Below are 144179 nucleotides of genomic sequence, written 5' to 3'. Positions count from 1 at the left end.
TCCTTTAATGAGTGACTAGATACACTGTATTAATTTCAATGAATTAAATGTCACCCAAAAGCTAAAAGAATGAATTGAAATATTCAGTAATATGGATGAATTTCAAAAGTACTGTTCTCAGTAAAAGAAGGCAGTCTTAAAAAGTTACATATCTGTGATTCTATTTACACGACGGCCTCAAAAATGAAATGAGTGACAAAGATCAGTGGTTGTAAATTAGGTTGCAAAGGGGAGGTTCTTGGGGTGATGGGATAGTTCTCTATGCTCACTTGAGTGATATTTATATAATGTGTGAAAATTCAAGGAAATCTTTACCAAGAAGTCATCATCTTGTGTACTGATTTTCAGAATGCAATTTTTTAAAAAAAAAAATATATAAAGTATCATGTGTCTCAAAATGTTACGAGAAAGAAAAATTTAAAGGATACTCAAAACATGGTAGAATCATTGAAAAAATTCTAATGGTTCTCACAAACTAATCAAGTGCTTTTAGTCACTAATTCACATTTTGCTAAGAAGTATAATTTTTATGTTGTTCTTTGTACCAGGATCTCTTTCCCCTCCACATTCCTTAAGTTGGGCATTCATCTCCATTACTCTTAAAGGAAAAGAAAAATCCACCAAAAACACAAGGAAAGTTAAACTATTTACTTGAGGACATTAAGGAGTCACGATCTGACAAAGAAAATATTTCTAAAATAGCAAAGGTAACCTAGCTTTTTTTTTTTTTTTTTTTTTTTTTTTTGGTTTTTCGAGACCGGGTTTCTCTGTGTAGCTTTGCGCCTTTCCTGGAACTCACTTGGTAGCCCAGGCTGGCCTCGAACTCACAGAGATCCGCCTGGCTCTGCCTCCCGAGTGCTGGGATTAAAGGCGTGCGCCACCACCGCCCGGCCGGTAACCTAGCTTTTTACCGCACCCCACAGCAGTATCCCCTGCCAACATAATAATCTCTGTCTGCTTTCTTCCTCTTGCCATGTAACGATCCCTCTGCATCAGCCTGCAACCAGGACAAAAAATCAGGCTACCTTTCAAATAGTTATAACCTTACTCTATATCTATGTAGATCATTTGTGTCTTCTCAAAAAAAAAAAAGGTCATATTATCTCTATAGCAGGAAAGACCATCATTTCTTATTCCTGTATTTATCTCTTTATGGTCACATAAATCATGTATTCATGGAGACTTTGGTTTTTGGGAGACAGCACGGTACATAAAGAGTTTGGATTAAGAACTCAAAACAAATGCAGAATAAAATAAAGCTCTGTCATTCGTTTTTTAGTGGGATTTCACTCTGAACTTCCGTGTTTAAAAAAAAATCATCTTAAGGTTTCTCTTTAGAATTTGAAGAGTTCTTCTGGGTAAACATTCCTCAGAATGACATGCAGAAGTGTCCAGTGAATGTTTCATTTTATACATTTTCTCCTTTCCTACCTGGATAGATAAAGCTAAAACCCCAGGATCATTTGTAAATTTCTTCATAGCTTAAGTTTACCTTGGAGACACTTGGAAGTATGTGCTGAATGGAAATTTTGTTTGGGTTTGTTCTTTTATATTGAGCATTTCTATGTGCTTAGCTTCATGCAACATAATTTGTATTCATTATATAAGCACTATAAGTTCTCTATTGCATTTTGCAAATATAAATGACCAGAGATTGAATTCTGCAAACAAGCCAACTGACTGCAGAGCCTGTAACTTTATCTACAAGATTCTGATCTTTTTGTGAGAGGACCCAGTGAAGAAATGGCAGAAGATATAGACAGACTTTGATAATGTCAGGGACCTACAGAAGACTTCACTCCATTTTTTAAAACGCTGTGTACAGGGAGTTTGACCATATGAACTCACTTACATTAAGAAATTTCACTTTACTGTATTACACAAAAATTCTAAGTTTAGGGATCTAAAGTGTACTGTATTTTTCTGTATTTGATATTGTAAGTAATCTTTACTGGATTATAGCATTTAATATCTCTTTTTGACAGAATTAAACACCAACACACCAAAGGATAATTCATGCAATGTTAAAAATAGAAATTTGCCAAGAATTTTAATAACAGAGTTTATGAAATCAAGATTTGTTTAGGGACCTGATTTTGACCACACCTATATAAGAAAGTATTCAAACCCCTACCTTTGATAATACTAAATAGACATTTAAACAAGTTATCTCTGAATGGAAAATTTGAACCTCAAAGACTATTCACCACATACTGGACCAAGAATAGTTGAGCAATGTAATAGCTACTAAGGTCATATGTAGAAAAATACATGTTTTTCTTCAGCTGACAGAAAAATGGAATCCATCACATCAGAAGATCCAAAGAAAAACACTTGTCTGTCAGATAGCCCACAAAGAAACCCATAGGCAGTATGAGAGATATGTCTAGCTCATAAATCTGACTGCATTTCATAATACCAGTAACAGTTTTGATTCACCAGGGGATGCCAAATGAAGACATGAAATTTTAAAAGGCATGAATGTAGAAGGTTGATTGTTTAGGAGCAGAATAGTAAAAAGAGAGGATGAAAGATAATATTGGGAAAAGTAAATTTGATCAAAGTACATTCGGTACGTATACAAAAATGTCACAACTGAGGTTGGAGAGATGTTTCAGCAGTTAAGAGCATCTGCTGCTCCTGCAAAGGACTTAGTTAGGTATTGTTCCCTGAACCCATGTGGTGGCTCACAAACATCTGATAGTTCCAATTTAAGGAGATATGAGGTTGTCTTCTGGTTTCTATGAACACCAGGTATATCATACATATATGCAGTCAAACATATACACTCATATACATAAAATGAGAAAAATTGTTGCAATGAAGCTCATTTTTTACAGTAATGCACACTAATTAAAAAATAAAAGAAAAATGAACATACTTTTGCTAAATGTAAGTGATTGTTGAACATTTAGCATCTCCAAAAGTAATATTGACAACTAAGTAAAAATCTTTCTTAATGCTTTCCAGTGAAAACTTATAGAAATAAAATATTAAGTGTGTAAAGTGGTGAATAGAATGAATGACTGTAAGGAAAAGGAACTTTTCATTTGTAAATACTACCTAGAGTACTGTACTTCTTCAGTGGTTAATTACGTGCCTTAATCTGGCATGCTATTTTACCTTTCATGACACATATCAATAAAAATTAAAAATGAGAGGGAAGAGAGGGGGACAGATACATATGGGTGTGAGTATCTTGGGTCTGAGTGTAATGGTACACAACTGTAATTTCAAATTTTAAAAGTTAAGGCAGGAAAATCAAAAGTTCAAAGTCAGCCTAGGGAACATAACAAACTATATCTCAAAACAAACAAATAGAAAATAAACCATTATGAACAACTAGGTACCAATGGTTAAAAGTAGAATAAGCTTTACTTTCCTGTTTGCTTGTTTGTTTTGGTTCTTGCTAATTGTACTTCAGTTCTTGTCAAAGTTGGTAAGTATCTGTTAAACACAGTCATGTTGTATGTAGATGTATCTCAGCTACAGTAACCTTGGACAATGGTCCTCCTGGCTGACACATCTTAATTTCCCTCTAATCACATCATGTGTCATTTGAAATATAGATTATATACTAACATATCCTTAATAGGTTTGAATGGTGCTGATTATATAGTAGATGGGCAATGGAGTAGAAATCAAGTGACTATTGGGTCTTAGGCTAAGAATTTTTTAAGAGGACAAAACTTAGTTTTTAAGCTGTTTTTGTTGTTTATAATTTCAAGTGAGCATCCAATTTTCACCTTCAAAATAATCTATAGCTCATGGATTATCAAACCCATATTTAAAAAGAAAACATAAATGTCAACTGATAGATTTTAAGGTAAAGAAGCATAATTTAAAAAATATATCAGTCATCTTAATTTTTTATTGAAAACAGATTCTTCTCTCACACAATACATCCCAAATACAATTTTCCCTCCCTCCATTCCTCCTAACCCTCCCTCACCTCTCCTCTTCCCCAGACCAACTCCCACTCCATTTCCTCTTCAGAAAAGAGCAGGCCTCCAAGAGATGACCGCCACAGAGGGGAATAGAAAATACAATAACACAAGGCAAAAGCCCCCATATTGAGGTTGGACAAGGCAACCCAAAAGGAGGAAAAGAGTCTCAAGATCAGGCAAAAGAGAAAATACTTTAGAGAAAACTTTAAAACATTAAAGCACATGAAGAATCTTAGATAGAGCTATTTAATTCAGCTCCAAAGGGTCCCATTTGTGGTGGCTATTCTTGTTTGTGAACTTTATTGCTTCTGGAACTAAATAAATCCCAAGTCACTGGACACACCTGTGAGAGATTTTTAGTTAAGTGGATCATTTGAACCAGGAAGACTCATCTTAAATCTATATCACTTGACATCAGAAGACCCACATTTATTCTGGGTCACACCTTTTCATAGCAGCCTAGATAAAGAACATGGAAGAAAAAGGCTTTTGCTCTTTGCCTGTTTGCCTTCACTCTTGCTGGCAAATTCAGATTCCTTCATTGATATTAGAGCCTACTTCTTTAGGATTCTGAAGTATACTGTGGACCAGCTGAGACATTCAGCCTTGTGAACTAAGTAACTACTGGATTATTGGACTTTCTGTTGATGGAAAACCACTGTTGGATTAGCTTGACCACAGCCCCGTAAGCCACTCTAAGAAATCACACACACACACACACACACACACACACACACACACACACACACACACACACACACACACACATCTGTAAATAAATATATATACATACACATGCATATATGTATATATATATAGAGAGAGAGAGAAAGTGTGTGTGTATATATATTCATAATCTTAAACAGGATAGTCTTAAAACGACTGCAGGGATTCATTCCTTGCATTATTCTCCTCCCTTCATCATGTGTTAATATCAAACGTTGTTTTAAGCAACAGAACACGGCAACAGTGATCGACTACCGACTACTACTTCTCTGATTTGGTACTGTCATCTGTCTAACACAACAGGACATGAGTCTCAAAGTCACCTCATAGTTTATTTCATCAGTCTTCTAAGGCTATTATAGCAAAGCTTTCAAAATTTGGCCCATGAAAGCCAGATTTATAATCTCATAGTTCCGTAGGAGAAATCTAAAATCAAGCTGTCTGTAAGACCATGCTGTCTCTGTGGGCTGTAAGAAAGCCTCCATTTTCTATGCTAGCTTCAGGTGATTTCTAACAGTTCTTAGTGCTCCTTGGCTTGTAATAGACTAACTGCAATATGTTAGTCTTCCATTGTAATATAGCCAGCTCCCCCTTATGTCAATATATCTGTTTCCTTTTGCTTTCATTCTTCACCATATTATGATAAAATACAGTGAATTACATGTTAACCACACACGTTATCACTAAGGTACATCTTCAGTGTTCATTTTATTTTATTTTGAAACAAGTTCTCACTTAAATTGCTTCTGAAAGCCTTGAACTTGGGACCCTCCCACCTCAGCTTTTTAGAGTAGCTGGGAACACAGACATGGACCACCATAACCAGATGTGTTCTGCTCTGCTCTGGTAAGATTGTCATTCATAGTGTTAGGGCCTACCCAAGCTCAATATGCCTTTTCCTTAGTCAGTTAGTCACAGCTCCAGAGACTCTGTGTCTAAATATGGTAATTCTGTTAGGTTCTAGGACCACATGACTTTTGAGGTAGGACACTAATCACTGCTGATTAGTAGGCACAAGGAGAAGACTGTCCTTACCAAGTTTTAAGAAGTAAACTTTAAGGTTTTGAGAGGGCTGGTGAGAGAAACACATAAAGAGAAATTTCAGGTAGCCTCTAAAAGATAATAGCCAATAAAGAAATCAGAATCTCCATCCTACAATATATGGGAATAAATTCTGACAGCAATTTGAACTTGGAAAAGGACCAGGCTCCAGAGATGAATGAAACCAGTTGATGCTTTGATTGTAACCTTACAAACCCAAGGAAACTGTGGCCATGACTCATGACCCACAGAAGCAAAGAGAGAACAAATATATGGCCTGTTATGACATTAAATCTATAGTAATTTATTACATTGCATTTAGTAAAGTGTATTACAGATTCTGTGGTGGTCTGAATAAAGATGCCCCACCATAGGTCCATAGGGAGTGGCACTCTTAAGAGGTGTGGCCTCATTGGAGGAAATGTCATAGGAGTTGGGCTTTGGGGTTTCAGATGTTCATACCAGGCCTACTGTGCCTAGTGGTTCACTGTCTCTTCCTGCTGCCTGAGCATCCAGATGCAGAACTCTTAGCCACTGTCCAGCACCATGTATGCCTGCACTCTGTCATGCTTCACAATATGAAGATAATGGACTAAACCTGTGAACTATAAGCCAGCCCCCAATTAAATGTTTTCCTTTATAAAAGTTGCCATAGTCATAGTATAGCTTCACAACAATTAAAAAAAAACCCTAACTAAGGCAGATTCCATTCATCATACCTCTCCAAGTGTGCTCCAAAGGCATTGCTTTATCTCTGAGTTGTAGATACCACTTTCCAGTGTATTCTCATGGATCGCTGGGAGTGGTCTACAAAGTTGCAATGTGCTTAGTAAAATAAAAACCTCATAGATTCCATATCTTATCATCTCATTGCAAAAATGAATAAAATTTTAATCATGGACATGCCACCAAGTTTATACAGAGGTCCTTGCCACATATATCTTTACCTGAAGGCAGTGTGCGTCTGTCAGGAAAGCCATGTCTGTAAAGTGACCGTACCCAAGCTATTCACTTAAGAAGTTAGGAGATTTCTTTCATTAGTCAAGTCATTTTCCCCATCTGCATTATGCAATTTTTTTGCTGTGTTTAAGAATCAGGCAGTATGATAATATGAAGTTCTTGACATTTATAAGATATTCCATTAATGTTAGTATGTTTCTTGAAATGGAGAATGGTTTTCCCAATATTCAGAAGTTATTCTGACCTGTGATCTCTTTCATGGACACAATATAAATGTGTTTTTAATTTCACATTCAGTGACTTTTTCCTTGAACAAAATTTTCTTGTATAATGATTTATTATTTCTTAGTTCTAACTACTCATCTTTCATCACTTCAATAATTTTAGCGTAAAATAAAGCCCTAAAAAGCATACAAGCAAAAATTTCATTTGGCTGAGTTTAAATTTATTGACACTTAGGCACCACCACACAAAGAAAAGCAACAACTTGAAAGTTTGCAATCATTGATTAAGAGTTTACACAATTTAGAGGTAGAAATCCAAGACCTGTTTCACATTAGATATGAGAGCAAAACTTGGTGTGGAAGTAGTTACTGTTAAACCAGAATTCTGATTGCACTATTTATCAGGTAGTGTTTCAGATAATTAAATAGAACTATGACCAACATGAAAGATTATAGCTATGTTTCATTTTCTCATGGGTCTGTTGAGATTTAGAAATTACATGCAGAAAGAACATACTTACTTAGGCAGCAGCTGGTGAAGGGACTGTCCTGACAGCTGGAGGAAAGTGATTCGTGGTTCTTGCTTCATGTCACATTAAAAATTAGCTGGAAAATAATTATAAGTTAATGTGAAATTTACTGTCTTGATTTCAAAGTTTAAACAGTCTTTCTTGGAGCTGTTGTAAAGTTATTTAATCTCTGCTCAGGCAAGCAGGTGTGCCTTAAAACCTTTAAAAAAAAAAAAAGTAGACGTGACTTAAAATCATTTCCATGAGTTTCAAGCACTTCCACATGTTTTGAAAACTAGTAATTTCAATTTTGCTTGAAACCCAGGAAAGGTCATGGGGAGAGGAAGCTGTGAAAAGCTTAATCCCGCAAATCTTATGACACATGGCATGATGCAATGAGGTTCAGAGCCAGAGGGCTTGAGTTCAAGCCTTGGCTCTGCTAATTACTAACTACGAGGATGAGGGTAGAATTTACATTCCTTCCCAAGCTTAGTTTTCTTATCCAACTTGAGAGTCATAGTATCTAGCTTCCAGACAACTCTATGCAAGTGACTTACGTACAGACCCTTGATAACCACATTGTTCTCAAATTGTTCTCTAACATACTTCTGAGCATCCACAGAAGCACACTTACAGGGGCACTGTGTGATATTCTAAAATATTGGGGAATGCACTGACACTTGAGATCTATCAGCCACTGTGTGAACTGCTAGCTCAAGGTAATGTACCAATTCAGTATTAGATCATACTACATTCCTTTTGGAAATGTCATATCATTTCCACATTGAATTCTGGTGATTGTGGAATAAAAAGCAAGTAAGTGTTGAAAAATCAAAGTAGAACAGGAAATGAAGGTACTGGCATCCAACCTTAGTCCAGTGTCTGAGAAGTACATAGGTCCCCAGAGGCCCACATATTTCATTAGCAAGTAACTGTGGTTAAGACTAAAATAAAAAGTTTTCTTTCAATGTATTGTGCATTATTGTTTTTAGACAACTACAAAACTGTTAGAATATGAATATATTTTAAACTGCTTAGCTCTCACCACTCAGCACCATTAGCAATATATTTAGCCCAGGAGTCTGTGCAAAATAATACTGAATTATTATAGATGCCATGAACCATGGAACTCACTTCATGGTGTAGTGTCAGGGTTCCTCTAGTTCTTCCCTGCTGTCCCTTTCAGCCTTTCTGTCTAGCCCATCCCCATTCCCCCGGGACTCCTTGCCAATCTATAGCACCTCTCTCTAGCAGAGACCTACAGTTGCCATACTTGGCTGGGACTCAGGCTAGCTTTATCACCTTTTCCCTCCTCCATTTTAGTCTTAGACCAGATGCTGCTTTTGCACACCTGAGTCCCTTCTCCCAGCTCACCTTTATCCCTTGAGACTCAGCCTTACAATGTGGATCCAGAGTCCTCTCCCTAATTCTCTGTTACCCCTTTCAGGGTTTTCTTCTAGCCCATCCTCATTCTTTTGTGACTCCCTAGCAAACTGCAGAAGCACTATATATTAGGGAGACACATCTAGGTCACAGCCTTTCCTTTCAGTCCATCTCCATTTCCTAATGACTCCCTGCTGGCGCTTAGAATCATTCTCTCCTAGGGACCCAACAGCTGCCAGACTTGGATAGGACTGAAATTGAGTCAACAACAACCAAAGACTAGGACACATTATGGCAAGGCCAAATATCTACACCAAGAAACACTTCCAATGTCATAATTCCCGATGCCTAGATACCAGTGCAAAACACAAACAACTAAGACAATATGCCTCCTCCCAAATCCAGGGCCTACTATAATAGGCCCTAACAAAAGCAGTTTAGCTAAAGCCTAAGATAAGACTTCAAAACAACAATTATGAAAATGTTAAAGGACCTCAAAGAGAATGTGAATAAAGTCCTTAATGAAGACCATGAAAACACAAATAAACAGTTGAGTGAAATAATGACAGTAAGTCAGTACATGAAAGTGGAATTCAACAAAGAAATAGAATTTCTAAAGAAAAGCCAAACTGCAACTAAACTTGAAATGAAAATCTCAGGAAATCAAACAAAAACATCAGCAATCTGCCTTACCAACAAATTAAAAAACATGGAAGAGAGAATTTCAGGTCTTGAAGACAAGGTTAGAAGAAGTGCATAGTTCACTCATAGAAAATGTTTATACACACACACACACACACACACACACACACTCAGGCATAAAACATCCAAGATCCAAGAAATATGTGACAAGAAGTGTACTGGCTGGTTTTATGTCAACTTGACACAAGCTAGAGTCATCAGAGAAGAAGAAGCATCAATTCAGAAAATGCCTCCATAGGATCCAGCTGTATGGCGTTTTTTTTATTAATGATCAAGAGGGGAGGGCACAGTCTAGGGTGGGTGGTACTATTCCTGTGCTGATGGTGCTGGGTTCTATGAGAAAACAGGCTAAGCAAGCCAGTAAGCAGCACCCCTCCATGGCCAGCTATTACCTCCAGTTTCCAGTCCTGCTTGAGTTCCTACCCTGACTTCCTCCAATGAAGAGCTATGATCCAGAAGAGTAAGCCAAATGAACTATGTCCTTTCCAACTTGCTTTTAGTCATGGTGTTTTGTCACAGCAATAGAAACCCTAACTGAGACACTATGAAAATACCAAACCTATGAATATCAGGTAAGAAGAAGGAAAGAAGCCCAAGTAAAAGGCACAGAAAATATTTTAAAAAAAAAACCATAAGAGAAAAATCTTCCCAATCTAAAGAAAGAGATGGCTATCAAGGTACAAGAACATACAGAATATAGAATGTATGGATCAAAAACAAAAATAAATAAATAAACCTCTCTACAACTAATACACAAAACATTAAATATATGTAACAAAAAAGGATATTCAAAGCTTAAGACCAAGTCATATATAAAGGCAGGGCAACTAAAATAGCACGTGACTTTTTAACGGAGATCGTGAAAGACAGAAGGGCCTACACAGATGTCCTACAAGCTCCTAAAGACAATAGATGCCCCCCTCAGACTATTACAACTAGCAAAACTATCAACCACAATCACTGAAGAAAGAAAAATATTTCATGATAAAAATGAATGCAAGCAATTTCTGTCCTCAAATCCAGTTCTACAAGAGTACTAGAAGAAAAAATTCAGCCTGAAGAGATGGCTAATTACACCCAAGTGAGCACAAGAAGTAAATAATCCCAGAGCAGTTCATCAAAAGAGGTGGGGGGAGAACATATCACCACAAGAAAATAACAGGAATTAAAAAACCGACAACAATAGAAACAGTACAAATTCATAGAAACTGAACAGCTCACTACTGAATGAAAATTGGGTCAAAACATAAATCCAGAAGGAAATTAAAAATATTTTAGGTTGAATTAAAATGAAAACACAACATAGTCAAACTTATGGGACACAATAAATGCAGTTCTAAGAGGCACGATCATAGCATCAAGTGCCTACATTTTAAAAAAGTAGGAAACGATCTCATAATTTAATAACATACTGGGTATTTATAAAAATAATACTCCAAAAAGTAAGTGGAAAGAAATAATGAAATCCAGGGCTAAAATCAATGAAATAGAAACAAACCAATAAAAATTACCAAGAGTCAATGAAACAAAGAGGTTTTTGTTTTGCTTTGCTTTGTTTTGTTTTGTTTTGTTGTTTGTTTGTTTGGTTTTTTTTGATGAGCAAGAATGAAAAATCTTTAGTCAAATTAACCAAAAGACAAAGAGGATATAAATGAATAAAATTAGAGGTTAAAGGAAGACATTACAACAGACATCAAGGGTATTCAGAGACTCAGTAAAAATCCTATATTCCACCAAATTGGAAAACCTAAAAGAAATGAATGAATTTCTTCATACATACAACCTACCAAAGTAAATACAGATGAAATAAACAATTTTAAACAGACCTGTAACCTCTAGTGAAATACAAACAGTAATTTAAAAAAACAGCAAAAAAAAAAAAGATTTAGGGACAGATGGATTCAGGATAAGATTCTATCAAATTTTTGAAGAAGTAACAACAGTACATAAACTATTCTGCAAGATAGAACCTGAAGGAACATTTCCTAACTGTTTTTATGAAGTTCTGTTAACCATGATACCAAAACCACACAAAGACTCAACAAAAAAAGAAATTATAGACCAACATCTCTCATGAATATAGATGCAAAAAATTCTCAATAAAATACTTGCAAACAGAATTCAAGAATGTGTCAAAAAGATTACCCACTATAATCAAGTTGGCTTCATTCCAGATGTTCAAGGATGATTCAATATACATAAATCAATAAGCACAATCTACCATGTAAACAAACAAAAAGACAAAAACCAGATTATCATCTCAGTAGATGCATAAAAAGCCTTTGACAAAGTCCAACATCTGAAGGGTTGAACATAAAATCCCTGGAGAAACTAGGGATACAAGGCACATATCTCAATATAAAAAAGGCAATTTACAACTAGCCCAGAGCCAGCATCATCCAACATGGAAAGAAATTCAAAACTATTTAATATAGTACTTGAAATCTTAGCTAGAGCGAAAAGGCAACTGGATGAGATCAAGGGCATATGACAAATAAATACCACTTACAGATATATGATTTATACATGAAAGACTCTAAAGATTCCACCAGGAAGTTTCTACAGCTGATTAACACTTTCAGCAATGTAGCATCTGAAAAAAGAAATAAAAGAAGACATCAGAAGATGGAAAGTTCTTCCATGCTCATAGATTGGCAAGATTAATATAGTGAAAATGGCCATACTGCCAAAAATAATCCTCATATTCAATAAAATACCCATCAAAATTCCAATACAATTCTTTGCAGAAATTGATTAAAACAATCTTCAACTTCATATAGAAAAATAGACCCCAAAAAATACAGGATAGCTAAAACAATCCTGAATAATAAAAGAACTCCTAGAGCTATCACCATCCATATTTCAAGTTTTATTGCAGAGATATAATAACAAAATCAGCTCGATGTTGGCATAAAAGCAGACACATTGATCAGTGCAATCAAATTAAAGACAGACATAATTCCACACACCTATGAACACGTGGGTATTGACAAAGTGCTGGTCAAATTGGATAGCTACACGTAGAGAAGGAAGGAAAATAGATCTGTATCTCTCACTTTGTACAAAACTTAAATCCAAATGGATCAAGAACCTCAACAACAGAGAGGGAGAACAAGGAATAGGAGACCATGGTAAATAAAGACCACATGAGAATAGGAAGAAGCAAAGTGCTAGAGAGGCCCACAGAAATCCACAAAGATACCCACACAACAGACTGCTGGCAGTGGTCGAGAGACAGCCCGAACTGACCTACTCTGGTGATGGGATGGCCAAACACCCTAATTGTTGTGCTAGAAACCTCATCCAACTACTGAGGGATCTGGATGCAGAAATCCATGACTAGGCCCCGGGTGGATCTCTGGGAGTCCAATTAGCGAGAATGAGGAGGGTTTATATGAGCGAGAATTGTTGAGACCAAGGTTGGATAAAGCACAGGGACAAATAGCCAAATGAATGGAAACACATGAACTATGAACCAATGGCTGAGGGGTCCCCACTGGATCAGGCCCTCTGAATGGATGAGACAGTTGATTGACTTGATCTGTTTGGGAGGCACCCAGGCAGTGGGACCAGATCTTGTGCTCATTGCATGAGTTGGCTGTTTGAAACCTGGGGCCTATGCAGGATTGTTTGGCTCGGCCTGGGAGGAGGGGACTAGACCTACCTGGACTGAGTCTACCAGGTTGACCTCAGTCTGTGGGGAAGGCTTTGCCCTGGAGGAGATGGGAATGGGGGGGGGGGTTGGGGGGAAGGTGAGGGGGACGGGAGGGGGGAGAACAAGGGAATCCGTGGCTGATATGTAGAACTGAATTGTATTGCAAAATAAATTAATAAAAAAAATAAATAAATAAATAAATAAATAAAAAAAAAAAAAAAAAAAAAGAACCTCAACATAAGGCCAGACACCCCGGATCCAATCGAAGAGAAAGTATGGAATAGAACTAAACTCACAGTACAGAACTTTCTGAACAAGGCATTAGGAGCAATAATTAATAAATGGGACCTCATGCAGATGAAAAGCTTCTGCACAGCAAAGCATACCATCAGTCAAGCAAAGCAGCAGGCTACAGAATGGGGTGGGATTTTTACCACGTATACATCTGACAGGGTTAGCATCCAGAATATCCTAAAGGGTGAAGAAATCTCAACATCAAGGAAACAAGCAATCCAAATAAAAATGAGGTATAGGACTAAACAGAGAGTTCTCACAAGATGAAACATAAATAGCTGAGGAGCACTTTTTAAAATGTTTCACATCCTTAGCCATCACAAAAAAGCAAATTAAAACTACTTTGAGATCTTTACCCAATCAAAATGTCCAAGACTAGTCTTTTAAAGAGTGACAGCACATGCTGATGAAGATGCAGGGGAAGGGAAACACTTACTCACTGGAATGGGAGTACAAACTTGTACATTGCTATGGAAATCAGGGCGGAATTAAAAAAAAAAAACAACAACCTAGAAATAGATCTACGAAAAGTTCCAGCTGTACCATTTATGGGCATATAGTCTGAGATACTTGCTCATACATACTCATTATTCCTCTATTCATCATAGCCATAAATTGGAAATAGCCAAGATGACTATTAAAAGATGAGTGAATAAAGAAAATATGGTATGTTTATACAGTGGAATATTATTCTTCTGTTAAGAAAAATTAAATGATGAAAATGGAGTAAACGAATGGAGATAGAAACAATCTTCCTAAGTAATGTAACCTAGACCCCAAAAGACAAATGTTGCATGTTTTCTTTTATATGTGGATGTTAGCTTTAGATATGTATGTTTCAATTAGAATAATCATAGAAGTGTGGCAGCCAGTAAAGGACCAGGGAGGAAGGAGGGTATTTTCTTCCATGGAAGAATAAATAGAATATGGTGTTATAGAGATAAAAGGGAAAGAATAGGAGGATTAAGTGAGGAAGGAACATGAGAGAGCAGGGTACAGAAAGGTTTTTTGAAAAACCAAACAGGAAATTATTACCATAGAAGCTTCCTAACATACATATACATACAAAAGAAATTTACATGGAGTCACCGTATAACAGGGGAGAGTAGCTAGACATTTTAAACCACCAAGTAAAACCCCTAGTGCCAGAAATGGATCTTCTTTCCATTTTGAAAGAAAGTCCCCTTCTTTCAAGGCTCAGGGATCTATGTGGAAGAGTAGATAGAAAGTTTGAAAGATGGTAAGAACTAGACGTGAGAGATGTCACCAAGGAAACAGCATCTTCCAAACAGAGCAGGACTGATATACATATGAAATCACAAAGACTTTGACAGCACCCATAAGACCTGCACAAGTTCAAACCAGAAAAAAATTCCAGCTTGGAGAAAAGGAAGTGGACACAAAGTCCCAACCCTTATTAAGACCCTATTTGCAATTGATACTTGATGGGAAAGGGAACATCAGTTTTCTCCAATGGGGCACCATTGGATATATCAACGACATTCTTGGGCAAGCCTGATTCCCAGAGGTAGTTAGCTAATACAAAATGAACTTCATGATTTTTTGTTCTTTTTGGTTTGTTTTTTTTGTTCGTTTGTTTGGGTTTTTTGTTGGCTTTTGTTTTGTGTGTGTGTGTATATGTGTGTCTTGTTGGAGTTGTTTTTGTTTGACTGATTTTCGTTTTCTGTATGTTAGGATTTTTTTGAGAGAGAGAGAGAGAGAGAGAGAGAGAGAGAGAGAGAGAGAGAGAGAGAGAGAGAGAGAGAGAGAGCTAGAAACAGAAAATATATGAAGTTTGGTGGATAGGAAGGTAGTAAAGTTCTTATAGGTGTTGGGGAAGTTGAAATCAATGGAGGATGGTAATAAAAACAGACATGCTTTGAAAGGAAATAATTTTACAAGTTTTAAACACTTTAGATATAAGTATTTGGTTAATAAACAACCAGAAAGCAGAATCACATTCATTATTTCATCAATGGCTATTGAATATCTAAGCATTCATTTTGAAAATGCTCCCAGGTACCATTATATAGATTTTGCTGGGATTTTAGAATCTACAACATGCCATCAAAAGTGGAATCTGAGCACTTCAGCTCACTCCATCACTTCATTGGGGTCACCTTAGTGAATATTTTTTTCTTCTCTTGTGTGGCAACATAAGGACTCCATCCCCCACCCCCTCACCCCTCCATCCCTGCAGGGGACAGATACAAGAGTGTGGTAGGACAGGTGCCAAAGGACACAGGTTTAAGCATAGAAAGGGATACACATTAAGTCTGAAACAGGAAAGACATTCTCACAGAAGTTTTCAAGCCCAGCATAGACTGTTAAGGCTCTTTATCTTTTGGTAAGGAACATTCCAGGCCCAAGTTCCATTTTTGTATTTAGTAAGAAGGAATTGAAAACTGTACATATGGGGTTTTCTTCCTCAACAAAACAGCTTTTCCTCAGTATCCACAGTGGACTAGTTCAAAAATCCTGTCTTACCATCCTTTCTGCAGACACCAAAATCCATACACACTCAAATCTCTTATATTAAAAATGGCAGAGTATCTGCACAAACCAAAACACATTCTCATATTCTTGAAATCATCTCTAGATTACTTATAATACCTAGTGCAGTATAAGTGGTATTTAAATAGGTGTGTTACATATTTCAAGAAATACTGATGAGAAAAATCCTATGGATTTTTAGTATATACACATTTTTTCCTGAATATTTTCAACCCATAACTGATTGAATCTATAAATATCAAAACTACAGATCTGAAAGGCTATTCAGACCTGATTCTAAAGAGCTACTTTTGCTGCAAAGACACAACTTTTAAAGATACACTTGTAGCAGTTTGTCAGTTACTGCAAAGGCAGAGTCTTTAACCAATCATACTCTAAAAATAGGTCTTCCCAGAAGAAGTGATACCTTATCAATGAGTGAGCATTTAATCTTCATCGCAGAAAACAAACGTAGAGAACTGTAAAGGTTTGAAATTCCACCCTCTTAGTAAGCTGACAAGTTAGTTTACAATCGATTTATGGACACTGGCAGAAAACATGACATTCTTAAATGAAGCAGAAAGATTTTTGTTCACTAAAACCACAGAGGCAACAGCACTGTTATACTCATGTCCCAAGCGTGATGAGACAATGGTCAAACGACACTTGATACATAGGTGGTTGCACAGATAAACACAGGGAGTCCAAATTTTTATAGCAGGTAATAAATATGTTCGCCCTTCATTCCAGAGGAAGGGCATTATCTCCATAGTGGCTGTTCATCATATAAACATCCTGGAAATGATAAGCAACAGCAATTCTCAAACATACAGAAACGTGAGAGACCAATAAAGAATTATCCCCTAACAGATAATAGTCACATGGCGCACATGCTTAAGAAGAACTAATAGGGAGACACTAAGTGTAAAAGAGAAAAGATCCCCTCGCAAGGTGATGACATCAAGAAGCGTTGTGAAAATAAAAGCAGCTTAAGCAAGGAGAGGTTTATTTAGGTTCTTGGTTTGAGGTTACAGTTCTTCATGGCCAAAAAGGCATGGAGGCAGAAAAATGGGGCAGATGGTCACATTGTATCCACACTCAGAGAGCCAAGAGAAATAATGTTGAGTCCTCAGCTCACTTCTCCTTACTATTCAGTCTGGAACTTCCACCCATGGGGTGATGCTACCCATGCCCACATCCAAGGTATGTTTTTTTCCTCCTTACTTAAACATCTGGAGACACTTTCAAAGATGCACCCAGGGGGGGCAGGTTTCCACAGTGATTATAAATGGAAGCAAGTTGACAACGAAAATCAATCATCACAATAGGATAGTGTTTGAAGCAAGAAAAAGAAAAATCAGAGTTTATGTATTTTTTTTAATTAAAAACTAAGTTATGGCCATAATTTTTTATCTCATTATTGGTACAACTCAAATAAAAATTACATTATTTTCTTCAGTGGTGCAGCCACCAAATTGCCTGTGCTCCAGTAAATAATCTCCTACCCTCACTCATAAAGGCAACCCTAATTAAACTCAGTGGGTCACAAAAAATAGATGTAAAAGGAGAAGGGGAACTTGTTAATAATTATGGGGTCTACAGAAGTGCATATATGTATGAATTTGACAAAAGTCAAATCAAATAAACCAATATATGAGTAAAATAAATGAATAAGGGAAAAACCATGCAATAGCTTAATACACTTAACATCTTTTTTTCCACAAAGCCAAATTTTCTTACAATTCTTTTCACAAACATCATTTGAGGTAGAAAAAAAATAACATAACAAACATGCTACCTGAATTTTTATTTTCTTTTAAAATTCTGCCTTCTAATTTCATTTACTTTCAGTCTGACTTAAGATCCAGAAAAAGGGCTGGATAGATGACTCAGAGGTTAAGAGCACTTGTTGCTTTTGCAGAGGACCGGAGTTCAGTTTCCCAGCACCAGCATTGTGGCTCAGAACCATCCATAACTCCAGTTCCAGGAGATTCTACCTTCCTGGATACAAGGCATGCATATATGTACATACAAGGAGGTAAACACCCAAACACATAAAAACAACTAAAAAACTTTTTAAAGTTTTTGGGTTTTTGTTTGTTTTATAAATCCAGAAGCTGATGAGAATCATGTTGTGATTGGGGCTACTATAAAATGACAGGTCCTTGTAGGCACTTTCAATCACTAGCCAAATACAGTATTATTCTACAAAAGACTTAAAGGAAGCAAGGTATTAGAGCACACACTTGTAATCCCAGGACATGGAAGGCTGATGCAAAAGGTTCACGAGTTCAAGGCCAGTCACAGAAGAAGAATGTACATATTGAGAAGATGGATGGATCAATAGATGATTGAATAGATAGACTCTTATCTATTTTTTATGTTACTAATAAATACAATCTGACAAAGCTATTATCTAGTTCTAAAGATAAAATGGCCTAGAATCTAAACTTAGCAAGTCCTTTCCAATTTCAGATCTTACCTCTAATAGTCTGAAACAAGAGAAGCAGTTGGTGCTAACAAACTTGGGAAGAGGAGAGTGTCACTGTGGCATATAACACATACAAAGCTTCCTGGGTATCAGTCATGGTTCCAAAGGAATCTGAATTATTGCCACATTCCACATAGTAGTAGACAATGAAATTGATGGATTCCAATTACCCTCTTAGCTAGAAATTCAAGTTCTAGGAAGCTGTCCTAGTGAAACTGTCATGGGTAAGGGCAGAGATGTATTTACAGTGTTAGTCCATACAGCAGTATCTATTGAAATATTTAAAATTCAAATATTAATAGTTCACTATCAATTCAAGAAACTAATATTCCCTATTGTGGAAATGTTATATGACCATTGAAACTTAATGTAGGGAACTGGGAATGTAGATTGGTGGAAGAGTGCTTGATAAGAATGAATGAAGTTCCAGCACTGCATGTGTGTGCACATGCATTTGTATGTATGTTTGTGTATGTAAAATTAAAGTCAATGATTATTTATAAAATTTAAAAGTCAAATAATTTAAATACTTTGTGGGCTTTCTGAAATACACATGGCTGTAGACATAAGTCGATGTAAATATGAATAGAAAAATATATTTAAAGGACCACATACTCAAAAATCATCATTTGTCCTGTCTATTGAAATAACCCTCTATTTGGTCTTTATTTCCTCTGGCTTCTAAACATTCTTCTACTCTGGAAAGACACAGTTGCAAACTGCAAACCCTGTCACCTTTTTTCAATTAAAAATAGTGGAGCATTTCTTCCAGATTAAGGATAAATAGACGTTATCTTACAGCCTTCATCACAGCTAGCATTCACACCAACAGTATGTTTGTGATCGCCCTTTGACATCTCAGTGTGCCAAATTCTCATTGCAGGACAACAGAATTTCACTTAGTTTATATGTCTATTTCAAAATTCAATCCTGACCAGCACATCTCTAAGACATCACCTTGTTGTACCCCTTAAGTTGATGCTACCTGTGTACAGATTGGAGGTAAATGATATACCATGACTTGTCCTAATCCCATAAAGGCCTAGGAATGGATTTGAGAAATGAATGACAGAGAAGAATAATTGGTACTACTACTCAGCTTACTTTATCTATGTCTACACCCTCCCTATCGCTAACTCATATTATTCTACATTTGGGTTGAATATTTTTAGTGCCCACATATGAGGACGAATATGTGGTATTTTTTCTTTGTGTAGCTTATTTTATCTGAAAATTTTCCCCATTCTTATGTAAATTATAAGATTGTTTTCTTTGTGACTGAAGAACATTAATATATATTGTACATGCATGAATATAAATATATGTACATTCTCTTTGTCCAGAAATTCAAGAAAATTTAGATTGATTCTATACTTAGCTGTTCTGTATAACACCACATTTAGATAGAAAGTGTAAGTTCTGGTATTTTATAACATAGTAGGATAACTGCAGTTTAGCATAATCTAATATACATTTTGTGAATATCTAAAAGAGAAATTTAAAGATGCCTAAATCAGGGAAATTCTGAGAATGAAATTCTAACTACTTTCATTGGATCTATGCACACACTGCATACATGTGTTGAAAATAACACTGAACTTCTTTAATATGTGCAACTGATATATGCTAAAATATAAATAAGATTGTTAAAGGTACACAGAAGACATGCCACACACAAAGCAGAGAATTTAACCAAATACATTAAGAGCACAGAAAAACTCTAGCAGCTGAAATGTTTTATGCATCTCAGTGACCAGGTGAAACTCTCAACTTATACATGGTGGTGTGTGTGTATATGTGTGTGTCATGTTTATGTGTGTTTGTGTTATGTGTATGAGTAGGTGGTGTGGCTATGGGTGTGGTGTGTATGGTATGTGTGTTCATGTGGTATGTGCTTTGGGTGTGTGTACTATGTGTGTATGATGTATATTTGTGTGTGATATATGGGCATGGTATATATGTGTGTGGCTGTGCATGTATGGTATATTTATATATTTGTGTGGTGTGTATGTGGTGTGTATTTGGAGAATGCATGTGTATGGCATGCATGTGTGTATTTATATGTGGTGTGTATGCACATGCATGTGTTTTGTCTATGAATGTGTGTGTGGTATATAGGTGTATATGCATGTGATGCTGGTGTGTGTATGCATATGTGTGCATGCATGTATGTGCATGTGTGTGGTGTGTGCATGTGTGTATGTGTGTCTGTATATGATGAAATATGTGTATGTGTGTGTATGCATGTGTTATGCACAAACTTCTTGCAAAGAAAATTTCTTTCAAAGTATAAGCAATATTCTTGCTTGCTCAAGACCTATATTGATCATGTATATAGAGATAAACTCAACAAGTTGTGAATGGGCACCTCAGGAAGCTGATGGCCTAACAGACCCCAATCTCCAATACTCCATATCAACATTCTTTTGGAAAGAGAAATAACACATTCTACTTGGTAGACAGTGAACTCTTTTCCTCATAATTTTTCTTACTAGTCTTTTAGATTTTATGGTATGATATGTTCTGAACCTTTTAGTAAAATGCAGGTTTCTCATTTCAGCCTAACTGCTGCTAATCTGTTCCAAATGTTAACAATGCAAGTAAAGTCTGGTAGCCATCCCTGCACTTAGCTGATAATCAGAATAGAGCTGATCACCATCTGGTTTGGTTCAGAGTATAACTCGCTGCCTAATAGTGCAGAATTTGAGTTGGAAGTCCCTTGCATTTCATGAATGCCACAAAAAGAATTTAAACGAACAGTGCTCCCCAATAGACATGAGTCTTTATTCATTGCTCTGTAGGTTTGCTAAATATGGAATATCACATTACTAATTTTAGCAAATTCTAGGGTACATAAACAGCCCAAAACCTCTTAACATAAATTATGCCAGAGTTATTTAATGATAATTTACATGGTGATGCCTTTCCAGAGTTATGACAGAAACCCATTTTAGAAATAAAAAGCAAAATTTAAAATTGTATTTTGTTGCATGCCTCTCTTCCAAGTGCTGCTGTTGTAGATCTATGAAAATATGTTCTATTGCACCACATCAAGCATAAATTGGAAAATCTGATTTATCTAGAACTACTAGTGATTTTTGAACGGGTTGTTGTTTCAGACTAAATGTGTTTCACAAGTCCTTTTCAATTACAAATAATTTCAGTAACAATCTAGATTTATACAAAGGAATCTTTCTTCTAATTATATTAAATTAGAACCAGATCCAAAATTGTCTAAGAGTTTGAGAGCTCAAACAATGAGTATTTAATAAGAAGAGTCATGTCCATCATATTCTCATTGTATTGCCAATACTTTGAATTATGCTTGGCACACAGTAAGTATCTCTTAAATGAATGAAGCCCAAGAGACATATATGGAAATTAACAAGGCTTTGGCAACATTGTTCCATTTTCTTGAAAGTTCTGCTCTTTAAAGGAACATTTTTAAAGATAATCAAAGAGTATAAAGTTTTTATGAGCATGCAAAGCCTTTAAAAGTATAACATCTATACTGGCAGAATAGCCATATTTCCTGTAGATTAATTACTCAATTATTATGTATATATTCTACCTCCCCCCCAAACAAAAGCAAAATATGGGAGATAGCCCTCCTTGACAAACTTCATCAGAGTGTTAGCATATGTACAAATATCTCAAGAGTCCCCCTACACTGCAAGGAAACAAAATTTATGTAGGTATTTCTATGTCAGAAGGAAAAGACCAAGAGAAGACAAAAGAAACAGAGACCCACTTGTTGATATACCCAGGAATCCCATTAAAACACTAAACTAGAAACCACAATACATATGCAAAGGACCTGGTGCAGACCTGTGCAGGCCCTCTGCGTTCTGCCTCAGTCTCTGGGAGTTCATAGAGCTTTGCTCATGTTGACTTACACAGTCTTATTTTCTTGGTGTCCTCCATCCCCTCTGGCTATTACACTCTTTCAGTCTCCTCTTCCACCAGCTTCCCCGAGCCCTGAGGGGAGAGATTTGTTGGAGACATCTTGTTTAGGGCTGGATGTTCTAAGGTCTTTCATTCTCTGCCTAAGTTTTGGCTGTGGGTTTCCTGTATTTGTTCTCACTTACTGCAGGAAGAAGCTTCTCTGATGATGAGTGAGCAAGACACTGATCTATGAGTATAGCACAATGTCATTTAGGAGTCATTTTATTGATACTTTTTTTGATATAACAGTTGTATTTTGTTATCATTGTTGGCAGTGAGAACTGTGATTTTTATCATGAGTTAAAAGGTCCAAATAAAAGCCTGACTATGGAAGGCTGAAGTTTTAGTCCTTTAATACAGGTTGCCACATCTATTTTTAGGCAGATCCATGTTCAAAGGTACATAAAGGGGTAAAAGTATATTACTAAAGGCCTACCAATTTGACATTTTAAGTGCATCCAATGAATAATCTTCCCAGAATCTTTTGAGATCAGGAAGTTCTTTAAACTTCATTTTTCTTCTATATCTCCTAGCTGACCTGCCTGCTAAAAAGAGCACCTCTCATCTTCTAGCCAAAAAGCTAATGTCTTTGAACAATGGCTGCTGTTCTTTTAACTGTCTGATTTTTCTGATTTCTATATTTAAGCAAGGTTGGGGTCAAACAGCAAACTTATTTCTCTGTTCTGTTTCCTTCCCTCCCCTTTCAAACTTCCCATCCCCTTTTCAGGCTCTGGACATTGTGTGTCAGGAGCCTGTTGTGTACTTGCCTGGTCATCTATTAAACATGACTCTGCTGAGGGGAGTGGTACCTCTGTGGCATATTATAACTTGTGCCAATAAATCCCCACGGTATCAGGAAAATTCCTTTGTACCGTGATGAAGGCACCTTCTAACAGCCAAGAAAGGAAACACTACTCCACATCTGCACCTTAAAAGAAACTTCAAGTACTTTGTTTTTCTTTTCTATCTGACAGCTCTGCACTCTTGGAAGTGAAGCAGAATTGGGTCTGCTTAATGCTTGGAAAGAAGACAGAGGCACCCAACAGGGTAGGTTTTCACCCCCCCCCCCCCCACACACACACACACAATCCATGCTCACCTCACCTGTGTGGTAGAAAGTCAACAGAATTCAAGAATATTCTGTACGGGGAGGTGGGAACAGAGGGGTGTAATGGGGAGGGACTGGGAGGAGAGGAGGGAGAAAAACTGTGGCAGGGATGAAAAATAAAGAAATTGATAGAGAAATAAACAAATAAATAAATAGAATTGTAGAAAAGAAAAATTCCAAACCTTCACTGTGCCCAAATTCTTAGGACAGGTCTTTTAAAGACTCAATTCTAAAAGTGATCTCATGATAAAAGTCTACTTGTTCATAATGTTTGGAAATGGGCTAGAATGAGAAGTAATATCACTCTATTTGAAAGGTAAGGTAAAGTGAAGTATGTGTAATTTTGGAAATACCTCTGCCCTTGCCAGGTCTCCACAATAGATCATACTAGCCTTACACTCTTTAAACACATCCTTTTTCCGCAGGAAACTCCAACTCAAGTGCAGCATTCTGCTTGAAGCTGAGTTATTAAAACCTTACTAAACAGTCTTCTGAATATTTTAGCTACAGTCTCTACTATACAGAAGTATTTTTCCATGTGTCAATCATAACTACCCACCAGACCTTTGCAAATGGCTAAACAATTTAAAGCTTAAGTTCCACGTGTGTGTGTGTGTGTGTGTGTGTGTGTGTGTGTGTGTGTGTGTGTGATCTACAAGTTGTGTGTTTCCTGAACAGTTCTTGAAATCCACTGCACTGGAGGTGCCTTCTCTTTCCTACAGAACTAACAGCCCCTAACTTGTTGGGGTATTGCAAATAATCAATGATGGCTCATTTCCTTATTGACTTGAAAGTATCTTCAGGATCACCTCTCTAATCATTAGTCTCTAGCGCCTGACATTATGAACCCAAGAAATTGATACTGGGCTGAATTAGTGTAGTGTGGACTTGGCTTGAGACACTGATGCTTTCGTTCCCTCCTAACAGTTAACCTTGTTTTTTATTTTGTTCACCTCAAATAATAGACGAAAGAGACACATGCATGAACTGTGGTGATTGTTTCTATTCAAAATAAAGTAGAATATCTGAAATATATCTACATTCTAGGTATGAAATTTACTTTATCATTTAAAAATTTAATGTACCCAATTGAAAATTCAGAAAAGATGAGGCAGCTTTACATGGTGGCCACATGATGATCACAAACTCTAGATATAGAAATTACTATTGTTCGTATACTATACTTTTAAGATACAGAAAATATTAGAAAAAGTTAGGAAAGCTTTCTGATTAAATATATAGATGATTTGTGAAGGTAAAACATGCATCCAGTTCTGTGTGGGAAATCCTTTCTGAATATTGTCTTGTTCTTATTAGTTCTATAATTGCCTTCCACTTCTCTAAATGCTTACACCTCCCTTAATTCTCCATAATTACTGTATTCTCCATCATAACCTCTTGTCTCTAGACACTGTTTGTGATCATTTCCTCAGAAATTCTTTAATTCACTATCTCCTCCGCTATATCTATTCTGGTGATTGGCTACTCTTTCCATTGACTTTTAAATTTGAACAACCAATTCTAGAAGTTCTGTATAGGTGCTCAAAACCCACTTGTTACCTATGTTCTCAAGGTTCTCTTTCACTCCTTCAAGCTTATTAAATCCTGTTTTCTGTTCAGTTTGATAACTCTGATGTTAATAGTTCCTGTAACTTACTTTGGGTCCTTATGTTTCAATCCTTCTTACTTATGACATCTTGCATTCCTGATGTTGTATGAATTTTTTGACTGTGAGAGTTTATCTTGCTTGTAACTCTTTCTGTAAAATGTGGTTGAGATCTAGGTTCAAGCTGAACACTTCAATGTGATTTGTGTTCTTGTAGGTCACCAAAATCACCAAAGTCATGTATGGACATTCAAAGCTAAATTCTTTATTTAAGTGATTTCCTTTCTTTTTTTGTTTTTTTGTTTTGTTTTGTTTTGTTTTGATTAATTGAGGACTAACTTGTGCTGATATATTTTTCAAGAAAGTTCTTACTTTTGTTTTTCACTTTGCTCACATTAGTTTTAATACAGACAATTTTCTTAATATTTTGTTTTTCATTTTAGTCTTTCAGATTTCTGTTTGGGTAGATAGGTATTTTATATTCCATACCAAGAGCAAAAACCAGAATTAAACTTTCATGGTTCCCAGTTTGTTTTCAGACATGGATTTTGGTTTTACCAACTTATAAAAGCATTTAAAAATATAAGAGCATTTTATTACTGTAGCTCTATAGTAGAGCTTGAAGTCAGGGATCGTGATGCCTCCAGAGATTGTGTTATTGTACAGGATTCTTTTGGCTATCCTGGGTTTTTTGTTTTTCCATATGAAGTTGAGTATTATTCTTTCCAGGTCTGTGAAGAATTGTGTTGGTATTTTGATGGGGATTGCATTGAATCTGTAGATTGCTTTTGGTAAGATTGCCATTTTTACTATGTTAGTCCTGCCTATCCATGAGCATGGGAGATCTTTCCATTTTCTGACATCTTCTTCAATTTCTTTTTTCAGGGACTTAAAGAACAGACTGCTGGCAATGGTCGAGATACAGCCCGAACTGACCTACTCTGGTGATGGGATGGCCAAACACCCTAATTGTCGTGCTAGAAACCCCATCCAACTACTGAGGGATCTGGATGCAGAGATCCATGGCTAGGCCCCGGGTGGATCTCTGGGAGTCCAATTAGCGAGAATGAGGAGGGTTTATATGAGCGAGAATTGTTGAGACCAAGGTTGGATAAAACACAGGGACAAATAGCCAAACGAATGGAAACATATGAACTATGAACCAATGGCTGAGGGGTCCCCACTGGATCAGGCCCTCTGAGTGGGTGAGACAGTTGATTGGCTTGATCTGTTTGGGAGGCATCCAGGCAGTGGGACCAGGTCCTGTGCTCATTGCATGAGTTTAAAACCTGGGGCCTATGCAGGATCGTTTGGCTCTGCCTGGGAGGAGGGGACTGGACCTACCTGGACTGAGTCCACCAGGTTGATCTCAGTCCGCGGGGAAGGCTTTGCCCTGGAGGAGATGGGAATGGGGGGTGGGCTGGGGGGAAGGTGAGGGGGGTGGGAGGGGGGGAGAACAAGAGAATCCGTGGCTGATATGTAGAACTGAATTGTATTGCAAAATAATATATATATATATATATATATATATATATATATATATATATATATATATATATATATATATATATATATATATGAGCATTTTAATTTATCTAGGTTTTTGAAAAAGGTGTTCAAAAGATAGTAGTAAGCTACTAACTAAACCTAAACAAATACAATCTAGATCAATACAATACAATACAATACATCTTTAGTGGTTTTATCTGTTTCCTCTCTATTGCTGTGATTAAACACTCTTATAAAAGTAACTTAGAGGAGAAAGGGTTTTTGTTTTTGTTAGTCACATCCAGAATCAATAGCAGAGAGAGAATGCGTCCATTGCCAGTGCTTAATTGGTTTTCTCTTTGTCATTTAGTTCAGGATTCAGCCCATGAAATTAATCCAATTAACTACAGTTTTTCACAGCCATAGGCACTGCCCACCCTCATATAAACATTCTCCTTAAATGGTTCTAGATTTGGTCAAGGGAACAAAATGAATCATCACAATAGTCCACTCAATTTTTTTTTAAATTTAGTTTGTAAAAGTTATTTTACTTCCCACCCTATAGTACGTCTCCTCTCTTCTCTGTTCTAGGGCTTATACATTTTTCAAATGAAGCCTCAATTCTGTACTTTGTATTTCTCAAGTGAAAACTAAAACTGATTTACTTAATACAGGCAGCTAAACCAGGTCTGCCTGATTAGTCTAGATTGACATTTGTACAAGGGTATCATTTCAGACTTCTGGGAAAAGAGAAAGCAGGTGGATTCCAACAAACTAAGAACTGATAAATCTAGATGGAATGAAGGGATTTTGGGGGAGTCTCTGAAAGATAGTATACTTTCTTTTACTTCCCATGCCAATGTGTTTTCCTGGTGCTAATGTTAAAAGGCTGAGTTTTAGATAAGTAAATACATAAAAGACAAGTTCTTAAGTCAGGTTGTTTATATATGTCCCATTTTAAAGGCTTATATATTTGAAATCAGATGCATTAATTAAAGCATGATAGATTTGTGTCAGTAAATGCAGATGTATGTGTCTAAGGATATGTGTTAATTTCCAGTAGCTATTATTTTATAATAACTATTAAAGGAACTAATTTCTGTCAATACACACATTGCTAACTCAGAATTAAGGCAAGGCTCAGAGAGTAGAAAAGATGAGCAATTTAAAAGGAATTAAAAATAAGCAACAGGAAAATGAGACATCTGCCACTTGGGAAATATAAGGGGTTCTTGATGTTACTGATAGTCACAGTAATTCGGCAGGATGCCTTCACTATCTACATGGCTATGGAGAAATTTTGTGTTTTGTGTAGAGTAAAGGTGGGCAATTTCCTAAGACATGCCAGTAGAACAGCAATTATTTGAATCACTAAATAAATTCCCTATATTTATGTAGTATAATTAGCAATTTTGAAAACCTTAAAACTTGTTTAAGCCAGGTGTGATAGCCCAGTCCTACCATCATAGCACTTGGGAGACTGAGGAGGAGCTTTATGACTTTGAGGCCAGACTGTGCTATATAGTACGACCTTGCCCAAATAATAGTAACTACAAAAATTCTGTATTTAGAGCAAATTTTTGTGTTAGAAAAGTTTATTCTTAATCCAGTTTTGCTAATAAATATGTATACTTTTGTTTGTTGTTTGCTTATTTTTTTAATATCTTGTTTTGGTACAAGATCATGTGGTATATCCCAATTTGGACTCAAACTCTGCTTCTCCTACATCAATCATTCAAGTGCTAGGATTATAGACATGTATCATTATACCTAGGGATATGTCTTTCATATTTTGAGATGGAAAAAAAAGTTGTTTGAAATTAAGAAATAGCTTTCAAGTTCAATCAAAAGAATCATACAAAAACGTCAGAACATGATCCAGGAATGGAGTCATGTGAGGGGAATTCTGAGTGCTGGTGAAAAACTCCAAGGAAACAAGAATCTTGTAACCTCAATTCCTTCAAAACACAGAACCATTCTTGGAATGTGCTTCCATGCTCCTCCCAGGTGCAGTGGATAGGAGTGAGTTTACTTCAGATTACTCATATTGCTTGTTGATGATATTCAATTAAATGTTTAAACTATCGTTTAGATGCCTCTATGGAAAAACATGTTTTTGCCACATAGAGCTTGTCCTTGTGATTGTATACAGTGTGAATTCATGAAAGCTTTACTCATTAGACCTTTCTTTCTTTTTTTTTTTTTTTTTTTTTTTTTTTAGGTTTTTTGAGACAGGGTTTCTCTGTGTAGCTTTGCGCCTTTCCTGGAACTCACTTTGTAGCCCAGGCTGGCCTCGAACTCACAGAGATCCGCCTGCCTCTGTCTCCCTGAGTGCTGGGATTAAAGGCGTGTGCCACCACCGCCCGGCTCATTAGACCTTTCTTAACCCTCAAAGAATAAGTTGTCTGGAGATTTGAATAAAGTTGGCTATTGCATGGGACTTTAGTCTGCCTTATTTATCAGTGCCATTCTCCCAGATCCAACTTGCCTCTAGAGTTGACACAAAACACCTCTTATAACCATGAAGTGAGAGGACATACTGTTGTTGATTATCTCAAACTCTACAAAGAAAATGCACATTTAAATAAAATGAATGATACAGGCCAGTAAAATCACTAGTAATGAAGAAAAGAATCAGACATACAACCAAGGGAAGAGTTTAAACTTTCCTCAAAATATTTGCAAGATTTTGGATTAGTATACTGTAATGCGTCTATTTCTTGAACATAGCTACATTCTATTACTTTGCTCATTATAAATCCATAGAGATACACACGTGGCATTTTCATGTCACAAATGTCGGATTGAATCATAGCTTTTCTCACCCTGAACCAATTATTCTCCTTGAGTTAATCATAAGAAAAAGAAAACAAAGAACTAGCAGATACGTGACTGGTGAAATAAATTTCTTTAGCATATAATTCAAAGAGGAAGATTCTAGGAACTTTGGACTCAGGCTGTTTGAGATCCCTTCTGTCTACAGAAGGTATGTTATATGACTCCTGTTGGGCAACTCACAAAACAGCTACAGGCACAAGTTTGGCAGTTGAACATTTACAACGTGTGTTTGAGCTGGCTTTTACCAGGTGACTATCTTATTTCATGAAATCCAAATCTGCCACACTGTTCAATATCCTTCTAGTTAAGTCATACTGTGCAAAAAATCTGCCAGGAAGGAGATGGCAAAAGAATAGAGTTCTCAGCTTTAAGGAATCAAGAGCTAGATACTGACTCAAATCACAGGAACAAACAGTGAATTTGACTAAAAAGAAGATAAGGAATTTGCACGTTGAAGGTCCTGGCTTTAATCCCCAGGTATAAGCTGGGGATAGCTGAACAATACTTAGAATTCAGCAAGTAAATAACTTAGTGAATTTTCAAGAGAAAAATAAATCAATGACCCGTAAGCTAAGGAGACCAGAATTGCCATCGAGAGAAATCAGATTCCACTTCTTATTTTAGGTTCTTTGATTCTATTGAATTACTTTCTTATGAATTCTTTGTTTGGAGGGAACTCAAATGGTTAATGTAGTCTTTCATTGTACAGAGTATTTCCTATCTGACCTGCAGTTGTTTATTACAGAAGAAGGCTATTTGCCAGATGGTAGAATATGGTCACCTGTGATTTGAATTCTTTACTCAGGCCACTCCATAATCCCAACCTATGAAACGTTTTTGCCTTGTTAGTTTTGGGAGGAAGTATGTGGCTTTTGGTCTGTGTAAAAGTATAAGCTTGGTATTTTAAAACATAAAAACAGGATCTAAAAGTCATTTATCAGTTATAGCCTTCATTTAATATAATTTATTCCTTCAGATTGTCCCTCTCAAAATTTTAATTAAAAAGAAACTTTCCTAGATTGAAGTACCAAGAATAGATATATCCATATTTAAACAGGAAAGGGTACTTGCCATGGAAACATGAAGACCTGACTTCAGATCCCCAGAACACATGTAAAGCTCTGTGTAGTATCTCACTTGCAATCCAGGCACTGGGGAGGCAGAGGCAGGAGGACCTGTAAGGCTTGCTGGCCTGCCAGTCTAGATGAATTGGTAACCACTAGGTTCAGTTAGAGATCCTATCCCAATAACCAAAAGAAGAACAATTGAGGAAGCCACACACATCAACTACAGGCCTCCAAACACGTGCCCAAATGTGCCCATATACCAGTACAGCCATGCTACACATACACACACACACATACACACACACACACACACACACACACACACGACAAAAATAAATAAAATGGGAAGAGAACACTAGCTCATAATCCATTTGCAAAATCCCAGATCCAATTTTATCATTTGCTCTTAAGAAATGAAGGTCTGATAAGCATAAGACAACATTTTGTGTGGTAAAGAACTGCCTTCTTTTTCTCATTTTCAAATGCAAACCTCTTGTGGACAGATGTGTCTAACTTCTTCCCACCTCTTACATATGGCCAGTCTCTTGTTTTCCAAAGGATGTTTTAATCCAGGGCTCTGGTGCAGGGCTGCTAATCTCGTTCATTTCCTTGCTATAAAGATTTAGTAATTTTTTGAGCCACAGTGATGTTGTAAGAGATGTTGTAAGCACACATAAAACTGTGTGCTAAGTGGGTAAAATAATGTCATCTTTTATAGCTGTGCTAAAAACTGGTGCTCTTTGTTTTCTGGGTCTCAAGCTAATCTATTTGACAGTGTTTTGAATCAAATCAAGCTTGAATGCTCACAAATAGAATTTCCAAGAGTTTTACCTTTGTATTAAATATTGGCAAGTAGCTATTCTCACATAAAAGAAACATCATTTTCAGCATGTATATTCACACATTAAGTGGATTTTTCAAAAATGTTTCGCATACCTTTCCAAAAGAGCATTTCCAGATGCCATAAAAGCCAAATGTTGGAGCTCTTAGCATAGAAAAACACCTATAGATCTGAAATGAGCATCTTTATCAGAATCTATGAATTAAATAATTAAAAATACTAAATTGTAACTATATACTTTATAAGATGTGTATGCAAAATTAATACAAATATCCTTTTGTTGTTTTTCAAATCTTCCTACTTACTGAGTTTTCACATTCCATAAATGATGTGGGGAATTAAAAATTCAAGTAAGAAATGTTTTTGAAAATTGTGGGAGTATCATAAGATCTGAATCTTGAAAAGGAAGTTTTATTTGGTAGAAATTCAGGATGATGATAGGGAAAGTGGGCCACTACTGTGAAAAGTCTAGATCCCAGTTTAATAAACTATGTTTCACCACCTGATTTTAAGAAGAAAACCTCACTGGGATGGTATCACATATTAAGTTAGTATCTTTGGTGGCTTTCTCACTATAATGGCAAAGCTGAAGAATTGTGGAAGACTATGTGGGTCACAAATACTAAAATATTTTTACATATTTGATTTACATCACGATGGATACTATAAGCTACAGACAGGCTTTTGAATTTTATCCTACAATATGAGCCCTATAGGAATTCTGTGAAAAGAGAAACACAAGTTCAATTCAGACCTACAAAGGTCACTATTGACTCTAGTCTTTCATTGATCACCCTCAGAACAAAACAACAAAATTAGCAATATCCAAAACCACCTTCAGTTCCTAGTCTTCCTCACTGAGTCCCCTGTCAACAAGTGTTGATTAAGCATCCAATATGTAGGGTCTCTTTGCATTTCAAGACTTGAAGTAAATTGAGGAACTGAAGCTTTCCTAGATAGACACAACAGAGAGGCCACTATCTCAGTGAGTGCAAAGGATTTTGAAAATACAAACAGAGCTAAGCTTATGATGTTAGCAAGAGTTTTCTTCACCATGACACAACATACAAAGAAACAAGTTATGGGGAAGGGGTTATTTTAGCTCTCAGTTCCAGAGGTTTCTATCCATAGTCCCCGACTCACTGCTCTGGTGTTTTAGTAAGATAGTATATCATGAAAGAAAAGCATAGTGTCGGAAAACTTCCCATCTCCTGCATGGCAGCAGCCCAGGAACCAAGGGAATAAACTGAGGCCCATGAGCTTCCTTCCTTCCATTTTATTTCATCTGGATTCCCAATCTATTAAATATATATCATTCACACTCAAGGTGACCCCCTCTCTGGAAACGGATTTGCAGACACACAGAAGTGACCTTTACTAATCTATGCATCTCTCAATCCAATCCTCTTGACACCAAGGCCAGGCATCACAAGTCAACTTGACATCAAAACCCATGTTCTGTTCTGGGCTGCCAAAAATCCTATGTCTATATCATAATGGATAGGTGCTGTGGGATGGTCTGTATGTCAAGTGTGTTGCTGATTGGTCAATAAATAAATTACTGATTGGCCAGTGGCCAGGCAGGAAGTATAGGCAGGACAAGGAGGAGAATAAAGCTGGGAAGTGGAAGGCTGAGTCAGAGACACTGCCAGCCGCCACGATGAGAAACAGCATATGAAGATGCCGGTAAGCCACTAGCCACATGGCAAGGTATAGATTTATAGAAATGGATTAATTTTTTTTTTTTTTTTTTTTTTTTGGTTTTTCGAGACAGGGTTTCTCTGTGAAGGTTTGCGCCTTTCCTGGATCTCACTCTGTAGACCAGGCTGGCCTCGAACTCACAGAGATCCACCTGGCTCTGCCTCCCGAGTGGAAATGGATTAATTTAAGTTGTAAGAACAGTTAGCAAGAAGCCTGCCATGGACATATAGTTTGTAACCAATATAAGTCTCTGTGTTTACTTGGTCAGGTCTGAGCAGCTATGGGACTGGCAGGTGAGAGAGATTTGTCCTGATTGTGGGCAAGCAGGAAAACTCTAGCTACAGATAGGTTAATCTTCAAGAGTACCCATAGTCATAACCATTTCAGTGTTATTCAGAAGTGCAAGTACAAAGCCTCCTCTGAAAATTAAGGCAAACTACTATAACTGTATGCCCTGTAAAATTTAAAAAGGCAATTATATATTTCTAGCATACAATAGCACAGGGTAAATATTCCTGCTCCAAGAAGGAAAACTAGGAGAACAGGAAGGCAGATTGAACCAAATCAACACAGACAGAGGTGAAATATTAAATGCCATAGCTCCAAGCTGACAAGTGGTTCAATGGGTTGAGGCACCTGTCACCAGAGCTCACAACCTGAGTCCCATCCACAGAACACACATGGCAGGAGAAAAGAAGTAATTCTTGCAGTTGTCCTCTGATTTCCACATCCATGTGCATCTCCCTATACACAAAATAAAGATAATAAACACATACACACACACACACACACACACACACACACACACACACACACACACACACACATCCTGTACCTTCTTGTCCAGTACTGACTGGAGCATGTGGTAGAATGGTATAGACTTCTACTGGCAGTCTATGCAGCCTCTCTCCTGTGCTGACTTCCTGTTGCTTGCCGCTCTCCTTGGCAGATATTTCATGTGTCCAAGCACTGGAATTACATGTGTGTACCATCACATGTAGCTTATTAAACATGTATGCTGGACATCCAAACTGAGATCCTCATACACTTTTGACAACCATTTCCTCAATTCAGCTTTTATTTCAACATTTCTGTCAGTATTTGGTCCTTGGAGCTCCTGTATTACACTCTACTTACATCATTTAAGGACTTCTTTACTCACATATCTACATTTTTTCCAAATTGTTCCCACGAGCCACTTCCAAAGGCTCTGAACTACATGGTTATGTAGGCACAACAATGACCCCAATTCTTGTACCAGTTTTCTGCACTCAGGAGACTCAACTAAAAAATATCTGATGGACACAGCTCAAGGAAGGGTTTGTTGTGGTTTATTTCTTCAAAGATTTCAGTCTCAGTGATGTACACACTGTGCTGGAGGACAGCTTTTTAGCTCATGACAGCTAGGAATCTGTCCTGGTTGGTATTTCCTGTCAACTTGAGACAAGTAGAGTTATCTGGGAAGAGGAACCTCAATTGAAAATTTGCATCCATAAGAATTCCAGTAGGCAAGCCTGTGGGGCATTTTCTTAGAGACTGACATGGGAAAGTCAGGCTCACTGTGTGTGGTGTCACCCCTGGGCAGGTCCTGGCTTGCTTAAGATGTAGGCTAAGCAGGTCACAAGGGACAAGCCAGGAAGCAGTGATCCTCCACGGCTTCTGCTTCAGTTCCTGACTCCAGGTTCTGGCCTTGAGTTTCTGCTCTGAATTCCCTCAGTGATGGACTATTACCTGAGAGCTGTAAATAAATAAACCCTTTCCTCTCCAAGTTGCTTTAGGTCAAAGTGTTCCATTATGCAATAGAAAACTCTAACTAAAACAAAAGCCAAGAGAAAATGCTTGTAGTGAGTAAGTAACTTATTTTAAACTCTAACCAAAACAATCTAATGTCCAGAGCCTTAATACTCTAACTGTATGTTAGTAAAATGTACTTTTCTATATGTGTTTTAATGTATTAATTTTTAGTTTTCCAAGGTATTTTTTTAATTATTCAAATTTTATCTTATTTATGATTCCAGTTGCAAAGATGGATAGCATCCCATGTAGCTCAACTTTTAAAAAACATATTCCTATTTTAAAGTGCCTTGCAATAAATATGTATATTGTCTATCTATATTTTTTTTCCTATTAAATGGTGTATTATTAAGGCAGTCACATAAGTGAATGAAAAACAGTTTTTACTAGACTGTAGTGTTTCTCACCACATCTAGATCTTAAGTTTTAATCTTTCTAACATCTGCTCATTTCCCTCCTCTTAATTCCTGAAGGGTTGTTTTTTTGTTTTGTTGCCTCAGGTAAAATACTCTGTGCACTCCTTTCTCCATCAGTTCATGTCTGCTTTACATTCATGACAATAAGACAATGTTACTCCCAATACTTCAGTAAATTTCAATTATGTACTGATAAAGTATACTTTTCGTAGCATGACATATATGTGACTATAATGTGACTCTCTGATAATGTGACTATTTTTCTGTTTCTTCTTTTAGATTCCTACAACATCCTGCTTTTTATTTTATATATATTTATATTTATTATATATTATTATTTTATTATATATATATTTATATATATAGCTCCTGAACTAAATTTTGTCTAGAAACTTCTGAGGATTGTATTCATATATTTCCCTCATTAGTTGCTCTTTTTTTTAGAAATTTACAAATGTGTATTTGATTGTACCTCTTGTTTTTTCTTCATCTGTTGACAAAATACAAGCATTAGCACATTTCCATAGATGTTCTTTAAAAATTTAAGTTGGCATCTACTTTAAAAAGACAAAATATCTATGATCCTACAAAATCAAAAAGTGTGCTTTGCTGTGGTATTGACTCACAATGACTACAAGTAAGACCCGAGTAAGGTAGAAGTAGAATCCATAATCTTCTTGGATTATAGATAAAAATCCAAGTGATTTAATTACTAACCATCCTTTTGCTCTCCATTATTTAACATTTAACAACCATTTTGTCTTCCTTTTCCAGCCTTCAAATTATCAATACTATGAACTACCCTGATGAGTGCTATCATTTGTGGAAATCAATATTCATGAAGTCCTTAAAAATGATCATCTTAGATCTTTCTAACTTGAAGTCAACATCAGGCATGTACTACCAAGATCAGAGTTTGGTATCCATCCTGGTTAAGACTCTATTAAGCCTTGGGCATACAAGGTAAGAATGAGTAACATATCACACACAAAGCCCAAAGCCCAATTCTAATGTGAAAGCAAGAAATGCATATTCTGCATACCACAGAATGCAACTTGCCTCTTCTATACGCTGAAACCTGTTTTGAGGCCTCTGACAACTGTATCATCTTCTGAGTTCTGTTCTTCCTGTTCATTATTACACACAGAACTCTGTAAATTATATTTCCTATATTCTCTTTCCTTTACAATTATTTTCTTTCAACTCTCAAAACTGCAACAAGCCTTACACTCTAGTCCTTAAACCCCTGCTCTCCTCTCTCTGCATTAAATTTCCCATAAGTTACTATTTGGGTGTTTTCCACTCACAAGGTTCTAGAGGATAATGATCCCACAAAAGGACAGTTGCATTTGTCTTAAAATGAGCATGAAAACTATATCTTAAATTCTTATTTACAAATGAAACACTTGAGTAACTTGTAAGTACAGCTGAGCAAGAATGAGAAAGATCATCAAGGATCAGGGACAATTGCCCCAAGTATCATCACAGCCCCGCCTGAGAACCAAAAGATCACTACTGGACATCACAAAGGCATTGGTTATTACTTAGTTTTGAAGAACCTACTTCTGTTCCCTTAAAATGAAATTTATATCCATAATCAGTGGTTGATGAAAGATAATATAAGAAAATGCTGAAATATGATAAATGTGTAAATTTACCTCAAATTGACCAACCTTGGAACCACTTGCTTTTTTGATCATCATTTTTAAACATGTATCACTACTTCTTTATGCCAAAAACTGATGCTGATTAAACATAGTGATGCTTCTATCCAATTTGACTTTAGATGGGAGTAAAAGCTACTGTATGTAGTATATATGTGGAGATACACTAAGTAGCAACACCATCTCTACTGATCAGGGTTATGTAGAATAATAGAACAGAGTGCATGCATTAGAAAATATGATTTATTAGAATGGCTTACATGGACTAGGCAATCCAAGAATGGCTTCACACTGGGCAGGTTGATAAACCAGTCGCAGCTCAATGCACAGAGCATCTCAGCAGTCCCAGTATAGTCCTGAAGACCTGGGAGATTCCTGCAGAGTCAAAGTTCTTCAGTCCCTGGGAGGCAGCAGTAGCAACAATGGGATAGTTGTACTTACCAATGAGGGGCAAGACAGGAAACTCTGATTTTCTCCTGCAACCTATCTCTTTGTATTTGGACTGATGCTACAAGGTTCTACCCATCTCCTTTCAGAGCATCTTTTTCCTTGGGTAATCCTTCCTGGAAATTACCTCAGAGACCTACCCATAGGAATACCTCTTAGTGTATTTCAGATCCCATCAAATAGACAGTCAAAATTAACCATCACATCATAATATGAGAATAAAATAGAATAATTCTGAAACTTTGTTTTTGCTAAAGTCATCTTTATAACATGGCATGGAAACTGGAAAACAAATTCTTGAAGTGTCAAAATCATGCATTATTATGAAAGAAGTTATTCATTCAAAAGGTTCAGAAATAAGCATCTAATCAGTAGAAAATAAAAGAAATTGCATGGAACTTTTTAATTTAAAGGTTTTTATTGTTCCAGAAAAAGATGCAGTTTAGTGTTCTATCACCCAAGATAACTACTACTAGTTTTTATTGAACACTGTCATGAAATTTTAAGTGTACTTCAAATGAGCAGAGACAAATATTTTTAATAATAATCATGATTGTTTAAAAAATAGGAAAATAACGCTGAAATTTAAACCAAAGCTCTTACATAAAAATATGGTTGGCAAAACATTCTTCTAAGATAAGTGAAAAATATAAGAATTGATATCATTTTTGAAATCGTGTATTTTACTTTTAAATGAAAGCTCATCACTCTCAACTTTCTCTTAAGATCAAGGCATAACTGTTACAGTCTACAACAAAAATCCCCAGTGGTGTTAGTTGTATAGTTAAAAAAAATAGTAGTAATAAAGATACTGTCCCAGAGGCATTTTAGATTAATTGAAAATTACAGATATGCCTTATAAGTTTTTTTTTAATTTTATAATTTAATTTAATTTTACATATCAGCCACAGATTCCCTTGTTCTCCCCCCTCCCGCCCGCCCCCTGCCTTCACCCCAGCCCACCTCACATTCCCATCTCCTCCAGAGCAAAAACTCCCCTGGGGATTGAGTTCAACCTGGTAGATTCAGTCCAGGCAGGTCCAGTCCCCTCCTCCCAGGCTGAGCCAAGTGTCCCTGTATAAGCCCCAGGTTCCAAACAGTCAGCTCATGCACTGAGGACAGGTCCCGGTCCCACTGCCTGGATGCCTCCCAAACAGATCAAGCTAATCAACTGTCTCACTTATCCAGAGGGCCTGATCCAGTTGGGGGCTCCTCAGCTATTGGTTCATAGTTCATGTGTTTCCATTCGTTTGGCTATTTGTCCCTGTGCTTTTTCCAATCTTGGTCTCAACAATTTTTGCTCACACAAACCCTCCTCTTTCTCGACAATTGGACTCCTGGAGCTCCACCTGGGGCCTGGCTGTGGATCTCTGCATCCGGTTCCCATAGTCATTGGATGAGGTTTCTAGCACAACAATTAGGGTGTTTGGCCATCCTATCACCAGAGTAGGTCATTTTGAGCTTTCTCTCAACCATTGCTAGTAGTCTACTGTGGAGGTATCTTTGTGGATTTCTATGGACCTCTCTAGCACTTTGTTTCTTCCTATTCTCATGTGGTCTTCATTTATCATGGTCTCTTATTCCTTGTTCTCCCTCTCTGATCCAGCTGGGATCTCCCGCTCCCCTAAGCTCTCTTTCCCTCAACCCTTGCCCTTCATTACCCCACTCACGTCTAGGTTGTTCATGTAGATCTCATCCATTTCTCTGTCATTGGGCGATCCCTGTGTCTTTCTTAAGGTCCTGTTTTCTAGGTAGCCTCCCTGGAGTTGTAAGTAGCAGTCTAGTCATCTTTCTTTTACATCTAGTATCCTTGAAAACGCAGGCAATAGATAATGCCACAGCAGTAAACCCCAAAGAAGAGAAGTACACACACACTACCACCAAAAAATGACAGGAATGAACAATCACTGGTCATTAATATCCCTCAATATCAATGGACTTAATTCACCTATGAAAAGACACAGGCTTACAGAATGGATATGAAAGCAGGACCCATCTTTCTGTTGCATACAAGAAACACACCTCAAATTCAAAGATAGATACTACTTAAGAATAAAAGGCTGGGAAAAGACTTTCCATTCAAATGGCCTTAAGAAGCAAGCAGGCATAGTCATCCAAATATCCAGCAAAATAGACTTCAAACTAAAATCAATCAAAAGAGATCAAGAAGGGCATTACATACTCATCATAGGAAAGATCCACCAAGATGAAGTTTCAATCCTTATAAGTTTTAAATTGAATTGGAAATATCTGTTTTAATATACAAATGCTGTGCCTCATCCTTTCCATTGGTTTTCTAAATGCTTTATCCTAGCTAGAAAGACATAAAACCAGTGCCTGAAAAGACGTTTTGTTTTCTCATCCTTATGACTGGGGCATGCCATGCAGTGGTGGAATATGCTGACCATGGTGGCATATGCCTTCAATTCAAGCACTTGGGAGGCAGAGACTGAAGGATCTCTGAGTTCCAGTACAGCCTGGTCTACATAGCAAGTTCTTGGATGGCCAGGGCTACATAGAGACCCTGAGTTAAAACAAACAAACAAAATAACTTTCCACCTAAAGGTGTGACCAGAAAACCAAACCTTTAGTTTCATCTTCAACTGAAGGTACTCATTACACATCAAAAACATAAATGTTAATTTATGAGACATTGTACTTTATTCTTACAATAACATCCTGGAAAGCTGGTTAGTGATAATAAAGAATTTTCTATCCTATATAACTATGGTTCAAACTAAATGAAAGCTCCTTGAGGGCAAGATTTAAAAATAAAATAATTATCTATCATGTTCTTTACACATATGTACAGACATAACTGGGACATACAACATTCTAAGTACATGTTTAATCAAATGCTGCCTCCAATACTACAAATATTAAAATAAAAAATACATAAATTACAATGGACTTAATTTATATATTTATACAGTAGTTCCTTATATTAAAGGCCTATATTAAGGTGTTTCTATTTTCTTGATAGTTCTTTAGATGCATGATAATCCTATGAACATCAAACAGGATTATGTAGTAGACACAGACAGATTTGTAAAGCTGTATTGAACTATGCCATATGATAAATCTAAACTACACACTAGAATTTGTTTTTAAGAAATACCAGACACTAATAAATTAACTATTATTTCCTATCTTGCTTCTTTTATTAAAGCTGAGGGCAGAATTTTTAAATTAGTTCATTTAGAATTTCAGTTGTGGTTGGATGAGGCAGCACATGCCTGTAATCCTAGCACTTGGAAGGTACAGGGACAAAAGGATCAAGAGTTAAAATTTAGTCTCGGTGATAGGGAAATCCTGTCTGAGAAATCTGAAAAAAAAGAAAATTTCCACTTGTTTTAAGTAAATCATACATTACATGATATCAATGATTCCTCTTTGATAAAAACCTATAAAATTCAGGCATTCTACACAGGCAAATTTCCCGTATTAAAATTCCAATTAAGAGTACCCTGTCAACTGACAGTGCACTGCTATCTGCTGAGCTTGTATATTATTAGAAAAGCCTGACATGTGTATAGAACAAGAGAACACGACTGCAGTTACGGTTTGTGTTCTTGGAACGAATAGCTGCAAGAAACAAGAAGCCTCGGCTCCACTGCCAAGAAGTCAAGTTCAATTTGCTTTCTTTTCCCTCTCTTCAACTGGCCAAAACACAAGTTCCACTGCAAACGCAACAACCAGCAAACACAGATGCCATCATAAATATAGATCACGCCAAGCAGGAAACCCTGCATTGACGAACAACAGAGCTCCCCATGGCAACTGCAAGATACTCTGGGTAGCATAAAGCCTCTAGGCTATATTATAAATAAAACGTATATATCCTTTAGAACTGAAAAGTAAGTTTGGGTTTAGTTTTTTTTTTTTTTTAAACCACTGACATTTACTGTAACTTGGTGGATAATTTTTCTGTCTGGTTCATATTCCTAGCAGATTGGGAAATTTCATAAATCTTTCACTCTGAATTTCTGCAAAATGTAGCTGCTATCAAGGCATTCCTGCTGTGCTTTAAACAAAATTTGTCATACTCAATTAAAAATAAACCCAACATACAACTTTCAAATGTTGCTAATTAAATTCACAGTCTGATAACCTCATTTTGAGTGTTGAGAAGTTTAGCACTTCTTTGATATTCCTCACGGACATCAGTTGGCATGGAGACAAAGTATGAAATCAGCACACTTTCCTCAGCATTCACTTTAGGGCCAGTGCATGTTAGAGAAGGGAAATTGACAGGAGAGGCACTTTACAGGGGCATTTGCTCCAGTTTATAGAAGGCATGAATACAAAATACCAGTGAAGGGAAGCACTGGCTCAGCAAGCAATCTGGACTCATGTGGATCATCTAATAAGAAATACCATTTGCCCTCAAACGTTCCAATCTCAAATAAAAATTCCACTTGTTACATGGTGCCATTTGCAAGAACTATGAGGAACAGGGATTGCTTTTCAAAAAAAGGACCGAGGCTCTTGACTGTTGTAAATTGCTTAGGTTTCAGGTCTGTAAAGATTTTTTTTTTTTTACTGGTGTTTATGAAATCTCAATCACACTCACTAGTACACATCAATGCATTTTAGCACTGTCTACTTGGACAGCCGAGAGGACTCAACATCTTAAGCAATAGTGTCTCTATTAAAGACCTTTACTCCTATGAATAAATTTTAAAACCAGTCCTCCTTAATAGTTTGTTCCAAGTAAATGCATGTATCATGTCCGCCTGTATATTGCTTACTTTTCTCATTGCTGTGACGAAAGCAAATTCAAAGAAGGGTTTTGTTTGTCTGTTTGTTTGTCTTACATTCATGCTTTAAAAAGAAATATAGCCCATCATGGGAAAGTCATGCCAGCAGGAATATGAGGCCACACTGCCTAAGCTGAGTTTGGACAGTATTCTGTTTATGGGACCTCAAGTCCTACCCACAGCGACCTACTTCCTCCAGGGAAGCTCCCTACTACAGGTTCCATAAACTTCTGAAATAGCACCCCAGGTGAACACCAAGTGTTCAAACACACGAGCCTATGGAGTTTATTCCAAATTTAAACCACAATACTACTTGAAAGACCATAGGGACCAAATAAAAGGGTTTTTAAATTTACATTGTATGAGCATTTGAAAACGTTTCCTACTGGAATACAGGCTGATCTGCATCCAATATGCAAATTTCTAGCATCAAAGATTATTCAATGGCTATGCCCTCAATTAATACAATTACACTTATAAACCCATTGAACACACTAAGGATAAAGGATGATGCATTTGTTAGACATACACATATGCACTGTTTTATAAAAATTATTTAACTAATAATCATATGTTAAAATTAGTACTAAGTTTATTGAATCAGGCTTTAAAACTTGTAACTCTTGAACTCGATCTGTTATTTATCTCAAATGGACAGATGAAGTGAAACACTGATTCTGGAATAGTTAAATAAAAATATTCATCACATACACAGCAATTTTAAGAAAGTTTCATGTCAAAAAGCAAGATTACATATATAACAATGTTCCACAATGATTCTAACATCTGGCATGATTTTGAATAAAATTTTGGAGTTGAAAATAACACCAACCTGGCTTGCGGGTTCTATAACTCAAAAAATTTACAACTCTAGGTGGCGAACTTCTACAGGCTTGTGAAAGGAAAAGTATAGAACTGAACACGAAGATTTCCTTTTTATTTCAAATCAATGACTGCTAAATTATGAATTTAAACTAATCAACCAAATTTGAGATTAATACATTAATTACAAATACAATGCTATTAACCTAAGTTAATACCACAAAATATGCTATAGAATAGTCAATATTTCCTTGTGGGAAATTAAAGAATATGATCAAGAAGCCTATAGCAGTTTCTGCCTCAAAATGAAAAAAAAAAATGTAACTATTTCAACACTTTTAACTGTCCTATCTTGAAGTTTTTCTTTTTCTAATCCCCATAATAATGCTTTTGTGCAGACATTGTGGTCATATGGGGTATACATCATGAATTGTTCTATTTTAAAATTATCCTGCATATTCATAAAAACAAAATGATAGCTGCCAGCTGGCTGTCAGATACACTAACGAGCTCCCGACACTGCAGGGTAGCTAGGTTTGCAGTCCATACTCCAGGCTGCCACTGGTGATCAACTGTTTGTTACCCTATAGAAGGTACTACTTGAAGTTCCTTTTAGTAAGACATTTATATATGTCTATGTGTATACCCACACATTACATATGTGTGTATGTATGTATGTATGCATGTATGTATGTATATCTTCAACATTTTTGTCACCACCCTGACTCCCCAACAAAAAGTTTTAATTTAAAAAATTATAGGCTTCTGTATTCCAGTGGTTTGCTCTAAGCACTGAGGACTTACCAAACAATGGGGCTGTATTGTCTCTGATCCTCTCTGACCTACTGAGAATGACAGGTAGGCCAATAAACCGAAATTAGATCCAAATTCAGCTGTCATTTGAGCCCAACATTTGAAATCAGTGGTTCCTCATTCCCACTCTGGAGACCTTCAATTTGATTTCAAATCGATGTGGACAGCAGACACTGTTACCAAGTGGTTTCACAAGATGTTACCTTTTCATATAATTTTCACCCATTTGCCTAAAAGGTACTTGAAAAGTGATTTCTTGAAATGTGCTTCTAATTTAGTTTTTTGGATATTGGAATCTATTATAAATCATAGAAGAACATGACTAAAGAACTCAATGTTCTTGCTTTCTGCTGGTATCTTCTGTACATTATGGAGATGATTACAGCTGAGTGCAAAAAACTACACATATGAAAGTATATTGATGTGTACTTATATACATCTAGACAGATGTTTACATATGAACACCAATGCCTGCTTTATAAATATCTAAGGTTAATGATGCTGTTAAGGACAATTAACATGAATCAAAATAATTAAGCCCAACTTCTCAGAAATTAAATAGTAATAAAATTGCTTATATACTATTTTAAAATTAAAGAGAAAAAATTCCAAAATAAAAAATACATATGCATCATTTCTTTATGATACTAACTAGGGTGGAAAGGTTTGTCTGAAAAAAAATTTGAGCTGAAGAAAGAAAATAAAATAGAAAAGAAAAATATAATACAATGAAGAAAATTTAGGAAGCAAAGACCATAACATACAGATCTCCACAGCACCATGTTTCTTCCAGTCTCCTTTGTTCAACAAGAGTCAAGTTTAACAATGCTTTTCCAACTCTACTGGCTTTCAGGATTATCTTACAGATACATTAAAACACAAATAGCTGGGATTAAAACACAAATTGTAGGGTATAGCTCTCATGTGTTTAAGGCCAAGGCCCTGGATTTGATCCCCAACAAACTCCCCCAAGTAAAATCACATATAAACTATTGGACTGTATTTCCCATCTAGTAGATCCAGGCAGTAGGGTTCCTTCTGCAATCTAATCATATGTACTCAAGAACCACCATTTAATGCCTCTTTAAACAGATTATGTTTGGGAAGTAACTCCCCCTGGCAATTTCTTTTGCTAAGGAACAAAGTGAAGATGTGAGGATACTCGTTTTGGAAGTATATTTTATTAAGCTATACCTTAATGTGAATAATGCATTTTATTGTGTGGGATGGGGATTGAATGCAGGAATTTGCACATGCTATGTAAACAACACACCCATCCTTTGTTTTGTGAGAGAAGGTCTTACTATGTTGCTCAGCTGGCCTAGATCACAAGGTTCTCCCACTTCTACTTCCAGAATGTTACTTTCCTAATTCACTCACATGTGTACTATATGCAGGCATCAGGCAGGGAGGATATCATGAACAAAAATGAAGATTATCTCCCATTTATGGAATCAGGCAATGTACTGAGTGCAAGATAGTCATCCAAAAACATGAAGTTGTATGTAAATGCTCCAGTGGAAGGTACATGATCTATGAGTGACTCAGCTCCTTAAGAGCTAACCATTTTATATTTCTATTAGCATCTGTGAAAGGCAGTTACTCTGCGTCACTGTCAGTACAGTCCTGTCAGCACAGTCCTTTCAGTTACATTTTATGTATCCTAATAGGTGTCCAGCAGTATCTCATACCATACCTTTAAGTTGCACATAACCAGTAATAGGTACATTTTTTCCATGTGCATATTTGATGTCTGTATAAAGATTTATGTGAAGTGTCTGTTTGAACTCTTCTGCACATTTTCTCATTGGATTATCATTTCTCCATGAGTTGTGAGAGTTCTTTATATATTGTGGACATAAGCATTTTGACTTTATGCTTACAAAGTTTTGGTTTATAGCTTCTTTTATCATTCTATTTGATAGGGTCTTTTACAGAATAAGTTTTCAATTCTGACAATATTCAATTTAGAAAAGGAACTTTGCTGTCACTTGTAAGTATCTTAGCTCAAGATTTCCTTCTTCATTTATTCCTACAAGATTTAGTCTTGCATTTTTATAAGGTCCATTTTGAGTTAAATTGTTATAATAAAGCAGGTGTGGCACAGAGGGTTTTGCTGTCGATTTTGTTGATTGTCTAATTGTTCCAGTGTACTTTTTTAAATTGTCCCAACACAATTCCTCCATTGTTTTGGACACTATTGCAATCAAATTTCCCTACAGCCATGGGTCTATTTCTTGGCTCTCTTATCCCACTGATCTACATGCTTATCACCCGAAAGAAAGAGTCCTGTTCTCCCTTAACTCTGTATCTTAACATATACTATCAAGATCTCTCGGTTTTGGTTTCAAGTGCTTTTCCTCCTCTACTTCAGTGGCTGTTCCATACACTTTAGAATCAGCTTGTTAACCTGCAGTAAATGTACATTCTTGACAGAAATTATGTTAAGTCTAGAGATCCACTTTGGGAAAACTAATGTTAGTATGTTGAGGTCTTCAATCCATAAAAATGTTTTCCCATCTACGTTTTATTGGCACTAGTCATTTTGAAAAGAGTCAATTTGGGAGACTGACCTTTGATCTGTGATCTTACTTAATTCATGGGTGAGTTCAGCAAATTCTTGGAGATTATCTGGAATTTTTTTTCGTGAACAAACTTATTACTTGGAAATACATGCAATTTTCTTTCTTCTTCTTCAATTTATAAGCCTTGTATTTCCTTTCCCTATGATGTTACAGTGTTTTAAATATAAAGTACCTCATTGAAGAAAATCTGTGAGAGTGAGTAGTCTTTGCTCCCAATCTTACAGAGAACGTAGTTTGTCATCATTAAGTTGCTGCAGACTCTATTCATCAAGTTGGGGAAGTTTCCTTTAGTTTCTGAGGTTTTGTTCTGAATCATAAATGGGAACTGAAGCTTGTCAAATGCTTTTTCTATATTAATTTTTTAGTATAAAATATGATTTTCAAATACTAAATCAGACTTACAGTTCTGATACAGCTGTGCTAATGTTCTGTATCTGCACTTATAAATCATTAGTCTCTACTTCCCTATGGCAGTATCTTTTCTTTGTTTTCTTATTTTGGTATCAGGAAAACGCTACCGGCTTTCTATAACAATTAAGAGGTACTCACTACCATGTTTTGGGGGAGAAAGATCACTTAAAACTGGTGTTATTCTTAAGGGATTTGCAGTCTCCAGTAGGACTAAGCACACTTTTATCATACAGCCAGCAATCACACTTCAGGTATTTATTCTACAGAAATAAAAATCTATGTCCATTCCACAACTGCTAAATATATATTTATAGGAACTTTGTCACAGACAAAAACTGGAAATAATGCAACTGTTCTTCCATGGTGAAGAGATAGACAGGTGTGGCACATGCATAAAAAGCAGGAGATCGAAAGGAAAAAAAATCACTGAAATAAACAAAGTGGGTATTTAAAAGGACAATATCATGAGTGAAAAAAAAAGTCAGTTTCAAAAGGTTACATAGTTTATGACTCCACATCAAAATGATAAAATTTAACATTCCAGGGATACTGAACATCAGAGGTGTATAGGAGTACAACTATTACAGAGCAACAGCAGCTTATATGAAAGTTCTGGATCCTAACTGAAATAATGGTAAGATAAAGCTCTATGTAATTTTTTTATAAGGAGGAAGAAAGTCTTTAATTGTAAAATGTAAGGTCTGCACCTGAACTAACAGTTCTGCTATAATATCAATTTCTTGTTGACAATTCACTGTGGTTTCATAGTAGGGAGAATCTCTGCCCTATTTTCACAATTCCTTATAAATCTTGAAGTATCTTGAAATTCTACTAAAGAAAGCTACAAGTAGGCAGACAAAAATGAAAACAGAATGAATATGAATTTGGGGGAAGAGGATTCTGCCTACAAGGAGGTTGCCTGTCAAGGGTGAGCAGGAAAATAGGGAGCATCAGAGGCTCAAAGGGAAGAAGGGTGAAAATAGTTCTATCCTGAAAGAGTTCACACTGACTACTAATGAAATAGTTTATTGGTAATTCAGTTTAAATTCAATCTAAACTGGAATTCTCCAATTTAGTTGAATTAAATTATTCAAGTAAAAATTGTTTTACAAGTTGAAATAATCTTAATTCCATCGAACACACACACACACACACACACACACACACACACACACACACACACACACACAAATTCTGTTTCTTGTCACCCTAGAACAGGATAACACATTACCAGGCAGACACATACATGGGATATCACAAACAACTGTGATCTGAGAACTTATGACATCCTGCTCTATCACAGATTACATCAATTTCTCTGAGCTTCAAATTTCTTTCTAATATTTTATTTTTATTTTCTATGTATGGGTGTTTTTGCAGGTATGTATGTATGTATGCACATTCCTGGTGCCCAGAGGAGCCTGAAGAGGATGCCAGATCCTATGGCACTACAGTTAGGGTTGTGAGCTGCCATGTGGTACTGGGAACTGAACATAATTCTCTCAAGAGCAGTGAGAGCTCTTAACTATAGAGCCAACTCTCCAGACCTCAAATTTCTTTCTTAAAATGGAGTGTAACTAAATCACTTCCAAAATCCTAATTTTATGAAAAGAAGTGAATTTGAGAACAAATGGGCTACTGTTAATAAACTAAAACGGTCCTTGAAATATTTACTAATCGACAGTTTAATAATATGCTTTTAGCATACAGCAACACTGATCTCACATTTCTGTTTCCTCCTATTCCTCCTGTGCCCTGAAACTGATGTTCTTATGATTAAAGTTAAGGAAATTTGCCCTTAAAAAAAGATCCTGTCTGCTGGATCCGAATGCCAGGTGCTGCCCGGCAATGAGATACTCTTGTTATATGGGATCGTCTTCTTGTTTTAAACACTACTGTGAAGCAGCATTTCTGATGTGTTAAACCGAAGTGTCCATGAGCAGTGATGCTATGTCAGTCAGTCAGTCAGGAACACCCATGGTTGGACTCTTAAAAAAACAAGTTTATTTTTCTCACGCAGCAGTAAGCACAGCAGACGCAGCTGCCCATGCTGGTCAGGAGTGTGGCAGTGCCACCCATCACCGACTAACTTGCACACCCTCTCTGAACTGGAACTGTTATTCTCACATTCACCATTTTGTGGGTGGTTCTAAACAGCTGTTGTAACTCGAGGCATTTTTCTGACATTCAAGATCAGGAAAAGGAGGCAAAAGACATCACTTCACAAAGCCTCAACTTTTCCATCTGAAGGAAGGGCCTTTTCAGCAAGCTTCCGTTCGTTTCACTGGCCTAACCTTGTCCCATCTCACACCCATGGCTGTTACCACATCCTCTGTGCCTACATCAATGTTAAAACCATTCAAACTTAAGTTTCTCAGTTGTATTAAGAGTCCAGGATCATGTCCGGTGCTCAATAACCACAAGTCGAATAGTACCAGACCAGACAGCAAATGCTCTGCATTTAGGAAAAGCTGTCTTAACTGACTGCAGACCATATGAAGTGAACCATTTCTGTTTCCTATGAATTACGATGCATCCTCTGGATTCTCTTCCAATCCCGAGGAAAGGAAATTTTGTCACCATCTGAACAAAATAACTCACTGTAAATAAAGAACAGAAACCCTCAGTGTTCCTAAGTGGAAATTTATAAATTATTACTATTAACAACATACTTAAAGTTCTTGGCAGGAAGTTATTTTAAAAAATAAAAGGAAACCAAGGTAAGTAGCTACAGGAAGACCTAAATTACTTACTACATAAATACAACGGCAGAAGTAAATTCTTATCTAGTCACTGTGAGGAGGACATCAGAGGGAGAAAAGGTAATGGGACAATGTGCAGGCACTAGGTTCTTTATGGCAAACATAAATGTTTCATAAAGCTGGAAATGCAGTTAGTAGGTTTGTATGCACAAAAAGTCTATCTTCATGCTCACAGATCAGTGGTGAAAACTGTCTTCACGTGGACAGAATTAGTTCACAGAAGATATCAAATTTCTGTTCATGACTCAGGAAAGAATAAAATGAAAATACCTATAACATGGAAGATTAGATGAACCATCAAAAATAATTTACTGGTACAAAGAATTATTAAAACAGTTAAAAGTGGCTGATAATGAGGACAGTTGTCAGTTTTCACCACAACCCCTGACAGATGGTGAATAAACAGCCCTGACTAGACAGCTGCCTAGTACTTAGTGTTCAGTCTTTCCTAACCTATTTAGATAAGCAAAATGCTGTCGAAGGCAGAATAATAGCTATGTACCACACAAAGAAAAAGAAGAAAGAGTACTGAGGAGGTGATTGCATGAGAACTGTAATCATTTTATTCCTAAGGACAGTTTAGATTTTCTTTTCATCCCCAAAACTAAGTAGATCCCAGTGAAAATAATACCTTTCATTGATATTTCCATGATCCTAAATATATTTTATGTGACTGGGCGGTGGTGGTGCACGCCTTTAATCCCAGCACTTGGGAGGCAGAGCCAGGAGGATCTCTGTGAGTTTGTGGCCAGCCTGGTCTACAGAGCGAGATCCAGGACAGGCACCAAAACTACACAGAGAAACCCTGTCTTGAAAAAAAGAATTATATATATATAATATATATATATATATATATATATATAATATATATATAATATATACACAATTTAAAACTAAAAGTTTTAATAAACATAATGTGTAAAAAGGTTAACTCTAAATGTTCAGCCCATATAACCTTCAAAACATTTTATGGATAAAAATGTATACAACAACCAAAAATTTCATAGAAATATCAGCAACTTTAGAGAATGACATAATTTAAGCAAGACTTATATTTGAACAATTTGAAAGAATAAAAAACCAAACAGGCCACAAATTCCAGCCTGTCACTATAAAACATTCAAAGTAATTTGTTTCTGCAAGCTATAAATTTTGTAAATTTCTCATCACCAATGGTAAGAATTTAGCTGACATAAGAGCTCTACAACATACTAATTACAATATAACAAAAGAAGCCTGAATTTTCATTCAAGAGTTTAATAAATCATAGTTTATTTAATAAGGTGTATGGAGGAGTGATAAGAAGACTGATATACAATCAATAAGTCTTAAATCTCTTTTCCATGGACGCCCTCCATCTCCCTGCTTAGCAGTACAAGGCAAACAGAGGTTTATTTGAACACATTCATTTAACTGACATCTTCAGAGAAATTAGAATGCAAATAGCACTAGGCATTTAGTAAATAGGTCACAAGCCAAGAAGTTCAACTGTACAGTTTTGAAATCTAATATCAAAGAGTTTCTGAAACCTTAAGACTGAGTGATCTGCAATGTTTCCAACATGTCTTCAACTGCCTTAAGAGAGTATTTGGTTTCCTTCTTACTTCGACCTGCAAACTAATTAAATAGAAAAAAAACAGTTCAGTTAGTCTCAGTATCACTGGAAAGTTCAAACATCACATTCATCTTCATACTGCTAATGAAAATATTATTTTATCATTTGTGTGCAATCACATGTGTTTTTCAATATAACAAATTCAGAGTTTTACGGACATTTGCATTAGGGTTTCTCTTCAGTTAAAGTGTACAAATATTTCACTACAATCTTGGGCAGTTTAAGCTGATTTTAATTAGTATGATAACCTATAAAAGCTTGGATTGGATTTGAAAACTACCCTAGAGTCAGACTCTAAAGCATTTATGAACCACTGCACAACTTAAATGAAGTTTAAGCACACACATATATAGGAAAAAAGTTGATATCTACTTGCCTACCATACAAACAGAAGTTTGGAATTTCAAGCAAGTGTTATATAAATGAAAGGACTTTAATTAAACATTTAAAGGTAAAGGTGTACATACTTTAGCATTATTTAGAATAGGTCATATTTTTAATCTGAGATTTGTTAGTTAACTGGATGATACACTTCTTGTTTATTGAGATTAGATTTTACCATAAAAACCAAAAATAGTATATCAAGTTTTAGGTTCATGTATACAAAAGCAAATTCATAATATATTATATCCAAAACTCGTGCACTTAAATCACTGAGGAATCACTGCTGAATACCCCATGCTGATTTCAAAATGAGTTTCTAACTGTGCTGACAATCACCATCATTTACATCAGCCTGATTTAACATAATAGATTTATCAGATAAATGAGTGTTACCTGTGAGGGTGGGGGAAAGTTTATTCTATCTGTAGTACTTAGGTTCCCATGGTCAAAGTACTGATTAAAATGTGGTATTAACAACATCTAGTATTTCTAACACATTTTCCAGCACTATCTTATGACTTACTATTTGTTTATTTCTTCTGTAACTAACTGAATTTGGTAAACTACTCCTGACCTGTCCAGAAAGATGGACTGAGCAGCACAGGTGACAGGGACACAGGCTTCATGACTGGTGACCTCTGACCTGACTATGCTCACACACAGTAACTCCTACAGCAGTAGTGCTGCAGCCCAGTGTCTATTCGACAGAGGAGACAATAAAAGAGCATCTTAGACATGGTATGGGAAACACAAGGCACCTTGCCTGGAGGGAAATGTTAAAAATAGCAGTTATGCTTATGAATTATGATAACATCATATTTCTGAAAATAATTTCTCTTAGCAATTGAAGATTACAGGGAAGGTAATGCCTCTCACTCTATTGTCCAGTCATTAGATTTAACTTGGTGGGATTTAGCAAGCACAGAAAGGCTTTTCTTTTACTGTTTACTCAGTGTAAACAGGAATGGCTCTAATCACAAAATTTATGGACTAATTTTGAGAAAAGGCCTTGATGGGGTGGGGAAAGGGTATAAAACAATTGTTCTCATTTATTATTCTACAATTATTCAAATTTCTTAAGAGCAAAGTGAAAATAAAATTTTTTTGATGCCTTAAAATCTATTTTTCAATATAGGATTTTTAAATTTATATATAAATATAATTTTAAAAGTAAAAGTATAGTTTTTCAAAGTTAGCTAATAAAAAAATACACACATAAGACAATGTCACCACTACTAACAACCACTACAATTTAGGAAAAACCAAGCTACCTTATTTGTGTCAAAAGACATTTCAAAAGTACAAATATAAATCTATCATTTCAAGTTCTTCCTGACATGCAATTATTTAGTCTATTCCAGAATTATATTGCAGTTGAACCAATTAAGCCAAGATCTCATTTTTTCCTCAAATCATGATTTAATTTTCCATTTTCCAAAAGGATAGTCATAGATCCACTTGTACAGTCATAACAACATATGGATTGCTGACAGACACATTTAACAGTGTATGGAAGAAGCGTTGATCTGGAAAATTGCCAGCAGGCTTACAATAAACTTTCTGAGCACTAAACCAGTGCCTGGTCTACTCAACATGCTAGACCAATTACCTAGTTAAAGAGCACACAGTGGCCACATTTTGTTTCATTAGGGGTAAGCAAACAAAAACTGCTGATAAAACCCCATTTTATCAAATTTATAAATATGCAGAAAAACACTGCAGTAACAAATATATACTTCATGCTTTACACTGGTTTATGTCTCGATACAAGTCCCTAAATTCTCAAATGGATCTTAAAGATTTATCTACTTATAAGAATGTGAGTCTGGAAGTTATTCTTCCAGTTATACTTGCTTGAGCAAACTATTCATGCCTGTCTTGTGGATCTTAAAACAATAACAACAAAACTCACCAGAAAGAACACAGAAACAACCAAACAATAAAACAATTCATTCTCAAATGCAGAACCAGTGATGTATCCATTGTAATACCAGTGACACACTGTCCTGGTGTGTTACCAGTAAGAGTGAGACACTGAGCCAGACATGGGGATGTACATCTGTACTCCTAGCACTGTGGAATATGAATCAAGAGGACTGTCACACAGTCAAGGCCACAGCCTGGGTTTCACCAGGCCAGTCAGAGCTACAAAGGAAAATCCAGATCTCCCATTCCCCCCCGCCAAAAAAAAAAACAAAAACAGAACAAAATAAAAACACATCTCATTAGATACTACAGAATTTATAATTCCAAACCCAAAGACTCAAGCATATAAGCAACTCTCACAGAGCTCTTTCTAAGGAACAGTGAGAATTATAAGACTTTATAAAAATAAAATGGATCTAGTAACATTGTAAATGAGGAAAGGAGATAGTGAGCTAACAGAGGAAGGAAGGAGTGAGGACAGAAGAGGAAGGGGGAAATGAATATAGAAGAAAGGGCAGATGTTACCAAGAACAGGGGTTAGGTCTATGAACAATGGCTTACACCACCACAATCACGTCAGTTGGTAAAGCAGCTCTCCTAAAGTAGGGGAAACATGTTTGCTTAAAATCCAGGAGGCTTTCTGTCACTGAAAAGATAAGGCAGGGGAGTCCAAAGAAATCAGATTCTTTAGTTTAATGAGTATAGAGTATTTTACATGTAAAATGAAGAAACAAGAGGGGATGAATGTGATATCAATTACTCACATGAGACTATAATTGAAGAGGGTGTTAAAAACCATGACAGCACCTATCTTTGTTGGAGGCATCATATGTGATTTAAGAATAGCAAACTGGAAGGTATTAGAGTTCCTGGGTTGACAAGAGATGTCATTTAACCAATGCGTCACCTGAGGAGATTATTTAATCTTTCTGTGCTTGAACTTCCTCATTTGTAAAACAGGAGAGCTGGGTGGGGATACAGCTCAACGGTGCGTAATTCATCAATGCTGTGTAGGCAGTACACGTCTGAGTCAGATTCTGAACCCAGAAAATATGGATCTACCATCTATGGTTTTCTCTTTACTATATCAAACTACTTTTATGGAACAAGACTCATGACATATAATACAGACATGGACAAAAAATACTAGACACCCAGATGGGTAAAAACTGACTCCTACTTCCTATCTAAGTAAAACCTTCCCAGTGGCTGGTGACTTAAATGGGAAGTAAAAGATACAAGGGTATCGCTCTTGACCTTGTAAGTATCTACAAAGTTTTTATCTGTGGATAAGTATCCACAGAATACACAGAGCAAAAAGCAAAAGGGAAATAATTAGTGAATTTGAACACATTTAACTTCAGAACATCAATTTGTCAAACTTATATTTTGTCAAAAATATTTGTAATAAGCAGTTAGAAGTATTTGCTATACATATATCCAAAAGGGGACATAAAAATTAAGTCATGTTAACGGATAAAAAGACAGAGCTTATGAAAGAAGATATCCAAGTAGACAAGAAACGTATGAAAATGTTCAAACTCACTGCACATAAGGGAAATAAAGCATAAAAACATGAACTAACACTATGTACACACCAGAATAAGCTGTTGGTAAGATGATAATTCTCTAAAAGTATGGATGGGAGTAAATAATAATTTAGAAAATTGTCTCCTCTAAAAAATATACATGTATTCTAAGTCAATGTTATCAAATATATAGATGCACCAGATATACACATGTGCATAGAACAGAAAATATGTACAGAAAATTAAGTGTAGAATTATTAATAGCCCCCAAACAATAAATAAACTACACATAACAATTATCAAAAATGAGAGACTCCAACACAATAAAAATGAATAAACTGCAGACATACGTAAAGGTAACCTCAAACCTAGCAGTGAGTAAAATAGAAAAGGCAAAATGAATACAATATAACTCCAGAACCTAGGAGGGATGAGTCAGTCCTCTTGAAAAAGACAGAAGGAATGAAAACTGGGAGGACCTACTACGACATAACGTGTGTACTTACTAGCCTAACATTCGCATTCTATATTGTCCAATGAAATGCCTATTTATAACTTGTGTTCTTGTTTCCACAAATGGAATAATTTAATAACGGCTGATTTAAAAAATGTATTCATGCCATGTCGAAAGATCAATTTCTGGGTAGCTAGTTGTTTCTAATAAAAATCTAAATAATCACATATTGTACACCATTAGCTTGTGCTGTTATATTGCTCCTATCTTCACAATACACACATACACATGCACACACACACACACACACACACACACACACACACACACACACAGAAGAGATCTGGGCTATGCCAACTACATTTAAAGAAACACAGACTAGCTATTTATAAGCATTCTAGGTCATAATATGCTAACAGAACTAAGATTTTCTATAATACATAATATACATAAATAAAGGTTATTTTTAATGGTATAATTAGGGGGCACTGAACTTTTTTTAATACTTCTGATCTTCTCCAACTAAGGAATGCTAAAACAACACTAAGAACAAATAAACACAAGAGAAAATCAAATGACATATTTCAAAAACCTCATTCATAAGCAATTTTCTAAACATTCCAATGTGATCATGTGGCCAATGGAGGCAGGATCTGTAAAAGAGAAGCAGCTCTATCTTGGAATAAGATGAAGAGAAGAGAATCTAAGAACTTACAATAAATCAAAAATGAAAAAATTACAAACATTAGTCCCCCAAAGAGTAAGACTGGAGTTGATGAATCTGCAGATACCTAAAGAAGCTGGAAAGCGTCTTCACAACCTCCAAATCATAGGCATGTCAGAAAGTTGCATGTAAATGTGATTAAAGAAATTCAACAATGTATGACTTCAAACATTCAGCCAACACTCCTGCTTCCTGAAGCATAAACATTTCAAAGCACAAAGAAAAATACCAAAATCCAAAATCAAACTCACTAGGACAGAAACGTGGAAGTAGTGGAAGAAACGGCAGAAAGAACCTAAGGTGGGTCGAACTGCAAAAGCAAACACACAGTGGACAGCACAGAGCACTCCGGCTCTGTGAACAGCAGAGAAGACCTGAGCATTGCAGCCCCACGGAGTTCTGTGGAGCCTAACAGAGGACTGCAGGCAGGGGATCCAAGCCAGGTCTAACTGTGACAAAGACCAGACCCAGTGTTACAGAGGAGTTCTCTGCAACAAGGAGGGAAGACAGAAGAGACAAGTCAGGACAGCCAGACCCATCACAATCCCAACTCCATCCCACATGCATTTCCTAACAGCCTAGGACCTCCTTCCAATGTGGAAATCAAGAATGTGAACAAACTCCAAACCACATTATTATGTTAAAAACTACAGAATGACAGAAAAAGGAGAAAGAAAATGAGTAAGAGGCAGGGAAAGGAAAAGCGATGTATTTATCACTGGAGTCCTGAAAAAGAACATCTGAGGAAGGAGGAACGAAATCTTAATTCAAAAAGTATCTTTTCTCAAATAACAGGACTGAATCCTGTAAACAAGTGTTCTATGCATTTAGAAATACTGATCCAAAAACTATCAACAAAATATATCACAGACCACTGAATTTAAAGATAAAGAAAGTTTCCTTTGCGCAACCAAGCAAAAGTCTAATTCATTTATGAGACAAAGTTGGGATGGCATTAGATTTCTGGACAACATTCTACCATAAGCCACTGGGAAGATATGGTTAAAATACGTAAGTAAATGTAAGCTAAAAAGTGTATAAACTGCCAAACTGTCCAGTTTAAAAAAAAAAGGCAGGTAGTTCTCTGATGAACAAAGTCCCCTAGAACCCCAACAACCAGAGCTGTTTGATACAAGCTCTGAAGGTGGCACAGCAGTACAAGCTGTGAGGGCTGGCTAGTTCACCAGAAGGCCTTTCTTTTGCCTCTCTTTACTTCCCGAGACAACTACCAATCAAGATGCATTCTCACATCCAGTATGGCTCTAAGCTGCATCCTCTAGTTTCACTTCTGGGTTTTATAATTCCTTCATTTTTAACAAATGAGATTTACAAATTAAAGGTTAATTATATCACAGAACTAATAGATTACTTTGTGGGGGAAGGTCGTAAAGGAAGCATCTGATAAAGGCCCAAGACATTAACAAAAACTTCCAATAATAGACATTTGGCTTTGTAGTTTCCAGAGAGCAAAGTGACAAAGAACTCTACCAAGTAATCTACATAACAAACTGTCGCTACTAACCTGATAAGCCCTGTTTATTTGACTGGCGGCCCAACTAGCATATTTGATGTTGTCCTTTTTCATTTTCGCACTGGCTTTTGGATTAGAAGCAATATGACTGGCAGACTGAAAACAAAAAAGAAACTCAGAAACCAAATTCCTTTCTAGTTAAGATAATAAAAAACATGTAGGAGTCATAGCTGTAGAGAGTTGATAACAAGTTTTAAAATACTGAAGCAAAACAATTTTAAAATAAAAATAATGTTGAATGAAATTAATACTCAAAATTAAAATATAATTTAAAATACAGCATAACCCAAAATAACGAGACAAAGCACATTTTAAAGTATATCTAAAATTATTTAATTATATAGCTACATCCGCTCTTAAAGGTAAAAATTTCTGTCACTATAGAAACGTACTTTATAAACCACAGCATTTTACTTAGGATGTTGTTACTTCTTGCTACTGAAAAATATGAAATCCCCAATATCACATTATCAAATATTAACAGAAAGAACCTCAAAAACAATTTAGCACAACTTCCTATATTAATAGGAGAAAATATATTCAGGCCAATAGAAATAATCCAGCTTGACCAAAACAAGTTAATGGAGGTCTCTAACGGAAGAGGATACTTATCACTAATCACTTTGTCATTACACTAGAGACCTTTCCAATTATATTCTACAGAACTGAAAAGTCACTACAGCTTGATCTACCTTTAAAAACAATGTAGTTTAATAAGGGATTCTTAGTGTAATATCTACAAAACAACCTATAAACCTCTAAAATAACAGACTGGATTTAAAATATTTCTGGGAAGGGGAAGGATGAGCTTTGGTCCTATTCTTAAATATACCCTATTCTTTATAAGGATCTGTCTATGAGACTCAGGAAAGGTTAAGTTTTTCTTCTATAGCTGGTCTCCTTCACAGTTTTTCTACTCATTCCTCTGCAGTCAGTGGATTATCTGTATTCTTGTATGAATTATTATCACATTTTTGGTATGAAACCAGGTAATGCAGTGGTTGAAAGACTAACTAATCAAATGCGGGGCCTGGAATCCCAGCTTAACACAGGAACTTTACGGTCAGCTTTGAGTAAATTAATTATGTTTGTATTTCAGTTGCACTATTTGTGAATTTCAGGTAACAATTAGAGTAGGCATTTAAATAGCTGATGTGACTATCTATTGATTTAAAATAAAAACTAGAACTCAGAGCAATGTCCAGCACACAAGATGCTCTATTCGAGCAAATAATTCTTAGGAAAAGCCGTCATGGAGCTTTAAAGATGGCCATTTGATTTATTAGATACTGCTAGCAATGGTGCATCTCCAAGCCACTCTAATTGTTTATGGAAGAATCAAAGGATTTTCTTCAAATTCTTTTGAGGCATATTTTAATCATATTTCTTTCCTAAAAATTATTTCATTTGTTTCTTCTTAGCACTCTATTTTCAATCAATTCTCTTTCACTGGCTTCAACAAGATGTTCATCAAAGAGTCAATAAAAAAGACTAGTATAACGTTGACAACACTAATTGGGCTCAGCGGATATTTTAAAAGAGTACATGAATTTGAGAGGGGAAAATGAGGGGAAGGATATACAAGGAACTGGGAGGGAGTAGAAGGAGAATTTTATCAAAACATTATATTCATGTTTGAAATTCTCAAATGAGAAATTTTCCAAAAGAAGGAAAAACAAGAGGTAAATCACAATTTAAAGAATTAAGAGACCTGTTAATTTCCCTAGCCTTTCTGATTGCAGTAAGGTGCTTGTTTTAAAAATATTCTAAAGCTTGGCAAATCTTCATGTTTCCCATAGCTCTTGTTAATTGATGTTTTTAAGCTCTTCGTGGAGCATGCATAAATGATAACTATATAATCCAACAAATAATTCTCAAACTGTTTTCTCATACTTCTAAAATATTTAAAATTTGATATACTATAGATTTTATTTCCTAATACTTTTTATTTGCATAGCTTAAAATACCTTTTATATTTATAATTAGGAAAGAAGTCCAATAACACTGGGTACACGACCAAGAATAAGAAACAAATGAACAATGAATATATAACACTTTAACAATACCGCTCAATTCTGATATGCTAAATCCATCTCAAATGAAATATCAAACAATCACAGTTAGAGCTGCTTTGCACTTCTTGTTCATAATTAACTATGCTCATCAACAGAGTAAAAAAAGCAAGCAGGGAGAGATTCAGATGTTTAAATGCCAGGCTCAGTAGAGTTACGTTGAACACATACATCAACTCACCATATACAACCCAAACAGAGCTCTCATGTTTCTGTTGTTGAGTTTCAGTGCCTGTGCAAAATACTTTCTTGAAAGCTCGAGGTTTTCAAGTCCACCTTGGGTGTATTTGACCTGTTAAAAGTTGCAGATTGCTGAAACCTGTTTATTTTACTACTTTGAAATGTAGCATGTTCCATCATACCTAGGCATTAAGTAATGAGAACAGATATTCTGTAAACAAATGCAACATGCTCAAAGAATTCACCTTAAGACAGTTAATCTAAAATTTAAAACACACCCTTACCCTTGCCAAACTATTCTCTGCTATGAACATTAAGATCACAGAGTAGCTTTTAAAACCAAAAGGTTGCCACACTAAAAAGCATAGCACAATTTTCATTTCAACGGCCTTGCTACTGCACAACACTGCATTTTCTATTACCTGTATTATAAATCTACACTCCAAATATGAATTCTCTATTTCACATCTGTACTTTAATAATAAAAGCAATAGTCTTTTTATATTCTTTTATACTGAGTTCTTTGTAACCCTACAGCATTCAGTTATACTGTGATTCCTAATACTGTGCAAATTAAATACATAGTTCCTATAACTCATGAATTTTCTAGAATACGTATTTAAAAGCCATCCTCTTTATAAATGTCTTAGAAGCAATTAAATATTGACAACTGTGATGTAACTGATTCATAATTAAAAAAGAACAACATAAATACTGTATTAAACTATGAAGAATTTCAGTTTATCTGGAATTTTTAATTGAAAAGTTAGTATTTCAATTCATTATTTAAATTTTTTAACCTGTATTCCCTCACCACTCATTAGATGTTATAAAATGTTGATCAGCTCGTCTATCACGAGGAAAACAGACTTAGTACCAGAACCTAATGCCAGACAAAAGCGGCAAAGGTCAGCTCCGTGCTGTCGTGCCGACACTTACTTCCGCGTACTGCTGACAGTATAAGTGGTTGTGCGGGTTAGTCATCATTAGCTCCTCTAAGCAGAAGGCTGCCTTGGCATAGCTGAAAAATATTAATGGCATACAGCAATTTTAAGTCAAAAAATTTCTTACACATACCTTGAAATAATTTTAAAACCTTAGTGACAGTAGATATTTATTTCTAAAACTATTTAAACAGATTTAAAGCATTTATTAATTCAAAGTACTAATATCTAGACTTTTATTGAAATGAATAAACAAATCTATGTTTAAATCCCAAAGTAATATATGAATCATCAATGGCTACTACTTTTCTAAAAGTTGAATCATTACTGTGGTACCTACACACCAGTAACACAGGCTCCCACCCTTAAGAGTTCTACACAGCACAACTTCTGTAAATCCAGTGATCATTCACTATTGATGTTTAAACAGCTAAAGCAGCAGAAGAAAATATAGCATTTAACAAAATACTGTCTAATTGCTACACAACCTTCAATATATCCTATAACAAAGACTTTCCATAAGTTTATATTCAAATATCAAATCAAAATAAAATTATGTGTTTCTAAAGCTACCAATAATAGATGAAATTGGACCTGATATGCTCTCCACTAACTACTAAATCAAGTGGTGCTGAAAACCTATGGGGAGAGCTGCCAGGGGTATTCTAGTAAAAACAGCTTTTAGACCATGTGATTATAATTCACCTTAATAATTTTATATGTTTAAAGCTATGTAACCATCCTCTCTATTTATGGAAAATCCTAAAGAACACTTAGCTGCTGCTAGATTTATTCCCAGTGAGGAGGTTACCCTATTCAACAGAACAAAGTTACTCTTAGTGTCTGTTATCAATATGCAAATATTAACATTTGGGATCTTTTCTGAAATATATATAGTCGAAATCCACACCTACACAGATAGTAATAAGTAATTTCATTAAGTGTCATTATGCACTGCACTACTCAAAATATTTAAGTGTATTTATTAATCCATTTTATCTTACCAAAACCCAAAAAAGTAGAGAATTACTGTTCTGATTCTCTAGCAGAGAACAGAGTTACAAGGAGGGCAACTCTAACCCAGGCTGTACCACTGCAGAGAGCCACAATACACCAGTGCCCGTCTTGCTGTATACAGCTCCACACACCACTATGAAAAATTGTGTTGATAACAGCAATGAAATTGTCAGTGGGCACAGTAGTCAAACACAAAGGGACCAAGGAACTAAATTAATTAATCCTGGAAACTCCCAAAAATCACACTTTAGATTTCTGGAGGATCTTACACACAGGTTCCTACCCAACGTCTGCAGCTTTTCAGCTCTTCTTATCTTTATACCTAAAACTTAGCATTCGTTTTTGAAAAGGTATCCATTAAATAAGTAGTTGAATAAACAATTAAATATCAATCTAAAACAAAACCACAAATGACTCATCTAATATGTACTTAACTAAAAAAATAAGGAGAATGAAGTCTCTATCTCAGACATTCAGTATCTCAAAATGTTCCTCTATCTAAGATGTCACCAACAATTCAAACTAAGGTTAAGATAAACTGTCTTTATAATATTTAAGTGGGTTTTGATGCAGCCTATAAGAAGGTAAAACAGGGAACACTGCAGTTAAGTGGGTGGAATTTTCAGCAAATTTGATGGTGACTTATGTTTTAGTGGAGTTTCTAAGTTTTCTGCATTAGGTATACCTTTACCTTGAAAAAATAAGATTTCCTTGACAATTTGAAATTTAAAAAGCACTTTTAGTTAGGAATTTTCAAAAGTACAAAGAAATTGTAAATGATTGCCCCCCCCTTTTTAAAATAAAATCTAATGTTAGTGTTTGTAATACATACTAGACATCAAGATTGCTATTGAAATATTGTATGTAGGATCAGGATCCATCCCTGGTGCATGAGCTGGCTTTCTGGAGACCACCACCTATGGTGGGACAGCTTGCACAGCCTTGATGCAGGGGAAGGGGTTTGGTCCTCCCTCAACTGAATGTACCAGGCTCTGCTGACTCCCCATGGGAGGCCTTATCTTTTTAGAAGAGGAAATGGAGGGTGAGATGCGGGGCAAAGGCTGTGGGGGGGTGGGAGGAGGGAAGACAGGGGGATCTGTGGTTGGTATGTAAAATGAATAAAAAATTTCTTAATAAATAAAAAAAAAAGAAAAGAAATATTGTATGTGGTCTTATCCTGAGCATATGGAGGCCTATATACATTTACTCTGAACACAATTCCTTTACCCTGGAAAGAGATTCTAGCACAACACAGGATGGAAGAACGGCTCTTGGATGTAATATGCATTCTACATGACAGCTATGACTTTGATTCTAGATGCCACTTTCACTAATATCATGAACATGATTCCCACAGTCCTTTGCATAGACGAGGGCAAAGGCAACATACAAATGCCTCACTCATTCTGTTTCATTTCTGGTGTCATCTGCGTGTAGTATTGAGAACAAAGTTAACTATTCACAAAATTAAGAAAATGTGCATCGGAATCTAATTCTATTCTTTCAAAAGGAAGGACAGATACAATGTGATAGTCTTCAGACTTAGAGCTAAAAGGAAGAAAAGAAGTAGACCCTCACACCCTATATGGAGGATGGTGCTAATGCTGTGGTATTTGTAAACCTCCACTAGGACTCTGCAGTAATCCTTTCACACTGGAATTTCCTCTTGTCACTACAGCAATAAAAAAGCTAACAAAAACATTAAATATCCAATAACCAAGTTCCTACAGCATTCAACATTCTTGATTAAACTTAGTTTTTAACCCAGGCAACAGAACACTTCTGCTCTGGAAGTTGATTTTCTTGGGCCTGAGGCTAATAAATGCATACAATTGACTGAATTTTTAAACAGCAGGGAGCATAATACTCTTTGTATATGAGAACAATTTGAACTCTAAAATTCACAATTTTGATTCCCTAAAAGTAATAGTTTAGTAAAAAGCCTTTCAGATTCCAAAGGAGCCCATTTGTATTTGAAATAAAAGCTTATTTTCTGAACAAAAATAATTTAGTAAAACCAAATGACCCAGCTACAAGCTACTCACATATTATAACTAACAATTTCATTTATTATTTTTCACTTATTTGCTCATTTAATTAGTTCCTCCTCATCTACAACAACAAGTGATTGACTTCATTCCAATCTTCTCGAAATGAGTCTAATGAACTTTACAATTTCATTCTTAAAATTTTATGTGTTTTTAACAACTTACTCATGTTCATTGATATAAAGTTCTGCAAGTTCATGCCAGGCTTCTTGGTCTCCAACAAATCTGATAGGAAGAAATAAGGACAAAGAATATGTGTAAATGTTCTATAAATGAACAAACTAGAAAATCAAATGCAAATTCCATTTTAATTAAAAAAGATTTATCAGAATAACAAAACACAATCCTCTTGTAAAACACTCACTGTTCCAGATACTCATTCAGCTCTCGAATGGCCTCCACATTTTTCCCCTGGGCTTTTCGAATGGCAATCTTACGCTTTCTTGCAGCCTATGGGTTGACATTAATAAAGGATTAGGTCCTCATGAGTCCCTGGGTTTTGTAAAGAAAGTAATTTGACTGTGCAAATTATTATCTCAATGCCAGTGAAATTCCATTGTGGAAGAACTGCTTGGTGAGAGTTTATAAACATCCCCATGACATCCCACTGGGGAATTCAGACATTCCTCCAACAATCGCACATGCTTTACTTTTGATGCATGCAAAAACGTATGCATCATTTCATCCAAATAAATAACCATCCAGAGTCCTGTAATTACAAGCCAGCAGGGAATCTTAATCTCTACCCAACTTAATGTTCTTTACTCTGTCTCATTCGTAGGATCGCTATCTTAAGAGGCAGTGGAGATTGGAAGAGGTGGGGGGCCGGGGGGGGGGGGGGATCACACAATTGACACTTGAATGTCATTATACAAAACTGGCTTCTGACAACTTTTTCACTATTCCAAGAGAAAAGCAAATTACTTATGAATCTTTAAAAAGAATAAAATATGCCTTGATAAAAATACTTTATAATAAAAATTATTTAAAACTTATATTTAAAAAATGATAAGTATAGAAATAAATGTTACTAATCTATGCATTCTTCAAACAACTATTAAATAACTATTGTTTGCCAGGTATTAATTATGCCAGACAATGACATGATAAAAATAACGAGGAAATAAATCATTTCTTTTGGAGTTATCTAAAGAGAAATATGCATTTAGTATAATTTTTATACAGTTAAGAGCGATGACAGAGATCTCTAGGATGTCACGGCAAAAGAGAGGAGATCCCAATAAACTATGGTACAGTGGGAGGGGTGAAAAGGAAGGAAGCAAAGAAGAATCTAGTGTAGACATCCACACTGAAATACAGAGGATAGGCAGCCAAAAGAAAGCAAGCCAGGGAGCTATGCGTGGGACACTGCACCCTGGCAGGAACACATAAGCAAAGGCAGGAGAAAGAGTACACCGTAAGTTCAAGACCACAGTAAGCTGCCAGGAACAGACAGCACTGCTTAAAGGATTATATGTGTATCACCTCTAACTCTGCTAAATTCAAATACAGGATAAACAAAATAAAATATGACTAGGGACAAGGAGACCTTATTTATTATGAACATGATTTATTGCTTTATAGAATACATTTTCTACAAGATACAGACAGAAAAGGGAAAATGGATGAAGCCTCTTTAAACTACTAGGAGTTACTAATAGTGGGATGGGCACTCATTGGTTTGGCTCTGAAAAAGATAGGGTTTAATTAGAGGAAACTCAATATCAAACCTAAGAAAAATATAATGATGATAACAATATTTTAGTAATGACTAAAATAAAAGTAAGAAAATAGATCCTTGATTATTCAGCTTATGCTAAAGGACCAGCACACAAAGCCACACAGTACACACATTCAATTGCTTAGTTTTACTTGGGGTTTGAAGAGATTTGCTTTATTAGGTAAAACAAAAGCATCAAAATAAGTTTAAAATTTAGAAAATCTCAATTTACAAGTTAAAGTTAAAGCTTTGAAAGTAAATCAAATTCTAAAGTCATTAGAAAAATATCACACTTAATGTGGGAATCTTAACTCAGGTGCTGAAGGGGAGCATAACCTAACGTGTTCTGTCTTGCTCTCATTTCTGTTCCCTCTCTCTCTCTGCCTGTTTTTCTGAGACAAGAGTCTCATTATCTAGCCCAGGTTAGCCTTGAATCCATCCTCCTCCTTCAGTCTCCCAAATGCTGACATTACAGGACTACACTACCATGCCTGGATAAAAAACTGATTTCTTCAAGGAGACAAAATACCTTTAAATAAAAAACCTAGCATTATCTGAAACACAATTAAATTTGAAATAAAATTTAGCCCTTTTTTTTTCATTTTTCACAACACTTTTTTTTCCATATGCAGTATAATAGAGCAAAAAGGTCTACGTTTTGAAATTCAAATGACAAGTTGATTCTCAGGTGTGATGTACCAACTTCCTTACCTGCTTCGAATCTTGCTACCTCCACTTCCCTCCAAATGCCAATGCAAAGCCACTAACAGAGTATGAGAACATCAAGGGCTAACTACTACTTTCCTCAAACCTTTGTCAATAAGTAGTATCTATGATTCAAGCCTGACCACAACCTCTATTAAGATCTTTAAGGACTGGCACAGATTTGCTTTGCTCATTTAAACCTTGACCCAAACCATACAGGATAGGTATCAAAGAAGGTACAACACTACTACACAAATAGAGTGAAAACTTACTGAAAATATTGGAGTCAAAAGCTACAAATTAGATAGTCCAAGAACAAATAAGAATGGCAAATAATACACTTAGGCTTATAGGAACACGTGTCGTATATACAGGCATAAACACAGTGATGTGGCATGAGTCTCAGGAAAGGTGTTCTGAAAACACCTAATGATGCTGTAACTTATTCTCAGTTATTTGACTACATAACCATTTCTCTACTGTTGAGAACACTAACACCTTTCATCATGTACAGAATAATTTGTAAAGTTCTACTCTAGAATGATCCAAAGAGAATTAATTTTAATATTTAAAAATTATTTATTTGTTGGGATTATAATATGATCGCACACATACACACACACACACACACACACACACACACACACACACACACACACACACCTTTTCATCCCTCCAAACTATCTCATGGATAAGTACGAAGTAGGTGATTCATTTATGGTCAAAATGGAGTAGAAGGCACATGATTTACTTTTCTGCCTGAAAACAGCCAAAGAACTGGACTAAATACATGAAATAAGTATTTTTAATATACAGAAGGATATCAGGTACTTAAGACTGATTCCTGAGAAGTGGGAAACAAGACAGGTGTTACATTTATTACCCTCCCTAACGATTCTGAGAGAGTTTTTAAAGGCTGCTGAATATAGATGAAAAATCAGAGGGACCGGAGGAATGCCCGGGTTCAAAGGAAGGAGCTAAGACTCCACAAAGAGCAAACATGGTAGAGTCCATGAGAGAGAACTGCAGAGGAAAAACACAGACAAGGATGAGCGGCTGCAGAGGCACCCTGTAAGCACTTAGCTTAGCACATTAGTTCACACCAGTGGGCACAGAAAGCACAGCCAGGCAGACAACCAGGAGGAAGGCAGAGGGTAAAGAGTAGATTAACACACTATCAGACTAAATCTCAGTCTAAAATGTTCATTCACTGTCAGTTTGTATTTCTTGCACGTACCTTTTCTTATCTAGCAATACATAACAATTTTCTGAATTTTCCTAAACTGTTTATTTGGCTAAATCTTGGCAGAAGTCAATTTAAGTCTTAAAATAAAATATGTTCTATATCTTCTAAGTGATTTCAATATCCAGATTAAAATTTCTAGTATAAAAAAGGAAACTTCAAAACATATTCTTTTTTGCTGTAGAATCATAAAGAGAAAGCTATTCAAGTCTTCAAATCAAATATACATTCTATGACATATAAAATATTCCATGAGCTGTACTAACAAGAGTGTTTCACACTAAGAGGGGAACTGAAGTACATGTCAGTGTCCTCATTCACACTGAACAGTGCTGGACACTGACAGAGCATGCAGATACACAAGGAAGACAGAAAGCAGCTGCCTCACATATTTTACAACTGGAAAGAACCTGAAAAATAGGCAGTGATAATTAAATCTCTTCATTTTATATAAACAAGAGCCAGTCTCAACTTACACAGCAAAACTTAAGACTCCTGCACACTTTCACTCTGCTTTTCTGCAGTGTCTTGTTCTCTGGACACTTAGCACTCAGCTGTCCAACTGCAATTCACAAATTCTATCCCAGAGTCAAACAATACATCTCCAGAGAGCCACAGAGACTGTGGGTTTTGAATGATTACCAAGCAACCAGAATAAGGGTCAAGAAAAGGCTTCTCTTGGCTTTTGAAAAGCATTTCAGAGCATATAAAAATGTATGTAAAGAAAAGATCTTTACTTTTCCTATTGTGACTTCCCAGTATAAAATTCATGCTCAGGAAATAGGAAAGGATAAAAGGCCTGCCTTCATATACACTCCATAGTAGCAATGAAGGTCTAGTTGAATGACATTTGCAGAATGAAATTTCTGTAGGAAAGACAAAATGGAATCCCAACTTTATTCATCGCCACGGCTTATTTGATCATGATCAAGGGCTGTCTCTAGACTCCAACTGCGATTTCAGAGTTTGTGACTTACTAGTGCATGATGCTAGCTAGGTCTCTTAACTTCTCTATGAGCTGGTCCCCTTGTAAATAAAGATGGGAAGATCTGGCACATTATAAAATTACAGTGATAATTATCAGATATTAGTCTCCTGTCATCCCTATTCACTTATCACACCTTGCTTGGCAGAAAGTTATAGCATTATTCGAAGTTGGTGGTAGAGTAGAAAATATAATGTAAGCTATTCTAAACATACATACCTCACTTATGTCAGAATAACAAAACCAGAACACAGTAAATAAGTAGTATCTTTTTTTTGTCTTCACAAAGATTAGAATTTCAGGACCTAGAAAGAAGACTCAGTAATTAAGTGTACTTGCTGCTCTTCCAGAGGACTTCAGTTCAGCTCCCAGCACCCACATCAGGTGGCTCACAACCACTTGTACCTCCAGCTACAGTGATTGTAATTTTAATTCTTAAAAATTAAAAATGAGCCTTAAAAAGATAGAATTTTAGTTTATATTAACTCCAATAATTTATCCTTTAACCTCAATCAATATTCTGAATTAACAATCTGGACACATTATAAAATACAATAAGATTTCTGAAGAAACTATTTGCAACAGTGGAAACTACTGAGAAATACAACAGATCCCAATCAATTTACTCTACTGCTCAAAAATGAATGAACAGGCCAACAACATATCCTATATCCAATTCTGTTTTCTTCAATAGAAACCAAATAAAAAAGGTTTAACACCTGGTTTCAGAGAATTGACTCTTCTGGGCTAAATCTATTTAGCAAATATAATATACATAGTTCTGCATCCTCAATAGGACATATAAGATATTCTCATTCTTACTAACATAATAAAAGGGAAAGTAGACAAAGGAGAGCCGAATTTGGGGTGAATACAATTTGAACAGAAATGTTCCTGTAAGTTTTTCCAATAAAAACTACAGAGAAGCTATGTACAGGTACAGTTTTATATGTCTATACTCCCCAAATATGGGTGGTTGATACAGGAAGATGAAAAGTTCAAGGCACCCTGTGCCACAAAGTGAGCACCAGGTCAGTCCATATCACTGTCCTGGCTAGTTTTGTGTCAACTTGAAACAAACAAGAGTCATCAGAGAGGAGGGGCCTCAACTGAGAAAATGCCTCCATAAAGTCTGGCTGTAGGCAAGCCTGCAAGGGCAGTTCTTAATTAGTGATTGATGGGAGGTTTCAGTCCACCTTGGTAGAGCCACTCCAGGGCTGGTGTCCTGGGTTCAATAAGAAAGGCTGAAGGAGCCATGAGGAGCAAGACAGTAAGCAGCACTCCTTCATGGCCTCTGCATCAGCTCCTACCTCCAGGTTCCTGCCTTATTTGAGTTCCTGTCCTGACTTCCTTCAGTGATGAACAGTGAGATAGAAGTACAAGCCAAATAAACTCTTTTCCTCCCCAGTTGCTTTTGGTCACGGTGCTTCATCACAGCAATGGTAACCCTAACTAGCACAACTTAACATAGAGACCCTATCTAAAAAAATATTAAAAAACAAACAACATACATGCCCATAAATTGCTTTAAATTTTAAAAGATTATGAATAAATCTTCATCAAATTCTTCATCAAATTAGTTCCGGGTCCTCTAAAAAACTTATACACAATTGGCAAGCTTGCAGAGAAATAACCTTTAGAAGTAGATTAAAGGATTACTGTGTTCCACCCAGTAAAACACAATCTCAGATTCCCTGAACTCAAGATTTCAGGGCCCAGAAAGGAAAGGAAAGTTACTTAGCAAAGAGAAAGGAGTACACAGTTCTCCAGGCACAAAGAAAGTGTGACTTCAAAGTATCCCCACAAGGCACAGAGGCAATTTATCTATTTCCAAAATAAAATGTAAAATACTTGATCATCATCATCAACAACACACACACACACACACACACACACACACACACACACACACACACACACACACAGAGAGAGAGAGAGAGAGAGAGAGAGAGAGAGAGAGAGAGAGAGAGAGGAGGGAGACAGATACATGTATACAGCTTGTTTGTGCATTAAAAAAAAATTCTTTGAAAGCAAACCATAGTAAATCAACAGTATGCCCAAGGGAAGGAGGACTTGAGCTCGGAGGCAGGACTGACTTATTTTTTTCCCCATGTATCATTTTTTACTATCTATAATTTTTAATGTAAGTATCCAAAACTTTTTTTAAAAATATTGCACAATTTTTAAAAATTAGAAAAGGAGAAATTATTCCTTTTCATGACCTCCTCAAAACTCTGAAAACTTAATTCTAAGCATCATATTCTTCCCTTCCTAAGGAAGGCTTGCACTTAATGTGAAACCTTGTGCCATTCCTTGGGATTTAACGTATTTCTCCACCTCACTGCCTTTGTCTCATGTAAACCGCACTCATTCTTTACAGCCTCTGAGGGTCAAAACTTAGAGAGAAAGTCACAAAAGAATCAAAACTGAATAAATCAATTTCAAGGTCCAAAAGATGCTTGTCATATAAAGAACCTCCTAAAAAACAAAGACAAGGCAAGCCTCTATCTAAGGCACCCTTCTGTCTGGTCTTGAGTGTAAACACTCAGTGTTTCTGAATGAATGTATGTGAATGAGGAGGGTCTTTAAAACTGGATGTACAGATCCATTTCTTCATTAAACACAGAAGCACAAGACAAAAGGGTCAGATGATCACTGTTAGACAATGCAGGACTTTAACCTTTGAGGTTATGCCTTGAATTTGCTTTAGAAGAAGAAACAGAGACGCCTTCAACACAGTAACTCAACTGTTTAATACTAAATTCAAGTCTTCTATTAGATATGTTAGTTTTAAATTCTGAATGGCTTTGTGTCTTTCCCCTCAATGCCCAATATACTGCTTCCTTCGTAAGGGTAAAAGAACAGAGCTGGCCTTTATTGCTATATCACAAACATTTTGGTGGCTCATGAGAAATACTCAGTAGTAAGTATTTAGGAAACAAAGGAGGAGATTGAGAAGATCTGATTATATTTCATAACCAATAATACATTTGAGAAACCTGAATCCAGTCACATTGTTCAACATGTCTAACACTGGGATCTACTTGCTATCTGCTCACTCATACTCTAAAAGAAATAGGTGGATTTCTCTTTTAGCCAGTCTTAAAAAACCACAAAGATCCATAACATATGAAAAGCAAGACAAAGTCACATTAAAGTATACACTACCTAACTCTTTCTTGTATGCTGTCTTGACGATGAAAACGAGGCCGTCCCAAGCACTCTAGCAATAAGTGAAGTAATTTATTAAAAATATCCCCACTGAAACCAAAACACAAGTACCATGTTTGACTCCAAGAAAACAAATTATTAGCTACTCATATTAACCTACATGTGAAAAGCATAGGAAACTCAGAAACTTGATTTTACTTTTTTCAATACATGGCTAAATGGCAAAGGAGACTAGTAAATCCTTATGAGTAAATACATGAGAAAATACTTGGCAATAGAAAAGTGGTACTTTGCCGGGCGGTGGTGGTGCACGCCTTTAATCCCAGCACTTGAGAGGCAGAGGCAGGCGGATCTCTGTGAGTTCGAGGCCAGCTGGGCTACCAAGTGAGTCCCAGGAAAGGCGCAAAGCTACACAGAGAAACCCTGTCTCGAAAAACCAAAAAAAAAAAAAAAAAAAAAAAAGGAAAGTGGTACTTTATAATTTATTTTATTTTATGTGTATAGGTATTTTGTCTGCATGCCATGCATGTCTGTGTATCATGTGTATGTCTGGTGCCTGCACAAGTCAGAAGAGGGCATCAGATCTCCTGGCACTGGAGTTACAGATGGTTGTGAGCCACCATGTGGTACTGGGAATTGAACCTGGGTCCTCGGGAAGAGCATCCAGTGCACTTAACTGATGAGCCATCTCTCTAATCCTAAGTGGGTTTTTTTTTTTTTTTTTTTTTTTTGGTTTTTCGAGACAGGGTTTCTCTGTGTAGCTTTGCGCCTCCCTGGAACTCACTTGGTAGCCCAGGCTGGCCTCGAACTCACAGAGATCCGCCTGGCTCTGCCTCCCAAGTGCTGGGATTAAAGGCGTGCGCCACCACTGCCCGGCCCCTAAGTGGTACTTTTTAAAAGTAACTTTTTCAAGGCACATGACAAGCTATTAAGATAGCTAAAATTAGAAAATAATTTTAAAATTAATTAGTAATTAATTAGTAAATTTATATTACTAGTATCTAGACAAACTGATAGACATTATTTATTAATTTGCTTTCTGTAAGAGAAAGGCTTATCATGATCTGAACTTTTCCCAAAGCTTTCTATATTCTGAAAATCATTACCAAGAAAGGAAATGTTTCCACTCAAATATCGACAATAACAAAAAAAAAAAAAAAAAACAAGTAAAAAGCAAAGCAAAACTCCTTAAAAGTCTCTGGGAAATTTCCCTACGATAACACTAACAGTAGGAATCTAGCATCCATGAGGCATTTCAGCTACTGTGTAACACTCTGTATCACCAGATGGCAAAAGCAGTAAGCAGAAATGGTGGTTTATGATCAATCCTATACAAATGTGCTTTAGGAATCCATTAGATACTTTCTGTTATTTATTATTAAATTATTTATTGTTAAATAATTTCCAATGTTAACATCAATAATTTCTTTAAGATGAATTGCCACTGCTCTTTTCTTTTCTTTTTTTTTTTTTTTTTTTTTTTTTGGTATTTCAAGGCAGGGTTTCTCTGTGTAGTTTTGGTGCCTGTTCTTGATCTCACTCTGTAGACCAGGCTGGCCTCAAACTCACAGAAGTCTGCCTTCCTTTACCTCCCAAGTGCTGGGATTAAAGGCCTGTGCCACCACTGCCCAGTGCCACTGTTGTTCAATTAAATATTTTGGCATCATAAAATCTATAAAAATACATCACATGATTTTTTTTTAAAATGGCAACTTTTAAAGATATACTTGCCAAGGAGAAAACTTATCTTACGTGACCTTGTGTGAACATAACAATCTTTCCTTTTGCAAAAAGAAAATCTGGTGTTTGTTTAACAATTTCAAAAATGGGGCTAGAGAAATGTGTCATCCTTTAACAGTACTGGTTTCTCTTCCAGAGGACCCTGCTTTGATTCCCAACACCACATGGAGACTCACAACCTTCTCTAATTCCAATTCCAAGGATATCACATTCTCTTCTGGCCTCCACAGGCACTGAACACAAATTGTGCACAGACTTACATGTGGGCAAAACACCCATACCATAAAAGTTAAGCAATTTTTAAAACATTTTTAAATTCTAAAAACGTTTTCTTTTTGCAGTTGTAAGTATACTGCAATATAGAAAGACATAAAGATGACTATTGTCTATAACTCCCCTATAACTCTCCATATAGCAAAAGACGGAGGCAAGCTATGATGCCAGCATATTAAATTAAACATTATCACATTAAAAAAGACAACTAGGGAATTTTAAAACAAATAATTATGGACATCTTAATGTAATTTTAATTCAAGTATTAAACAGGAAAAAGGCAAAAATGAAATGAAATAAAGAGCTGAAGTAACTGCATATAACAATCGCTGAGATGACACCTTTTGTTTTTAACTAGGGTAACTAAAACATATCCACACACACCAAATGAACTGGTACTTCATAAAGCTTCATAACATGGAAAGAGCGCTGCTGGGTTTTTATCCCCTCACCAAGTTTTAAGTAACTTTTTAAATAAGACAAAAGTGAAATCTTATTGAAGAGTATCAAATATCTTTAAAATAAAACATTGCTCACCTAAACTATCTAAAAGAAAAAGGAAAAAGCTCTTTCAGTATTTCCTCTACTAATTCATTTTATCCTTACATTAATTTTTAAGTCACTTTCAGGATAATGTACAAACTTACAGTGTTAGTTGGATCTTCTTGCAAAATTCGATCATACAGCTGTATAGCATCATCATATCTATTTAAAAAGAAAGATATATCAAGAATCATTATGACCTTAAAATGTCATAAATCCAGAAAACTATTAAATAGGGCTTCATCTTCATAACTGCTATGCAAGTTTTCCTATTTTCATTTGACAGTGAACGGTTAGTCTATTTTTAAGAAAACAAAAATCATAAAGTCTTTACAGAAAGCCCTTCTACAAAAACATTAATTTCATCTAAATACAAAGGTAAGAACTAGCAACCAAGGTTAAAAAAATAGCTTTTTTTTTCTTTTAGCTTTGCTACTGAGGCATTAAGAGTCATAAACTGCAGTAGAGTACATGGAAACGAGATGGATGAGAAACTAAAGGTAGCAAATAGGCCATCAGTTACATCTTGGAGGTAAAAAGACGCAGATACTGCAGACACACTGGTATTAGCAGACTAAATGTGCGTGAGCACCATACACACAAACATATTCAAGGCTTATGTGTAAAGTGGACAAAGCGTAAAATAGATGAGAGATACAAACACTCATTTCTGTTTCTGAAGATTAGGAAACCCCAGGCCAGATTATTTAAAGTGCCAACAAGAATGCATTGAAAACTCTTGAGCATACAGTGCACGTAGCACTGGATGACATTCTCACTTCCTAGAGTGGTGATACAGCCCTACCAATACAAGCTGACAAATCTAAAGGTGAATTGTAATCTCCATTTGGGCCTCATGGATACTTCTCTCAAGAATATATATTCAAATTGCCGCTTACTCAGTTTGATATCCATGATGCTACACCAAACTCAATTCCAACCCAAACCTACAATTTCCCACTTTTGTTGTTTTGTTTTCTTAGGCTGATGACAACTCAGCATAAAAGACAGAAAACTAAATCATTTTGACCTTTTTCCTTTACTTCTAAAACATTATTGATGGTCTATTTTCTTTTTCTTTTTCTTTTTTTTTTTTTTTTTTTTTTGTTTGTTTTTCGAGACACGGTTTCTCTGTGTAGCTTTCCGCCTTTTCCTGGAACTCACTTGGTAGCCCAGGCTGGCCTTGAACTCACAGAGACCCGCCTGCCTCTGCCTCCCGAGTGCTGGGATTAAAGGCGTTTGCCACCACTGCCCAGCTGATGGTCTATTTTCTATCTCTTAATTCCTTTCACCCATCCTCTATGTTTTGTTATAACTTACAATAATAGTATAAGAAGCTCAAAACTGTTCTTTATCAGACTATATAGTCACATAGAATGTTTTTACATATAAATCCAAAGGTTCTCATTTCCTTTCCTCATTTCCTCATTTTCCTAAAATGGTTTCTTCCTATCTTCACTGACACCCCTTAGCAGGGCATATTAGTGATACATAACCATAACTGCCTGTTATCTTCAGCTTCAGTCCTAGCCAAAAACTCCACCTCACCTTACACTCTAGCCACAATGAACTCTGAATTCTGGATTTCCCTACAATGTGCTTTAGACATGTCAACATACGTCCAAATGTGTCTCCACCCGTGCTTCATTTGAAACAGACCATTTCTTTCCTCAATTTCTGGGCTACATGCATTTTTCGAAAAGGAGTTGTTTTTCTAAAAGATTGAAAACTCTTGATCCAAATGATGACCATGTCTTCCATGTACTTTGATAGTGTATGCATGAATATGTGTATGCTTTCCTCAAACCCTAGGAAGCGGGCAATACCCTTATTTTAGAGGAATAAAGCTGAAAAGATTTAATATTCATTTGTCAAGTCCAAAACTAGAAAATGCTAGAACTGGGGTCTAAAGTCAGTTCTTCTGGTAGAGCATGACAGAAGTGGCAAATGGGTTTCACTTCATGTTGAGTGCTACATCCTAGAAGTACGGGTGGGATTTGTATTGAGAAACACCCTGACATTAGACAGAACTCAGGAGTACAAAGCCCTTCTGCATCAATGATGTACTGTAGACACAGCTTCCACATCTGCCATGTTGAAGTGAAATTATATTGTTCACGGGATGTTTACCTTTCCATAGCTTCAAATCTCATGCCTGTTAACCGCTTAACTCTGTGACTACCAGGGAACTGTCTTCTTAATTCCTGAAGACAAAACTGAAAACACAATGGGTTAAACAAAAAAAGACTTGGACAAGTGTAATGACATCACATAAATGTCCTATTTAAAAAAAAATGGCCTAAATAGTTTCTACTATGTCCCAAAGTATCTAGTTTCATTTACTGTTTTATTGGTAAAATATTTTGTTGTTTTCTTTCAGGTGCATGATGCTAGAGAGCAAATCCAGAACCTTCTACAAGCTAGCCAAGAATCCTACTGGATTAGACAGTTACAACCCTAATCCTGGACTTCCTGTTAGAGAAGCATTCAAAATTTGTTATAGAAAGCATTCAATACATCCAATACAGTAAGCCTTAACCACACACTAATATATAACTCATAAAGCAAATTAAATATAGGGTAAAATATAATTAAATACTTACCAATGCCAAGTCATCCCGACCATAGTCTAGGGCTGCAATCATCACCTGTTCATATATGATCCAAACTAGAAATATGAGATGGGAAAAAAAAAAAACCTGAATATAGAAATTTCCTAAACATAAATTAATTAAATTCCTCTACTTGCAAGAATTTTAAAGAATGTGACTTTTTAACTGAAAATTATTTCTAAACTTAAGACTGCATCTTTATATGTATTCGGCAATATAAAATCTTCTGAAGCAAAAAAAATTGGTATTTAACACATACTAAATTCTTAAATTCTCTATGAAGTACATTTTGACCAGATCAGAATGCCATTATGAAATATACATTTACCAGTTTTGTGAGCCTTTAAAACCTAAGTGCTTATTCAATGGCTTCAATACTGTGGTGGTTTGAATAAGACTGTCCTCCAGTCTCTGTAACTTGAAGACTTGGTCCCAGTTGTTTGGGGAGGTCTAAGAGACCTCCTTGCTGGAGAAGTACATCTCTGGGGGCAAGATTTGAACTTTCAAAGCCTCTCCTTCATGACTGTAGTTCAAGAAGTGAGTCTTCATCTTCCTACTCCTGCCACCATTATGGACTCTAACCTCCTGGAACCATAACTCCAAATAAATTGTCGTAAGTATTCTGCTGCTGTAATGAAACACCATCACCAAAAGAAAGGGTTTATTTCTTCTTATAGCTTGAAATCTATCATCCAAGAGAGTTGGCGTAAGAACTCAACATAAGAACATGGAGCAGGAATCAATGAAGAGGCAATGGAGGAGTGCTGCTTATTGGCTGCTCCTTGTGGCCTGCTCAGACTGCCTTCTTCTACAACCTGCCCCTAGTGAACTGGGCCCTCCCATTCACGTTGTCAGTCAAGAAAATGCAACAAGGGCTGACCAAGAGGTCAATCTGGTGGAGGCATTTTCTCAACTGAGGTCCTATGACATAAAACTACCCAGCACAGACTCTTTCCTCTATTAGTTGTCACAGTCATGTTGCTATGTCACAGAAATAGAAAAGTAACTGATCAACAATTACAAATCCTCTTTAAACTAAAGCACCATTCATTACATTTCCTGAAACAAAGGAGTGATATAACTAATAGGTACAATGTTAATAAAAACACATTAAATATGAAGAATCACAAATAAGACATGCTAGGCCTACACATAATAATTGAAAACTTACTGTCATCCCCAAGTTTAGAAGCATAATCACTAATTAGTTCTTCTCCAACTTCCATAATTTGTTCACTATTTCTTGAGTTTTCTTCTCTCCATTTTCTCATTTTATCTCGCATTTCTGAAAAAATAGAATATTAAAGTTCTTAACAGATACACATATATGAACATATGACAGATTGCAAAATATTGACTAAATGAAATCAACTATTTACATAAGGAAATGAACTCTAACTTATAGGCAAATCTGTGATCTCTCAACTATCTTTAAAGATAATAAACACCATGCCATGGGCCTGCTACAAAGGCCCTGTATCACTTTAGGCAACTGTAGGTCTTAATTGGAGGGGTGAGGGGAAATATAGACTACTTGCAGGGTTTTGTAAAAGCCAGAGATTATTTTCTAAAAAAAAAAAAAAAAAAGGCGGTGGGCATACAATTATACATTGACATCTCAAAAGATTCAACATATTTTTGCAATTTACTCATGGATATAAAAATTTTTCAAGACTACATATTGGGCTATCAAAAAAGGGATATTCGCATCTAATTTCCTTAATAGTATCCTGCCATGCAAGGAAGTAAACAAGAAATCAATTACAACAAAAGAAACCTTTGATTGAACTATAACGTCAGTAAGATCAAGTAACTAACATAAAATGGAGAACAACTTTGTAAATTACAATACAACAGGAAATTCTAGAATACAGAACTCTGCTGTGGTTTAAATGTCTCTCCGGGTTGGAAATCTGCTTCCCAATAAACCAGATTGGGGCAGAACATTTTTATGTGGGTATTAGATCTTAGGGCTCTGTCCTAATGAACAGATCAAGATCATTATCACAGGAGAGATTTGGCAGGAGTGTTAGTTATCACAGGGGGCTAGTTATGACAGAAGAGGTTCCTGACTTATTAAAGAAAAAGGAATTTCACCCCTTAAGTCTTGTCAATTCACAAACTTTTGGCCTTCCCCTAGTAGTGGAGAGCCAGAATGCTTCCACCAGAACCACGAGCCCATTAAATAAATAAATAAATAAATAAATAAATAAATAAATAAATAAATCGGTTTTCTTTAAAGCAAAACAAAACAAAAAATCCCATTAAAAATAAATCAATAAAACTAAAAGCCCAGTCTGGAGTGCTAAGAACTGACTATAATAAAAACAAAACCAAAATATTTTAGAAGCATATCTAATCTGGTTCCTTTTACATAATATTATAGCTAAATGTTTATGACTCTTTTCAAATTTTTTAAAAATCTTAAAACTCAAAGTGGTGGCAGGTCTTTGGGAGATAATCAGTGCCCTCACAAGAAGACAGGTTTGTCTTTCCTCTGCTTTCTGCCATTAGTTGTCTAATCCTCACTAGACACTGGATCTGCCAGGACCTATCTCTCCACTTCCTAACTTCCAGCAATGTACAGAAACAATTTCTAGTTTAAGACATCCACAGTGGTGTATTTGTTATATTGGCCTGAACTAAGACACATAGTTGAGGTATGACTAACTATCCAGCTAAATACATTCATGCTGTCTTATTTTTAATCTGTACACAAAGATCAAGAGTGGAAATGCAATATTCAAACTGCTAGGCTTCAAGTCTCAACACTGACACTTTCCATTTGTGTGATATTAGCTGAGTACACTTTGCGCTTCAATGTTCTTGTCTACCAAGTGAATATAAAAATGATACTTGTATAATTTGGCTATTGTAATGAACATTATTAATTAGTTGTACGCATTGAAAACAGGACCTGGCATAATATGAACTTAAAAAATGGCTATTACTATTTCAGTCGCCAACATTTTGTTCGGTTTTTTATGCATGCTGCTAATTTTCTCAGGGTCCCTGAATCAGCAGATTTTAAAGCTTCTCCCCTAAGCCATTCTATATTCATTTATAACTGCAAACACTATTATCTCATTCTAATTACAGCATCTCTGGCTTGCTCTTTACTTTGCATTTTATCAGAGAATTTAAACCTGAGTCAAGATACTACCACCTCATGGCCAAAATTTGCATCCAATTATTTTGTAAGCCAAGAACCTATAGTTTTTTTCTGAGCTGCAATGTTATAGGAATAGCCAATATGAGCCAAATAACACACAAAGCTGTTGATATTTACTATCTGGTTCTTCATTGGAAAAAACACACTGACACCTGGGCACTAAGAAGCAGAATAAGTGGTCTAGTCAGAGGACTTGTCAACTCTGCCTCATCAACCTAAAAACAGTGACTTGGGACTTATCATTTAACACTTCTACTACCTTGGTTATTAAATACACAGGATTACAAGTTTTGTAGGTCTCTCATCCAACTTAAATAAAGCAAAACTGAGAGACCACATATATGGACAGTGCTACGGTTTGGGGCTCTTGCTTTGCTTTTAAGCTGATTTTGATTACTGTTAAGAGGTCATGCACTCATGAATTCCTCAGAGGCATCACTACAGTCTTTCATCCAACTTCATATATACGTTGCCCCCCGTTTATGTGGTCCAAGTACAGGGCTCCTAATATTAAGTAATTTACATAAAACATTCTACTCAATGTAAAATTCTACAAAATGTTTAGTTACGTTTACTGTAAGTAAAATAGGGAAAACTTTTGTCTAGAAATAAAGTTTTGGGAGTAATCCTTCCTTGATTATACTTTTCATTTTAGGCAGTCCCCCAAAGATGGCATGTTCCTCAAAGCCAAAGTCATTTTATTCTATTCTATATATGTAAACTACTCACCCCTTTCCTGTACATGCTATTAACTCCTGTCTATGCACTGGGGGTAATATCAATATGAGAGGTTATAAAGGGGCTAGCCTGTTCATCTCTCCCTAAGGACTCATTGTGCTAAGACACCTGGACCTTGAAAAATGAGGAAACAGCCCGCTTCCTCCTCTTGCTTCTTTTGTACAAAACTTCTTCCAACCCTGCATTTCCTCCACTTCAGTATGAATTATGAAATACCCTTACAGGTTCATTTATATGAATATACCTTTTATAAATTATTCTGTCCCACAAATTTGCATCATAAAGTCAGTTACAGGATAACGAAAATTGCCATTGCCAGGGGACTTGAGGGACTGGGTGGGTACTAAATTTAAAGGGAAAAAAAAAGAATTTATTTAATGTATTTAAACTTCAGTAGAAGTGTTCTTCCAATTATGTACTGCAATGACTAGTGAGATGTGAAATCAATCAGGTGTGTTCTACCATTTGAAAGCAAATGGTCATAGAGGACCCATCAAAAGAGCAGTATAAAAAGTGTAAGGTGAACCCTAGAAGAAAGCTACTAAGAAACAAGGGCAAGGGGCTGGGACAGAGATGACTCAGCTAGTAGAGTGCTTGTTACAGAAGAATAAAGACCTTAGTTCCGATCCCTAGAACCCTTGGAAAAGCTAGACATTGCAACACCCTCCCTTAGTCTCAGTAATGAGACATAGAGACAGGGGGATACTGGAGGTCCATTGGCCAATCAGTCCAGCCAATCTGTGACTTCAAGGTGTAGTGAGAGAAACTGTCTTGAAAAATTGGGTAGAAATTAATAGACAAAACACCTGGCAGAAACTTATGGCATTTACATGCACACCAATATCACACATATACATACATACAAAAAGATTAAAAGAAATCAAAATCTTGTATAGAGGGACTGATCTATAATAGCAAGCATAACACAGATGTATAACATATAAACACTTGAACTGGTACAAGGTCTTCCTAGCACCTTAAAGGAAAATAAGGCACAGAAACCAAACTGTAACACCAGTTAACACATCTACAAAGCAGTCCTTACAACTAAGGCTCACCTACATCCCAGAAAAGGGAGCAAAAAGACTGAGAGTCAGAGGTCAGGAAATCAACTGTGAGACTTGTCTTCTAGATATGGCATGGCAGGGAAGTCACATCTATAAAATCTCAAAACTGTGGTTTCTTAATGAAATGAAGAAAAAAAACAGGAAGTGGGAAGGAAGAATAGTAACAAAAATTTCACTTTATTTTTAAAAACTCATTTCATATCTACTATATGCTAGGCACTGCACAAGGCATCCTATCTAGCCCTGCATAAAAATACAACTTCAAGACACTAGAGTACTCTCCTTAGAACTCTAAATTCTCTTTCTTACTTCCAATTTTTAAATAATATTCTACCTATCAAATACTTTCAATTGGCTCACAAAATCAACTTCCATTCTATTCTTTTATAGCATCTATTTGAGACTTAGCAGACTGTTAAGACTTACTATAATCTTTTATACACAGGTGATAAATTTTCCTATTACACAAATTACAGGGACTGGGAAGATGTTCAGTGACTAGGAGTTCTTGCTAGGTAAGAGCCTTCCCTTTGCAAGCACAAGAACCTGAGTCGTTTTGTTCACACCACATAAAAAGCCCTGGTTGGCTGTAATCCCACCACTGGGAAGAGCAAAGAGAAAGATCACCAGGACTTGCTGTCACTAGCAGAGCTTTAGGTTCAGTGAGAGACCCTGTTTCAAATGAATAAGGTAGAGAGTGATAGATACATCAAGACACATAATTTCCTCTTCTGGCATCTCTATGTCTACGTACACCCACACTCTCATGTATAACACAGAACACACACATGCACATGCACACAAACTCTACAGTGCTCTTTGGACCAGTTTATGATGTTAATGGAATTCCTAAGGATACAGTCAACACTGTCCACCGTATCTAAACAAAACACCATCTCTGAGAGTCCCTATCTACCACCTACATCTCAAAAATCTTTCTCACAAGTCTCTGAAATAAGAGTCTAGAATAGTTTTCTTCTTAAAACCTTCATAAAATAGAGGTTCTCAGGAAATTTAAGCCTTCACTTTAAAAAATAAGGAAACTGTGTTCTAGCCACTGGGATGACTAAGTTCCCCTAAGATAATAAAGGGCCAGAAAGCTAGAAAAATTGCAGACAACTTATTAGTGTTGATTATGAACACACTCAACAGTTCAATCAATGAATCAAGTTCCTCCCATGTATCAAGCACTAGTTACATAACAGTGAACAGAGTAGGCCTAGTTCCTCATATTCTAATTAGAGAAAAAAAAATCCTAAAGTAACACAAACTAGTAAGTCCTTTAATAGTAAAAAAGCACATGATCCAAGAGCAGGTTGTGTTCGATTCTGTTGCTTGGGTTTTTTTATTTTCTAGTTTTTTCTTTCTTTCTTGTGTAAATATGGTGGCAGTGGTGAGAGGCTGTATGTGTAAGGGTCCTGCAGGATATAACATCTGAACACAATTCTGAGAGATCAAAGTCTAAAGAAAGGAGGGGTGAGACTGTGAGGGGAAAACACTTAGTGGGAGGAATTGCATGTGCCTACCCCTAACACAAGAGCATGGCAAATCAGGCAACTTAGTAAAGACAAGCAGAGTCAGCTCACAGAGTTGGAACAGGCTAGATGCCACCAAAAGTCAGATCCTTCAGTGGTGTGACTTAATACTATTAACCAACAGCACAACCTTTTTCCTCCTGTTGAGTTTACCGATCACTTTAACACAATTTCTTCGTTTGTTGCTCAACAAATGTGTACAGCAGTAACTATTCCAAATCTAGTTACAGCACTACACTTTAGGATGCCCACAGGACAGTACTGAGGTACTTACAATCATTCTGTTTGCTGGTAGTGACAAACCTACTGGTCCTTTGGTGGTACACACGCTAACAGCTTTTAAAAGCTGTACTTCACAAACCTTCATAATACTACTTTAGAAAAATCATGAAATATTTAAAACTTTTTAAAAGCATTGGGAAAAAACACCCACTCAAAAAACTACGGTACCTCTAATCGTACATGCTGACACAAACCTTTTAAAAACAGATAGGTTTGTTGCTCCATTAAACTGTAAACTCTTTGAGGATTGGGGCTGTGTCTTACTTGACACATACAAAAACTCAATATAATAAACTTTTGCCCCTTATAATATTTGATATTTATTCATGATCAAACAATAAATGTAAATTTCACTCTACATGCTAAATATTCCATGAAGGCATTCAATGGGCAAATTAGCTACTGAAGTACACTGCACTGTGCTAACTGCTGGGAACATTTACTGTCCATGAAAAAAAATTCCATGCTTTAATAAAACTCATTTATTCTCTTTGTTTTTTTTTTGTTTTGTTTTTTTTTTGGTTTTTCGAGACAGGGTTTCTCTGTGTAGCTTTGCGCCTTTCCTGGGACTCACTTGGTAGCCCAGGCTGGCCTCGAACTCACAGAGATCCGCCTGGCTCTGCCTCCCAAGTGCTGGGATTAAAGGCGTGCGCCACCACCGCCCGGCTCATTTATTCTCTTAAGCATGACTCCCATCATCGTTTTTGAGAGAGGTAACAGCCCATATAGAACTGATCCAAGATTTGGATGTTTTATTTAAAGATTCTCCACTCTTGATAAACCAGATAGGAAAAGACCATGACATATGTACACATGCCCCCAAATTAACCAGTTACATTTCCCTTCAGGGAAAAAAAGGCATTATTGGCAGAAAATAAGTAGGAAGCTATGCTGTGTGTGGTTTGAGTAGGTTCGAGATCCAGTTCTGAAAAAAGAAAGAAACAGAAACTGCATGTGGAAGGATTGTAATTGTTTATGGCTCTTCCACACACCTTTTCCACACACTACAACCCTTCCAAATAATTAGCACAGGCCTCACTGGACCTATTTATTTCTTGGCTTTCAAGCTTGAACACATCGATTCCGCCTCCACCACGCCTCCCAGAAACCACATGAAGTGTGACAGTCTCAGCCTCGTGTCCCGCTTGCCTCCTGAACAGAAGATGACAGGCAGAACGGGGGCCCACGAAGGAACCCGCCTCAGTCTCCACTCGGTTTGGCCCGTTCAGGGACAGCTGCCCTGCGGAGGACACAGCGGAGCACGAATCTCTCCCGGGAAACTGGGGACTTCTGAACCATTTCCCAGGGCCCTGGGTCTTCTTGCATCCTCCCCGCCCGAAATTACCTTCCCAAGTCACATCATAACGCTCTGTAACCTTCGCCATCTTCCTAGAACCCAGCGGCGGCCGGGAGAGAGGGCGGGGAGAGACAGACGTCACCAGCGAACGGGCGGTAGCAAATGACGAAGCCCTGTTTTATTGGTCGACAGATGAGAGTGGGCGGGATCTACCGCGCATTTGTACGTCACTCAGGGGGAGAGGGCGGGGCCAAAGCAGCAAGAGTGGCAGGGCTAGAGGGGCGGGGCCGAAGAGAAGTTGGAGGAGGGTCCAGAGGGCGGTACCAGCAGGGAGGTGCGTGAGCTGCCGAGAACCGACGAGGTCCTACACTGTGAGGAGGAGCTGGTTTGGCCTGAGGTAACTTTGTTTTTTCTTTTTTCTTTTGTTTTTTTTTTTGCCGAGATTTTAACAAATGTGACGTCTTTAGTGCTCGCTCTTCCCTGTTTTCTCATTTTCCTTTAAATAGCTGTATTCATTCTATTCTTCAGAGACCCCTAAAACAACGGTCTAGTCAAATATTTGCCCCACTCCCAACTTTCCTCCATACATAATGCGACTGACTTTCTATGGGCTTTTAATATTCAACTAAACAGAACAACAACAAAGTTTTATGAACGATTTGAAAGCTAATGTGGCATTCTCCATTTGCATTTTCTGTCCTCGGGGCCAAGGAATTCTGTGTTCATAAGAAGGCCCTGCTGCAGAGCTGCATCCATAGTATTTAATTTCTTTATCCTTTCAGCCACAATTCTAGATTGGAATTTCCATAAGCGCACCCACTGTGTACGTACTTATAAAGAATAAATAAATATAAGAATAACTATCCTTGGGTGCCTAAACATCGCTTCTGTTCACTCCTCCAGGGAGAATTTCCCACCAAAAATTTGCTTGCAGGAAGCAGACTGCGTCTCCTATAGCAAAGGTGAAATGGTTGTACTGCGAGCAAGAAATATGAGGGTCCCCAGCCATGTATTTAGTATTTCAAACAATGACGATATTAATTACACTGTCGAAAGGATATATAAGATTGGGGGGGGGGAATATGTTGCAAATCACCCATAATTAGGAGTTAGTGAGGAACTGGCAATAGAGTTGATGCTGAAAAAGTTGTAGCTCACAGCCCAGCTTGTTGAGGTTTGTGTTTTTGTCCCCCCAGCCTTATTGAGATATGTTTGACAAAACTATGTACAGTGTACAGATTAATAACAAGATGATTACCACAAGTTAATTAAATCATCCATCACCTCTAATAGTTACCATGTTGGGAGGTGGAGAACACTTTACATCTATTACAAAAATACCAAATATATGATCTGATACTATTGCTGACTAAAATCTCCATACTACTGTTCCCACAGGTATTCCTCCTATAAACAATAATTGACATCTGTGATCAACATCTCCCCATTATCAGACCTTGGTAATTTTTAAGGTGGAGCGAGCAACTCATTGCTATCTGCCACCAACAAGCCATGAAAGGACAGAAAAGGCTTGGAAACTTATAAACTTGGATTACATTCTGAATGAGTTTCTCCCCCAGACTAAGTAGACTTAAAAAAAATTCATTCAAAAATTTTTTAAATCCATCAGTCAAATTCATACTGATGCTCTGAAAAGTGTAGTATAGAACACTGTCCCCTGCTTCTTCCTCTCTCTTTTGCTCTCCTTCCAATGCTTTTACTACTCTCTCTCTCTCTCTCCCCCGCTTCCTTTTTTCCTCCCTTTCTCTTTTCTCATACCCATTCCTGTTACTCTTACATCTCCCAAAGCTCAAAGGCAGACCTATTTTATAATATCTGGGTATTTACCTCCTCATTTTAGTCTGCCATTAACCAAGGTTCCCACACCCTTCCACTTTTCCACTGATTCAATTATTCCCACTCTTGTGTAAGCCCATCTCCTCTACTTCCCATTTAACATCTGACTTATCACTAGTCTCATCAGGATTGCTCACCTTCCTCTCTTTTCCACCCACACTAACATCAGTACACACAGTATCATTGGCTACTCCCTGAATTAATTGCTATTTAATAAGCATTTGTTTTAAAGCCATTTTCTATTCTATTATCACCAGGAAATACTCAACCCTCAGGTGCAGTCTAGAGATAAAGCTGGAAACAGTAAACACCAATCTCACAGTCAAAATCAGCACCACAGCTAAACTTTAATATCTTTTTATTTTTGTAAACATGTCTACTGAAAGAAGAGAGGAAACCTAAATTAAAATAACAGGTCATAACCAAAAATCGAATCTCAGATAGTCATATCCCAGAACATAAACCTAAGCAACATGAAAACTTAAGACAACTTGATGTCTCCAAAAATTACCAACCTCATTCAAATGACCCCCAGTTAAAATGACTTACATAAAAGTTCAGATGCAGAATGGAAAAGACTTTTAAATATGGGGAAAAAGCTAACAAAGGACTCAAATATTATCCAAGAGAACACAGACAGCAAAATGGAATGAGGAATTCAATCAATAGTGTCAAAATAGAATTTAATAAAGAAATAAAAAATACTGGAAATAAACAAAACCAAAATGATGGAAGTGAAAAATAAAATAGGTCAAATAAAAAGTTCAGTGGAAATCCTCACCGATTGAATGAATGTTATTGACTATATCATGCTTGAAGACATGAAGACAGAAGAGAAGCATTGGATGATTCAGTCAAAATTGATGATAATTTTTTGAATGTATAAACAGAATATGGCAAGAACTATGGCAAACTCTACATACTCTAAACATACAAGAATAAGTATTTCATTCAAATGATATAAAAATATTTTAATGAAATTGTAGAAGGTATTTTCTCAAATATAGGGAAAGGAAGCCTATCCAGATACAAGAGGCACACATAATAAATAAGCAGGACCCCCCCAAAAAAAACCTTATTACATATCATTAAAAAGACCTAAATATACAGAACAAAGGAGGTATATTGAAAAATGCAAAAGAGAAGAACCTAGTCACATACAAAGGCAGGCCAGTCAGAATAACTGCTGACTTTCAACTTCAAACTCAAGAAGGACTGATATCTCTGAAACTTTGAAAGATATCATTGCAAACCCACTCTAATTTACCCAGGAAATTTCTGCCATAAGTTATGGTGAAATGAAAACTTTGTACGATAAAAGCAAGCTAAAGGAATTATTGACCACTGAAGTAGCCAAACATAGAATATTGGAAGGAATACTTCAATCTGAAAAGAAAGACAAGCACAATAAAGAGATTATAAGAAGAAAAGTTAATGCTGCAACATTCATTCAACAAAAGCATGAAGAATTCTCCAACATGAAAAAAATTAACAAAATGACAGGGAACAGTACACGCCTTTCAATTGAAACTCTAAAATTCAGTGTTTCAATTCAAGCATCAAAAATACAGACTAGCAGACTATTTAGAAGATGGAATCTTTCTTTTTGCTGCCTTCAAGAAACAAAACATTGGCCAGGCGGTAGTGGTGCACGCCTTTAATCCCAGCATCTGGGAGGCAGAGGTAGGTAGATCTCTGTGAGTTTGAAGCCAGCCTGGTCTACAAAGTGAGTTCCAGAACAGTCAAGGCTGTTACACAGAGAAACCCTGTCTTGAAAAAAAGTAGGAAAAAGAAACAAAACATCACTAAATATAACACTATCCTAGGCTGAAAGGATGCAAACAAAGAACTGAAAGCAATTAGAAGCAGGAAACAGATAGGCGTTCCTATTCCAATGTCTTCAAAATAGACTTCAAACCAATCCCTTCAATCTGAAAAGAAAGACAAGCACAATAAAGAGATTATAAGAAGAAAAGTTAATGCTGCAACATTCATTCAAAAAAAGCATGAAGAATTCTCCAACATGAAAAAAATTAACAAAATGACAGGGAACAGTACACGCCTTTCAATCAAAACTCTAAAATTCAGTGTTTCAATTCAAGAGATAAAGAAGATGTCTTAGACAGTGTTCTATTCCTGTGAAAGGACACCATGACCATGCCAACTCTTATAAAAGAAAGCATTTAACTGAGGCACACTTACTGTTTCAGAGGTTTAGTCCATTATCATCGTGGTAGAGAGCCTGGTGGCACACAGACAGATATGACCCGGGAAAGAGCTGGGAGTTCTACATCCAGATCCACAGGCAACAAAAGAGAGAGGCACTGGGCATGGCTTGGACTGTTGAAATCTCAAAGCCCAACCCCAGTGACACACTTCCTCCAACAGACCATAACTAGCCAACAAGGCCAACCCCAGTGACACACTTCCTCCAACAGACCATAACTAGCCAACAAGGCCACACCTCAAACCCTTCACAAGAAGTGCCACTCCAAGATGACTAAAAATTCAAATGCATGAGCCAATGGGTACCATTCTTATTCAAACCACTACACAGGCTTAGTTCATATAGATAAAAGCTCCAAACCATCAAGAGGAAATTACAATTCTGATATATAAGCACCAAATATAAGCTTAACCAATTTTGTAAAGAAAATAGTATTAGATTTAATACCATAGAATTTCTACAGCACAGTAGTAGTGGATGATTTCATCAACCTACTCTTACCATTAGACAGATAACTGTATAAAAATGAATGGAATTAAATAGCGTCATGGATCAAATGGACCTAATAGATACTTACAGAACATTCCACTCAAACACCAAAGAATACACATTCTCAACAGCCCAGGGAACCTTCTCTGAAATAGATCACATATTATGACACAAAATAAGTCTCAACAAGTACAGGAAAATTGGAACAAAATTCTGTATTCTATCTGACTATGATAGAATAAAGCTAGACATCAACAGAAAGAGAAACTACAGAAAATATACAAATTCATGGAATTAGAACAATAAACTACTGAATGATGAATGGAACAATGCAAAAATCAAGAAGGAAATTAAAATGTCCTAGTATTAAATGAAAACAAAAAAGTATACCCAAATCTATATGATAAAGTGAAGGAAGTTCTGAGAGAACAATTTATAGTTCTAGGTATCTATACAATGAAAAGTCAGAAAAGTTGGAAATAAATAACCCAATGATGAACCTTAAAGCACTATAAAATCAAGAGCAATCCAATCATCAAAGTTGTAGACTAAAAGAAATAATGATGAAAGATAAATAATAAAAGCAATAAAATGAATCAATGAAACAGTTGGCTATCTGAAAAGATAAATGAAATTCACAAATCTTTATCTAAAAGATAAAAGAGAGGATCCAAATTAATAAAAGTACAGATAAAAAACAAAAACTAAAAGAATTAAGAAAAATTACAGCAGATACTAAGAAAATTCTGAGAATCGTGTGGACATACTTTAAAAATATATTTTTCACTAAATTGGAAACTCTAAATAATATGGATTAATTCTGAGATGCTTATAACCTACCAAAATTAAACCAATATGAAGTAGATAAGTAAATCTAAGCAACAAATGAAATAAAACAAAAATCAAAAGTCTTCCAACCTAAAAAGCCTGGGGCCAGATGGATTCAGGGTACAATTATACTAGACCTTCAAAGAAATAATACTAACACTCCTAGAATCATTCTTTAAAATAGAAAGGAAAGGAACACTTCCAGGCTCTTTATATGAAACCAATATTACCCTGATAGCAAAACCCTAAAGATCCAAAGGAACATAGAATGATAGGCTAATCACACTGGTAAACACAAACAAAAACTCTCAACAAAGTTCTTGCAAACTATATTCAAGTACATATCCAAACGTCATTCAAGTTGGTGATGAAGTTGGGTTCATTCCAGCGAGGATGGAAGGTTCAACATACATAAATCAATAAACATAATTCACCACATAAATGGACTCAAGAACCAAAATCATGATCATTTCAATTGATTCCGAAATGATCCTATGACAACCCCAACATGATATACCCTTTATAGACTAGACTAGGGATAGAGGGAACATATCTCAATGTATTAAACATTGTCTGTGACAAACCAATATTGCTATTATGGGGTTTTTTTTTTTTTTAGATATAATGGGAAGAATAAGAACACTTAGGAAGGGGCTGCTGGAGAGATAATTCAGGGGTTAAGAGCACTGATCACTTATCCAGGGTACCTGGGTACAGTTCTCAGTACTCATGGCATCTCACAACTATCTGTGACTCCAGTTCCCAGAGGATCCAGTGTCCTCTTTGGCATTGCACATGTGTAATACACAGACATACGTGCATGCATAAAACTCATACACATACAATAAAAATAAACTATAAAAAGAAAAAAAACACACACAAAAAAGAAAACTCAGGAAAAGAAGACATGAAGTTAGGAGGGCACATATTAGAGAGTACGAGGAGATTTGGAGAGGGAAATGGGCAGGATAGGAAGGTAGATATGATGTTTCTTTTATTTATTCTTTGAAAAGTTTATACAATGTATTTTGATCATATTCACCCCTCCCCCAATTCCTCCCAGATCCACCTCTCCTCTACCCAGGAAAATTTGTGTCTTCTATTTTTCATGTTTCATTGTAGACATGTATGAAATTCTTAATGAAGACAACTATTTTTAAAAAGAACACTTAGATCTTATTCTGAGCCCCACCATTTGATAGCTGGTTGATTTTAAGCATGTATATCTCTGTTGAGCATCAAAGATGCTCGTATGTGAAAAGCATATCTAAACTAAAAGAAAATACTTTTAGGCTTAAGGATCACAGCATTGGTTGTATCTGCAATCAGCTAAGAGCTGATGTTCTGCAACGATATGTGAGTGTGTTTATAGGAAATACTAATTTAGGGAAAAAGACCCTCCTCCAGAGCGAGTAGCACCTTCCCAGAGCAGCAGAGACACAAAGTGGTCTGACTACCTTCTCTTCTTACTTATGAATGCTTCTAGCCTGTTACTGTTGCTGCTGTCCTTCGCTACCATCAGCTTTCCCATGTGGACTGAAGACCAGCACCTCTCCAGAACTCCTCCAGGTCTTTAGTACTAAGACTACTGCTACAAGTACTATTACATTCTGATGCCTCTTAAATTCATAAATTTTCCAGTACCCAGTTGTGCTCACTTGATTTATTCATTTAAAATATTAGCTAATATGTACCTCACTGGTATATATCCAAACCAGAACTTAGGGGACCTAATGCTTCCTCTCTCACCCACCTTGGTATTCCTCATCATAATTAATTAAACTAATCACTTACTTGCAAAAGCTAAATAATAGGCAGTAAGAGGAAATATGCTTAATTCCTTTCTTGAATATTTCCCCCCGTATCTATTTTGTGAGCAAATTCTGCATTTCTCATCCCAAATATTCCCCCAGATTTACTTTTTAAATGCTTTGACCTTAATCTAAGGCATCACTGTCTCTTACCTGAGTAACTGACATCCAACCAACTTAGTTTCATTCTGGCTGTGTATAATCTGTGTTATATACAACACCAGATGCCAGCTGGTCTTTTCTTAAATCCCTTAACATAGTTTCCTGTAGTAATAAAAATATGCTCCAAAGGTTTCATATGGGCATATGGGGCTTAGCCTAATGTAATGTGCATGTGTGTGTGTGTGTGTGTGTGTGTATTTATATATATATATCTTCCTATTTTATCTCTTTTCACTAGACTCTAGCCATTTATTCATATCTGTTTAATTCCTTAAAGATGTCATGCCCCTATGTGCCTTGGATCTGGCATTTACAATGGTCCTTTCCAGAGCTTAAACTATCTTCTGTGATTCAGGTCTCATTTTTTAAGGCATCTACCTATAGAGGTCTTTCTTGACCACTCCATGAAAAATGGTTTCTGGTTAATGCCTATCATGATAAAACACATCACTATTTAACATTTTTCTCTCCTGTTTACATATTATCTGTATTTTCTACTGCAATGGGGTCATGGCTCATACTTAAAAATATTCTAATCAACATTGTATTTCCTTATTGGGGGCCCTATATAAAATAATATGCCCAATTTCTTACTACTGAAAGAAACGAAGTTGGATTATTTATATTGAAGTTATAAAGATGCTTTGCTAGATGACATATACAAGTTGAAATATGTGAGATATACAGTGTGGGGGGGGTGTGAAAGTAGGACTATATGGCAAGGGTGGAAAGGTTCAAAAGGAAGGGCAGAGGGGAACAACAGAGGATAGTGGGTGGAAAGACAGATGTTACAGGTCTTCTTTAATACTTAGAATAGAGACTACATATATATATATATACATATATATGTATATATATATATCACATACCATCATGTATACGACATGAAAGTCATATACTATTATGTAGTACACTATTATGCTTGGAAAAAAACCAGTAGTAGAGACGAGGGATAATAGTTGGGAAATTAATATGAAAAAATACGCTATGTGTATGAAAATATAATGCAACCTGTTATTATGCAAAATAATAGTAAATCATGAAAATGCATATTCAAGGGAAATTTTATTACAAGTAATATTCCTTGAAGTAAGGAATAGATTGTTTTTAGTCTATAATATTTAACATATCTATTAAAATTTGCTCTGCTTAGGCACACTCAGGAAAAATCAGTAACAACAATTCTATATTTCATTACATTCTATAAATGTAACTAAACTATAAAGAAAAAATTGTTCTGCAATAAGATTGTTACCCTTAAAGTAGTACAAACATGACTTACCTTCAATATTCTCAAAATTTTGCATCCTACTTACTCATTGCTTGAAAATGAGTTTTTGTTTAGTTATGTTAAGAATATTGACTTCACTTGACTATACACTGGCCCATAATGATGTTAAATGTGAGTAAAATGTCTAAGCATCTAAATATTGAATTATAATACTACCCACATTATGAGTCAATGTGTCAGCATAATGTAAGGCACTTGCTTATTTGCTTGTATCAATACAATGAAAAATAACCAATGATTACAATCTACATTATTCATTTTAGAGGAAGCTATATTGATTTTAGTCGTTGTCTACAGATTATTTCAATATTAGAATGATAATGAATCAGATTGAACCAAGATCAAGCAATAATAACATTGAATGAGTTCATATCCTTTGAAATGGGACAAACTTTTTTTTATTATTTATCAAACTGAATCCAAAGAGTTTTAGAGTGCCCTTGTTTTATGGTTTATTTTATCAATTTGCTATCTCCAAACATTGTGGAATACTAAAACAACTTCTTAAACTTAATAGTCTTTATGGCATTTACTCAGTGTTCATTATTTAATAGTACAGAACACAATACTGTGTTGATTGATTTTGTAATACTCAGCATTCTCCTCAAATTATTTATTTAGAATCTATTCATTGATATGTTCTTTATTAGTCATAGTGAGTTAAAGTGCCTCATGTTGTTTAGTACAATATATTTGCCAGGACAATTATCTGTCAAAGTAAATTGGTCTCACTAAAATGGCCATATACAGATTTACCATAGATTTTATAGTCATGATATAAGTTTTGATTAGTGGATCATAACCATACTCCATATTTATTTTAAATCATGATCCATTTTGTATTTAAGAGAACAATTACTAATTGATCTTCATTTCATGTCAATGGCTTTGACACATAACATTTGGAAGGAAATTTCCCTTAGAGCTTTTTTTACCAAAAGTCAAATGAACATGGAATTGTTGGAGGAATATATTGAACATTATTTTTATTACATTTAAAAGATTATTGTAATTTAATATGATGCTTTAAAACACAAGAGCCCAATTCCCTTTTCTGGTTGAACTGTAACATTTGGGGCACTTTTAGCTTTTTCATGTTTTCTGTCATTTACAATGTGTGTAGATTTAAATGCACAAGCCATAGATTTCATATCCAATTAATTCAGAAAGCAAAGAAGAGTCTCTGGGAATTGTTTCCAGTGAGGTCATTTCAGTCTTCACAGTAGAGTTCATACTGGTGATTAGCCCTGTGTGCCACAGTTGTAAGTGAGGAGGAAAGTACATCCAGAAAGAATACACCCAGAAACCTCTCCCACATGGGTCATAAATTAGAGCTGCTTCTTCTCTTTGAGATTTATAACCATACTTGAGTCTTCTTTTTCTAACAATTTTTGTTTAATTGCCCCATAGTGCATATATTGTTCAGAGACATTCACACATCTGTGTAAATGTAACAGTCCTTGTGTAAAAATATATATTCATAAGTATCTATTTTGAATACTAAATATCTAAGAGTCCCTCAGTACTAGACTCTACTTTAGCACAATAAAACCATAGCTTCATAACTTGATAAATGCCCATAAAAGTACTTATTTCAGTAAGCACCAAATATTAGTTTATACATATGCTAATAATTATGTGTTCTTCTGTTACAGATGTAATTTTCATTTGGGGGTAGTCCCTTTCATTAGTGGGTTGATAGGAGCATTATACCTGCAAGTGACTAAATCATTCACTTAGAGCTAGAATTGTGAGCTGTCCACCCTGGCCACTAGCCACAAACCACTTACTTTGCTGGTCATCATTTTCTTTCACTGATCATACTTTTCCCTAGAATTAGCTTAAAGACCAAATAGCCACATTGAGCAGAAAGTCTCATGTTTCAGTTCATAAATCATATGCCATTCTGTACATAAGAGAGCAGTACTTAGTTAACTCCATAGATTTATTTAGGTAAGAGGCCAATGTCCTGGCAGATGTTTCCAGAAAATGTGCTCACCTTCTAAGTTCAATTCATCAACCCCATGATACTTCATCACCTACTCTCCTGAGAAAACAACATATTCTCAATTTGTAGACATTTTAATGCAACATAATTTTTACTTAATATTCTTTATCGTAAAATTATGAAGTAAGGAACAACATAAATGTGTTTTAAATGCTACCACTTAATTCATATTGATACCACCTCACTATAAATTAGTTTGACATTATATGATAGCAGTTTTCTTTTGTTCTTTGTATTTCTGGAATATGTTACTGTTTTAAATCTTAACATAATAGACTAGAACAATTGTCCTACAAAGAATACATAATGAGAAGGACTTCAATTTATATAAATTTATAGTAATGGCAATATTTTAAGATTTGAACTGTAAGTTCAATGTCATCATGAAAAAGCATCGAACAAACTCAAATAGGGAATCATCCTTAAAAAAATTAGTAGCTAGTAGTTAACGTGGGTGTCAGTGGCGTTGCATTTGTTCCTCAAAGCTTTTAGGTGGAGTTGGCCTTAAGCATGTTGACAGATTTTAATGCTGTATATTTGGTGAAATCAAGATTGTAGGCTTGCATTTATGACTTAGTTTATATTAACTCATTACCAACTCTGCATATCATGCCAGATGTGTACAGCTTGTCTAGATTTTGAGTAGTAGCAATGGTTTATCAACATACTAGTTTTCTGCAGACCTTGTGCATTTAATCCCAGTTCACACATTCTAGCTATATAAATTTAGTGAATAGAGCAATGTGTTTGCTGAGCCCTAGTTTCTTGAAATGTAGAATAGTCATGGTGATACTTGTTAATTATGACAAGAATTATAAGTAGCAAGCATAAAATTCCTCATTCTATATGGCAATATTCTGTTTTGTTTTACATTTTTAGATGTTTTCTGAGACACATTGTGATTATATAGTCCAGGCTAGCCTCAACGTCTCAGTCCTCCCACCCTGGCTTCTCAAATGCTGAGGTCACAATTATGCACAACCACACTGAGCTCAATGACAGGATTTTAAAAGTTGGATGCTAGTTGTTGAGGACTTTCTGTGATGTCATCTTTCTGGATTGCTGCATTCACCAACCCTACAGTGTAAACAAAGGACAAGGTAGAAGAGGCTAAATAAATTCCCTCTCCCTACACATACTTATTCTGTTCTCTTGTAAGAATTACTTACTTACGTTTTTCACTAAATTTTAAATTCTTCTCGACATTGGTATGTTGTGTTCAACACTTATGCTTAGAGACAGTGAGTATTTGTGGAAAATCAGAAGCTCCATCCAAAAATTGTTTATCAATTTGGGGGCTTTTTGGACTACTGGAGTTATAAGGAATAGTGTGTAGAAGGAAAAAAAAATGAAAAAATTTGGCATCTTTTTGGTTTTTTTAAGTAATAGTCACTATTTACCTTCACATCATTGTATCTGAAAATTGCTATTTTTAACACCAGGGGATTACAAGGATTCACTAGACAATTCCTGAAAGAGGAGTAAACTTAACTTTACCAGAAAACAGTGCCAACTTCCATCTGGAATGGCATTGCAGCACACTCTCAGTAATGTTGATGAAATTTCTAAATGATATTTGATAGGGAAATTGGGACAATATGAAATGGCAATTCACCTATTTTCCAAGGTGGAAATTACTAGAATGACTTTTCCTGGATAACACTTCCAAATAAATGGACTTAATTCTTATTCTTATTTTCTGTATCTTTAAAGAAAAAAGTCACTAAGTGTCTTGGCACATTATGGTTCCCAGCTGGGACTTATTTAACATTTTTTTCTTTCTTTTCTAAGTAAATCTCTGAAAGAATGAACATATTAGAAAGCAAGAGCTACTGTAACTTTATTTATTTTAGAAACATGTTTGGAGAAGGATTGCTCCAGGCTGATTTAAGAAGAAAAATAAAATTAGAAGTCAAGTATCTCATGACACAAATTTGTAGCAAATTTGATTTGAATATAGCTCTTGTCTCATAAATTCAACAAAATTCAGTTTCTTAAATTTTACACTGAAGCCAAAAAAGTGCCTTACACATTATTCAAGACATGAAAATTACTTCAGTAACAAAATAGTGAATCTATAAAAAGTATTTTTATTGGAATAAGAGCAGTCGATACTGTTATCTCTAGAAATGGGGGTGTTATTAGCAAATGGAAAAGACAATAAAATTCAGCAACAATGTTTCTATTTTAAATTTCACTAATTTTAAGAAGCTGTGGGATAAATTACAGCAGCCTTTGGGAAAGTAGAGCCATAAAATTAGGAGATGGAAAAGATTAAATCAATGATGTGAGCTAAGCTAGACACTTGATGATACAGGAAACTCCCTTGTAAATCCTGCCTGCATGTGGTGCCTGTTGTAATAATTCAAATTTCTGACTGGTTCTATCATTACAATTCTATACTCTCTCCTTATTTTTATGCTAAAGTTTTAATTTCCATTCTATACTTGTGGGGGGGGGGAAGATGCCTTACTATTCTCTTTTTAATCAAATTTTACAATAGTAGTGTTAAAAAGAAATGTTATTTTCCATTATAAAACAATTTTGTAGGTAAATTTGCCAGTTAAATTCCTACATCCAAATAAAATAGTAAATCAAGGAATATGTTTGTATAGGAATAAAAATTGGAAATGCTGTAAATTATAAAAATTAATACTATAATTTCTCAAAATTAATTATGGTTTTATTACATAGTGGGGTTAGTTTTACTTTATCAGAATTCTTTGAAAATATATTGGACTCCATGGAAATGAAAACATATACAATCAAACTTTTGAAAAGTGATTTAACATATTGACTGTAGTAATTAAGAAACTCCATAATTCATATTTAAGCAATAATTTAAATGACTGAAATGGAATTTTTAAATATAGCTCAACTCAATATGAGTAAAAGGCATATGAAATCAAGTTTGTACTGTGTAGTTTTACAATGTAAATTAGTCTTGCAAGTTTTAATTTAGTTCATAAATAGACTAATAATTCCTCATAAGTTTTCACATTCTAAAAATATTAGAAAATGAAAGGATGTAGATATCATTTCTGAGAAGTGTTAATGATAATAGCTAAATATTTTTGAACTATCAAGAACTAAATTTGGTATATCACTTATGAAAATAGTTATAATTGGCAGCATATTATCAATGAATAAATACTGAAGTGTCAACACAGAGAAGACTATCAACAATAAGATGCATGCTAAGCATATTTAAATGAAAAACAGCAGTTCAACTAGAGTGCACTGGTCTGATTTTATTTTAAGAGAAGTTTTCCACCTTTTCAGATTATAGTCATTTAAAATTAAGCTATATGAAACTAACTTAAGTAGAGAATTTATTGAAACTAGAAAAAGACTATTTTTTACATTTGAGAGGAAAGGTGTATTTATTTAAACAAAATAAAAATATTTGCTAAAAAAAACTTGGATAGCTCATTTTCTGAAGTATATTCTTGATTTACCAGTGGACAAATATATAAAGAGAGCTGTTTTGAAGAAATGCCATTAAAAATAGATCCCACATGAAATTATATTCATGCAAATACGAAACTGAACATGGCAGATATGTGGGTACACAGTATTTACCACAGTCACTGTCTGCCAGAAACTCTTCAGGTGGTTTGGTTTCTCGGTTGCAGCTGTTATGTGCCAGCCCTGCTCTTCTTCAGAATCTTGAAACTTTGACTCAACTCCTGGCATCACTGGTATTTAAACACAGAGGCTCGTATGAGTCTATCTTATTGAATACAAGGTAATCTTCCTAACTTTAGAAGATCCTTGAGAAAATTAAATGTGAAAATGTCTGAAAATGTAGCACAATACTTACACATGAATAAGTCTTCAGTGGTTAAAGTAATCACTGTAATGAAGTCATCTCTTCTCCAACTATTTCTATTTTTTTTCCATTCATCATTCTGTTCTGGTACAGGGTGATCTTCCAAACTCTGTAATATTTGCTTAGTGACAGTAAAAAAGATGACTGATGTAGATTTAAAACTATTATCTCAGAAGGAGCAAAGGTATTTTCATTTGCTACCTTTTCATCTATACTTTACCAATCTATATACTTTAATTTGTCAAATATATAGACAATTGTCTTGAGTATTTAACCAGAGACCAAAGAAGCCCAAATGTTTCCATAAACTTATAAAACATCAAGGAAACCCATGAAAAATTCAAGTGTAGGGAGGCTCTAGTCACACCTAGCTCTCCCATCTCTTCCTTATGTAACCAAACCTATTACCTTTTTAACGCATAAAAATACCAGTGATAAATCTTACTAACATAAGAGTTTTTTTCTTCTGTCTTTCATGTTTAGATTTTCCCCTTAATGTTCTTAATGATAAAAGTCATGATACAAGTGTCAAATAATACAACTTTAATTCTTTTAATTATTTACAGCTTCAAAAGGAAATAAAGGCAATTACCAATAAGTGGGCACAGAAGGTTTCTTCAGGACAGCAGACATGCTAGTTCAGGTATTTTCCATTCTAGGATCTGCTCTTCCATCACGCATCTCCCTAGTCTTGCCTCTTGTTGCTTACAAGTGGAAAGTAAGAAATGGCTTCACACACGTGGAAATACAAATGTGATTTTAATCCTGTAATAATAAACAAAGCAGTAGTGGTATGAATGTGAACTTCTAGAAGACTAACTAGGATACTGGGTCTTTTATCTTACCAGTGGCAACCAAGATAAAATCCACAAGGAACAACTCACTTCATCAGGGACTCATTTTGCCCTAAAATATTGGTCAGTTATGGTAATGTCTGTAGAAGAAAACATAAGACTAGGCAGTTTCTTGTAACACCCTTGATTTAAAATGCCAATGCATACACATGAAGAAAGTAATTCAAGAATGAGACGAGAGATGTGCATTCTGTTGTATATGTTTTAAACTTTGCCACCTCATTTAGAATTCTGTCAATCATCCCATATTTATTTATTCTTCACTTTGTTGAGGAATTGAGCTAGAGATGAAAAGAAACTACTTTTGTCTGTGTCAAAGGAGCTTGATCAGTAAACTCATTAGTCAATGTGTCCTATTTTTCCCATGAAATCTTTTCTTTTCACAGTCTCTACTACTAGAATATCAGATCATATCAGGCATTCTCCTTACCCCCACCACCACACACACACATACACACGAACACACACAGATGCACACACATGTGTGTATGCACATACATGAATACAGGCACATGCATGCACACACATACGCACACAGACAGTCACACACATGTGCACTCACATACACAGACACACAAACATACATACATATCCACATACATATGCACACACACACACAGTTGATTAGATCAGGTCTAGACACTTCTCTCAAAAATGGGCCACTCAGATCCTATTTTCCAACCATGAATTTAAGACACAGAAGTTCTACAACTTGGGGATATCTTAGGAGATCACATAAAAATGGGCTTGGAGTGGCTGTGTTGGACTTTTGTAAATGCCACACAGAAAAACCTGCTCCTTAGAGAAACAGTAATAATTCAGTACAGAGTTGAACAACTGTTCCTGCAGAGGGACTGCAAAGGGAAGTAACTCTCTTGAATCTTGATAGTACTCTATTTCCTTGGTCCAGCCTCACGCAACCTTTCCTTAAGATTTTCTCTTGTGCGGGACCGGTTGGACTCTGTTTCTGTTTCTTGCAACCATTGGCTAAGGTACAATATGAGATGATTCTTCTATCATTTCAAAATAGTTTTATTTTATTTTTGAGATTATAATATAATTACCTCATTTTCCTTTCCCTTTCCTCCCTCCCAAACCTGTCATCTGCCCCTCCTTGCGCTTTTTCAAGTTCACAGCCTTTTTTATTAATTGTTGTTACATGCATATATGTATATTGCATGCATATATGTTGTTACACACATACATATTTCTAAATGTAATCTGCTCCGTCTGTATAATGTTACTTGTATGTATGTTTTCAGGGATGAGCATTTGATATTGGATAACCAATTGTGTATTCTTTCCTGGGGAAGAATATTTCTCCCTCTCTTAATAGCCCTTGGTTGCCTGTAGTTCTTTGTGTAGGGTTGAGACCATGTGTTCCTCCCCCCGCATCAACTTTGGCATGTCTGTTGTTGGTGTCCTTGTTCAGCTCATGGTTAGGCGATCACGTTGCTGAAACTATATGGGTGTAGCTTCTGCTGTTCCTGAGAGACAACTGTTATTTCTTTTCTTGTTTTTTTTTGTTTTTGTTAATTTGTTTGTTTATATTTGTGTAAAAGTATGTGGGCTGTCAGCAGCTTACCACACACACACACACACACACACACACACACACACACACACACACACACACACACAGTCAGGGAACAACTTTAGGAGTTGGCTCCCTCCTTCCACCTTGTTGAACCAGGGTCTATCTTCCTGTCCTTCCCTTCACAGCAGTGCTTGGGTTACACTTGTATTACTTCACTGAATACAGCCTTTCTTGTGATTTCTGGGAATTGAATGAGGTCCTCAGACATGGACAGCAAGAGTTTTTATGGGCTAAGCCATTTTGCAGCCCCTTAGTCTCATTTTGAAAGTAAAGCTTGCAGATATAGTTACTACCACTAACGTAGTAAAATATAGTATATGACTATTTTTAAATAATACAGCCATTTGAAGTGTAAATTTAAAAATGCCAAATGAAGAATGAACTTAAATGATTCAGAACATTAACATGATGTGAAAACAAGAAAATTCTTATAACCACACTAAAAAGAAAATGTTATAAATTGGGTCCTATTTTCCATTTTAAAACTCTCACATAATATTTCACATTTATGTAGAATACTAATTGTTTACATAGTGAACACATGATGAGTGTCTTAGTTACTCGTCTTTGTTTTGTTAAGACATCATGAACAAGGCAGCTTATAAAGGAACATTTACATAAGGCTTACAGTTTCTGAGAGCTAAAAGCCATCATGGCAGAAAGTATGGGAAGCAGGCAGGAATGTGTGGCACTGGAACAGCAGCCTCCCCCAAACAAGGCCACATTTCCTAATCCTTCCCAAACAGTTCCCAACTGGGAACCAAAAATGCAAACACATGAGCCTATGGGGACATTCTCATTCAAACCACCACCTTACATTTCCTTTTATATTAAAGTATTTGACAAGCTGTGGTCTGAGTAGTCCAGCAATGGATGTGTCCTTGTGGAAAAGCCATGGATCAGTTAGTTTTCAATTCATGAGGCTGAATATCTCACTAGTCCCAATCTGGTACTGACCTTCTAGGGAAGCCCTAGAGAGCTGCTAGTATTCAGTCGATATTGGATTCCAGATGAAGTTAATTCTAACACCAGTAAAGCAATGCCTTGGGGAAAGGAAAAATGAACTTGCTGGCAAGAGTAAGTATATGCCGGCAAAAAGCAAAAGTTGTTTCCATGTTCTATGTCATTTTGTATGGCTGCCAGCAGAAGGTGCAGCCCAGATGTAGGGCGGGTCTTCTCACCTCAAATGATACAGTCAAGAAAATCCTTCAGAACTTTACCTAGCTGCTTGGGTTTGTGAATTCCGGATATAGTCAAGTTGACAACCAAGTTTAGGATCACATCTAACTTGGTCCCTATCTCTCACCACATGCAATAAGTGGATAAAAAAATGCATCAAAGTCAATTCATCAGGTGAAAAGATAGCCTAGAGCATGGGATAAAACCTTTGCCAACTCTGCCTTTGACAGAGGAATAATATATAAACTATATTAATAACTTCAAAAGTAAATTCCAAATATCCAAACAATCCAATAAGTAATTGGACAAATGAAATGAACAAACAACTTTCAAAAAATGAGGTTCAGATATCTTGTAAGTATATGAAAGGAAATTCAACATCTTTAGCCATCAGTGAAATGCAAATCAAAAGTACATTGGGAATTCCATCCCAACCCAGTCAAAATACCTATCATCAAAAGACAATAAAAAATATTGGTGTGAATGTAGATAAAACAGAATAGTTATATACAGGTGGTGGGACTGTACATTAGTCTAGTCATTATATAAATGAATATGGAGGGTTCCCAAACAACTAATAATGGAACTACCATATGAGCTAACTGTACCACTCCTGGAAGAATACCTACCTATAGTAATCTAAGTTAACATGTTACAGAAAGAAATATACATCCATGTTTATTGCAGAACTATTCATAATAGCTAAGTAATAGAGTCAAACTTGGTGCCCATCAACAATGAATAACTAAAGAAATGTGGTACATATACATAACAGGGTTTTATTAAATTCTAAAGAAAAATGAAATTAATTTTCAAGGAAATGGATGAATCTATAGATCTTATTAAATGGAATAAGCCACATTCATGTATTTTCTCATATGTGATCATATTTATAATTGATATATTATAACATGAATGAAAGAATCCTCCATGCCTAACTATTTGGGAAAAAGAAATTAGTGAAAAGGATAGAGAGAAGAGAGAGTAGGATGGCAATCACAATGAAAGTATATATTATAAACTTGGGTGAAAGTATCTTTATGAAACCCATCACTTTATGCAGGAATATATTAGGAACAAAGTAGGCTGGAGTCTGAGTTTCTATTTCATGAGATGGGGAGAAAACTTCTTGTTAAAAATGCTTCTTTTTCATCCTCCTCCAAAAGCCCCCATAAGCCAAATGAATAAATGAATGGAAAAAATACCAAAGTACAATAAAAGTGAAAGGAAATAAAGACGCTGAAAATCTGTAATGAAATTCTTTGAAAGAGAGAAAGAAGACAAGCTTGGTGCTTAGCAATTGATACTGTAACCAGGGTGCTTGCATAGGAGGACGTTCATGAGAAGTGTGCCTGCCCCCTTGCTTTCTTATACATAACTTGTTTTTATTTAATTTCTATTAAGAAGCCTCAAACAGCTTTAGACTTATAAGGCCCAAGTACTTGGGGGTGTTGTTGTAAACAAAGAATGGCTGAAAAAGAGTATGTTCCCAAGATTTGTTTTTGACCAAATTCCCGAGCTAAGCAATTCCTTTCCTAAAATCAACTGAGAATGTTCCAGAATTCTTCACTGTCCTGCTTTACTTTGGGTTTTCTTCCTTCTGAATGATGAGCATAAAAACACATACAAAAGGAAACCCTCATCTGCTACTATTTGTGTGGGAAGGAGCATAGATCTACCCTATGTTGAGGACATGGAAGTATGAGTGAAATTATCTCTGGGAACAAAAGTCTGGAGGAAAATGCACAAGGGAGGAAGAGAGATATGGAGAAGGAACTATACTCAGCACACTACATATATATATATATATGAGAATGTCCTTGTATAACACAGTACTGTGTATAATGACTATGAACAATGAATTTTTAAAAAGACCCTTTGACTAATGTAACTTTAGAAGCCACCAAAATCACAAATATAGCAATTACTAAAACAACACTTAAGCAGAACTCTCTTGAAACTCCTAAACGCTGTCTTGGGTTTGTCCTGTCTGTTCCTAAGTGTCTCACTCTCCCATAACAGTCATACTTAAATTCTGTTTGCGCATTCCTTATTTTTTATTATTTTACATGAGTGTATGTATGCGTGCAGCTGGGCATGTGCAGAAGTCACTACTGTCCTTTTGCTGTGTGCATCCCAGGAACTGAAGTCAGATCATCAGGACTGGTTAGCAGGCCCATTTACTCACTAACCTATCTCCTCAACCTATTAATCTTTTCTTAAAAAAAAAAAAAAACACTCAACACTGGCTTCAAAAAACAAAAACACGGTTGCTACTCCCTCTTGAACTTTGTAAATCTTCCCCTATTTTCCAAATATATCATTAACACAGCTGCAAACAACTGGTCCCTTTTGAACATAGTGGTTCATTTTTAGTCCTCATGTTACTTCAGCTGTATTCATTCAAACGGTGACTTCTAGGGCACCCTATTTCCTAGTTTGCTTCCTGTACTGCAGTCCACTTCTCAAAGCACTTTATCTGTTCCTCCAACATTTCTTTGACCTGTAAATATTAAAAGACTCTAAACCTAGTAAGTACTATGAAATTCCACCGGGGATGATATGATGGGTGTGGTCTTGAACACAGAGCTACTGTGAATACCCACATGGGATCCCTACAAGATTAGGCCCAAGGGAGGACTCGAGATGCAACACAGGTAAGGATCAGGAGGTTATATCCCTCTATTAACAGTTGCTGGGGAGGGGAAGGGGAAGGGGGAGCATTTTCTTCAGTGGTGTAGCAGTCCATAAGTTGCCCACGCTTTTGTAGGTAACCTCTCATCTATGCTAATGTAAGTAAACCTGGTGAAACCATTGGTTCAGCAAGTTAAGCTTGGTTAGAAATATGTCTTTGATCTATTGTTGGCACTGTATTTCAGATGAATAGGCATTAGTTCACATCTTCCCAGGAAAAATTAAAGCAAACATCATCTAACATCTCTGTACTCACTCTTAATAATCTCATGCACTTCCAGAACTTTAAATGGCACCCCTCTTCTGATGGCTTCTCAGCATGAAGTACTCTTTTCTGACTTCAGTCACATATCTATCAGCCTACTTAATACCCCCAACTGAATATCTAATATGTCTTTCATACTTATGATTAAAACTAAGTTCCTGATGTTCTAATCTTCCATCCATTCTAAGCCAGCTTCCCCAATAGTCTCTCTTCCTTAGTAACTGCAACTCCATCCTTTTAGAGTTTCAAGCCAGAACCTTATCGTCTTTCTCTCACTCCCTAAATCCCATATGTCAGCATATTCTGTTGACTCTATCTTCAAAATATATACAGAATTTTACCACTTCTTATCACATATTTCTCACACCTGGATTATTACAACTTTCTTGCTGGTTTGTGCAAAACTCCTTGTTCTCTTATGATTAATATAAAATCCAGTATGTTTTTAAAAATGAGTTGTGATCCATGTTTTGCTGTTTTTAAGACAGGAGGATCTCCTATGTAGCCTAGCTGGCCACAAACTCATCATGTGGCCCAGGCTAGCCCCAAATTTTTAGCAATCCTCCTACCTCTACCTTTCAACGCTGAGGTTGAAGGTTTGTGCTACCAAACTCTTAACATTTCTCAATTAAATTTCATCCCACAGCTTCCATCATACTCTGAATATGTGGCAATACAACAACCTAATTATCTAGTGCCTTACTGTTCTCACTGCCTATTAATCTCTCTCCTTTCTACATGTTCTAGGTCCAGTGACCTCTTCATTCTGGCCTGTTGCTCATGATATATACTAGAATGATTCTACCTCATCTTCGAATATTCTCCTACCCTCACAATATCCATCCCATCCCTGAATCCACTGACATACTTTTTTATTTATTAATATGGTGCTAGTGGGACTGGAGTGATGGCATACCAGTTAAGAGCATTGATTTTTCTTCCAGAGGGCTTGGGTTTTATTCCTAGCACCAACATGACAGCTCACAAACAGCTATTACTCCATTTTCAGGGGATCTGACACCCTCTTTCCCTGGTACACATGGGCAAGGCTGTATGGAATAGGGAGGTGCGTTTAATCACTCTTGACAGGCTGAGTTTAGCTAGGGAGAGGCTGAAGCCCATTCCCTTGCCTTTAAGAGGCTCAAGAGTCTAACTTTATGGGACAGCATTTTAGCCTACTATCTACCAGCTGAGACACTCAGCCAAATGGCTGAGTTAATTTTCTTATCTATAAAATTGAATTATTTTGACCTTATAAAGTCTTTAAAATAAGAGTAACTAATACTCATGCAGCAGTTAGAAAAGGAGGGTCTACTAGGAAGAGGTCAGTACTAGTTGTTTCACTTTGTAATGATCTTTCAGTCCATGTTTAAAGTTGTAGGTTAGGCTTCGTTGCCTCTTGAAAGACATAAAGGTTATTCTGCTTCTAGTCTGGTTTTTCCTCAAGTCTTTGTGTCTCTATACTTTAGATCAACTAACATTGCTTACTCACAAAATACTCATTCCCACCCCAAAATTGGTAAGCTCTGCAAGAATGGGTGATACCCCATTCAAGTACTTCTTATTCCCCTTTAAAAAGCAAAGGTCTCTGTACCAGCTGTGTTTATATAAATTGTGAAATTATAAAATTTTACCTTCTCAATATAGTTTATTTTCTCTAAGGAACTTTATCAGGCATTCTGTTAACTTAATTTGTGAAAGACCTCAAGAGGAGTTTATATGATATTCTCAAATGTTATGCTTTTATAAACTGAAAATTCCTCTAAGTGATTTATTATTAGAAGAGGCATTACACTCTCCTTATGTTCTGAGTCTAATGTGAATGTCCCCATCTCGTACTTATGGCATCATTTTTATAACAACATGAATTCATAGCCTAATTATTCTCAATTGCATGTTGTTATGCCCGTTTCTTTCTGAGAGACTGCTTTACTTAAAAGTATATCGTATTCTATTGTAGAACTTTGAGAAATCATACTAACTAAGAGCACATGGGATGGTTACTGAGCACTCCAGGCTTACTACACAGGCTATTATAATTATTACCTAAGAGACTATCAGAAACAGAGCAAAAAAATTAAATAAACCTTAAGTCAAAGAAAGACAAATTTTAAATTTGTCTCAAAGAAAATGTATTCTTATACCTCATGCAGTTGTTACTAATCATTTATTCTAGAGAAACTTTTAAAAATACGTCAGATCAATAGCTATAGCCTCTGGAATCCATCATAATTCCTGTCAAGCAAATTGTTACACACATACACACACACACACACACACATACACACAAAAAAAAAAAAAAAAAAAACAAGATACCAATACACTCAGGGGTAAGTTTCCAGTGACAAATAAAATTGATTGAGTTGATTTCTTCAAATAATAACTCTATTTTGCCAAAGTGTTGAATTTTACTTTGATCCTAAAAAAAAATTACTGAATAGGTGATCTAGATAACGATGTAAAATATTATGAATCTATCTCCTTTTTTTAATGAAACGTTTCTCTTACTCACCTAAGTGCTACTGTTGGAAATGCATTTCCTTTCTACTAAATTACAAAATGTAATGTATTGTTAATTAAATGTTGACATGTTGAGATTTGCAGATATAAATATATCCAATGTCGGCTTACATTTGAATTTTATATTTCCATTATCCCGTATTGTTATATGATTAAATATATTAATATTTTATATAATATATACATATGAAATTTAAATTTACTTTAATTTTTTAGATTTAATTCAAACACTTTTTTTTTTCTTCATGTAACTAATTCAATTGATATTCTATTAGTTAAGCCTAAAACTTCTAAGGAGACGAATGGACCAAAAATAAAGTACATGAAGTTCTTATGAATTTCGAAATCAAATACATGAACATCTATATTAGTAAGGAGGCTTTAACAGGAAAATTCTCACATTATTAAAAATATATATTATATTTTGAGCTGGGAGTCAACTTAGTCTTTTGCATTTCTTTGTTTTTAAATATATTTTAAATTGAAATGGAATTGTACCACTTTTCCCCTTACCTTTCCTCACTCTGGCCCTTCCTTGATACCCTCCCACAAACCCCTCTCATGACCCCTCAAACTCTTAACTTTATGCCCTTTTTGTTGTTGTTGTTGTTGTTTGATTTGGTTTTCAAAACAGTGGTTCTCTGTGTATTCCTGGCTGTCTTGGAATTCACTCTGTAGATCAGGTTGGCCTCAAACTCAGAAATCTACTTGCTCTGCCTCCCTAGTGCTGGGATTAAAGTAGGAAGATTCTTCCCTTTTCTTTGCATTCTTGTTACAATGACCCTAGTTTAGTACTCAATGGGTCTTTGAAGTACCTAATTGAAGAGAAAATAGAGCTTACCTAGGTAGCATAGGGAAACAAAACATAATTTGAAATATATAAAATAAATGAGGTAGAGCCTATTGTGAATATGAAGCAAAGTGGAAGAAGAAAATAATAAGAGAAATAATAATTTGTGTGGGAGATTTCAGTAAACAGAAGAGGTCTTAAGACGGTTTTCATAGGAAGTCATGAGACCATAATCTTGTCACCTTAATACAGGCATTGAAGGTAAGCAAGTCCTTGGGAATAAGTGTAGGAAAAGAGGAATACAAATGTGTAATGGCTTGAATAAAGCAAATGCTATTACTTACTCCAAGCAACTGAAAGACCAGAAATGCTGTGAACTGTAAGATAGGAAGTAAAGAGTTAGAAAATGGTAAGGCAGAGCCTTTAGAACATGGTAAGGAAACTGAGTTTTATTCTGAGAGAAATGGAAATCAATGAAGATATTCAGCCATAAAAGATGGATGATCACAATCACATTCGTGAAATGTAACCCTATGAAAACTATATTCTACTATGGACAAATATCCAAGTGGGGATGAAAAGGAGATTAGGTGAATGGTGCATTCTAGAGTAGCTATTTAAAGGCCAGTAAGTGAGTACAATACTTAGTTTAGGAAAAGGGAAGAATAGTGACATTGAAGAAAATCTTAGACTCTGTCTGGCCACCAGACAACACTTGGCTGTTGTGAAGCACAACATGCAGATGCCTATGACTTTGCCTTTTCATGGTCATCTAATCTACTGTCATTAAGTGTGACTCTGCCACACAAGATTTTAATTGAAACTTGTGTTTATAGCTTATAAAAATTGAATAAATACAGATTGGATTAACAGTGCTAGTGATCATCTTTTGGCTAATACTAATCAGTGTATAATAGAGGAAGGGAAGTCTATACACAAGGCCTTCTTAAATATTGAAATCTTGAAATTGATTACTCTGGCACTACAAAAAAAACTATCCTATCAGGATAAATTATCAAGAGTTGCATTTCTTCTTGCTATTATGTAATACTTCTATCACAAGAATAGTTGTGAACTACCCACAGTACAACCACAGACTGTCTAGAAGGATGCTGTGTCTAGTTATCCAATTAGCCTAGTCTACCCAAATTTTAGTTGAGTTTTCCCCTTAGGCTAAGATTTCTTTTTTTTAATGTTTTCAAAAGTTTATTGTTTTAAAGTTATATTTAATATGGGATAAACTGTGTCATGGAAAGAACAAAGGCACAAAGCAGTTTCATTTCATGCATAAATACCAACACAGAAAAAGCAATCTGTTACCCTGCCTCACTTCGGGCATTTTTATATCAAATTCAATTGGATAAAGAGTTCCAAATCTTCTTCAGGAAATATTTTGTTGTTTTCTTAAACAGCAGTTTTCACTTAATACAGAACAACTCTGTGGCAAATGCTCAGATTTTATACTGACATGTGTAATTTTCCAGAAGAAATGTCAAGTCCTATTGCTTCCCCTTTATTACGGATTGATTAGATGCAATGTCAGAGTTCTATTAAGAACATCTGAAATGGAGAATGTCTAGGAAAGTGGGCACATCCATGGTAACACTAATATTTTGTTTCTAGAGAGGGGATTTTTTTTTTTTTTTTTTTGCTAAAACAGCACATTTCTCTGAGCTTGAATGAATAAGATCAAATTTCAAACTAACTGGTGAAGTACAAACACTTGTGTTCAGATTCTGTTATTTTTACACATGTATACACTGCCCTCGAGGGAGTTCTTCGTTCCTGGTGATATGCGTAGCTTTGGGATCCCCTGAAACACCCAGCTGTAATGGAGCAATGGATGTATGTATCCAATTCCAACACCTCCTGATCATCCCACTTCCCCCATGGGTCTCATTTGTCAAAGTTAGACTGTGAAATATTTGGAGCAAGTGTCTTGTTTTCTTCAGTGCTGAATTAATAATCATACTTTTTTCACTATTTCTGATTGTATTTGAATTTTATGCTATAAGACTCTTAGAATACTTGCCAAGACTGGATTCTAACTTTAAAACACCCAAGGATATTTACCTTAAAGTAAATAAACTTGAATAAAATATCACAGAGTTTTCTATAAATTAAGGTTAAACCTATTTCTAGTCACTGTAGCCACAGAGTAGTTTAGTGAATCTCATAACTAAGAATTATCTTTTATATCTTTCCTTTATTCACATAGTCATAGAAAGAGAAGCCCATTATTCTCTATGTGTTAACAGGACATATCTGTTTATATCCTGCACTGTGTTTTTACTCCCTATGAAAATGTATATATTTATATTTTCTTTCAAAGAACTGTTTTGCCGGCACTTAAATGGCTGAACAGTGTTGAGAGTTCTAGGCTAGTCTCAACTACATAGTGAGAACTTATCTCGAAAGAGTAAAAACAGAAAAGCTCAAAGTTTTTGCTATGTATCCATTAACATTATATATAATATTAACTACTTTAAAACTATTTTTGAAATATAGTAATACTTTATTAAGAAGAGATGAATCTTTTTTTCATCAAGAATTTTTAAAACATTGTAGCAATTAGGCCCTTAAGTATCAGAAGTGCACTTGCTTACTTGTTTGTAAGTAAATGACAGGGTATTCCAAGATGGCCTCAAATCCTTGACGCTTCTCCTTCCTCTGCTCCCCAGATGCACCACCAATTTCAGCTTTTAATAATATCTGTATAGCTTAGAAAGTCAGGCTTAGAGTAATTAACACATGTCACCCAGCTACCAAGTAAAAGAGCTGGGGATATGATGCCCTGTCCTGGGACTCTTCGGCATTATACAATTACCTCCATGCTAATTTAGGCCTTATGCTATAGGCATGAAGGTTTCAATGTGTTAAGTACCCTCTCTTTCTCTCAAAGATGTTAATATTTACTTAGTTCATTTCCTACTTGGAAACTGTAAAGCAAAATACAACATTGGATGCTTATATATGTTTGAGTTGTGCTAAATGGCTTAGCCTCCATCTTGAATTTTAATAACAGCCTAGTCTGCCGATCTCTTCATCCCCTGGGGACCCTAATCCCCTAATCTACCTCCCCTACAACTTCAACCCTCATGAACATCAATTTTATTAGTAATTATATCAACACATATGCATGACACAATGCCACCGTATCCCATCTTGCTAACCATGCTCATGAAACTTCAGCCTGAATCACACCCAAGTTCTCAAGTAGAAATGTTCAGAAAAATTTTGATTCCTGTCACCTTCCGTAAGGGACCATCCTACAGTTAGCCCTAACTACAGCTAAACCTATATTCAACTTCCTTTGTTCCTTATGCGTTTGCTACTGAAATAATAACACAACCTTAGAAAAGCATTTTTTGTGGTTTAACTAGTGTAAAATGGAAAGAAATATGTATATATATATTCTTATTTTGAGCCTTATTTTGTTGCTCATATTTTATTTTTTATTACTTTCCCCGCTTTCTAATGGATCCCCCTTCACAAATTTACCAAATTTGTGCTTCTGAAACCTTATTTTCATTATATAATATACATAAAATTTCTAATCTCTTAATGCCAAAGATTCCCATGCTAACACACCGAGTCCATTACAATTTGATCAGAGCAATGTACTTCAATAAGGAAGGTATATGCTCCACTTTCTCCCACACAGAGCCATCTTCTAAGCCTTTTGTCATTTAGTTGCCGTTACCATGCATGATCCCTTTTAAGCTCTCTCCTATGTATCCAATTTCGCTCATCATTTAATGTCCTGTTTTGATCTTATTTCAGCAGCCTTACCCATGGTCAGCATGCTTTACCTCTCCATATGGAAATTACTGTCTCCACTACTTCTTATTTTTAACTTATTTATTTAATTAGTTATTTAGGTATTTAGTTAGTTAGTTAGTTAGTTAGTTAGTTAGTTAGTTAGTTAGTTAACATCTCAACTACAGCTTCCCCTCCCTCCTCTCCTCCCAGCTCCTACCACTCACTTCACCTCTGCCTCCCCGCACCATCCACTCCTCCTCCATTTCTATTCAGGAAAGGGGAGCCCTCTTATAGATATCAATCAGCAAAACATGGCATATCAAGTTGCAGTAAGACTAAGCACTTTGCCTTGTATTAAGGCTGGTCAAGGAGACCCAGTATGAGGAATAGGGTCTCAAGAGCCAGTTAAAGAGTCGGAGATAGCCCCTGCTCCTACTGTTAGGAGTCCCATAAGAAGAACAAGATACACAACTGTCACGTATATGCATAGGGCCTAGGACAGTCCCTTGAAGGCTCCCTGGTTGTCAGTTCAGTCTGTGGGCACCTATGAGCCCGGGGTCATTGATACTATGAGTTTACTTATGATGTCCCTGACCCCTCTAGCTCCTATAATCCTTTCTCCTTTTCAGCAGGATGCCCCAAACTTGAACTAATGTTTGACTATGGGTCTTTGTATCTGTTTTCATCAGTTGCTGGATGAATCCTTTCTGATTGTTGGACTAGGCACCAGTCTATGGGTATAGCAGAATACCCTTAGGCATCATTATATTGACAATTATTTTCTCCAGTCATGTTTGGTTCTATTCTAGGTTTCTGGACCATCCAGCCTCTGGGTCTGGAGTGGGCTCAGCCTTATGGCATGTGTCTCAGGCTGGACCAGCCATTGGTTGGCCACTCCCACAATATCTGTGCCACCATTACCCCCAGCACATCCCATAGGCAGGACAGACTATAGGTTGAAGGTTATGTGGCTGGGTTGGTGTTTCAAACTCTCCACTGATAGTCTTATCTGGTCACAGGAGATGACCAGTTCAGGCTACATATGTGCACCACAAGGACACTTGCTCAACTATGTTCATAGCAGCTTTATTCTTAATACCCAGACCTGAAAACAACCTAGTTGTTCCTCAACTCTAGAATGGATAAAGAAAATGTGGTACATTTATACAGTGGAGTATTATCCAGCTGTTAAAAACAATGACCTCATGAAATCCGAAGGCAAATGGATGGAACTAGAAAAACAATTATCCTGAGTGAGGTAACCTAGACCCAGAAACACAACCATGGTATGTACTCACTTACAGGTAGGTATTAGCTGTAAAGAATAGCCATGGTGCAATCCACAGACATAGAGAGGCTAGATAATAAGGAGGGCCCAAGGGGGAAACTTGGATCTCCATGTGAAGGGGAAATAGAAAAGAATTCTTGGGTGGACTGGGGGCATGCAGGGATAGGAACATGAGGGATCAAGTGTTGGGGGGAGATTGCTGAAAGGGCTGACTAAAAAAGGGGGCATTTCAGGGTAAGGTAGAGACCTAGTGCAAGTGAAACTCCCAGGAATCTACAAGGATGTCCCCAGCTAAGACTCCTAGCAATCACAGATATGCACTACATCTTAAAATGCACTTCCTCTCTAAACAGGAGTTTAACCACAGTTTGGCAAGATTTTTAATAGCTATCCTTTGCATTCTGACCAAAATTCAATTTCAAAACTGTTGACATCAGAGCCAGGTATAATAAGACCTCTCCCTACTTCTTATCAAACTATAATTAATTGTTTTCTCTTTAAGAAGTGCATGGAAATTCACTTATTTTTTTCTAAGAGAAAGAGATTAGTCAAAAGTAATAAAATTCTTTTTTTTAGGTCTAAGTCAATATTGAGTAGTAGTAAAATTTTGTCTGCATGATTCCTCAGACTTCAGATATATATGAAGAAACAGCAAGATTGCTTAGCAGTAAAATCAGAGAATTTATTCCACAAAGTTGAACTCTGACTTCCAAAGGAATATAATGGCGCAAGTACACACACACACACACACACACACACACACACACACACACACACACACACACACGTATGCTCATGCATCATATAATTACACCCACACATAATAAGAATAAGTAAACCTAAGTAGTTTTAAACATTTGGCTTATTGTGGTTATTATTCTTATCCCCCAGATGAAGCAGGGAAAAGATTCTCTATGATAAATTTCTGTAAACATGGTTTACAGAACTTCTTCCAAAGGTAAGAATGTGGTATGGCCTTGACTGTTCTTTCATAACCCACATGAATAATAGTTTTAAATCTAATTACAAGCCGGGCATGGTGTAGCAGACCTGTAAGCCCAGCTATTCTAAGTGCTGAGAAAGGAGTATCATGAGCTCAAGAATCATTTGAATGGCAGTGTGAATTCAAGGCCAGACTGAGCAACTTAGGGAAACATAATATCAATATAAAACAAAAGAGAAAGGCTGGAGAGATGGCTCACTCCTGAAATGTTTGCCTTGCATGTACAAGTCCCTAGGTGTAATCCCAAGTACCCCCCCCACAAATCCAGTTAGAGTATTTATTGTATTGGTCTCTGAGAAGCAGGCTTTGACTATCTTCTAATTCGTGAAAGTACAAATCAACATGTACATAACCCTTTTGATAGAAAATATAAGAATTTTATAGACCAACACATGCTTAGCTTTATAACTTTTATAAACTATTTCAATGTAATAGATGGGACTTGTATTACCATTACTACTAAAACAATGTCAGTTTTTCAATCCTATCACTTCTTAAGTGAAGGAGGAGCTACAATGAAGCAAATATTAAAGCAGAGTTTACCAGGCCTTTGCTTCATCTCCTGTCCCTGACCACTCATTTAATTTCCCCAGACTGCCGTCCCGTCTATTACTCAAGAGAGCCAAGCTGTTTCCCACCACCATTATTTATGTGTCAACCCAGAACATAGTTCCTCTCTTTTCCTAACTTCAGGTATGTCATCTCAAATCTTGACAACTGCCCAGCCTAAAAGAAGTTTCCATTTTCATCTGTCTTAACAATCTGAATGCTTCCTTTACCAACTTTTCATAACTTTTAATGATTCTATTTATTCATTTCTTTACTTTTGAAAACTCCATTCCTATTGGATGTAATGCATCTTGAAAACTGGTAGTGTTGTTTTGTTAACTGTAGATATACATTGGCTTGTACAGTGGCTTGAACACAGGCTACAATTAATAAATATTAGTTAAATAAATATCTTCTAATTCTCAAGTGTTAGGCAGTAATTCTCTTTATGCACTTACATCGTGATTTCTTAGTTACACTATTTTGTCTTTAAGAAAATAGATATTGTGTTATATTTTTGGGAACTTCACTAGAGGGGAGTTTTGAAAGAAAAAATAATGAATAAAAATTAGTTACTGCTCCTTTGAAAGAATCTGTACAGATGAAAGGAGCCTAAAATTTAATGTAGCTCTACCATAAGCTCTCCATTAACTACACTTCAGTCCTGATTGCAATAGTTTCTTCTTGTCTCATGCCCAGCAATTGCAAGACAGAACATTAAGGCACTATTCATCTCACAGTTTATTCTGTGTGACCTTTAAGGCAACCTCACCCTTTCTCCATACTCCCATAACTGTTGTTTATTTAATGCAACAAAATGCCAACTGGGCATCAGTATGAGAACACAGTATCATCAAAACAGCTGTGACTATGCCAATACTAACCCAATGATGGCACTATGTGGGCATGGCTGTGGGTCTGAACTGGTCTGAAAATATTTGACTCACGATCCCATATTTGCTTCTCTTTTTTTTTCCCTTTCATTTTACATCAGGAACTATCATCTATTTTATTCACAACTAACTGTTTTACTGTATTTCTATCATGTGAAATTTAAAATTTTAGAATAAGGGTAAAGCAAATGCCTAGCGGCCCCCTCAGTGCCTACTGAACTCTCATGTCCCAGCTACTCTATTTCAATACTTGGGAGGCAGTTCTAGTTTTACTGATGAGGCAATAAAGTTAAGAGAAAAAAATGGAAATATACTAAATATGTCACTAAGAATTAGAGTTTCTCAAATAAAGTTTCCTCTCAGCAGCAGCAGTTGAGCCCTCTGCCCCTGCTGCCCATATTTTAGTCCAGTGACTTAGAGGCTTTCACAGTGAGGAGCTCAGTGCGTCTGGAGACGATCTGCCATCTGTGAGGAAATGTTTAGGTTAAAAGATCTGCACCAGAGATTGGGAATGTTGAAACACGAGCAAAGAAAATAAATGTCTTGAGGGACTTTAACTTACAGAGAGCATATTTACCCCACATGGATATCTTGTGTGGCTGGGGAAACCCAGATCTTTCACCTCTGAGGCAAGAGTTGAAGCCGAGAGTAATGGAAGTGATGACAATACGGGGTATGATTTGGGTACTCCAAGAACTGTGCTTTCTTTTCAGTTTTTTCAGCTGAGTCTCTAGGTGAGGAAGTATAAATTGGGCTCTGTGGGCTCTGCTCATGTGGGAGACATTGGGTCAATACCTACTATATGCCAGATACTGTATAAAAGATTGCTGACTTAAAAAAAAGTCACAGTGTGATAAGAAAGTATTATACTCCAAGTATGGTATTTTGTGCTTTATATCATATAAGAGTCACACTAAGGAATAAGTAACTTTTTTTTTTTTTTTGTTTTTTCGAGACAGGGTTTCTCTGTGTAGCTTTGCACCTTTCCTGGAACTCACTCGGTAGCCCAGGCTGGCCTCGAACTCACAGAGATCCGATTGGGTGTGAAGGATGACATCAGAGAAGATGAGCATCTGAGTTCAAATTGATAGCCACTATGGGTTGCTGACTCTAGTTTTCCTGAAATCAGTCTTAATACACTATGAGGAACGGAGATAATGAAAGGTGCAGAGATGAGGGGTGGGTAGATGGTCACTACGGTAACTGGCATCATTGTATTGGTAAGACTCAGAGCTGTCTCAGTCAGGAGGAAACAAAATCCACTTCCCGTTTCATTACTTGAGAATTTCTTCTGGAGGGCACACTCCCACAGGCAAGGAACACTCATAAGCAGAGTAAAATGGGAGGCCATGCATATGTAAAAAAGTCATTGAGGCCGGGCGGTGGTGGCTCACGCCTTTAATCCCAGCACTCGGGAGGCAGAGGCAGGTGGATCTCTGTGAGTTCGAGGCCAACCTGGACTGCCAAGTGAGTTCCAGGAAAGACGCAAAGCTACACAGAGAAACCCTGTCTCGAAAAAAAACCAAATTAAAAAAAAAAAAAAGAAAGAAAGTCATTGAGATGCTCACTTTTAATTGGTAACACTGTCTATTCAATACTTGTTCTTCATTTCATTCCATGCCCTCTAAATAGAGCTCCTTTTGTTGAGGTATTTGGCAGTAGAACACCCAATAGGCTACTTTCTTCAGAACCCAGAAAGAATGTAGGTTAGCGTGAACCAGTAAGGATTATTTCACTTCTCTTATCGTTGTTCCCTTAAAAGCAGGAAATACTGGGCCAGACATATAGGAGGTTTGCTGGGAGCCTTTTGGGAAATATCCCCTCAATTTAAACTGTGACAGAAACAGTGACTTACATCTTCTGTGACACTTCCTAGGGAATTATGAAAATGTAAAGCTTAGAGCTTCAGTACTCCCCTTGAAACTGACAGAAAGGTCTGCAGATGCGAGCCAGTGTGTTAATGATGACAGAGGAGAAAGAAGGAAAACCCAGGCATAGATCATTTCATTAAGCTGCTGAATTTGTAACCTTGGAAATATCCAGACTTCTTGAACATAAAAACAAGAATGAGCCCACTGCCCATTTTAAAGGCATGTGGCAGAGGAAGGGATTAAGGCTGGCTTGTTGTCCTGTTTGGATATGGATTATTGATGATGGTCTACCCATTGTTTATCTACTCATTTCCAAAAGTTACCATTCACATCTCTAGATAAAACATGAACCATTCCAAGAAGTTAAACATTCATTGTCTTCTGGGATCCATTACCAACCCCATTTCTAGTGTTGGAACAGACATAATGACCCCTAGGACCACAATGACCTTAATTATGACTTTTGGACGGGGCCTTTCAGACCTAGCTGTTGAGTCACTTTTCATTTCAGGCCCCATCCGAATCCTGGCTTCTTACTTGCCTGTGCTAGCTAGCATAACAGAGGCCTCAGGTTAATTAGCACTACAAGCAAGTATGCATTCTCAATAGGATCTGGAAGGCTCCTTAGGAGGAGTAAATGACCCAGTGCTTTTAAGGACTAGGTTTCTAGAGTATGAAGATAGGGTATGCAAGTGGTATATTGCGAGGGTCAAGATAGCAAACCTACCTTTTTCTGAGACACATTATTTTGTAGAAAAGAAATAAAATTGAATAATTGTGGAAGAAAGATTCCATGGGTCGTAGGAAGTTCTTGGGTGAAGACACGGGGTGGGGAGAAGAGGGTAAAATGACATGGACTGAGGAGCCCTAAGATCCAGGTACCAGTGACAGAAAGCTAGGCAGGAAAAAAGGTAAAGAAAAGGGCCACTGCCCACCAGTGGCTTCCCAGGCACCGTTAGGGTTATACGAGTATATTAGCTTCCTCTGGTACAAATGACAGGCTCTGTTCCCAAGAACATCTTTTCTGCCATGGTAGAAAGGCCTCTTTGAGGCACGTAACAACAAACATATTAACCATCATTGACACAAATAGCGTGGTTGATGGTCAGTAACTCCCATGCCCCCATACAAAGAGCTTGGTCACTGACCAGTTATACCCTTTTGATGTAATTGGGAGTTGCTTCTTTTTCCCAATAAGAGCAGGAACCGGCAATATGGAAAAAGTCTTGTTTTATAACCACAAGAAGACCAAACCAAAGTCAAAGGGTAAAAATTAATATGCTGTACCTAAAGATATGATAAGAATATGGGAGCAGTAACTGTTTCCTTAATGATATATGTACATGTGTCCCCCAAAGACCCTTCTTCCATGCAGTTACTTTCAGACTCACTACTAAGCCTGCCTTCTCCCTTCCCTGCATTTTACATCTCTCCTCTCCCTTTGCCTAATACTGTTTGTCCTGATACACATGCATTCTCATTTTTTCTAAAATGCCTCCATACAGCTACCCAACTCACACTATGTAACGACTCACAGACTTTCACTGTGATACCTCATAGATTGCTTGACTTCTGTATCGAAAAGCCTAACTTCCTCTACTCCTCCTTCTCTATCTCCTGTCTCCTAGAGGCTGCTAAAGTCTCTAGCTACCTTACCTCTTTCTTTGATTGTTTTTTGTTTCTAGAACCGAAGACATCAGCCTTGAATTCCATTCTGACTCTGTTTTTAAATTCTTATATTGAGCACTCCACAAATCTGCAAAAGGGACTCTGTCTCCTCCAGTGATACCAGAACTCCACCCTTCACAATTATTTATATCTAAGGAAGGCCCTGGACCTGTTGAGCAGGAATGGCACCACAAAGATGGACATAGTCTAATGCTGGGATGCTGTATACTCACAAAGAACCTAATTCAAGTTGACATCCTCGGGTCAACTCACTTGGAAAGTTACACAGTGTATGGGGATATATGGGGAAGGGATGCACTAACTTATCTCCTGAAAAATTTGGAGGAATTGTACTTATTTGTACACGGGTGTCAAGAGAAGTCTGGCCATATTCTTAGTCCTGGTCAATTTTCCAATACTTGATAATAAGTCTCTTCCTTCTTCAGTAAAGAGAGATGGAATGCAGGGTTCACATACTGGGAAGTTTTCATCTGGAAAACAGAAGAATAGTTTTCATCTATTCACTAAAGCATTAATAACATCTGTGTGTCAGGTACCAGTGTAAGTGATAAGAATGCTATCAGGAATGAGATGGAGAAGTGCTGGGAAATTTACATTTCAGGAAAGAAACAATAAAATAAACAGCCTTCTTTCAGAGTGCGATCATCATTGCTCAAATAAAACACTAGAAACAACAACAGCAAGGGGTCAATCTGAGATGGAGGGACTATTTAGAAAGAAGGATCAGGAAGTTATCAACAGATGGAGCAGTTCTAGCTCAATAATACCCAAGAGAGAATGAAGAATGAAATGTGAGATTCTTAATTTAAAATAGTTCAGAATTTGTTATAAAATTCAATAGAATATCCTTGTAGAATTTTAGACAAAGATTGTTGTGATGGTATTTCTGTTTCTGAATGACAGTTAATATAGAGACAAAAGTAGGAGAAAATTAGTAGAGTGAACAAACAAGTTAGAATCAAGATCATGGTTGTCGATATACATGCAGAAAGATGACTGAGAATTCGAAAGAGTAAAGACATCTTGAATTTATGTATAATAATTTGCTTCTTTAAAAGAAAAGTGTTGAAAATAAAGAACATATTATCATTCAAACAAGAGGGCTTTGTTCTGCATAATTTTCTTTATTAGAACAATTGTTCTTTATTGTTAGAAATATATATTTAAAAGCATGGTCTACTTATAATAATGATTGCTAGTGGAAGGGTACAGTAGAGCCAGTTGGAAAATGCATAAGCAAGAGCCTTTCGATAGGTCTTTGGCATTCAGGACTCAAGCAACTGTAGGAGGGCAGCCACTACCCAACCCTCATCTGTTGCCAGGTAGGAACTCAGACTTTATGCTGCCAGGGAATTTAATTTCCAAATGTGAAATGTCCTGATTTTAAAGAGTTGGCAATGAATTCAAATTAACTAAACAAAGTAAAATGAAACACTATGAGAATATAAATAGGGTGGGGAGGAAACAAAGAAAAGAGGAGGAGGAAAAGACGTCAAATGCTTGTTCACTAAATTCACCCTCCAATTTACTGTTCTGCCGCCTCTGCTGTGGGATCCCCATTACAATCTCTTTTTGTGATAAATCTAGGCAATATTGTAGTGCTTGTGTTGTGGAAAGCATTATTCAAATCCAGAAGGTGAAAATATTCCAGAGCTCTTTAAAAAAAAAAAAAAAGAAGTGTTATTAACCAGAGCCCTGGGGTCCTCTTGGAGAAGAGTTGGCTGTGCCAAGGATGATTCTTAACCCATTGTATACTTTTCAGTCTGCAAACTCTACACTGTGGGAACCTCAGGAAAGAAGCCAGACTTTTCCATTGACTCCAAGGCTGTGTCAGCAAATGCCAGACCCAGCAGGCCCTTTGTATTATAGGCTAATGGTCCAAACAGCTGTAAATAGTTTATGCCAAGATCCCTACAAGTGTGACAAACACACAGCATTCTAAGTGCCTCAGGAGGCCAGTTAAAGCTAGAAGAGGCCACAGATGACCGTCTCTGAATACTGTGGCCACACCTCCTAGGGCTGATGTCCATGGTGTTTTTTTTCTATTCTCTCCTCATCAGAAATGAGTCTGGGGTTGGAAGTTACTTATACATGGGTTTTCTTTAATTTTTAGCAAAGGATTTTAGGAATTGTGTATTTCATAAAAAGAAATGATGGCCAAATGTTGAATTCATACATCTTATGTATGCCATCTCATTTGATTTGCTTGTACAGCTTTCTTATACATTTATCCAACCCAGTGAAGAAGTTAATGAACATATTCACTTGTCAGAAACCGCATTACAAAAACCCTGAAAGATCTTTGTGTTGTGTTAGAAATTATTTGTGGAATCCTTCAAGGGAATATTGCTTTCCTTAATTTACAGACTTCCTTGCTAGAAAATTAGTCTTTCTTAAAGGAATTCCATTTCTATATATTCACCTCTTAAGTCTTGTTTTCATTATTTAAAATTTTGAAGTATTCTTGAATCTTTATATCAGATTTATTTGGTAACATGTTGTAATAAATTACTAGTGACATGGGGTAGGGAAAGCCAAAGACATACAAGATGAACAATGGCCATATAGTATTCTTATGACTATGTGTATGACTGCCAGCTGCTATGATACCTTAGAAACAACTAGTGTAAATGGCTATTCACATCTAACTGGAGACTTGTAGTGTGCTTTATATAAGGCAGCAGTGGGGAAACAAGAAATAAGGGTACTGATGCTGAAATACTGCCTAATGGAAAGCAAAGTACGTGCAAAACCAAGTGAATTTTACCCCTTAAGGAGCCATTTTCATATTTGGCTATTATTCATAATATAATAAGATTCCTTAAAACATATGATCAAAATCCTTAAAACATAATGACCAAAGTCTTCAAATCAAATAATTGCATTACTACTAAAATGGTGTGACCTCTTGTTGGTTCCTATTACCTACATTTCCATTTATTTGACATGTATCACCGAATCCTTGTCTTCAAAAGTAAAGCTCAATAAATGACAAAGCTGTATAAGTGAAAAAATGGTGATTTCTCAGTTGTATATAAAGCTCACATTAGCCTGGTGGTGGTGGCACATGCATTTAATCCCAGAGGCAGGCAGATCTCTGAGTTTGAGGCCAACCTGGTCTACAGAGCGAGATCCAGGACAACCAGGGCTACAAAGAGACCTCCTGTCTAGCAAATGACAAGAACAACAAAAATAAGTGAAGCAATATCTAAAATCTCAATTGTTTTGAGTAACATTGTAATTGATAACAATAACAATAATAAAGCACTAAAATTTTAGCCAGGCAGTGGTGGTGCACAACTTTAATCCCAGCACTCAGGAGGCAGAGGCAGGCGGATCTCTGAGTTTGAGGCCAACCTTGTCTACAGAATGAATTCCAGGACAGCCAAAGATACACAGAAAAACTGTCAAAAATCTAGGAAAAACAAAAACCTTCACACTAGTTAGGGATTATTGTCAGTGTATTTTTTAATATATTCATCAATCAAGTAAATTTATGTTTATGTTGAGAACCTGTGGATTAAATTCAGAATATGATTAGGAATGAGAACATTTGGATAATTTAGAGAAAATTAACAAAACACAAGCAAGTACAAGAGTTTATAAACATTAAATTTCTTTATATAATTGTATAGGCAAGTTCCTTATTTTATTGTTTAGTATCCAAAACCTAATGATAAGCCTTGGCTAACTTTTGCTCCATGTTGAAATAACAAGAGATATCCAGCCAGTAATAAATCAACTTCACGTTGTCGATTAATCTTGATCAGAGAAGTCTTAAACAAAACTGGACCCACTCTGATGTTTGCCTTGCCAACTACACTCTACTACTCTGTCTTGCAAACAAGGCTATAGGATTGTTTGATTGATAATCTCCCAACCCCAGCCCCAGAAGACAGACTCTCAGTAGTGTCTGTAGATCTTATGAATCTCGTTCCCTTACAACCCACAGGTGAGCACATAATCCTAATAAGAAAAGTGATACATAAGGAGACTCTCCTTGGGTAAAGTATCTGCCAGCTTATTCATGTGTTGCATTTGTGATAAAGAGAAAACCAGAAACCAAAAAGAACAAACATTGACTGAGTCAATGCATGCCAAACCCTGATTTTTAGAACTAATGAAGAACAAATACATTCTGGAGAGAGGGACATTTATAAAAGAAACCATTATACTTTTTTTTTAAATGGATTATTCTGAGACATTTTTCTTTGATGCTTTCATCAATAATCATTGTATTGGTCTCTATTAGTTTAAAGTGACCTTTCAAGTTTGATACAGTAAAATGGTTAGGTACTCATTTATTTCATTTACCAATTGTGTTGCTAGCCTTTCTGTTCTTCAGCACCCTTATCAATAAAAGAAGATAATCATAGTGTATGATTCATAGGACTATTACATACATAAAAGAAAATCTGAATGTAAAGTGTACTGCTGTGATCATTTGCTTTTGGTTCTTTTGGTTCCTTTGCTATATAATTTTAATGAAAACTTTGACAGAACACTGATCTGTATTCAATAACACTAAGTGTGAGTAAAGCATAGGTACAGAGAATATTTTCCATGTCTAATATATATATATATATAATTTATCCATTGAATGAGTTACTTAAACACAAAATGATGTTACCCCAAATACAAATTAAAATGAAACCTAACAAAAAGAAGAACACTAAGTAAACTCTCCCATCACCATTTTCAATCAATAGATTTCATTTTGAATATAACTAGGAACAGAAAATAAAGCTAAGTTGGCCTTTCCAACACCAACTCTATAAAAACAGTAATTATCACCAATGTGATCAGGGAAGATTGCATGCTTGAGAAATATAAATCAGCACAAAAACTGATTTTCTCTGTGCTTTGAATGGATCATTATGAGAAAATCAAATTTTATATGGTAGAGAGATCCACATTTGGCACCCACTCATGCATAGACTTTTAGATACATAACAAACTAATAATTTAAAGATGAACATCTCATTTAGAAACTGTAGTTGTTCTCTTTAGTGGTTCAGTTCCTAAGTCCAAATTTTATTCCATTCTTTTAAATGGCATTAAATTTCTGCCTCATTTGTATTTAGACTTCATACTTTCATCAGCACTTTGATAATAAAATGACATATTTGTTGACTAACTTTTATTAATTTTGGCTTAAAGATTCTCTATATAACTGGCTAATGAAATGCAGATCTCTTTCTATTATATATTTAGGTATAATAGAAAAAAAGAAACAGTACGTACAATATGATTGCGAATGTAGATGGATATTTCATCATAAAAGTATTACTAAAAGAATTTCTCTGGGAGAATAACCTCTCTAAGCATGAACAGTAATTTTTAGCAATTTTTACGCCATCTAGATTACTAAATGATACTTACATTTTGAAATAGTTGCATTATTTTACATATAGTATGTTAAGCTGATTTTCCTATTCAGAAGAATGCATAAATTCGAAGTAAGCCTAATTTGTCTTCTCTCTTCTTGTAATGATTTAGATCTTAAGTGCCCACCACAAAGTCCATGTGCTGAACACTTCCTAAGGAAAATGATGAGGTCTAGCAAGAGATATTTAAGATCATGAAGAATGCTCTCAGAAAGAGATTATGGAACTCTGGTCACTTACTCTTAACTCCTTTTTGTTTCCTGGCCAGGAAAATATTTAAATTTTAATTATCAGCTGGGGAGGGGGATCAGAGGACAACTTTCTAAGAGTTGTTTCCTTCCTTCCACCTTTCCATAGTGCCTGCAGGGATCAAGCTTTAGTGACCACTCTTCTGTGTCAGTCACCTTTGTCTGTTTAGCCATCCATCTCACTGATCCTCCTGTTCACACACGTAGGCAGCTTTGCTCCATCACATGCTCTGCCATCGCACCACCACTGAATAGTATAAGGGATGGTTCTGTCTAATCACAAACTGGAGCTTCTGAAACTATACACCTGCTCTTTTTATAAATTTGCTGCTGTTTAGTATAAGGACAGAAAGCAGACTTCTGAAGGCCCTTCCCCCATAAGATTTGGATATGTTTGTGGTCTAGTGAAGGCTTTTACTCACTTCAGTCATTTTGGAAAGTGTTATGGTGTATGCAGGTCCACTTTCCTCATGAATAATAGAATGGGACTCATGGCCTCGGAGCTTTTATAACAATTACATGAGCTACTGCTGAGAAACACATACACCAAACATTGGTTATTTTAAACTTTTAAATCTAATCCCCTTATCCCATCAAAATTTATTTGTGATATGTCTTTATTCAAAGACATCATTCACTTGCAGTTAGCTATCATATGCCATAACTTTTATGTTTCAAGTTATTTTAGCTGAAGAAAAGAAGAGCTGCTGATGTGCGTTCTGAAGACCTCAAAATTGTCAGCCTAGTGTGATGAGCAAATAAAATTGGTTAGCTCCACATTCTAAATACACTGGAAAAGTAGGCACCTCCAGTTTCCTAGGTATTCCTTAGGTGGTGGGGAGAATGGGAAACTCTCCATCATCCAGTCATCTCCCTGCTCCCAATCCCTGTTCACTATCTTGCCTCTGTGACCTTTTTTCTTTGCACAGGTAATCTTCTGTTCATTCCTCAAAGCTCTACTAACAAATGACCATTGGATTATTAACCAACTTTTTATGAAAGAAAACATTTAAAGAGAGAGAATATGCCCAACACAGAACAGGAAAAATAGAAAACTAATCATTAGAAGGTTGTTTTGAACTGAGCTGCCTCTCCATCTTTGAATATGCATCATTATTTTTCTCCTACATTTCTCCCTGTCCTAGAGTTCCAATCCCCAAATTTGTACCTCTATGCCAAGCCAATTTAAAGTTCTTATTAATATTTTTTTAGCATTTTGTTTCACAGTTTTTTCTTTCATGTATATATGTATATATATACCAAACTTTAAAAATGCAATCTATCAAGGCTGAAGGGCTTTCACCTTTTCTTATTGTATCTTCTTTTGTCCTGTTTGGCTGTTGTCTCTTGGAGACCTGCTCTTTTCAGAAAAGGAAGCAGAGGGAAGTAGATCTAGGGGAGAGGAGGTGTGGGAAAAAAATTTAATATATCTATTAAGATGTTTCTAAATAGCAAGAAAGGAGGTAGGTGGAAGCATTTCACTTAAAGTTCGTCTTTTTAGATGCCTTGAAATGTTGTAAAGTTGCTTCTTGTTGTTATCTCATGCCCCCTTTACCACCTCATCTGTCTCTAAACATGCATCATCTCTGATCAACCTTACATCTATTTGGTTTTCTCTGATTTTGTGTTAATATTATGAACCTATTTTTCTAGTATTCCGTATAACCTAAACCTAAATAATATTCTGCCCTAAAACAAATGAACCAAAACACTAAATTCAGAAATAGTCTGTATTTAGTGGTGAAAAGTAATTGGAATAAATGTTTCTATGTGTGTTCATCTCTCTCCCCTTCTTTGATTTCATAGCTTTAGTGTAATTTGCCTTGTGACATTATGTATTTGCTGATGATATACTTGATTTTATCAGTCATTCACTCAATCTGTTTATATACTCATTTGTAATAATCTTTGTTCTATCATAATTGCAGCAGCTTTGGAGGAAACTGATTCCTAATATTTTATATCTAACAAAATTTTTTGACTTTGTCAAATTTGCCACATTAGTTTATAATAGTGCCAGTGTTATTGACTCTTATATGGTGATATTTTATTTGTATTAAAATGTTATTTGTATGTTAATAAATAAAGTTGCCCAGGGCTCAGAGCTATTAGCAAGCCATAGGAAAGCAGGGCAGTGGTGGCGTATGCTTGTAATCCCAGCACTTGGTAGGCAGAGCTAGGTAAGTCTCTGTGTGTTCAGGGATACAGCCAGTATTGGATACACATGCCTTTAATCTCAATACCAATCATGGAAAACCTGGAGGTCTATACAGACAGGCCGTGATGAGGCGGTCATGTGGTTGGGTTTACAACCAATGAGAAGGCAGAACAGAAATTCTATATAAGGACTTTAACACAGAAAGTAGTTCTGGTTCGGAGAGGTAGGACCATGGCAGGAGGAAGGGTAAGGTTTTAGCTCTTAGCTCTGATCTCTTGGCTTTCTTCTTTGCATTGGTTCTGTGTTTCTTATTTAATAAGAAGGTTGGTTACATCTACACTCTTATTTCATTTGCAAATTCTCAAATTATTAGGGGGAATTTTGTTTGTTATTTTAAAAATATTTGAAGAAATTCATCAAGATTTTGTGGCATAAGGACAAAGAACTTGGATGTTATGTTCTGATCATGTTACACTATCCAAATTCCGAAAGAGGTATTGGGTAATTTAAAAAAAATTTCTCATTCTTTGAAACTTCAGTGAAGATAATACATCATCAGAATACTGAATACATTCAGGAAGATCATTTAAAGGGATTCTAAAAGTTATTTGACTTTATTTTATAAAATAGAAATTTAACATGTACTGTTATAATTTATAATTATTATATATTGACTTTATTGTGCTAAATTTCTTCAGCTTATATCCCAAATAATCTAAGTCATAACATAATGATACTAACTATTAATAATTAAGGTGGATTTGCTTGTTTGTTTGCTCGTTTTGAGACAGCATCTCACTGTGGAGTTCTGGCTGGCCCAAAACTAGCTATATAGACCTAGCTGGTCTTGAACTCAGAAATGAACCTGTCTCTGTCTCCTGTGTGCTAAGATTAAAAACATATGCCACCATGCCTCGCTTGGTCTCATTTTTTAACAGTTAGAAGTAAATTCTATAGAGATTATAGAAGCTGTATTATGGAAAGCAATATTGGGGGAAATATTTTTGTTATCTAATTCTACATCTCTAAATATACTGCTTTTAAAAATTTAAACATTGTCTACTGATATCTTCCTGTTGTACTTAAGTAAATCAATCTCCTTTGTCTTACCGTCTCTTCAGATATACACTTGTTTCTCATCTCTAACCTCTCTGCTATAGATATGACACAGTGTCAGTTACACGTTGTTCGCTGTTTACATCAGTATAACTGTAGATGCTCTTCAAAGCCATGTCCTTCATTGTGGACCACCTTGACTGTCAACTTGACTGAATTTCCAGCTAGGAGACAGACTTCACAGGACATCTAGGAGGACACTGAGGTGGGAAGATACAGCCTGAGTGTAGATGGTACTGGACTCAGTAGAAGGAAGAACAAGCACTGTATTCATTTCTCACTCTCTGAATTTGGACCCAGTGTGATCATGCTCCTTCTCCCTGAGCTAGAACTGATCTCACTGCCCTACATTCCCTGCTGGGATGGACTGTACCTTCAAACTGTGAGCCGAAAGAGATCCTTTTGTAAGCTTCTTTTGTCAGCTCTGTTGTGATAGCAATGAGAAGAGTAATTAAGACTGAAACCTGAGACCGAGAGTAAAGTTGTTGCTGTGAAATAGCTGACTGGTCCTTAGACATTTGGAACTAGCTTGTGAGAAAATAACTTTGAAGAGCTTGGCACTGAAGTCTAGAAAAGTCTTACAATCTACAGAGAATTTGATGAGTACTTCTTAGGGGAGTTTGGAAGAGCAGACGGTTAATTTAATACAGGCCTCGAAGGCTTGCTTTGAGAGGTTTCAGAGCAGAACAAGGACGCCTATCGAGAACTGTGCTGGAGGGTATTAATGTTACATTCTCACAAGGACTTGCTTCATTCTGGCCATGTCCTGGAGCACTTAAGTTGGATTGCATTTAAAAGTAATGGCATTCATTCTTTGGAGGAAATTCAAGATATCACAGCATTCAAGCTACAGCATGATTCTAGTTCTCTGACCTTCTCCAGGTCTACTAGTGAAAGAGAACAGCAAATGGAGAGGAGAGAAATGGAAATTGTGAAGTTTGGAGAAGACAGGAGTGTGAACAAGCTTAAAGCTGCAGACAAGGCATTCTTGGAGACGGCAGCTATAATTGTTAAAAAGATCGGTATCATTAAAGAAAACCTATTCTTTACTGGGATGATAGGAAAAGCGTCTTGAGAATAAGAGTCTACCTATCAAAGGCTCCAACTTGTGAAAGTACAAATTCATTTGAAAGGAATCTATACCGAAAAAAAAAAAAGTCACTGAGGGGTTTTTCTGGTTTTTAAAAATTCCAATTGCTTAGAAAATTTAAAAAAAAAAAGAAAACAAACAAAAACTCAGCCATTTAAGTGCCCAGAGAGCACTACAATTGGGTTGAAAGGGGCCAGACTACATCTTGAGCTTGCTGAAGAACTTGGCAGCATGCTCTACACAGTACTCACATTACAGGCATACAAAATAGAAGAGTACAAGAGTGATGGAGATCTGAACCAAGGTTCCAGAAAGCTGCTGAGACCAGGCAATGTGAGGCAAGGCCAGACTACTTCAAAGGAACCCAAGAGGCCATTGCCTTAAGCCAGGGAAGCCTGCAGTGGAGATCCCAGCATGTTGGAGATGGCAGGACAGTGAGATGTGTGCTGGGGAAACTTCAAGCGTGAAGTGGAGCTGACTCTAGAAGTAGGTTAAGTGTGCTCCAGACAGCAAAACTCCAGAGTCGGGGCTCCCCAAGCCTATGGTAGATGAGAGGCTACCACCAGAAGTCTCAGATGACCAACACAGAGCTGTAGAATTTGGTGTTTGCCTTATTAGGGTTTTGTTCTTGCCTTGGTCCAGTCTCAAGTTGGAATGCTCCCATTCCTTCATTTAGGGTTGGCAATATTTATCCTGTGTCATACGTAGAAATTATATGCCATTTTTATCTTCTGTTTTTTTTTCCTAGAGCTGAGGACTGAACCCAGTGCCTTGAGCTTGCTAGGCAAACGCTCTACCACTGAACTAAATCCCCAGTCCCACCATTTTTATTTTCTAGGGGCTCACTGTTAAGAATTTATTTGAGTCACGAACAAGATTCTGAACTTAAATTATGAATATTTTGGAAGTAAAGATATGTTGGAAGCTTTTAAAGATGGATAAAATGTGTTTATTTTATTTTTGCATTATGAAATGAACATAGGGAACAGAAGTGAAATGTTAGTGATATATTTGGGCTTCAGCTTGACTAAGGGATGGATTTAAGATTGCTAATCTTTACTGTTGATTTGATTAGATATATCAGCCAGGAGAAAAATCTCTGCACATGGTATAAGGGTGCTTTCAGAGACATCTGACTGAGGTGGGAAGACCTACCCTGTAACTTACATGGCAAGAGTGAAAATGCTCTAGTGAGACAGCTGTGCTACTCCAAGTATCAAACTATTGAAATAATGGACCCCAAGAAATTGGAATTTACAGAGGAAACTCACGCAGAAGGATGGCTTGTCTCTTAGAAGGAAATTTCATAGTTCTGACATCTTGTCAGAGCATTTTTGCCAGAGAGTCTGCAGCCCAGACTATGATTGTGGGTGGGACTGCACCTTGACCAGCACGGCTTAGTTATGCTCATGCCTTCTAGATATGACAGAACTGCTGTACCCCTGATCACAGAAGCTGTGGTTGCCTACACAAGACCTGCGCAAGACCAAGTCAGCCGACATTCCAGCATGGGGAGTTGTTCCCCAGCTTCCATTCCTAACTAAGGAGCTATGAACAGCTGGTGGCTTCCAGGGGAGGGAGAGTTAGTTCTCTTTAAGAGTAAGGGCCCAGGTAAGTTGGCCATGCTCCAAGATGGTATCACACCCATGAGTACCCGGGTGACACCAAAAAAATCCCCTGGGTTGTATTAAAAAAAAAAAAGACATGAAGTTAGGGGATAAGGAAGTGAGGAAGATCTAGGAGAACTTAGGGGGATTTGAGTGAGGCAAATATGATAAACATAAATTCTATGAGTTTTTCATAGAATTAATAAGAATAATATATTTTAAACAGAGCACATGAATTTGGGAAAGAACAGTGATGGGAGATGGGGAAAATTGAAAGTGTCCTGGGAAAGTATATAATGTCTGGGGAGGGAAGCATTGTGACTCCGTTATAGAATAACTCCATTTAAATTCATTTTATACATGCATATGAATATACATTAGGAAATTTCTGAAGTACTGTGCTTTCATGTGGCATTTCAACGGTTTGTAGTGTTAGTTCATCACATATTCCCACCTCCCCTCCATGTCCCACCCTATTTAACCCCTCCTGCTTATATTTTTAATTTCTAGGAACTCTGGATTACTTTCAGTTTGCATGGTCTTCTCCTCTCTTGAGGCTATGAATACTTGTCAATCCTTATTCCCACACATAGCCTCTGCTTCATCCAACACTTTGCACTGTTTTCTTTTTCTTTATCTCGTTTCCTCTATACTCATAGAGAAAGTCTTTTCTCTCTCACAAGTTCAGTAAGCTTGAATATCTGCTCATATTAAAAGGCAGAGATCACGCCATTAGTCCCAGCACTCAAGAGGCAGAGCCAGGCAGAACTCTGTGAGTTCAAGGCCAGCCTGGTCTACAGAGCGAGATCTAGGACAGGCACCAAAAACTACACAGAGAAACCCTGTCTCATGAAAACAAAACAAAACAACAAAAAACAAGGCAAAGACCAACACTTGACAAGAAGATTTGAACATGAGGTATAATTAATTATCTTCACAATAGAATAACATCATGATATTTTATTGCTGTGCTTCCGATTCCAAGATTTTACACACATTTTTGAGGACAACCATTTTCCAAGAACTGCTTCTAGAGCCCTACTGTATTTTCCTTGTGAAGCAATAAACCTCAGAGTTTTACTTAGAGTGGACTGGTGCAGTCCTCCAGCTGCATAGAGAAGGGGCAGAGCCTCCCATTGCTTTTCATATAACCTTCTGCCAATAATCTCCACATTGAAGCTGCTACTTCCAAACAGTTTGGGATTCTGTGAAGCAAATGAGGCTACTATATACTTTATCATTTCTGCTGCTGGCTTGAGATTTAGCATTTTCAGCTTTGCTAAATCATTACCACTTAATGAGCTGCTTAACAGCTCCAAGAATCTTGTGCTAATTTTCTTCCTTCTCTGTTTTCTCTTATATGGGGTCTATCATTTAATATAAATGTATTTTCTAGGCTGGATGGTGGTGGCGCATGCCTTTAATCCCAGCACTCAGGAGGCAGAGCCAGGCGGATCTTTGTGAGTTTGAGGCCAGCCTGGTCTACAGAGCAAGATCGAGGAAAGGCACAAAGCTACACAGAGAAAATCTGTCTCGAAAAACCAAAAAATAAAAAATAAAAATAAATAAAATGTATTTTCTAATCCTTTTCAGTGGAGCTGGGGACAATATACAAGTGGATATGTGTGTTCATTCATCTTCTTTTTAGCTGAAAGTAGTAATGTCATTCTTTGAGTTTGTAGTATGTCTGGATCCAGTACAGATGGAGTTCCCTAACCCCCTAGTTCTCAAAGTTGCTTCATTTTAAAAAAATGGAAATTTTAATAGATTTTTAATCCCCCATATAATTTCTCTTTATTCAAATCATCTTATTCCGTAAACAATTTCATTCTTTGATCTTAGAAGATTAACCTTGGCACTTAAACGTTGTGTACCTAAGACACGAGGCACCTTTGTGAGTGGAAAGACAGAGCAGGTTACTAATCAGTAACTTAGCTCCCTGCTCCACATGGACCATTGGCTTTTTGGTGTTTTCTTTTGTTGTTGTTGATTTTACATAAACAAAGCAAAGACTAAAGAGTCGGGGAAGAAAAATCAATTAAAAGCAGAGAAATGAACAGATTCCTGGTAGCAGTTCAATGTTTCCTTTATCCATGAATTACCTTTATATCCTCCTCTGCTACATATATCAATAATAAATTACCATTTTCCCCAAATCAGTTAAAGTGAATTTCAGTCTCAGTACTGAAAGCACTCTGATTAATTTCATAAACTACTATCAGTTTTCTGGTACTTAGAATAAGAGGATGATTGTCATCAGCTGTTTAAAATGAATATTTTAATTGCCTAAGATATAAGGACATTTATATCTACCTTGGTGTTTCTCTTCAGTTAAAGCAGACTATTATGGTTTGGATATGAAGCACTCACTCCAAAGGCTCATGTGTTAATGTCTTGGTCCCCAAGTGATGAGTCCAGTCATGGAGAGGTGACTGGAAACTGAAAGTTCTAATCTAATAAGTGGCCTGGTGGCTTCATAGGTTCAGGATATCATAGCATGATGAGGACCAGGGAAAAACTAGAAGTTGGATCCTCATTGAATGAAGTAGAGGTTAGTAAGATGTGTCCTTAGGGAGTATGTCTTATCCTCATCTTCTATCTACCCATGTCTGTGGTTGATATATTATGCACCCTAACAAAGCTTTCCTGGGGATCAGAGAACAGAACAGCCACTAGATTAGACATAAAGGCCAGACAGTGGTGGCACACATGGCTTTAATCCAATCACTCAGGAGGCAGGGATCCATCTGGATCTCTGTGAGTTCAAGGCCACACTGGGAACAGAGCCAGGTGTGGTGGCACACACCTTTAATTCCAGCACTCGAGATCTCATGTCTTTGCTTGGGAAAGGACACATGCCTTTAATCCCAGGAAGTGATGGCAGGAAGCAGAAAGGTATATAAGGCATGAGGACCAGGAACCTAGAGGCTTTTAAGCAATTCAGCTGAGATCCTTTCCAGTGAGGACTCAGAGGAAAACAGGATCAGCTGAGAAGTTGTAGAGGTGAGGCTGGCTGTGGCTTGTTCTGTCTCTCTGATCTTTCAGCTTTAACCCCAATATCTGGCTCTAGGTTTTTTATTAATAAGACCATTTAGCAATTTGTCTTACACATGTCTCTCTCTGAGTCCTGGATAATAAGAATTAAGTAGACTCTAACCACACACTTCTACCAAGTAATCTGCCTCAGTCAAGGCTCTAGAAAAGGGATCTAGCTAAGCTTAGATTGAAACTTCTGAAAATATGAGCCAAATAAACCAAGAAACCTTCCTTTTGAAGATTATTTTGTCAGAGCCACAAAAAAAACTGTTTAATATAGTCCATAAATAAATCAAATAATTACTGGGCACATCTGTGGGATATACTTCCATTTAAAGACTGATTCTATTTCAATTTTCTTATATTCAAATTCCCATGAACTAAATGTAAAGAAAACAGTCTATTGAGATTAAAATTTTCTAGAACTCATTTTTTAAGATCACAATGTCTGTTTTCTTATCTTTCTAGCAGATATCAAAATAATTTGTCAGGAAATTATTAAATTCAAAATTACATCTCAACAAGAAGTCTTAATCATCATAGTAAGTTGGAAAGCTAGGTCTCTGTGGTGTGAGTGTATGTGTGTGTGTGTGTGTGTGTGTGTGTGTGTGTGTGTGTGTGTGTGGTGTTGCCTTCCAAAAATATCATTTTATTGGAAATTTTATGCAATTTTGAGATTTATAAATTTCCATACCTTTAACACAATGTCAACTTGATATTTAAAATGAACCTGGTCACATAATGGCAATGTGTATCTCCTTAGGGATCAATGGACAGAGCACCAAAGTTATTAAAAATAATTGTCTTGCAATCTCTATGTTTCAGATTTCTAGAACCAACTAAGATCTCAACTACTAATATCTGAATGTCTGCAGTATGTGTAACATATGTAATGCCCTGTTTGGTGCTGGCTCAGCACTTACTCTTCACCTCTAGCTTTTCAGCACTCAAAATATAGACTAGAACTTTGTACTTTTTAATGTATTTCTCCTTCCTCTTCCTAGGTTCCTGGTCCTTATGAAAATCTTTCTCTTTATAATTGGATGCAAGATTACTTAAGCATAAATCTTGACCACTCACGGCGAATTTTGACATTTTTAACATTTCCTTACATAGAATAGAAATCTTAAGGAGGAAGACCAAATTTTCAGTGAGAACAAAATAAAACAGTAGGTACAAATAAATTACCAACTCAATTCATCCCTAATGATGGTAAAAAATATAGTATTGCTGTAAGTGTAGATGAGAGCCTCCTGTGTTCACCTGGAAAAGTCGTAGAATTGGCTAACTATAAAACCTATTTTTTAAGCAGTCACCACCTTGGCTTCATTTAACCTCTCATATATCACATTTTTCATCTCATCTCTGTTTGTTCATGCACTAGGCCCAAGTGTTCAATAGGTCAGAAAAGAGCAGTGATCCACATAAGCTCAGCACAATGACTACTTTTATGGCACATACATAAATGCTTTCATTTAAAGTCAGGTACCCCGAGGTACTCTCATTCCCACCCCCTGTTATATTAAGTTATTGATCCTTTAAATAGGTGATTTCTGGGTGTTGCTCCTGTCCACTCCTGTGGCTGTCCTACAACATGTCTGCTAGCAGACTAAATTGGTCCGTTTTTAGATGGCGTGAATCTCAGTCTTCAGTTTCACAAGTTGATCTTTAAGATTATTTGGAAATCTATTCATGCATTCAACTTCAAGGTCCCAAGAGTCATCACCAAATGGTAGTTAATAGATATATTTTGTCACTGATACATTAACTTCCAGCAATGGAATAGAGCTGAATACACAGCAGTCTGTCCAGTAATGTTTCTGTTGTATAAACACCATTTAACACAGGTTTAAAAAAACAGTTGTTGCTTTAGAAGGTACATGGTTTTTGTTGTTGTTTTAACTTTACACTGGTTAAAAAAACTAACCTTTCTATCTCTGAAAGTATATAAATTAACAAAAACATACCCAGTGCTATCATTTGCCATTAAAGCAATTTAAAGAATGTGCATATGCAGAAAAAATTGTCCTTTCCACATGGTTTAAGTTACTGACAAAATAAAGCAAAACAACTGTTTAAAAACATGATGTGAGTGAGTGGCTTTAGGTTGGTTATTTATAGCTGTCCACAGCTATCAGTTTTTATTTTAAAATTATTGAGGTAATTATGAGCAGAAGGTGAATGCTCAGCTTGAAAACATGACCCCCAAATGATTTATATAGTGGAAACTATACACAAAAGTGGCTGCCCTAGATAAAAAGCACTCAGCATTTTGTTTTATTCTTAATATGATATGGTCCCTAGAAAACTTCCCCATTCACTTCCTTACACTTTGATGTTTTTCCTATTTTTGAAAAACATAATTAATCAAGAAAATGAAATAAAAAATAAAGTACTGTAAAACGTGGAGGTAGTATTTTCAAGTGGAATAGTTGCCTATCTAGTGGACTCCGAAGAGGCAAATCAACAATGACAACTCAACTATTAGCTAAAAAGATAAATAATAATAATAAATAGATCCCCTATACATATTTAAAAGTAGTGTAAGTTTATACAAAGAGAAAAATGTAATTCTCAATATAAGCTAAGACTCAGAGCCATACTTTTTTAAAAAGCAAAAACATTAAACTCTGCTGAAAATATTGATATTTAGAAAAACGCGTTCTCCTTTCTAAAAAGATTAAATGTTATTTCATTTACCTCTAATCTATGAATTTAACTGTGATTCCAAGTAGGAAATATAAAGAAATCAAAATTTTAATTGGTGTATGATTGTATCTATTGTATTATCAAGAAAAGTGTAAATTAAAAATAAAAAGTATATAGCATTGCTTAATATGAAATACACTACAAAGTTACAGTAGTTAAAATAGCACATACTGAAACAAAAATAAGATCACTGGCACATGTCAGAAAGTATTGAGTATGTTTGAGAATTCAGTATAAGCTGTTGAGGAAACACTGATTAGTCAATAAATTGTGTTTTGACGACTGGCTAGCCATTTGGAAACTAATTAAGCTAGATTCCTACCTAACTCATTATCCTAAAATAGATTCCATATGGATAAAATATTAAATTTAAACCATAAAAGTAGTCTAAAATGAACTTGGGTAACTGTCTTTAATAAACTTACAATAGAAAAGGCTTTGAAAGGTGACACATGGCTAGAATTCCAAAGAGGAAAGCCTGATCATTCTAGCCACATAGAAATGAAAGTTTATTCTTTAAAGCTAATAAAGGTACAAAGTTAAAACGGACAAGACTAATATGGTAGACAGAAGCCTAATTTCGTTAATGAAAAGTATAAAAACTCTTAAAATACATTTTCTTTTAATTCCTGGGAACTCAGCACCATATGGACAAAGTACCCAAAGTTCCTGGCCTCAGAAGAGAATACTCATTATATAAACCTGTGAGAAGACAGCCATAGTTTTACAACTACAAAATTAAAGAGAACAATAACATTGTCTGTAAACATATAAGCAAAGATTAATATTTTGTATAATGAATTTCACACAGGAGAAGATGAAAAGAACCTTGATGATTTTTCTAGGAGAATAAAGTAGTGTGCTTTTTCAGAATGCAATTTACATTTACGTATAGTGATACAATGCAAATTACATTCAAATGTCATTTGAGTATAACAATATAAATTTCCACTGAAGTAGTAATTGCACTACAGCAATTTAAGCAACAGATAAATTCAGAAGTGCCCAAAGATGCATATACAAGCAGACATTAAATATACCCAGTTGGCAGAGCTGTAGCAAGTAAGCAATTAAGACACTTCTATGCCCACTGAAACAGTTGCAATACGGTGCTTCTTGGGTGTCTCTTTCTATATCTCAACCACCTAGCTCTCTATATTGGGCTTATCTGTGATACAGAAAATAAAGGATTCATAACTTCCCTACCAGTTGGGACCATTATGACCTCCCTCACCATTAAAGATCCATTTACATTGACCAGTACCCTGTGTCATAAGAATCTTATAATATTTTGATATCACCTATGTGACAGAATGCCTGTTGTTTCTTTGACAGTGAAAATAAATTAAACAATTTGTGCAATTATGACAACATCAATTGAAAAAATAATGAGACATCATGGGATGTGGCATAGTGGCCAGAGTACTTGCCTAGCATGAATGAAGCCCTGTGTTTGATTCCCAACACCACATAAACTGGATATAGTTGTGGTTGCCAGTAATCCCGCCACTCTATCAATAGAGGCAAGACAGATGAAATTTCATAGTTCTCATCAGCAATGTAGCTCAAGGCTCTCCTAAGCTACATAAAACACTGTCTTCCAAAAGATATATAATTAAAAAACAAGGTAAATCTGTGTGCAACCATATGGAGAAGTGTTTGCAGTGAACTGATAAAAGTTAAGTTGTAGAATTTTATGTGTGTTGTGTTTGTGTTTACCTGTGTCTATATATTTAAAATAGATTTATATGATAAAATTTTAAATATATCTAGAAAATCTCATAACAAAAGTGAGCAGTGAGGAATCTGTGCAAGTAAATAATAGAAGACATTTGGTTTTTACTCAGACACATCTATATTATATTATTTTCCTTTCCTATTAAAATGATCATGTGCTGCTTATAAAATAAAAATCTACAAACATAAAAGTATTCCTTACAACAATAATATTTTAAGTCCCCTTAACTACTAACCTTTAACTTTTATGAAATTTTTTCAGATAGAAAACACTGAAATGCTGCTTCCAAATGCATATTTGTATGTATGAGATAAAATACACAAAAAAAGCACAAAAGAAACCAATAATAACACAGATATAAAAATATTAACATGCAAATCCATGATGTGGTAGTAGTTGTTTCTTGACACATTTCATAAAAATATAAAAAACAGATGTAGAAACTAATACAATTCCAGGGAAGTAGTAAGTGTAAATGGCAGTGTACAGTGTCTACCCAGTTGTAGTTAGTTATGAAAATACACATAACTTTAACCCATGACATGCTGCAAGTATACTAGTGCAAATGTGCTTTGTTGTTCATAGTCATTTTGTGGGAAATCCTTTGTTTGACTGGATGTTAAGAAAAGTAAGGAAGTATAGAATCTTTCTCATCAGAGTATACAGCTCTTTTAAATTCAGTCCATTAAGAAGTATGGACTTGTACATGCAGAGAGACACACACAGTAAAGTGCTCACATGTTTTCCAGATTACTGCCTTTTAAAACAGGGCTTTAATTTGATAGTTCATATAAAGTTACCTCAACTTTTCAAAGTACAAGGCATCTACAATATTACATTTTTCTTCAATCTCTCAACTTTCTTGTTCCTGTCATTCTCTATGTGGACACCACTTTTCCTTTTTACCTTTTTTTTCTTTTTATACACTAGCATTTCTGTTCCTGCTGCCTTGCTCTCCAATCTCCCCACATTGTTTAATTATTCTTACTTTGGCTTCATAACTGTCTTGATCCTGACTTGATGGTTGTGATTAACTGCCTTAGTATCAAGATGTCAGCCCTTATCCAATACAAGACATTCCAGTAATAGAGACGGGTTTGCATTGATCCACTCACACTACAACAGGGTCCCTATTTTGAGTAATGACTCAAAGGATCAAGGTGACCGGAACTAGTAGAAGCACCAGTGGTTATACAATAGATCAAACTTAATGATTCTATATAAGAACTTTGGATTGATCTTGTACTTAATGTTTTCTAACTTGAGACTTAAATGCTGTTGAAACTTGATCTCTATTATGAAATACACTTACATTAGCTTTTCTCTGCTAATATTGGGACTGTGTTTGGATGGAGACATGTGAGTGTGCATGCATTCATGTTTGTGATTTCAAAATTAGCTATGGTCCAAATACATGTGTGTGTGTGTGTGTGTGTGTGTGTGTGTGTGTGTGTGTGTGTGTGTGTGTTTATATATATACATATATATGTATATATGAGATTACAAAATAAGAATAATAGTCAGATGCAGTACATCTGAGTCATATTAGTGCTGAAATACTATACTAGGTCTGAATAATGGTAAAGTTTTATAATTATAATACAAAACTTCGTGTTGTCAAGATCCTCAATGGTCTTATGTATTCAACCTTCATTGTGTAGATTTTCCTTGGCTGCTATATGATATGTCAGTATAATTTACTATCTTTTAGTAGGGCTAATTTCTATTTCAACACCAGGAATATATTTGGGATAAAATGAGTGCTGAGAAGATTCCTAATTGCAAGTTTCTTTTATGATGACTTTGTTTTCAAAAATTGATAAATTTGTTCAGACATTTTGGATAGTCATATGTATATATTTATATATGTGGATATATGAATATATATATATATATATATATATATATATATATATCCCAAACATAAATATTAGGTACATAAAGAGATATGTTGAAATGCCTTCAAAAGGTAGGAATGAAGTCATCTTCTTGGACTGAAAAATGCAAGAATCAAAGGTAATCATAAAATTGTAAAAGTAATTTACTCTAGGAATATGGTTTGTAAATATGTGACTAAAGAAATTTGGGGAACACTCCAATAAAGAATAATGACAATTCGCCAATTTAATCTAGCTAATAAAATGAGTGACAGCATGGAAAGTGACAGTTTAGTGTGGAAGGAATAACACATCAAAGTAAGATATTACTGTATTTTCTACCACAATCATGGATGGAATGTAGATGCCTCAGTCAGCAGAAGTGTGTCACCTCAAAAATCTCTCTCTCCACTGATTCATATTTGCAATGAAGCAGCCTAGTGATTAACTGTATTTCCTATGGAGATTTTTTGCTGAGGACAGTGTATGATGGCCAGATGATAGCAGACACTTGACCGTTGTTTTTTCTTTCTTTCTTTTTCTTTCTTTCTTTCTTTCTTTCTTTCTTTCTTTCTTTCTTTCTTTCTTTCTTTCTTTCTTCCTTCCTTCCTTCCTTCCTTCTTTCCTCCCTCCCTCCCTCCCTCCCTCTCTCTCTCTCTCTCTCTCTCTCTCTCTCTCTCTCTCTCTCTTTCCCTCCCTCTCTCCCTTCCTTTGTTTTTTTTTTTTGAAAATAACATTTTATACAATATATTCTGGTCATGGTTTCCCCTTCCCCAACTCCTCTCAGATCCTCCTCGCCTCCTCCAGTACCCACCACCTCCCCTTTTTTCTCTCTTCAGAAACCAGGCAAAAAGCAAAACAAACCAAAACCAAAACCAGAACTTTTAAAAAGAAAAAACACAGCACACACACACACACACACACACACACACACACACACACACACACACAGAAATCATAAAAACAAAGTGAGTTTCTTGCTTGTGAGTGAATCTTTTATGTGCGTAGTTGGCAAGATTTGATGATTATTTTCTAATTTTACTTGCTATTTGCTAGGAATTACTCTGGAATATTTTCTGGGAGAGAACGCATTAGATTTTGTTTATATTTTACAAAGTTTTCTCTGTTATATGCATGCTTGCCTAAAAGCTCAGTTGGGTACAGAAGTTTCCACTGAATGTAATTCCCCTTTAGTGTTTGGGGAGCATGTTTGTGTGTTTTCCCTAAGAAAGGTGATGCCATTGTGATTCCTGACCCATTGGGTAACACCTGCTTTGTTTGATACTTTTCTGACTAGAAGCTTTTGGATCTTTTCTAGATACTGTGTGATCATTCTGTTATTCTTCATGGATATTTTATTTTTTATTTCATTTTATTGATTAGGAAATGAGGAGAGAAATTAAACAGACTGCAGTGTAAGATGAATCTTAAAAGGTCTTATTAATAAAAACCCAGAGCCAGATATTGGGGTGAAAGCCGAGAGATCAGGGAATAGGACAAGCCACAGCCAACCTCACCTCACCAACTCCTCAGCTTCCAAAGATACCTACTTCCTGTATACCCAAGCCTATACGCCTTTCTGTTCTGCCATCTCGTTTCCTGTCTCTGCCCAGCTACATCACTTCCTCTTTCTTCCCAGTTCTGTAACTTCCTGTCTGTCTGTACAGACCTCCAGCCAGACCTTTATGGTGAACTAGTGTTGGAATTTAAGGTGTGTACCACCACACCTGGCTCAGTTCCCAGTTTGGCCTTGAACTCACAGAGATTCAGATGGATCTCTGCATCCCGAATGCTAGGATTAAAGGTGTGTGCTACCATTGCCTGACTTCTATGTTTACTATAGTGGCTAGCTTTTTCCTCTGATCCTCAGATAAGCTTTATTAGTGTGCACAATATATTGGGGGACACAATATATCACTACACTGCAGTCACACAGTTAACTACTGGAAGCAACATTCAAACAAAATCTAATTCAAGATTGTGTGTGCTTTATATTATATCATATGACAGTTAATGTTTTAGGGGACTTTTATTGAACATTTAATCTGATTACTCTGATTATGCCAGTGATTCATTTTGGATTTTATCCCCCCGCCAACTCCTAGGGCAGTTTCTTCTCTGAAGAATTACACTTGTGCATAAGAAAGGCATCAAATTTTCATTCTCATAGAAAATACTTCCACCTGATAATAGTTACTTGTTAATTCTTTACAAGCCAATGACAATGTGAACTAAGATAAATAAAACATTCTTAAAATACTCTACTATTTCAAATACCAATCATTCTATGTATTCTAACAGAATTCTCTTTTAAACAAAATGTCTGAATCACCATAGATGTTTTCTTTATGTTTGTATGTTCCATGTTCAATAATGTCTTAAAATTGGTTCCCAAAGCATTGCTAAATATAACTTATTTCTTATAAGGAGTGCTAAACCTCTCTTCTATTTCTTCCAGCTATTTATGTTAAACATGATATTAAATCACTAAAGATATTCCAAAGAAAATCAGTAGTTCAGAATGGCTGCTACCTGAACATGTAAAGAGGATTTTATTTTAACAAGATGTAACACTGTCCTTTTACAAATAGCAAAGTAGTAAAATTAAACTTGATTACAATTGTGCTTAAATAATATTCTGACTACTTTTACTAAAGACCAAAGTTATCACCTAATTATATACCCTAATTTTTTATGTACATGATGTATATTCCCATGAAAACAAATATGAAATGAAATAGTTTCCTGTATGGT

The 144179-nt window shown here is 36.1% G+C and overlaps 1 protein-coding gene and 2 long non-coding RNA genes across 3 annotated transcripts; 1 reads left to right on the top strand and 2 right to left on the bottom strand.

The window, feature by feature from the left end:
• Window positions 1–50744: 50744 nt before the first annotated feature.
• On the bottom strand, window positions 50745–85143 carry Emc2 (ER membrane protein complex subunit 2). Its single transcript, XM_052747745.1, has 11 exons — window positions 85049–85143; window positions 78081–78194; window positions 76901–76965; window positions 76428–76513; window positions 74402–74459; window positions 64282–64367; window positions 64083–64142; window positions 60848–60929; window positions 59910–60020; window positions 57648–57752; window positions 50745–51110 (listed from the first exon to the last, which is right to left on the bottom strand). Exons 1-11 carry the CDS (start codon window positions 85086–85088, stop codon window positions 51024–51026), a joined length of 894 nt encoding a protein of 297 aa, XP_052603705.1. The 5' UTR covers window positions 85089–85143; the 3' UTR covers window positions 50745–51023.
• A 200-nt stretch (window positions 85144–85343) lies between these two features.
• On the top strand, window positions 85344–133963 carry LOC128116474 (uncharacterized). The gene is made up of 3 exons (XR_008220474.1): window positions 85344–85397; window positions 129374–132069; window positions 133462–133963. It is a non-coding gene; the product is annotated as an uncharacterized LOC128116474 (long non-coding RNA).
• On the bottom strand, window positions 99262–100659 carry LOC128116475 (uncharacterized). Its single transcript, XR_008220475.1, has 3 exons — window positions 100098–100659; window positions 99497–99626; window positions 99262–99371 (listed from the first exon to the last, which is right to left on the bottom strand). It is a non-coding gene; the product is annotated as an uncharacterized LOC128116475 (long non-coding RNA).
• Window positions 133964–144179: the final 10216 nt, after the last annotated feature.

The sequence above is a fragment of the Peromyscus californicus genome, unplaced genomic scaffold (genome assembly GCF_007827085.1).
Source record: "Peromyscus californicus insignis strain IS unplaced genomic scaffold, ASM782708v3 Scaffold_20__1_contigs__length_68692818, whole genome shotgun sequence".
Taxonomy (NCBI): domain Eukaryota; kingdom Metazoa; phylum Chordata; class Mammalia; order Rodentia; family Cricetidae; genus Peromyscus; species Peromyscus californicus.
Note: the sequence above shows the minus strand (reverse complement) of the source record. Positions and strands in the feature narration are given on the sequence as shown.

Bases quoted from the DNA above. Each gene is read 5' to 3' on its own strand.
- Emc2 (XM_052747745.1), bottom strand. From the start codon at position 85,088: ATGGCGAAGGTTACAGAGCGTTATGATGTGACTTGGGAAG. The intron at 78,195-85,048 runs GTAATTTCGGGC...CTATTTTTTCAG, and splicing joins TTATGATGTGACTTGGGAAG to AAATGCGAGATAAAATGAGA. The intron at 76,514-76,900 runs GTAAGTATTTAA...TTGTGTTTTCAG, and splicing joins GTCGGGATGACTTGGCATTG to TTTTGTCTTCAGGAATTAAG.